This window comes from Mesoplodon densirostris, chromosome 19 (genome assembly GCF_025265405.1).
Source record: "Mesoplodon densirostris isolate mMesDen1 chromosome 19, mMesDen1 primary haplotype, whole genome shotgun sequence".
Classification (NCBI taxonomy): Eukaryota; Metazoa; Chordata; class Mammalia; order Artiodactyla; family Ziphiidae; genus Mesoplodon; species Mesoplodon densirostris.
In genome coordinates, this window is record NC_082679.1 from 22501142 (window position 1) to 22645320 (window position 144179).

Below are 144179 nucleotides of genomic sequence, written 5' to 3' on the forward strand. Positions count from 1 at the left end.
TGGATTTTCCTGGTGCAAAGTAGAAAGGGGGCCTGGAATTTGTAAAGCACAGATCAACCTTGTCACTCCCCTGATTGAAACCCTCCTAAGGCTCCCTAGTACCCTTGGGGGTAGTCCAAAGTCCGGAACAGCTTGGCCTCAGTTTATTCAGCACACCCTGTCTGAGCACCTGCTCCATGCCCCGCCCTGCGCGGGCAGTGCTAGGGAAACAGCGGGGAAGAGCCAGGCCCAGCCCTGCCTTCATGGGACTCACACCCCAGTGCGGGAGACAGACATAAAACAAATCATTTCACGGTGTGACAGATATCAGCCTGACGGCTGCTATGGGAGGTCAGGTGGAGTTAACTCAGCCCCCCGGGGTTTCCCCACTTCTATTATTCCTAAAGGTCTATTTCACAAGTTTTGCCGAGTACTGCCTCTATTGTCTGTACCTTGAAAATGTGTTCTCTCATAAACAACAAGGTCCTCCTGTATAGCACAGGGAACTATATTCAGTATCCTGTGATAAACCATAATGGAAAAGAATATGAAAAAATATATATGTATCACCAAATCACTTTGCTGTACAGTAGAAAGCAACACAACATTGTAAATCAACTATACTTCAATAAAATAAAATAAAATTTGTTCCTTCAACCAACTTTTTTTCTTCCTTTGATGGGTTCCCCTGGGGCTACCTTAGGCTGATCCCAGGGAACAATAGTCATGAAGTCACAGGTGTGAAGGGCCAGTTCCTTTCTTCCCCAACGTGCTTTAAAATAAATGCATAACGATTAAAATGTCACCTGGAGGGCTTCCCTGGTGGCACAGTGGTTGAGAGTCCGCCTGGCGATGCAGGGGACATGGGTTCGTGCCCCGGTCTGGGAAGATCCCACATGCCACGGAGCGGCTGGGCCCATGAGCCATGGCCGCTGAGCCTGCACGTCTGGAGCCTGTGCTCCGCAACGGGAGAGGCCACAAAAGTGAGAGGCCCGTGTTCAGCAAAAAAAAAAAAAAAAAAAAAAAGTCACCTGGAAATCATCCCAAATGCTACTTTGGGAACCCGGTGAGTTAGACTCTGGGGATTAAGGGACAACATCGTGAAGGAAGTCAGTTGTAAGCTAAGACTTGCAAGATAAATAGAGTTAGTCAGACAAGGTTGGAGGGGAAGGGCAGGTGCAAAGCCCCAGAGGTGGCAGCGGCAGGGAAAGAAGGCAGGTTGGGCTGCTGGAGTCTTGAGAGCTTGGCTGAGAGAGGCTTAGGGACTGGGTGACCTTACACCAGGGATTTGGGGTTTGATCCCCAAAGCCATACACAGTCATTGAAGGGTTTGTTGTCACTGTCGTTATTACTTTTAACTGCTATGCAATTCACATACCATAAAACTTATTCATGTAAAGTGGACCATTCCATGGTTTATTGTATATTCACAAGGCTGTGCAACCATCACCACTATCTAGTTCCAGAACATTTTCATCACCCCAAGAAGAAATCCGGTACCATTAGCAGTCCTTCCTATGTCCCCCTCCCCACCAACCCTAGGCAACCACGAATCTGCTTTCTATCTCTATGGATTTGTCTATTCCAGACGTTTCATATAAATGGAATCCTACAATATATGGCCTCTGTGTCTGGCTTCTTTCACTTAGCATGATGTTTTCTTTTTGAACACCCCTCACGGCTTGTGGGATCTTAGTTCCCCAACCAGGGATTGATCCCAGGCCCTTGGCAGTGAAAGCGCAGAGTCCTAACTATTGGACTGCCAGGGAATTCTCAGCACAATGTTTTCAAAGTTCACCCATGCTGTAGCATGAATCAGAACTTCATTCCTTTTTATGGCTGAATAATATTCTCCTGTTGGGTCTTCCAAGGCAATAGAGATAAAAGCAAAAATAAACAAATGGAACCTAATCAAACTTATGAGCTTTTGCACAGCAAAGGAAACCATAAACAAAACAAAAAGACAACCTATGGATTGGGAGAAAATATTTGTAAATGATGCAACTGACAAGGGCTTAATTTCCAAAATATACAAATAGCTCATACAACCTGATAACAAAAAAACAAACAACCCAATCAAAAAATGGACAGAAGGCCTAAATAGACATTTCTCCAAAGAAGACATACATATGGCCAATAGGCACATGAAATGATGCTCAACATTGCTCATTATTAGTGAAATACAAATCAAAACTACAGTGAGGTAGGGGACTTTCCTGGCAGTCCAGTGGTTAAGACTCCACACTTCCAATGCAGGGGGCGTCGGTTCGACCCCTGGTTGGGGAACTAAGATCCCACATGCCACATGGTGCAGCCAAAAAAAAAAAAAAAAAAAAAAAAACCAACTGCGATGAGGTATCACTTCACACTGGTCAGAATGGCTGACATTAAAAAGTCTACAAATAATAAGTGTTGGAGAGGGTGTGGCGAAAAGGGAATCCTTCTACACTCTTGGTGGAAATGTAAATTGGTACAAGCACTATGGAGAACAGTATGGCAGTTCCATAAAAAACTAAAAATAGAGCTACCATATGATCCAGCAATCCCACTCCTGGGCATATATCCAGAGAAAACTGTTCATTGCAGTGCTGTTTACAATAGCCAGGACATGGAAGCAACCTAAATGTCCATTGACAGAGGAATGAATAAAGAAGATGTGGTACATATATACAATGGAATATTACTCAGCCATAAAAAAGAATGAAATAATGCCATTTACAGCAACGTGGATGGACCTAGAGATTGTCATACTGAGTGAAGTAAGTCAGACAGAGAAGGACAAATATCGTATGATATTGCTTATACGTGGAATCTTAAAAAATGGTACAAGTGAACTTATTCACAAAACACAAATAGGGTCGCAGATGTAGAAAACAATCTTATGGTTACAAGGGGGGAGGTATAAAACGGGAGATTGGCATTGATATATACACACTACTATATATAAAATAGATAACTAATAAAGGCCTACTGTATAGCACAGAGAACTCTACTCAATAGTCTGTAATGACCTATATGGGAAAAGAATCTTAAAAAGAGTGGTATATGTATATATATAACTGGTTCACTTTGCTGTACAGCAAAAAGTAACATAACATTGTATATCAACTATGCGGCAATAAAAAATTTTTAAACATAAAATAGATAAACAACAAGGTCCTACTGTATAGCACAGGGAACTATATTCAATATCTTGTAATAACCTATGATTTAAAATATATATATATATATATATATATATATATATAAAACTGAATCACTTTGCTGTGCACCTGGAACTGACACAACATTGTAAATCAACTATACTTCAATAAAACAATATTTCTACTGTTGGGATACACCACATTTGGTTTATCCAGTCATCAGTTGATAGACATTTGGGTTGTTTCTGCTTTTTGGTTGCTGTGAATAATGCTGCTTTGAACCTTCGGGTACAAGTGTCTGTGTGGACATAGATTTTCCTTTCTCCTGGGTACCTACTGAGGAGCAGGATGAAGAGTGTGTTTTTGCTGATTTGTTTTTCACCTGAAATAAGATCAAACTACAGAACTCTTTGACAGTTTACTCTTCTCAAACAAGAAGAGTAAAAAGAACCCCATCCTCCTAGGTTCATCAGTCAATAATACTTAACCACGTGTGTTTTATCTCACTCTTTTCGGAACATTTGAGAGGCAGCGGCAGACATCCTGTCCCTTGATCCCTATAAATACTTCAGCATGGAGCTACAGAACAAAGACATTCTCTTCAAAAACCCCAGGACAGTTATCAAAATCAGGAACTGTAACACTGATACAGTAATACTGTTGTTTAATCCACAAATTCAGATCTCTCGCTTCCCTTCAGTAATGTCCTTTATAGCCATGTTTTCGCCAGTATAGGATCCAATCTTGGATCATGCATTGGACTGAGTCATGTTGCTGAAAAATCTTAGGAAGGGGGAGACTTGATTAGCTTGACCCCTTCTTTGCCTCCCTTTGGCGGACTGGGGAGCAGAGACTGGGGGGTCAGAGTGGAAGCGGGGAGACAAGGGAGAAGCTGGTGCTCACAGTCAGAAAGAGAAACTTAGGAATCAGATGGATCTCAGTTCAAATCGTGGCCCAGTTATTCAGTAACCATGACCTTGGGCAACCGTGACCTTGAGGCTCTCTGCGCCTCAGTTGTCTCATCGGGAAAATGGAACTGACCCCTAGGCTCACTGGGAGGACCAGTGACATACTGAGCACAGACCTAGTACATCGGATGGAATTAATCCCCCACCCCCATCCTATCATTGCCATTTATCCCTGTCAATTTCCAGGACCAGAAGAGTCCCAAGTGCTTCAGATCTTCAGATGAGGTTGCTTTTCGGATCCTTACAGCAAACAACCTTATAAGCAGATACTATTATCATCACTAATCTGTAGAAGTGAGGTGTCTTATAGAAGAGGTATTTTAGTCTCTTCAGGCTGCTGGAACACAATACCATAGACTGGGTGGCTTGTAAACAACAGAAATTTATTTCTTACTGTCCTAGAGGCTGGGAAGTCCAAGATCAAGGTGCTTCCTGGTTCACAGACAGCCATCTTCTTGCACGTCCTCGCGTGGTAGAAAGGGTGAGGGAGCTCTCTGGGGTCTCTTTTCTAAGGGAACTAATCTCATACATGAGAATGCCACCCTCATGACCTAATCACCTCCTAAAGGCCCCATCTACAAATACCATCACATTGGGGATTAGGTTTCAACATATAGAGTTTGAGGGCTGGGGGGGAAATAAACATTCAGTCTCCAGCAGGAGGAAACTGAAGCACAGAGAGGCAAAGTCAGGTCCCTGAGGTCACCCAGCAGATCAACAGCACAACCAGGATTAAAACCCAGACACCGGGCTTCCCTGGTGGCGCAGTGGTTGCGAGTCCGCCTGCCGATGCAGGGAACATGGGTTCGTGCCTGGGTTCGGGAAGATGCCACGTGCCGCAGAGCGGCTGGGCCCTTGAGCCATGGTCGCTGAGCCTGCGCATCCGGAGCCTGTGCTCCACAACGGGAGAGGCCGCAACAGTGATGTTAGTCTAGGGCAAGAGATAATGGTGGGGCCTGGACCGGGATGGAAACGTGGGGATGGAAACAAGAGGACTGACCCACAGGGAGGTAGAAGGGTGACTAACTTGGGGCTGTGGTGGGGGGGAAATCTGAGAAAGTGGGAGGAGTCCAGTTTGAACCCCTCCCTCATGAGCATTGAAGAACAAACACCTCCCACAGGAGATGGAAGAAATAAACAAAAGGCAGGGAAGCTGGAATCGGCCTTATCCTGAAGTAGGAGGGGGATTCATCAGCCTCCAATGATGGGTGGAGGTGGGGTTGGGGGCTTGGAGAGTAAGGAATGGGATAGAGCTGCCCCAAAAGAGACCTAAGGGACTCACAGGAAGAAGTGAAGGTTAAAGTCAGATAACAGGATTGTGGGGCAGATGAGGCAACTGTGGACAATGGGAATCAGACTTTCATTGGCTCATGGGAGAAGCAGAAATAAGAAGGACCACTCTTCCCTGCCTTGAGGCTGCCCTTCTCCACCCCTCCCTTTATCCGGGCGCTTTGCGGTGTGCTTTCGCAGCTCCTCCCATCAAGACATGGAGTCTCTTGGGACTCCCCTTGTGGTCCAGTGGGCAGGACTTCACGATCCCAATGCAGGGAGCCCAGGTCCGATCCCTGATGGGGGAACTAGATCTCAAATGCATGCCGCAACTAAAGATCCCGCATGCTGCAGCGAAGATCCTGCATGCCGCAATTAAGACCCAGCAGGGCCAAAATAAATAAATAAATATTTTTTAAAAATTAAAAAAAAGAGAGATGGAGTCTCTTTTCCCAGCCCCTGAACTGAAATTTACAGCTTGCTTTAGCCGGTAGAATACAGCAGGAGTGCACAAATTCCAAGGCTAAGCCTTAAGAGGCTCAGAGTATTTCTCTTCTCTCTCTTCTTCTCCACCTTTACCATGAGAACATGCCTGGGCTAGCTTGCTGGAGGGATGTGGGGGAGAGGTAAAGAAGAACTGAGTCATCCCAGGTGAAGTAATTCGAAACCAGCCAGCCTCTAGTTAACCTGCCAGAGGATGATGGCAGGTTCACGAGTGAAACCAGCCAAGGTCAGCCAAGCCTGGCCCAGATTAGCAGAACTGTCTAGACGACCCAAATACACGTGAGAGAAAAAGAAAAAGTTGTTGTGTTAAGCTACTAAATTTCAAGATGGTTTCTTACACAGCTGTAGCTAACTGATACAAAGGAGAGGCTAAGCGCTAGGATGAACGTGTGGGCATCCCCAACACCCAGTATTTTAGTATTTATTGAATGACAAAGGAAATCCAAAATTATCTCTCACCTTTCCCTCAACAACTTCCTCTTGAAACTCTTATTCTGATATTCAGCTTGTAGCTTGCTGCTAATACTACAAAATATGTCCCTTCCAGGGATGCTGAATTAACATTTCAAGAGAGAATGGCAGGGACAAAGAATAAGAGCTTTGAAACTTGGACCATGTTTTGGTGAGAGCTATTATCATTGCAATCAAGGAACAATGGTCTTGATTTCAGAGCAGTTGATGATCTTGCTGAATCTCAGGAAATAAGGTGAGAGGTACTAGTGGAAGGGAGAGAAGCACACTTCCTCCTCAGCCACCCACGTCACCTGCGCAAAGATGGCTTTGGCCAAATTGCCTTTGTTACACCCTTTCCTCTTTTCTGGACCCCACACAGGGAAACTTCAACGACTTTGGTAAGGAAGGGACAGTATCTGTGAATCTGGAGTTTTCTGTTAGGAAAATGAATATCCTGGGTGGCCTCAGACATAGGACACACTTGAATTTTTTCTTCATGGAAGGAGCTGCACTTTGGAATCTTGGAGCCTTGTGCCCTAAAGGACCTGGCATGGCAGAGCAGGGACCCATCTGCCAGGCTGGCCCAGTGCTACTCGTGCTCAGAAAACGCATTCTGTGAAGGCTGGACGTTTCCCATCATTGAAAAAAAACCCAGCAAACGAGACAAAAGTCCCCCTTTAAAGGATTTGAAGTAGAGGGAGCTGAAATGACCTGGAACACATTTCCCAAACTCCCCACCCCCCATCCTCTCCACACCCTGCAGCGTTAACTCATTCAACAAATTTTTACTGCACTTTCTTCTGTTATTTGCTTTGTTTTGTTTAAGGAGAATATCTTTATTATTATAGTCTCAAAGGATTTATTTTTTTATTGAAGTATAGTTGATTTACAATGTTGTGTTAATTTCTGCTGTACAGCAAAGTGATTCAGTCATATATACATTCTTTTGCACATTCTTTTGTGATAGACTCTCATGGTTTATCACAGGGTATTGACTATAGCTCCCTGTGCTCTACAGTAGGGCCTTGTTGTTTATCCATCCCCTATATAATAGTTTGCATCTGCTAATTCCAAACTCCCAATCCTTCTGTCCCCCACTCCCCCTCCCCTTTGGTGACCACAAGTCTGTTCTCTATGTCTGTGCATCTGTTTCTGTTTTGTTGATAGGTTCATTTGTGTCATATTTTAGATTCCACACATAAGTGATATCTTATGGTATTTGCCTTTCTCTGTCTGACTTCATTTGGTATGATCACTTTTAGGTCCATCCATGTTGCTGCAAATGGCATTATTTCATTCTTTTTATGGCTGAGTAGTATTCCATCGTGTATATGTATTGATACCACCTCTTCTTTATCCATTCACCTGTCGATGGACATTTAGGTTGCTTCCATGTCTTGGCTATTATAAATAGTGCTGCTATGAACACTGGGGTGCATGTATCTTCTCGATTATGGTTTTCTCCAAATATATGCCCAGGAAAGAGATTGCAGGAACATATGGCAATTCTACTTTTAGTTTTCTGAGGAACCTCCATACTGTTTTCCATAGTGGCACTGCAGCTTCCTTCTTTCTTTCTTTTTGAATTTATTTATTTTATTTATATTTTTTTGGTTGCATTGGGTCTTTGCTGCTGTGTGCAGGCTTTCTCTAGTTGCACCGAGCAGGGGCTACTCCTCGTTGTGGTGAACAGGCTTCTCCCTGTGGTGGCTTCTCTTGTTGCAGAGCACAGGCTCTAAGCACGTGGTCTTCAGTAGTTGTGGCTCGTGGGCTCTAGAGCGCAGGCCCCGCAGTTGTGGCGCACGGGCTTAGTTGCCCTGTGGTATGTGGGATCTTCCCAGACCTGGGCTCGAACCCGTGTCCTCTGCATTGGCAGGCAGATTCTTAACCACTGCGCCACCAGGGAAGCCCTGCAGCTTCATTCTGAAGCCAGAGAGTATGATATCGAAGAGTGCAGGCTCTGGAATGAGGCTTCCAGGTTCATATCCCAGCTCTGCCACCTACTGGCTCTGTGCCTTGAGCAAGTTAGTCTCCTCTCTGTGCCTCAGTTTCCTCACCTGTACAATGGGCATAGCAGCAACCCTCCTTGCTCAATGAGGGAGTGGATGTGAAGTGCTAGAACACTACGTGGTGCTTTTATATTATTGTTACTGGAAGGTCCTCTTAGGTACTGGAGACACAGTGACCAAGACCTGCATGGCCCCCATCCTCATGGAATGAGCAAAAGAGATGTGTACTTAGTCATTAGTTACACAGTGAGGGATTGATTTCATTGCAATTAAACCGAGAGTCATCATCTTTGTCCATCTCCATTCTGACTACTTGACTTCAGGCTGCTATCATCTCTGACGTGGTCAACTGCTGGGAAACGTTGTTCCAGGAGAAAGGCAGAATGACATGCCAACATCCCTGGGGAAAGGTTGGTGGGGTGCAGGATGCTCACACGGTCTCAAAGCATCACGTCTCAGATTGCTGTTCGCCAAGAAGAGATTCCTTTACTACGGAGGGAGCTAACAGTCACCACCTAAACACATTTAGACAAGACAGTGGCAGCTAAATCTGTCCGCAGTACTGTGACCCTTCTTCCCGCCAAGAGGTGGAGGGTCCCCATCTGCCTTTTAGAAAGGATTGCAGCAGCTGGCATGGGGCCAGATTGTACAGGAAGCGGGGAGGAGGAGGAGAGTTAGAAGGAGGAGAAGTAGAAGCAGCAGCAGAAGAGGAAATGGGGAAGGAAGGAAAGAAGGGAAAGAAGAAAGGAAATAACCTCAGTCCTTGAGAAACAGGATGGAACCCAAGGGTTGCGGGACTGGTAACCAACGGGAAAATGAGGGGGCTTGGGCTCTCGGGCTAGGCAATGAGGGGGTTCCCTACTGTCGGGTTCAGTTTGCACAGAGAAGCACGGGACATGGCCATGAGCTGGATGGCAGGGGTGGGTGGGTGGGAGGCCTGGAAGGAAACAGTCCTATTGTGATGGAGTGAAAGCAAGCTCCCCAGAGACACAGAGAGAGTGCCCTGTGCCCCCTTGAGGTCTGTGATTTCTGTGATTCAGGTAAAACATGCCAGGTTGGCTGGGTGGTTTCCTTTCGCTGTGTTCAGCTGGCTTGGGGGGCAGATGGCAGAGTTTGGCAACGTGCCTACTGCAGGTTGTGAGGGGCATGGGCTTTGAGGATGCTTGAAGGAAGTGACTCAAGGGATGAATGTGAGGAAAGGAAAGCAGGGTGGAGAGCAGAAACCGGTGGCCAGTGTGGAACCCTCATTCCTTCTGGAGAGCATCTTTTTCCTTCGCTTCACCAGGGCTTAATTTTTCATGGTTTTCCTTCCACTTCTCTGGTTCTTCTTTTTCAGTGTCCTCACTGATTGACTTCTCCTCAAATGCCTGCACTTATCCGAGTGCAAATCCGGGCACCCCACCCTCATCCCCCCCCCGACCCCTTGACTCTCCTTTTCTGCCTGGGCTTCCTAAGCATTCTCACGCCTTCCAAAGTTTCGGTGACCAGATGACCTTCCTGATCCCAGTATCAGAAGCACTGTCATGACCTGTTGAAAAAAGCAGGTGGTCTGCATGCAGGTCAGGCAGTGGTGGGAGGCGGAGAGGACCCCAGGGGCAGCTTTATCCACCAACATGCCAGGGAGAGCATGGTGAGGATTTGACTTCTGAGACAGGCAGGTTTTCCTGCAGCCACAGCAGTGATTCCCAAACCAGGATGCACGCTGGGACCACCTGGGGAAGCTTTCAAACCAAACCATGCCCTTGTCATGGGCTTGTCAATTCATTCACAATCTCCAGGCATGAGATGTGCATTTCCCATCACACCATTCCGTTTAGGGCTGGTTGTGTAAAATTTGGCCACTCCAAGGTGAGAAACCATTGGAAAATGCTGTTTGCCACCCCTAACAGATTTTTTTTTTGCAATTATGTATAATCAACCTTAGGACAGCTCTAATTGTCACGTGGAATATTATTCATATTAATATTATTAAGGTGAGATATTTGGACGATGATTGGGAAATCTGAACATGGATTAACATTAGATAAAAGTCACTGAATGAGGGGCTTCCCTGGTGGCGCAGTAGTTGAGAGTCCACCTGCCGATGCAGGGGACACGGGTTCGTGCCCCGGTCCGGGAAGATCCCACATGCCGCGGAGCAGCTGGGCCCATGAGCCATGGCTGTTGAGCCTGCGCGTCCGGAGCCTGTGCTCCGCAACGGGAGAGGCCACAACAGTGAGAGGCCCGCGTACCGAAAAAAATAAAAATAAAAAATCACTGAATGAATCTTAATGTTGTGTGGATTTCTCCTCTGGCCAAGCCTAACCCAGACCATATGTGGAAGGGAATTCTGAGAAATGTGGTTCCAGCTTAGCTAAGTTGCCACAGTATGAAGTCCCTCAGGCCCAGAGGGACATTTTTGTAAATGCCCATCAGATTGTGTCTCTCTTCGCATATAGCTCTTCAGTGGATTCTGTTGATTTCACATGCTATCCAAACTCCTTCCCAGGGCCCACCAGGCTCTGGTTGGCCCTCAGCCACTTCTTTAACCACATCAGTATCCTCAACTTGCTTGCCATAGCCACACGGGTCCTCTTTGAGCTCCTCAGACCTCTACTTGGTATAATGACCTTTGTACTTGAAGTTCCCTTTGCCTGGAATTCTTGCTCCAGACCTCTGCTTGACAGCCTGACTCTTAACCTTCAGGTCTCCATTCAAATGCCACCTCCTCTGAAAAGTCTTCGTGGATCATGCGTCTAAGGCAGTTCTTTTCAAAATTCAAGGTACACATGAATCCCATGGGAATGTTGCTAAAATGCAACAATTCCTGCCTTAGGAGGTCTGGGATAGGGCCTGAGCTTCTGCATTTCTAACAAGCTGTTGATGCTGCTGGTCTGGGTACCGTGCTCTGAACAGCCAGGTTCTAAAGCACCCAGACCCTCTCTATCACACTGTCGTGTTCATTTCTTTCATAGCTCTCACCTCATTTTGGAGTTAACTTGTTATCTCTTTCCTTGTTTATTGCTTGTCTTCTGCACAAGAACATAAATTCCATGAGACCAGGGAGATTTTCTGATTGTTTACTGCGGTATTCTGGCACAGAGCAGGTGTTCAATATTTGGTAAATGTTTGACTGCAGGAGACTCAAAGATAAAAAGAGATGGTGTCCATCTAGAAGCTACTGAAGGGCAAATGCACTTATAAGATGATGGAGGTGTGGCAGAGTACAGCAAAGACTTGCCTAGTGTTATTTTTAATCATGGCCAATCCTAACCTTGATCATTGTTCTTTATTATTTTATGTGGCTCTTTTTACTTCTCCAACCTTATCTGACAACAATTGTGAAGCTGGAAAGGGTGTGTCTTAGTCCATTCAGGCTGCTTTAGCAAATATACTACAAACTGGTGGCTTATAAACAATAAACATGTATTTCTCATAGTTCTAGAGGCTGGAAAGTCCAAGATCATGGTGCCGGCAGATTCAATGTCTGGTGATATTGCTTCCTCATGGACAGCTGGGTTTTTTTTTTTTTTTTTGCTATAACATCGCATGGCGGAAGGGGTGAGGGAGCTCTCTAGGGTCTCCTTTAAAATGGTACTAATCCCATTCATGAGGGCTCTACCCCCATGATCTAATCATATCTCAAAGGCCCACCTCCTAATACCATCACATTGGGAGTTAGGTTTCAGCATATGAATTTAGGGGGGGACAAAAACATTAAGACCTAACAAGGTGGGACAATTTCTTGGGTCTTTGTCTATAATCTCCTTTGGTGCTTAGCTTACTGGAGATATAGTAGAGACTTAGGAAATACTTGGTTGAATCATTTATTCAGCAAAATGGCTGAATGTCAAACTTAAAAATAATTTAATAGCATGGCGGTTGTTGTTTACTGTCAAGGCAAGCACCACCCAATTCTCCTTTAGTGCAATATGGCTGGCAGCTCCCCTCCCCTGCTCCCATCTGTTCAATTCATGTGAATACCCAGATACTCCCATACACAAACCTGGGGGAGAGGAAAAAGCACAGGTCCAGGAGTCAAGATAGCTGCATCGGGCCCTGTTTCTGCCACTGACTTGCTGTGTAACTTTAGGCAAGTCCCTTGCCCTCTCTGGGCCTCAGTCTCCTGATCTGCGTATATTGAAAGGGTTGGACCAGATGACATCTCTGGTCCTTTCCAGTTCTACAACCTATTTCGCTTTCCTAAATTGAGGTGAGTTTTCTCTGGGGGTTTGGGGGGAATTCTGAGACTCCACCGGAGATAATGGGACATGTCTTCAGGGTGGGAGGCCCTGACCCAAGGAGCTGACCCCCCTCAGAGACACACTGCCCCCACCCATGGGAACCAGCATTACCAGAAGAGTGCCCTGCCCTGTGGCCACCAAGTGGCACACTCACTAAGCACCAGAAGGAAAAAGGCTGCTCCAGGAGGCATCCAGGATTCAGGCACAAACACACTTCACTCCCCATCTACTGTAGCAACTTCCACACAGCCATACTGGCCCGGCCTTCAAGGTGAGGCCTCAGTACCTTTGCTCCTGCCTTCTTCCCTGCCAGGACTGCCAGCCTCCCTCCTGGCTCTTTAATCATTCACATATGTTCAGCATATGTTAGGATTCAGTGAGGGCTTTCTTCCAAGTATTCCCATTTTCTCTTTGTGACCTCCAACACAGTGGGTCGCTGTCCTCAATCTGTGGGGCAGAAACTGAGGTTCGACTGAGGCCATATAGCTTGTGGGTTAGGCTGGGTTCAAATCCAGGTCTTTGGATCCTGACTCCTCCATTGATTCGATGAGTGTCTCTGTGCCTCAGTTTACTCATCTGGAAAACGGGGATAAGAATACTATCTGCCTCATAGGGTGCTTATAAGGATTCAAGTGAGTTAATATATGTAAAGGGCTTCAAACAGTGCCTGGCACATGGCAGGGATGCTGCTGCTTCTGATAAATAGTTGATTCAGAGCTCATGCTCCTTCCACCATGGTGTGTGGTCTCTGGCAAGAGGTTAGCATCCCCAGCTTCTAAGCCTGAGCTCACGTCCTACCTCGAAACTCACCCATCAGAGCATCTCCCATGCACCAGGCCCTGCATTTGGTACCTCCACACACATGTTGCATGAATTCCTTTCATTGTAGAATTAAAATTGTAAAACATCATCTGCAGAAAATGTAATTTTATAATTTAGAATTTAATTTTAATTCACTGTTTACTTTTATTTACTACATTTTAATCAAAATTTAGTAAAAAAGTATAATCTAATCACTAACATTTAAGTTTAATGTGACTACCGAATTTTAGTTTAACTTTCATCAATAATTTAATTTTTTTTTCTTGTTTGCCTGCGTTGAGTCTTCGTTGCTGCACGCGGACTTTTCTCTAGCTGTAGCGAGCGGGGGCTACTCTTGGTTGCGGCGCACAGGCTTCTCATTGCGGTGGCTTCTCTTGTTGCAGAGCACAGTCTCTAGGTGCGTGGGCTTCAGAAGTTGTGGCACGTGGGCTCAGTAGTTGTGGCTTGTGGGCTCTAGAGCACAGGCTCTGTAGTTGTGGCACACGGGCTTAGTTGCTCCGCGGCATGTGGGATCCTCCCAGACCAGGGCTCAAACCCGTGTCCCCTGCATTGAATTTCAGACTTTAAGATTTCACTAGTTTTTCCACTAATGTCCTTTTTCTGTTCCAGAATCATCCAATCCAAGTTGGTTTTTTCGTTTGTTTTTATTACAAACCTTGCTGCTTATGACTATTCTTGTGCACATCTCCTAGTGCATATGAGCAAGTTTCTCTACCGTCAACCCCTGGATTGCTGGGGCATGGGACACATCACATCTTTTATTTTATTCAATATCTTCAATTTGTACTCCACTGTGATTGTACCAAGTTTACCCATGACCAGTACTGTGAGTTCCCCTTGCTCTGCGTGATAGAAAAAATGTAAAAATGTGCCAAACTGGTGGGTGTGACCTAATATCTGTGGTTTTAATTTGCATTAAAATCTTGCTACAATTAGGCCCCTTTTCCTATGTTTCCTCTTGTAGGAAGTGCCTCTTCATATCTTTTATTTGTTCATTGGGCTGTCGCATTAACTTGTAGTCTTCTAAAACAATTTCTGAATGCTACTTCTTTGTGTTATGTGTTGCAAGGATCTTGTCTCTGTCCATAAAGTGATCAATGTTTGTCAAAGGACAGGAAAATGTCAGTTTCCTTCAGGAGCTTAAGTCCTGTTCTTTAAACTCGCATCTACCCATTGGCCAGGGTCCTCATTTCTTCCACCAAGAGATCACACTGCTGAAACTCAGTATTTTTTAGTGTTTGCTATATAAATGAAGAATCCCTCCTAAAACGAAGGCAGGTTTTTAATCCCTGTCTTTGCATAACCTGCAAGGCCCTACATAATATGCCCCTAGTTTACGCTTTCCTTTACTCACATCGTTCTAACCACACTGGTCACTGCTGTTCAAATGGATCCCACCTCTTCCTGCCTCAGGGCCTTTGCACTTGCTCCTCCCCCAGATATTTTTATAGCTCCCTTCCTCATGGCTTTCCAGTCTCTGCTCAGTGTAACTTTGCCAGAGAGGCTTTTATTGACCTATATAAAATAGAATCCTCGGACAGTCTCTACCTTCTTTCCTTACATTTTTCAAAAAGGATAAGCACATTGCATTCTAAATGTATTTGCCTGTCCCCCACTAAAGGTATGCTTGCTCTTCAGTACCAAAGCCGTTAGCTGCATTGGGCTATGGAGCCTTTGAAATGTGGCTGGTCTGAACTGACATGTCCTGTAAATGTAAAATATGCACCAGATTGTAAAGTCTCCCCCAAAGTAAATTATCTCATTAAAAATTTTTGTATTGATTACCTGTTGAAATAACATTTAGGGTTAAATTGTATTATTAAAGTTAATTTCACTTTTTTTTTTAACCTTTAAAAAATATGCCTACCAGGAAATGTAAAACTTTGTGACTGGCACTTGGGGCTTGTATTCTATTTCTACCAGACAGCGTTGCTCTAGAACATAAACCAGAGCAGGGATGTTTGACTCGTATACTGCGGTATTTCAGAACAAAACGGAAACTCCATAAACAATATTTGTTGAATGAAGGAATCCAAAAGTGGAATGCCAGTCCTTTTCCTCTCCTCTCTGCTCTACCTACCCCAGGGATCAATTTTTTAAAACATCAAAACTTTATTGGGATAGAAGTTACATGAAAGTCACCCATTTGAAGTGTAAAATACAAGGATTTTTAGTAAAGTCACCACGTTGTGCGGCCATTGCTACAACCCACTTTCAGAATATGTCCATCACCCCAATCAGATCCCCTCGAGTTTGTTTACTAGTCGATACCCATTCCCGCCCCCAGGCAACCACAAATCTGCTGTCTCCATAGGTTTTCAGTGCGCAATTTCTAAGGAATGAATTCCCCATCTAAGTCGTTCCACGGTTCAGACTTCTTGGCCGATCAGCACGCCCCCACCTTCCACCCCGGGCCATTGCTCTTCCCGGTTTCCTTCTGTCCGGCGGCACAGCTCAGGACATAGCCGGACCCACAGGTGGTTCAGGGTTTGCTTAAAGAAAGGCGGAGCAGATTGCGACCCGCTTTGTGCTTCTGCAGCCCCACATCTTCCCAACCCACAGCCAGGAAGGCCTCGGTGGCCCCTCGGGAGCACGGGGGACTGCCTCGCTAGGCCCCACGACAATGCGAGGGCGGCCCCTACTCTCAACCCCCTCCCCTGCATCGCGGGAGGCTGCAGCTCAGAGCGGCCCGCGGGGAGCCGCAGCTCCCCATGCTGCGTCCGAACGACGCTCTCAAGGAACAATGGCCGGGGCTGCCCGACTCTCGGCCTCGGTGTGTGGGTCGTGGGGGGCCGGCCCCTCCCCCCGCAGCTCCTTTCCCGCTGCCCCTTCACACTCTCCCGCCTTCAACCGGCCTCCTTCCAAAATGGCGACCAACCGCCTCCTTTCCCGCCCGCCACTGGTCACCTGACCACGCCAAGACCCGCCCCCCGCGGGGCCCCGCCCCTCGGCGGCGCCCTAATAGCCTCAGAGCATGCGCGGCCGCGCGCCACACGCCGGAAGCTCGGGCGCTGCGAGGCGGCCAGCGGTCACGCACGCGGGCCTGCGCTGCGGGTGAGTGGACAGCCCCAGGAGCGGGCCCGGCTGCGCGTGCGCGCCCGGCCGGCCGGCCGGCGGGTGGCGAAGGGGAGGCGCCGGCTGCCGGCAGGCCCGCAAGGCACGAAGCCCGGGCCGCGAGACCCCAGGGTCAGGTAAAACCCGGTTGCTACTGCCCCTGCCACCCTCCCCTTCCTCCCTACCCCGTCCTTTCCCGCCCCTTCCTCATTCTTCAACCCCTCCCCCCTTTTAAAATCGAATTCGTTTATATTTCTTCTTCAGGGGGGCCCAATCTCCCTTTCGAGGGGCGCAGCAGGCGCGGCGGGTGCCCCTCGCACCGCGTCACGCACCTTCTGCATCCCCGCAGCCCCTTGCCCCTTGGAGAAGACTCTCCTTAGAGGCCCGGGCCGACTTTTCTTTCCTATCCCGCCCCCCCGAGGCCCCAACTGCCCCCTCACAGCTCCCCAGCTCGCGCCGCGGGCCCTACCCGACCCCCGCACTTTCTGCATGTCGGCCTTGCATTCGCCCTCTGCTTTCTAGGCCCCTGGTGCTAAAATCTCCTTTCCTTCTGAAGAGACCCCCTCCCTTTAGGGGACCCAGATTTGTTTCCTTTTAGGATCTTCCAGCAAAACCAAAAAGCCCTCCCAGACTCCTTGATTACGCCCCTCCCGCTCCTTTTAGGAGCTTCCTCTAGCAAAGAAATTATTTTTTCTTTCCCAGATTTCTCCTGCATTGAGGATCACTTTCCAGCAAAAATTCTTTCTTCCCACCAAGAGTCCCCCTGTTTGGAAGATCTTTCCACTGATAACCAACCAGCTCAGTCCTTCCATTTTCTCTCTCGTCTAATATTTATTTTTCCAACCGCCTTCCCCAACTCTCCATCGAAAACCCCTTTTCCTCACCAGTTCCACCCCTATTAGGCTTCTCCCAGCAAAGCTCTCCAGGTTCCTTCCCAAGGGAGGAAAAATACGGAAAGAAAGAAGATAACTCCTCTAACAACAAAATCCCTTTTCCTACCTAGATCTCCCCAGTTCAGTATTGCTTTCTTCTTTCTTCCCCAAATTGCCAATCTCCCCCAGTTTTACACCTGTGCCCTTGCTTTGGCGACCCAAGTTCTGATTGCCCCTGCCTTTCCACCACCTGCTTTCAGGGCAAAAGAAGTTGGATGAGTGTCCCGAATTGATTATCCAGCATTCCAGGAGGAAATATCTAATGGTCTGTCACCTGAACCCCCTTCACTGTGCGACCTAAACTGGGCCCTCCTGTTCCCTCGAGGTTCTTTCATTCACTCGCACTTCTCCTGGTGAGTTTCCTCCCTTTGCCTTTGTCTGAGGACATCCACTTTGTCAGATGGATTCCTTTCTTTCGCAGAAGGGTTTCTCATCAATGCAAGGGTCTCTGTACCAATGGTGAAACCATTAGAAGTTGCTGCTTTGGGAGGTCAGATGAGGGAAAGGGTTATTTATCGTACATGTTGACTGCTCTGTAGGAATGCAGACATTTATTAGATTGGTGTATGTTTTATCATTTATTGCAAAGAAACCCTTTTTTCCCCTCTAGCTCAGCAACTTAGATACCTGCAGGGGATGGGCAGGTAAAGGCCCAGACTGGCAAACCTAAGATTGTGTTCCCCATCTAAGCGATGCCAGCCAGTGGAAATGGCCAAGTGGAAATGTCGGGGCAGTGTTGCCAGAAGTTTTACTTTCTTTTTTTTTTTTTCCAGAAGAAACCAGAACACTGTCTTTATGTGAAGCTTTTTGATCTTTAAATGTTGACAACCAATTTAATAAGTATTTAAAGACCTTTATTTAAATATTTAATATATTTATTAAAATTATTAAATTTTAAATTATTAAAGTATTTAAATATAAGTATTTAAAGACCTTATTAAAGACCACACCAAGGTGTGGCAGCTTGCAAAACACGTTACTGGCCACCAGTTTGGAATTTTGGGTTTAGGTTAGACACATATACACACCTATTTGGGCCCATGCGTCCGTGCTGGACTTTTTCTCTTCAGAGCAGCAGTTCTCAGACTTTTTTATCTTAGGACCCCTTTACACTTAAAAATTATTGAAGACCTCAGGGTATTTTTGTGCATGTGAACTGTATCTGCTGATATTTGCTGTATTAAAAGTTTAAACATAAATTTTAAAAAATTAATTCATTTAAAAATAGCAATAGTAAACCCATTATATATTAACATAATTGACATTTTAATTAAAAAACTATATTTCAGAAGATAAAAAATTTAGCAAGAATAGTGGCATCGTTTTGGGGGGTGCTGCGTTCGGTCTTTGTTGCTGTGCGCAGGCTTTTCTCTAGTTATGGTGAGCGGGGGCTGCTCTTCATTGCAGTGAACGGGCTTCTCATTGCAGTGGCTTCTCTTGTTGCAGAGCACGGGCTCTAGGCACATGGGCTTCAGTAGTTGTGGTTCACGGGTTTAGTTGCTCTGCGGCATGTGAGATCTTCCCGTACCAGGGCTCGAACCTGTGTCCCCTGCATTGTTAGGCGGATTCTTAACCACTGTGCCACCAGGGAAGTCCCGTTTCACATTTTTAGAGTCATCTGGAGTCTTATATCTGCTTCTGCATTCAGCCTTTTGAGATAAGTCCTGTAGCCCCTGGAAAGTTTCACTGAATGGGAAGGGCAGATAACATCTAAATATTGTTATGAAAATAATTTTGACCTCAGAGACTCCGTGAAAGACTCTCGAGGACCCCGGGGGTCCTCTCATTGTCCTCACTACGAAAATGTCTATTCTAGATTTTAACGATTGTCTGCATTTTCTGGTAGGAAGAGCTTGTGGAGTGAGAAACTTTGATGTCTCTTTTCCTCGTTTAGTTAATTCTATGTAAGAAGTCTCTCTGGCAAGTGCAGTCATAGCCTTCTGATTCCTCTATGTCGTTCTGTTTTCCAGCATAAGCTTTATATCTGCTTTTTAAATGAGCGATCAGAGGAAATGAGTGAAACTTACGGTTAAAATTATATATTGGTTCCATGGCTAGAGGAGGAGTTTTCCTTGGTTGTTCAACTGAAGAATGTAAGTGCAGAGTATAGGGCAGGAATCCCAGCGTCAAGCGTGGAATCACAGCACAGTGAGTGGTTAAGGGTGAGGGCTTTGAAGTCAGACTTCCCAGGGTTGAGTGCTAAGCTTGATTTGGGACAAGTTACTTAACTTGTGTGGACTTTATTCACCTCATCCATAAAATAAGGTCAATAATACAGTTTATGCCTCAAAGGGATGTTGTGGGAATTAAATGAAGTGATATATAAGTGATTGCAGTGATGCTTGAAACATGATAACGCTTTGGTAAATGTTTGCTGCTATTCTTAGTCTTATGATGGTGGTTATTATGGGGGCCAGGCCGGAAGGTAAGTGGGGACTGTGGGACCTGGAGGCCATTGCCCCATCCAGAGATGGCCGTTGTCCCTCACTCTATCCTATTATTACCTATCCGGGAATATCAAATCTAATCATTTTCAAGAGAAGCCAGAAAGTCATATCTCTAGGTGTAATCTCCCCATTAAAAAAAATGTTGGTGGCTGATCCAATTTTTATTTATTTTTTATTTTTGGGGTATTCAGGCAATCTGATCCAATTTTTTTTTCTTTTCTTTTTTTTTGATCCAATTTTTAAAAACACTGTGTAGGTTAAACAAAAGAAGCCTGTAGTTTACAACAAGGTTTGGAGTGGGAAAATAAGGAAAGAATTGGCATCGGCGGGGTAAAAGCTGCAAGTCTCTCCGACCTCCCAGCTCCCAACAACCTGATGTTACTGAGACACGATCACTGTCTCCCTGGTAACACTGGTGCAGAGAGAGGAAGAGAAGGTGGCTCTTGGTGGGGAGGGGGAGGTGGCGAAGCTGACACACCAACAGGTTAGGGCTGCTCCAAGAGGAAGAGAGGTGGCCCAGTGGAATCCTGTCACTCATAAGGAAAGGGAGGCTGAGAGCCTTCTTTGATCAGAGTTGTGTGGCCAGCAAGATGCTATAAGAAGTATAGACACATAAGGTAGAGTCAGAGTCATCCTAGAGCTTATAGTCCGGGGGAAAATAGAAGAACCTGAAGGATAATTAAAATTTGAAGCCATTCAGGATGAGTGTTACATGGATTTTCAGACAAGTGCTTATCAGAGTTCAGAGGAGGGGGAAATAATCTCAGACTTCGTTATGTTGGGAGTATTCTCTGCAGTAGAGGGGGCGTTTCGGTCTTCTTTGGAAGCGTTTCATTTGGTAAAGCCGAGTGAAGAGAAGGTGGTCAAGGGCAACGGCACAAATGAGTGTCATAAATTCAGATGTCTCGAGGGGCTGGGCAGGGCATATAGATGAGCGGTATGGCCAGGTGTGAGAGGTTAGGGAGTGGTGAGGACTGTGGCAAACTGGAGAGTGCATGCTGTGTCTAAAGGCAGCTGTGGCTTCTCAGCTCCAGCCAGTTGTTGCTTTGTGGACTCAGTGTTGACAGAGCATCAGATATTTTCCCCCAGGTTTTTAAATAGAATTTGGCTAACCTTATTTTCAATGCAGTGTCCCAGGTGGTAGCCACAAGCCATTTGTAGCTAACTTAATTAAAATTAAATAAAATAAAGAACTTAGTTTGTCAGTTGCACTAGCTGCATTTCTAGCTGCTCATTAACTGCATGTGCTGAGTGGCTGTCATTGGACAATGCAGATTTAGAACATTTCCAGCAGCTCAGAAAGTTCTTTTGGACAGTGATACTCTGTCCAAAAAAACTCTGACAAATTTTTCAACTTGGTAACTAATTGAAAAATATTGAAATTTACTGCCGGCTGAGTAAAACATTTTTATAGAACAGGTAGATATTGAAATTGTTCTCTCCCTTCCCTCCAAACAAGGCCTCAGTAAATATTATTTACCTAATTGTGGATTTATGGCTGCGGTCTAGAATCTGTGGTGGGTTACTTTCCCACGAGGTTGTAGCATTTCAGAGGAGAATCTCTTTCTCCTCCTACCCCACCAGTCATGCAATGATAGGCCTTTTTATTATTTTTATTTTTATTTATTTTATTTTATTTTTTTGCAGTACGTAGGCCTCTCACCGCTGTGGCCTCTTCCGTTGCGGAGCACAGGCTCGGGACGCACAGGCTCAGCGGCCATGGCTCATGTGCCCAGCCGCTCCGTGGCATGTGGGATCCTCCCAGACTGGGGCACGAACCCGTGTCCCCTGCCTCGGCAGGCGGACTGTCAACCACTGTGCCACCAGGGAAGCCCCGATAGGCCTTTTTCAAAAGAAAAAAAAATAAAATTGCTTTGGATCCCCAGTGTTGACTTAAACTGTTTTTTAAACTATTAAGGCCTAAATGATGCTAAAATGAGGCACAACTTCCTAAAGCTTACAGCTCTCGTGCCACCATAAAGCCAAAGTCAATTTGCCAATCAAATAGAAACAAAGCAACCAAACTAATGTAACTCAAATTACAAACATTAATTTAATGAGAGGGCTGCTATTTTGCTGGAATTTAACGGCTTCCTTGAAACAAATACTTTGCAGACTGCCACACCGGGCCCTTTTGGGTTTAACAGGCCCTGTGGTATCTCAGATCTCCCATCCCTTTTTCAGTTTGAATTGCAGCAAAACCTCCACTTGTACCATGATGTCCACTGGCTTTAGTTGAGCCCAAAAGCATTATCATGAGCTCAATCCACCTCTATCCCCTTCTCATTAGCCTGCAGCAATTAAAGTAGTCCTAGTCAGCATTAGTGGCATTAGTGCAATCATAAACAAAGCCCGGGCATTGAAACCAAATGGTAGTATTACTGGGTTATAAAGTGGTAATCCAATAATCCAGATATACAGATTTTCTTGTTTAGATTGTTCTCAAAACGAAAGCACAAAATTACAAAATTCTTGTAAAGAGTAGTTGGACGCTTGGGAATGTCTCCAGGGGACCAGAAACCCTGCCCTACAGCGACTAGCGGGGAGCTCTGTGCATAGAAGGTGCTAAAACTTGTTGAATTGAATTTATCTGTTGACAGAACAAGAGCAAGTTCAGTACTGGTTGAGCAGCGGGCGGTGGGGGGGGGGGTGCTTTACTATCTGGAAAAGTATGTAAATGTCAAAGCCCAGCCTTTGGACTTCTGGCGTGCCTGCCTGAGGTTGTAACCGGACCAGTTTGTTCTATGGACTGTAGGAGTATGTTGGAAGGAAGGCGATTTCGGCATTGGGGAAATCCCGAGACATAATCCTGTCTTCCACCCCGCCCCCACTGGCACCTTTTGTGTTTTCTAGTATAATTGGTGCAGTGCAGTCTACAGATTAATTTATAGGGAAACAGTATTGTGCAGCGGGTAAGAACACAAGCTCTAAAGTCAAGATATCTGGGTTTGGGCTTCCCTGGTGGCGCAGTGGTTGAGCGTCCGCCTGCCGATGCAGGGGACACGGGTTCGTGCCCCGGTCCGGAAAGATCCCACATGCCGTGGAGTGTCTGGGCCTGTGAGCCATGGCCACTGAGCCTGTGCGTCCAGAGCCTGTGCTCCGCAACGGGAGAGGCCACAACAGTGAGAGGCCCGCGTACCGCCAAAAAAATATATATACAAAAAAAAAATAATAATCTGGGTTTAAGATCTGGTTCAACTACCTGTTAGTTGTGTGACTGTGGACAAATGATTTACCCTCTCAGAGTCCCTTTTCTTCTCTGCAAAGTGGGAGTAATGATAGAACCGACCTCGGGGTCTTTGTGAGGGGTGAGTGAATTAAGGCCCGAAGAGCACTTGGTGTGCTACCTGACAAGGAGAAAACGCTTACAGTTTTACTTTATAAGATGTTGCTTTATGTTCCTTTTAAGTAATGCTTTATGTTTTATATTATTTGCTTGTTTTTATAGTCGGGAGGTGAAGGAGATGGGTTCTTTTCCCCTTGGAGCGCTGGGAACACTTTAGAGCAGCACTGTAGAAGAAACTTTGGAATTGGCAGAGAAATTCACTTTGCCTTAAAATATAAACTTCTGTCATCCACATTCCCTTGTCTGCAATTTAGAATTCCCAGAAGCTCTGAAAATGCTGAGGTGGCTCAGACCTCTTTGTGGCCACACCTGAACTCACATATTGCTCTTTCCTGTCTTTATGTATTCTGTTTACTCTGAGCTGTCAGGGTTTCAATGCAGGAAGAATGATTTGGTCACCAGGTGCTGCCCTGGACCCACTGGCGGTTACTTACAGTGTGGCGTATGCATTGATTTACCTTTCTGAATCCCTCAGATTGTGAATTCTGAAACTCACTTGGGTCCCGGAGTTCTGGTACAGGATTTCAGACCTGCACTGAACTTTAATTTGAGCCCCCTCAGTAGGCTACTTAACACAGACACACAGGTGGACACATAATGTGACACTCAGACGTTACACTTGCAGCTAGTCTATTCCATTGCAACATGAAAGGTTTAAAAACAGTCGAAACCTATGGCCTAGGAAAGTAGCCCAAACTCCAGTTATTCTAGGATCCACTCGATTTATCAGTGAGTCGTCAAGCGTTTATTAAATGTCTCGCTATGGACAGAATTACGTGTGATAGCCCAGAATGGAAACAACCCGAATACTCATCAGCAGATGAATGGATGAAGAAAATGTGTTCTATCCACACAGTGGAATAGTGTTCATCCATAAAAGGGAATAAAGTGATGATATGTGTCCCAAGGGGGGGATCAAACTCGAAAATGCTATGCTTAGTGAAAGCAGCCAGACAGAAAAGGCTGCATATTGTTTGATGCCATTTATGTGAAATGGATGGCCCTCTCCATACTTTGCATACGTCGTAACTTTTTGTTGAAAAACTGGACGTTTTGAATATTATAATATGGTACCTCTGGGAATCAGATTCTCCCCCGCACCTCCACCCCAGGCTTTGCTGTTGTCCAGTGTGGGTTCTAATTGTTTGTTCGTTTAGTGACTTCTCTAGGCTATTTTTAGAAAGACTGTATTTTTTGTCACGCATGGTCAGTGAAGTCTCTCTTCTGAGATTTGACAGAGATTTCCTTAAGTGTCCAAAGAGACATTTGACAGAGATTTCCTTAAATGTTCAAAGCAAAACAAAGAAACCCTACATCAGACAACTCACAGTCTCTGCAGTTGACATCTGGGTGAGTGTTGGGACAGGCCTTCAACATTCAGCAGGCAGCTTACAGCTTACATCGGGTCTTCATTGCTGTGCGCAGGCTTTCTCTAGTTGAGGCGAGCGGGGGCTACTCTTCATTGCGGTGCACAGGCTTCTCATTGCGGTGGCTTCTCTTGTTGCGGAGCATGGGCTCCAGGCACGTGGGCTTCAGTAGTTGTGGCACGTGGGCTCAGTAGTTGTGGCGCACGGGCTTAGTTGCTCCGCGACATGTGAGATCTTCCCGGACCAGGGATCGAACCCGTGTCCCCTGCAGCGGCAGGTGGACTCCTAACCACTGCGCCACCAGGGAAGTCCAATAGCTCTTTGCTTTTTATTGCTGGATAATATCCCATTATATGATGTACCGCAGTTCGTTTATCCATTCTTCTGTTGAGAGACATCTTGGTTGCTTCCAGTTTTTGGCAGTTATGAATAAAGCTGCTATAAACATTTGTATGGACATAAGTTTTCAGCTTATTGGGGTGGATACCTAGAAGTGCGATGGCTGGATGGTATGGTAAGGCCCTGTTTATGTTTAGCTTTGTAAGAAACTGCCAGTGTGGAGCCCTTTCAGAGCCCTTGTTCCCCAAAGCATCTCACTCTCCAGCTTTTCTCCCTGGCTTTCAGTGCTGTCTGTTGTCGGCCTCAGTTAATATCCTTTGCCCCAGGCTGCAGTGACTGGTTGACTGCCTTGAATGTTTTTGACAAATGCCTTCCCCATGGCCACTCTCTGCTCTGAGCAAATTCTGAGTTAGACACAACTCAGAAGGCAACTCCCAAAGGCAACACCTTTTCATTAGACCTTCAGAAGCTATTTGACAGGTCAGGACAGACAGCCTCAGTTCTTTGAGAACAAGGTCCTGTCTGCTCCCTCCCACACCAGGAACCCACAAGAGAAGGGGGGGTGCTGTCTTCAGAATCACTGCTGAGCTGGAGAGTGGGGAAGCGGGGGTGGTTCATTCACCTTTCTCTTGATAAGTGTTTGCTTGGTTGCTGTAAACCTTACTATTTTCCACAGTTCAGACAAGGTAGATTGTTTTCACTGTTTCTATGCTGGCATGGGTGGGAAGTTTTTAAATTAGTAATTCAAGCTTTTTACCCTTATAGGTCTTTTCAGATAGTCTGTTTCCTCGAGTCAGTTTTGGTAATTTCTATCTTTCTAGAAATCTGTCCGTTTTTCTCTGAGTTGCCTAATTTGTTGGCATGCAGTTGTTCATAGTATTCCTTTACAATCCTTTTAATTTTGTAAGACCATGAGTGATGTCCCTTCTTTAATTTCTGATTTTAATATTTTGACTCTTTTCTCTCTTTTTCTTTTTAGGATCAATTCTACTAGTTTACATGTTACATAGTTTATTCCTTTTGTCTGGCAGTTACGCTTAGATTCTTTTGAGTGTGAATACTTAAAGTATGAAGTTAATCTTCATCTTTCTTTTTGTTTTTACTAAATGATTCAAATCCTGTGGTAGTGTTTGAGCCAAAGTCTACAAGGTACAGTCTTATGCCTTGTCTGGAAAAGTCTGTGTAGACTCTTGAATACTGGTTTTCCTGTGCATTGAGTTCTGTGCTGACTCCTGCCTTTCCTCAGTCTGCAGGTGGTGGTAGTCCTTGTCTTCTAGCCTCGTTTCTGTTGAGAAGTTGTAAAGGATCTGCCTGGTCTTCCTGGTAGTCTTTAGGGTTTTCTCTTGGTCTTTAGGGTTCTGCAGTTCTGCTTGTGTGTCAAGGAGTGAATTCATTTTTTTTTTTTTTTGTCCTGCTCTGGCCGTGCAGTGCTTGTTCATGATTAACCATATACCTTCAAGAATCATATCTTTAAGTCTGGAGCCCTGTGTTTCCGCAGTTCTGGAAATCCCTCCGCCATCCTGAGGTACCATGTCTTCTCCATCCTCTCCTCTTCCCTTTCAGGACCCCGTTTAGGCATATGTTGGGCTTTTGCATTTGCTTCTTCATTTGTATTTTCCATTTGTTTCTCTCTCTGCACTGAATTCTGGGGGAGAATTATCTTCAGATTGCTCTGCCCGTTCATTATTTGTCTCTTCAGCACTGTTTATCTGCTGTTTAACCCTCCCAGTGAGTTTTAAATTTAAAAGTCTTTCATTTCTAGAAGTTTCATTTGTTTCTTTTAAAAAATGTCCTTGCCCCTTGTGTCTTCTTCTTTTCTCTGCTAGGTTTTGATGTCTCTCGTCCTGTTTTTAACTAGTTCTTGTGATGCTTTTCAAGGCTTGTGTGCGGTATTTTTCTTTCATTTATTTAGTTTTCCTGTGGATGGCTTGGCTCTTCCAGGGTCCCAGGTCTCCCTTGCCTGTGAACTCAAGTCCCTGTTTCCTTTTCCATGTGTTTGTTACAACCTCAGGTCCCAGCCTCCAGGGTAGTGCCCTTTAAGAGAAATATAATATGAGCCATGTATATAATTTAAAATTTGCAAATAGCCACATTAAAAAATAAAGAGGTAGATGAAATTAATTTCAATAACATATTACATTTAAACCAGTAGATCTGAAATATTATCATTCAACATGTAATCAATATGAAAATGAATTATTTGGGGTACTAAGTCTTCCAAATCCAGTGTATTTGACACTCACAGCAGGTCTCAATTCGGGGCCACATTTCAAGTGTGTCATCACCACATGTGACTGGTGGCCACCATACTGGATGACAGTTCCAGGCCCTGTATTGGAGTCTGACTTTCCCCTTGGGCCAACTTGTGCTCGGACCTGTGGCTTTGAGTTTCCTCATTGTTGCTGGCACTTGGGGTCTTACCTGTCTCTTGAGCTTGACTCTGTATTAAAAATGGTCTTTTCTCATACCTCTATGTGTTTATTGTTGGAGAAAGAGGTCAGTTTAGTCCACCATGTTGCCAAAATCCTTTCATTTATTCCTTACAACAATCTTTTTTTTTTTTTGTTCTTTTTTTAAAAAATTTTTTATAGGGGTATAGTTGATTTACAATGTTGTGTTAGTTTCAGGTGTACAGCAAAGTGAATCAGTTATACATATACATAGATCAACTCTTTTTTGAGATTCGTTTCCCATATAGGCCATTACAGAGTATTGAGTAGAGTTACCTGTACTATACAGTAGGTTCTTATTAGTTATCTGTTTTATATATAGTAGTGTGTATGTCAATCCCAATCTCACAATTTATCCCTTCCCCCCACCATCCCCTGGTAAACATAAATTTGTTTTCTACATCCATGACTCTACTTCCATTTTATAAATAAGTTCATTTGTATCCCCCTTTTTTTAGATTCCACATATAAGTGATATCATATGATATTTGTCTTTCTGTGTCTGACTTACTTCACTCAGTATGACAATCTCTAGGTCCATCCATGTTGCTGCAAATGGCATTAGTTTGTTCTCTTTTATTGCTGAGTAATATTGCATTGTATATATGTACCACATCTTCTTTATCCATTCGTCTGTTGATGGACATTTCGGTTGCTTTTTCCTTACAACACTCTTATGATGGAGGTACTCTTATGCTCAGTTTACAGATGAGGAAACTAGGGCTCATGGACCTTAAGTGACTTGCCCAAGGTCATCTGGCTGTTAAGTGGCCGAGAACAAACCCCCATACAGGTGTGTTTGAATTCCAAGTCCACGCTCTATCCACCATGTGTGTTGCCATCTCATAATTGTGATTCCTCCTCGTTCATTCTCAGGAAATAAACACCACCAAGAGCTCTCTCCTCCCTGACTCCTTACACAGCCTTGCTTGTCTAGAGAGTAGCTGTTTGCTGAGACCTGGTAGTGGAGAGCCATGGACCAGTGCAGCCTGGGGGACAAGGGCACCCTTCCATCCGAGATGCACCTCCCTTCGTTTCCCGAGAGCCAGGCGCTCAAATGCAGCGACACCCTCAACCGGGATCTGGGGCCTGGCTCACGAGACCTGCTGTACGACGGCCTGAGCCACTTGGACCTGGACCCCAGCCTCCTGATGCCTGACGCACCCAGCGAGATGCTGGAGGACAACTTGGATGCCCTGTCCGTGTATTCAGGGAAGGACAGTGACTCCATGAAGCCGCTGGTGGAGTATGCAGATCCGGAATCTCAGACTGCCTTACAATAATACCCACTCTGCTTTCCCCCCAGAGTGCCAGCAGTAAGAAGCAAAAGAAGAAATGAAAGTAAAAGCACTTTGCAGGCTGGGAAGCACTGGACAGATGGTAGTGATTTTTACCAATACTGTTAGAATACCTTCCCACAGTCCATTGATGCAGTTCTAAGTCTTTCTCTTCCGCAGCGGAGGAGCAAAGGGAGAACTAGTGGAACAGTCAGAGACGTTGGTTACATCACCTTTTGGTTTACCTTCAGACTTCCGCCATAGGATAAATTTGATTTTTGTTTTTAACCCACTTCATGGGTTCTTGGGTAAGTTGCTTAGACGAGTTGACTTAGAGCTCCTTCGTATTTATAATCACACCACACGCATGGAAGGCCACATCCGGAACAGCCCTGCAGAACAAATGTCAATGTTAATTGGGATCAGCCGCTCAGGAACTGTCCTGCACACTCGCTAGAATGAAAGACTGCCGAGGCCCGCACTCCACACAATGTAGACAAGCCGTTAGCCTTGTCCCCGTGTTGGAACCATGGCTAAATGTGAGATCCTAGAAACCAAGGCCATCCTTGGTATTGCAGGTGCTGGGCCAGGCCTGGTTACAGTAATTCAGGTTCTCAACCTGAACCACAGAAATTACCTAAAAATGCTGCTAGGGTGAGTACGTGTGCATTTTGCTGGGCAGAGAAACTGTGGTATTTCACCAGATTTTCATATGGGTCTGTGCCCCCCAGTGAATGTTACAAAGCATTAATCTAGTTCAATTTTTCCTAATTTGTTTTAAACTTGAGGATTTTTTTTTCTGGTTACCTTATTAAAAAAAATCCACTGAACGTTAAATTTTAACTCTTTACACTTCTCTAACTTAAATTCAGATTCATACAAATGGATATGCTTATATATTTTCATTAGAAAGTGATATATATTTAAATAGAAAACTTAGAAAATAAAGAAAAGTAATAACAATTAAAATCCCCACCATGGCTCCCACACGTGGATTTTTAAAAAACGTAGGTGAGGCCACTAGGGTACACATGGTTTTGCAGAGATGTATTAAGTGTTTAATTCATTTGAAGTTTCTAAAACTTAGTGAGCCTGCTTTCTTATATGAAGGTAGACTATTCGGTTGTCATTGTAATGGTTATTCCATTGTATTGTCGGACCATATTCTTGCCTGATAGACTGTTAGAGTGGATCTGTGAATAACTTTTCCATTGACTTTTCTCTTGGATGAGTTCTTCGCACATATTCCTCCCTGTAGGCTTGCTGGTGGGAGAACACACACAGTTTTAGAGCTTGTGCACATGCTTTCTGGGAAGAGCAAGTGGCTTCCTGGGCCAGTGACTCAATGTGCCTGTTTTTCAGTGTCCCTGCCAATTTTTTTGAAACCACATTTTGTTCTCTAGTTTAACAGTTGCTTTAATAAACATTTAATTTATTTATTTATTTTTAGAGAAAAACTTCTGTTTGTTTATTTAGGCTGCGTTGGGTCTTCGTTGCTGCACGCGGGCTTTCTCTATTTGTGGCGAGCGGGGGCTACTCTTCTTTGCGGTGTACGGGCTCTTCATCGCGGTGGCTTCTCGTTGCAGAGCACGGGCTCTAGGTGCACGGGCTTCAGTAATTGTGGCACGTGGTCTCAGTAGTTGTGGCTCGCGGGCTGTAGAGTGCAGGCTCAGTAGTTGTGGCGCACGGGCTTAGTTGCTCTGCGGCATGTGGGATCTTCCCGGACCAGGGCTCGAACCCGTGTCCCCTGCATTGGCAGGCGGATTCTTAACCACTGTGCCACCAGGGAGGTCCTAATGAGCATTTGATTTGATTTGATTTGATTTTTATTTATTTATTTTAAATACTCATCTTTTTTAAAGAAAATTATTATTATTTATTTATTTGGTTGCACCAGGTGTTAGTTGTGGCAGGCATGCTCCCTAGTTGTGGTATGCAAACTCTTAGTTCCCACATGCATATGGGATCGAACCCGGGCCCCCTGCATTGGGAGCGCGGAGTCTTATCCACTGTGCCACCAGGGAAGTCCTCTAATGAACATTTTAAAAGTAAGTTATCAAGGCAAGTACTTTCCCACATGGGAGTCCTATTTTCCCTCATTTAAACTGTTAGAATCATTCGACCACTCAACACAGCAGCTTTTCATATGAAGAAGATGTAGACCAGACAGGTTAAGTGACAAATGGCCAGAGACAGAGTTGGGATGAGAGTCGAGGTTCTTTCTGCTGTGTCTCTCAAGCTACATCTCAGCCACAGAGAATTAGCATTTGGGGTCCTTTAGTGCAGTATGCACGCCCTGACCTGTTGGATTCTTGGGTCCAGCCTCTGCTGCATCCTAGATGAAGGGCAGTTTTTAAACTCGCTATCACGTGAGGCAGTCTAATCCATCTTAAGGGGTAGAAAAATCTTCCATGATTCATCCATCCAACAGTTACTGTGTGCCTACGAGTACAGGAATGGGAATCCCAGGAGCTGGGAACACAGCAGCAAGCCTGCAGAGTTCTTAGGTCTTGTATCCACTCTCCTTACGTCTCTAGTGATTTAAAATCAGCTTCCCTATACTTTTTTTTTACACATCTTTTTAATATAAATTTATTTATTTTTGGCTGCATTGGGTCTTAGTTGCTGCATGTGAGCTTTCCCTAGTTGCAGCAAGCGGGGGCTACTTTTCGTTGCGGTTCACGGGCTTGTCATTGAGGTGGCTTCTCTTGTTGCGGAGCACGGGCTCTGGGCGCGTGGGCTTCAGTAGTTGTGGCTCGTGGGCTCTAGAGCGCAGGCTCAGTAGTTGTGGCGCACAGGCTTTGCTGCTCCACAGCATGTGGGATCTTCCTGGACCAGGGCTCGACCCCATGTCCCTTGCATTGGCAGGCGGATTCTTAATCACTGCGCCACCAGGGAAGTCCCTCTCTTTACCTTTTATTCATCAAATCTAGCTCTGCCCCTTGTAGCAAGACAGAAGCAGTGTGCTCCCTCCTCCACATCCTGGCCCTTCAGCTACTTGAAGACATCTCCCTCTCCCACATGGACATTCCCAGCCTCTTCACCTGTTCCTCTGATGAGGTGATTCGTGGAAATACCTTTTATCATTTACCCAAGAAGTACATAAACATGGAAAATTCAGATAGACAGGAAAAGGAAAATTAAGTTGATCCATGATCCTACCAATCAATCCCATTCTGTTTGTTTGTATTCAAATTTATTTGTCCCTTCTAAAGACTAGATCATTCCGTTTTTCAGCAATCCTCTTGTTAGTGGCACAGCACTTAGTGGTATGGCATGAACATCCTTTCACGTCATCGGATATTTTCCTACAGTTGTATCTGAAATGCCTGCGCCATAGACCATTGAGACCAGAATACAGTCACCCACCTGCCCTCGTGTCAGTTATTAGGTGGTTTCTCACATTTCACCAGGAAAAACAATGCTGCAGTTAACTCGCTTGCAGTTCACTGCAAGATCTCCGTTAATTTGTACAGATCTGCCTTAATTTCCTTAATTAAAAAAGCAGAGTGGAATTGGCTGGGAGAAAGGACTTAAACTTTTCTAAGATTTTGCATTGTGCATTTCTGGATTGCACTTGCAAGTGTGCTGTTGATGTTACCGTCATGAAGTCCTGCCTGTCGAGTCACTCTGTCCTGGAAGCTCTCAGGCTGTTGCTGTCCCCTCCCTTACCCCCCAAGTGTGGCTTCAAGATTGAGTGCCACCCTGGAGGTGTGGCCTGACCCGGGTCCCTTCTCCCCCTCACCTGGTGCTAAGCCTGGTCTTCTCTGCGAGTGAAGCTGCTGAAGTTGGTGTTCTCGGCCAACTCCCTGAGTTGAACTCAGCTGCTGAAGTTGGTCCGAGGGTGGTAGAGTGCTTCCGCCCGGGCTCCGATGTCCCCGGATGTCATAACCTGTGCTTTCTCCCTCTGTGTAGGCCTGGGGCTAGGCATGCTCAAGGTGCCCAAAGAGGCTAACGAAGGAGGCAGGGCCACGTCCGGGAGCACAAGGAAAGGAAAGCGGCAGCACAGGTCCCCTCAGAACCCACTCCTGGACTGCAGCCTCTGCGGGAAGGTGTTCAGCAGCGCCAGTCCTCTCAGCAAGCACTACCTGACGCACAGCCAGGAGAGGAGACACGTGTGCAAAATCTTCAGCAAGGCCTTTAAGCGTCAGGACCACCTGTATGTAGGAGTCTGGTCGGGACATCTGTTCAGGGGGCTGCTGGGGGCTGGGCGTGCTCCTGGTTCTTTTGCATCCCCTCCCATCCACCTGCACCGCCCCGCACCGTTGGGTGTCCCAGGTGTGTGCGACCTGTTCTCCTTCCACGGCCAGTGTTTGGGGGGGCAGGGCCTACACTGCCCTGGACAGCCCGCCCTCCCCAGCCTCCAGATTCACTCCAGTGAGGAGAGTGCCGCTGCGATTTGCAGACAGGACCCTTGTGCTTTAAAAACACACTCCAGAGGCTATTTTGTCATGGAGGGAGTTTGGCTAACTCTGTAGAGAAATTTTCAGAGTCCCTGGTAGGTGTCTGAGCAGAACAGATATGCACTCCATGAGGAATATACGTTGGGATAACACCAGGGCGTATGGGGTTCTGAGATGCCTGTTTCTAGAACATGGCAATGGAGTGTTCACTCTTTTATTTTCCTTTTTTAATTCCCCCTTTTATTAACTCAGTTTTTGTTTAAACTTGACTTTAAAAAGCAAGGTCAGTGTAAGAGGAGCAGAATTCCGTTTGTTCTTCATGTCTTAGAAATGATAAGCTTTTCTTGCTGCCGAGGGAGGAGAGACAGACTTTCAAACTGAGAGACTCGTAAGTGGGAGAGGACGATCCCTTGCATGTTTACAGCTCGCCCAGCCTTTACTGAGGCTTCGATGAATCCCGCTTTCATTGTATCCTCTCCCCTCTCGCCATTAAGGATGGGAAATGATTTACTCCTGTCACAAGCTGGTAACAGTTAGGGCTAGAAAGTGGGTCTCCAGATGCCCTCTCTGCTGCTTCCCTCAGATGGAGGCCAAGGGTCCACGTTTGGGAAAGGGTTTCATTATTTACTGGGTTCCATTGATTAGAACCATCCGGAGTAAGATTGTTGGGAACCCAGAGGGCGATTTACCCATTTGTTTATATTTATAATATATTAATGCAGGTATAAGTATGATGTAAATATAATACATACTTGCATTCGTTTATATTTGCAGAAATTATAGGCACATTTGGCTTTTTGTTGTTGTTGCTGTGGGGCTCCCAGGTAGCTGTCTAGAGGACTCCTGTGGGAAGGCAAAGACTCCTTTGTTCAAGGAAGGATCATCCCCAAGTTAGCGTTTCCTTAAGTTTGTTCTCAGAACTCTGGTTCTCTGCTTCTCGGGGATGCTAAAAGGGTCTATTTTAAAAAAATGGTTTTGTGGGCAAATAAGTTTGAGAGACATGGAAAGTTCAAAAGGTATCTCTTTATCTGCTCTGTGGCTTTTCAGTTTGCTCCTAGGAACCTCCAAGAAGTAAAGAGTGTTTTTCCCAAACTTATTTGCCAGCTGAGCCCAAGTCCTCAGGGAGCAACTCTGGAGCCTGGTGTTCCTTAGGAACCCACTTTGGGGAACTCTGACTTGGCTCCCACTGATTTTTTTAATCTCAGATTAGGGGTTTGCTTATGGGTGAGGGCAAGAGCTCCCCTTTCCAGAGGGCTTTGGCCGTAGCAGGGGTCTTTCCTCATAGGGTCTGAGCACAGTTTCTGAGTTGCGATGCTGCTGCCCCCTGGGGACACGCCTAGGTTCCTGCAGTGGGTGACCCACGCCGAGACACCCACTAACTTTCTCCTCATGTGATTCCAGGACCGGGCACATGCTCACCCACCAGAAGACTAAACCCTTTGTGTGCATTGAGCAGGGCTGCAGCAAGAGCTACAGCGACTACCGCTCCGTGCGCCAGCACTACGAGGTCCAGCACGGCCTGTGCATCCTCAAGGAGGCCCCTCCAGAGGAGGAGCCCTGCGGGAACTCACCCCGTGTGCACGAGGTGGCCTCCCAGCCCGCACCCGCGAGCCTGTGGTCCCTGGTGCCCCCGGAAGCCCCATCCCCCATCTCCCTCTTGTCCAACCGAGACCTCCTGCGCTGTATCATGAGCAGCATCATCTGCCAGAAGATCCCTTCTCCCGGGCCAGCCCTGGGAGGGCCTTCAGACAGTGGGGAAGGGAGGATCACGGCCTGTTCCTCCCTGCCCTCGTCAGGGTCCTCCTCCTGCGGCCCAGCCAGCACCCCGGCGGCCCCAGGAGCCCTGGGCACTGAGGTTCCCGAGGATCCCCGGCCCCCACGGAAGGAGCCTGCCATGGACGTGTTCACAGCCGTCCACTCACGGGCAGCGGAGAACAGCGGCCCCGACCCAGCCGAGCCGGAGCTGCCGCTGCTCCAGCCCCCATCATCCCTGGAGGGCTCGCCCGAGGGCGCTCCCTGCCCGCCTGCCTGCCTCTGTTCCATGGCCAGACTGTCCCCGCCAGTTCCCAGCCATCAAGCCACAGTTTCCAGTGGCTCTGAAACCTGTCGGGCTGCCCTAAGAGCAAAGGAAACAGTATGTTTGTCGTCCACAAGCCCTCTGCAGTGCCGTCCCGGGAGGGCTCCGAGCCGGGTCCCGGGCTCAGCAGCGACTCCCCTGCTGGGGAGCCCTCACCCAGCCAGTGCACCGGTCTGGAGGACACGCCGTCTTTCCCTCCCACGCTCCTGAAGGCCCAGGGGGAGGCCTCGGGCGACCCCATATGTCAGCACCAGCGGGGAAGACGACTCCTGGGCTTCCAAGAAGAGCAAGTTCGACTGCGACTCGTTCTCGTGGCAGAACCCTGGTGAGCCTGGCCCCCAGGACGGCCAGAAGTCCAGCGGCCTCCCGTCGGATGCCACACCGCTCTTTCAGCAGCTGTTCCTGAAGTCTCAGGAGTCTCTGGTGAGCCACGAGCAGATGCAGGTGTTCCAGATGATCACCAAGTCCCAGCGGATCTTCTCCCACACCCAGGTGGCCGCCGCCTCCTCCCAGCTTCCCACACCCGACGGCAAGCAAGTTGCCCTGAAGTCACTGCAGGGGCCGTGGCCACAGCAACCCCCACCTGTGGCACCCACTGTTGACTCTCTCCATGCTGGCCCCGTGAACCCTGATCCAGAGGGATCCCTAGCCCGCAGGAGAAAATCCACACCCGCTTTACCCACAGAGCCCTCCCCCAGCAGCGTGAGCCAGGACCCAAAGGGAAGACCAAAAGTGGCTGCTGCTCCACCTACCCCCACGGCGGCATCCCTGGACCCTCCTGGAAACCCAGACATCTCCTCTCTGGCCAAGCAGTTGAGATCCTCGAAAGGGACCTTGGACCTAGGGACATCTCCCTTGGGGCCTGCATCAGACCCAGTTAGGAGGGGAGGAGCCATCCAGAGCCCACCTCCCAGGGAAGCAGGCCCAGGCTGAGAATGGCACGGCTTCCGGGGCCACAAAAGGTGGAGAGGGCCCGGCCTGCTCCTGGGGCGGAGGCTACAGGCTCTTCTCTGGCAACTCCGGGGCCTAGCACTTCCGGAAGGAGAAAGTGAAAATGGATATTTGCTGTGCAGCTTCTCCAAGCCAGGTAGCCATGGCCTCCTTCTCGTCGTTGGCCGGGCCTCCAGCGGATCCCCCCTGGGACTCCAAGTCCAAGCTGATGATACTCAACAGGATCCAGGTACCAGGGCCCTCTCACGGGACCTGACCATGCGGGGGGCAGAGTCTCGTCCTTACCTGTGTCCGTGTTTCTGACTTGTCCAGGCACTGTATTTAACCTCAGCAAATCCTCAGATGCAGTTTGTTTACAGAGGGGGGAATGAAGGTCCAGAGAAGTGATGGTTCCTCCCATCACCCTCCGCCCTGCAACACACACACACAAAACAGAGCAGGGCTTTAGAGTTGTCAGAGACACTTTGCATCATGTTTCTTCACTAAACTTTTTCTATTTGCTTTCTTTCTGCCTTTCACTTCCTTTTGGATTTGCCTCCTTCACTTCTTCAGAGAATGTAAAGGCAGAGCTCCTTTACCCTTGATATTTGTACGTGAAATGCTGTGTCTATTCTGGTTGTGAATCACAGGTCCACAAGTCCGACTTGGCCCCTACTGCAGGCCTGGCACTGGCCCGCCCTTTTGGAGCAGCTTAGGTCCTCCCACATCGTGCCCACGAGGTCCTGGGCGCAGAGAGCTTGGCCACGTCTCTTCGTGATGTTCCGAGGTCCAGCATCCTTCCTGTCGCACCACAGCTACCTCCTCCTCTTTTTTTTTTTTTCCACAGCTTTAATATTCACGTGCCATCTAATTCGCCATCTTGAAGTGCACCATCCAGTAGTTTTTAGTTTGTTTACGAGGTCGTGCTCGCATCGCCACTCTTTGCCAATACACTTTCATCACCGCAAAAAGAAATCCCACACCGTTGGTTGTCACCCGCAATCTCTCCATCCCTCCCAGCCCCTGGCAACCATGCATCTACTTTCTGTCTCCATGGATTTGCCTATTCTGGACACTTCATGTGATTGGAATCCTAACGCTGCGTGGCCTTTTGTGTCTTTTGCTTCTTTCACTTAACCTGATGTTCTCAGAGTTCCTCTGTGCTGTAGCACGGGTCAGAACTTCACTTCTTTTTATCGCTGGTAACTTGTGCATTGTATGGAAACACCATATTTTATTTATCCATTCATCAGATGATAGATATTTGGGTTGTTTTCCCTTCTTGGCCATTGTGATAACGGTGCTATGAACATTTGTGTACAGATTATTGTTTAGACATATGTTTTCATTTCTCTTGGGAAATACCTTGGAGGGGAATTGCTGGGCTCTAGGGTAATTCTATTGGAGGAACTGCCAGACTTTCCCAAAAAGCTGTGCTGTTTTATATCCCTACCCAGAGTGTATGAGGCCTCCAGTTTCTCTGCATCCTCACCAACACTTGTTACTGTCCAGTTGGTTCACCTTAGTGGGTGGGAAATGATAATCTCATTATAGTTTAATTTGCATTTCCCCGATGGCTAATAATCCTGAGCATCTTTTAATGGCCATTTGTATATCCTCTTTGGGTAAGTGTCTATTCAGACTCTTTGCCCATTATTAAATTGGGTTGTGATTTTATTTTTGAGCTGTGAGAGTTCATTATGTATCACTAATACAGAAATATACATAGTCCCTTATCAGATACATTATTTGCAACTTTTTTCTCTTATTCTGTCTTTTCACTTCTTGATGATGTCCTTTGAAGCACAGAAGTTGTAAGTTTTGATGAAGTCCAATACGTCTGTCTTTTGTTTGGTTTTGGAGTCATCCAAGAAACCACTGCTTACTCCAGGGTCGCCAAGAATTATACCTGTGTTTTCTTCCAAGTCTTATAGTTTTCACTCTTGCATCTCATTTCTGATATGTTGGCTCAGATGTATTTTCGTCTTCAGGGTGGAAATATCTACCGGCTCCCCCACCCGATGAAGGAGGAGAACATGGCGGGTGGCTGGTAAGTTCCGAAGCCCCTGGGGAGAACTCTGGTGGCTTTGATGTGCTGGCCCTGGGTGAGCGAGCTCTGGATGCTTCACTCCTGAAGGGGTGAGCACCAGGCCACGGAGAATCGGGGGCATCATGTCCATTTCTTTAGGGTTCGTCCAAAGCTGTCTGTCAGAGGATCAGTGTTTGGGGACGGAGTCCCATTCTCCCTTTCTTCCCCACAGGAACCAGCACAGTGGTGGTCCCACAGACTGGGCAGAGCCAAGGAGCACTTACGTCTGCAAGAATTGCAGCCAGATGTTTTATGCAGAGAGAGGGCTGAGCAGCCACATGTGTTTTCACAGCGACCAGTGGCCGTCACCTCGAGGGAAGCAGGAGCCGCAGGTGAAGGGGCTTGAAGCTGCCATTCATCTCAGGATGGAGCCGTCCTCCTGCGGGGAGCCTGGCTGGGGGCCGGGAGTCAGGGCTGTGCTGCTCTGGAGGGGCCCCTTGCTCCCTACGTACTGTGTCTCTTAAAGGGCTGGCTCTTCTCTGTGTGTAGGTGTGTGGCATGGAGTTTTGCAAGCCACAAAGACAGGTGCTGAGGCCAGAAGGGCACAGGCAGAGTTCCCCGGGAGGCAGGAAGTCCTTGGACAACATGACCGCAGCCCCTTTGGTGGTCCCTGTTTCGGTGCCAGTGGCTTCAGCGAACCATCCCCTGGGGAGCAAGGTGGGTGCACTTCCTTCCAGCTGCTTTCCAGCTGCCAGTGGGAGCTGTGAGAAAAGCCCCCAAATCCTGACTCCAGAAGAGCTTGATTTGCGTGTTCATTCATCCCTTCAACCTCCAGTGAACTTCCTTTGTGTCTGGCCCTGTGCTGGGCAGGGCTGGGGACACTGCAGCGACCACAACAGGCCTGCCCCCGTCTCCTGGGGCTCCCAGCCCAGCGGAGTAGATAGATCCATCCCCGGACACTGACGACCCAGAACGGGCCGGGCTGGGAGAGGGAGCTGTGGGAGCCCCGAGGGCACCAGAGACCCTGCCTGAGGAAGGGGGCGTTGCAGCTGAGAGCTGGAGGATGAGGAGGGGTAAGATGGGCAGAGAGGAGGGGAGATTGCGTGGAGGTAAGAGAGAGTGTAGCAAGCTCAAGCCGTCGTCTCTTCAGCCTGTGCTGGAAGACCCCACCTGGAGAAGTCCATGCTGGACTCGGGTACGGGGTGCATGGAGCCCACTGTTTGTCTCCCAGGAGCTGCTGTCATTTTGAGGGCAACAGGTTTTCCTTTTGTCATGCTGTTGCATCCGTCTGGCCCCCACACTTTAAGTGCCAGTCACTTTAACAACGGATATGAGTTTCCAAAATGGTCTGAGTGAGGGCCTCTCCTTGGGGGGGCGGGGGGTGGGTGCCTGAGAAGGCCCCAGCGTCAAATGTCGCCCGGCTTAGGGTCTGGAGTCTGGCTCAGGCGTGGTGGCCCTGCCCGGCTTCCTGCGCTGAGGACTCTGGGCATGGCCATGCTGGGTGTGCATTTGGCTGGTCAGTACCCTTTCCCACTCTCAGGCCATCTTGAGGTCTGAGCTTTGGGGCCGGTGGCCTCAGGTGACCCCCGTGGTTCTGAAGTCTCTTCTTCTCCAGGGACAGGAGAAGGACGGGGAAGAGAGAGACAGCAAGGAGAGCAGCCAACACAGGAAGCGGAAGAAGCTCCCACGGCCCAAGGCACTGCTCATCCCTCCTCCGCCCTCCATGTCTGGGGAGCCGGGCCCGGGAGGATGCCGCCAGAGCTGCCTGTGCTCGCCCGTGTTCCTGATGGACCACCTCCTGAAGGGACTGTCCCAGTGACCTCCCTACACACCGCCCCCGATGCTCAGCCCCATCCGGGAGGGCTCTGGGCTGTATTTCAACACTCTCTGTTCCACATCTGCCCGGGCCCATCCCGACAGGCTCATCAGCGCCATGCTTGGTGAGTGAGCTTGATCACCCCATGATGGGCCTGCGGGGGGCCAGACCCCCGCCCCCTGTAGAATTTGGTCCAGCCATTCTCTCTGGCCTACGCCTGGGTCTGCTCTGGGGGTCCTGTTGCTGTTCAGAACTATCCCAGGACCATCTGGGACCAGCAGCCTTCTAGGTGCTTATAACTGTGTAGCCAGAAAGAAAATAGACACCATTTAGCCTAAGCACCCTTCTGCCTGCCCTTTCGAGTAATTGTTTAAACAGCTTTATTGAGGTATAATTCACATGCCATATGAATCACCCATTTAAAGTGTACAGTGATTTTTTAGTGTATTCTTAGGATTGTACACCCATCCCACAATCTAATTCTAGAGCATTTTCATCACCCCAGAAGATTATATCCACGAGCGGTGACACACAGGCCCTGTAGCCCCCAACCCCTCAGCCCTGGGCAACCACCAGTCTACCAACCTACTTTTTCTACGGGTCTCCCTATTCTGGACATTTCATGTAATTGGAATCATAAAATACGTGACATTCTGTGTCTAGTTTGTTCACTTAGAATAATGTTGTCAAGGTTCATGTTGTAGTATGCATCAGTGCTTCATTTCTTTTTATGGATGAATGATATTGAATTCTCCGGATAGACAACATTTTATTTATCCATTCATCAGTTGACGAGCATTTGGGTTGTTTGTGTCCTTTGGCTATTGCCAACAGTGCTGTTAAGAACATTTATGTGTAAGTTTTTGTTGGACATAAGTCCTCATTTCTCTTGGGTATATAACTCAGAGTGGAATTGCTGGGTCAAAGGGTAACTATGTCTAACCATTTAAGGAACTGCCAGATTGCTTTGCAAAATGGCCGGGTCATATTAAATTTCCACCAGCATTGTATGAAAGTTCCAGTTTCTCCACATCCTTGCTCACACTTCTTAGCTGTCTTTTTTATTACACCCATCCTAGTGGGTGTGAAGTGGTAGCTCATTGTGAGGTGTTTGTTTGTTTGTTTGTTTTGTGGTACGTGGGCCTCTCACTGTTTGTGGCCTCACCCGTTGTGGAGCACAGGCTCCGGATACTCAGGCTCAGCAGCCATGGCTCACGGGCCCAGCCTCTCCGCGGCATGTGAGATCTTCCCAGGCCGGGGCACGAACCCATGTCCCCTGCATCGGCAGGCAGACTCTCAACCACTGCGCCACCAGGGAAGCCCTGTCTTGCTACCTTTGTGGAAAGTCAGTTGACCATAAATGATTTGAATTGTTTCTTCTTTTTTAATACAGATATTTTACAGCTATAGATTTCCTTCTGAACAGTGCTTTAGCTACATTTTGTAAGTTTTAGTATGTTGTGTTTTTATATTCATTCAGCTAAAGTATTTTCTAATTTATCATTCCACTTCCTGTTTAATACACTGACTATTAAAGAGTGTGTTGCTTAATTTTCACATATTTGTGAATTTTCCAAATTGCTGCCTTTTATTGATTTGTAATCTAATTCTCTTTTGGTCAGAGTACATACTTTGTTTCTTTTTCAATTTAATTTATTTAATTTATTTATTTATTTATTTTGGCTGTGCTGTGCGGTTTGCAGGATCTTAGTTCCCCCACCAGGGGTCGAACCCATGCCCCCTACAGCGGAAGCGTGGAGTCCTAATGACTGGACCGCCAGGGAATTCCCTTAAATTTATTTTAAAATTTAAAATTTATTGAGGCATGTTATATGGGCTAGAATCCGGTCTGTCTTGAAGAATGTTCCATGTGAATTTGAGAAGAATGTATTCTACTGATGTTTGGTGGAATGCTGTATTTTGTCTGTTTTGTCTAGTTAGTTTCAATTTCCTTGTTGATCTTCTGCCTAGTTGCCCTATCCACTGTTGAAAGTATTGAAATCTCCAACTATTATTTTTTAATGGTTTATTTCATCCTTCAGTTCTGTCGTTTGTTGCTTGGTGTATTTTGGGGGTGTGTTTTTAGGTGTGTATATGTTTGTAATTGTCACATCTTCCTCACGGCTTGACCTTTTATCATTAGGATGTGATTGTGACATCATTTGTCATTATTACAATAATTTTATCATTATCTCTAGTAATATTTTTGGTTTTAAAGTCTAATGTGCCTGACATTAGTATAGCCATTCCATTCTCTTTTTTGGTTGTTGTTTGCTTGGTATATATTTTTCTCTTCTTTTACTTTCAGCCTATTTGTGTCTTTGAAAATAAAGCATGTTACCTCTAGACACCATTAGGTGGATCATGTGTTTTTTATCCAGTCTTACAAACTCTGCCTTTTGACTGGTTTGTTTAATCCATTCTTGTTTAATGTTATATTGATATGGTTGGATTTACATCTGCCATTTTGCTTTTTATTTTCTATACGTTACATGTCTTTTTCTCCCTCTGTTCCTCCTTTCCTGCTTTCTTTTGTATTAAGTGAGTATTTTCTAGTGTGACATTTTAATTCCGTTAAGTTTTCACTGTTTCTTAGTCATTTCTTAGTGGTTGCTCTAGGACTTAAAATATATGTCTTATCAGAATCTGTTAGGATGTGTAATAACTCATTAACAGTGAAATATAGAAACGCTGCTCCTATCTAGCTCTATTCCTTCTAACTCTTTTGCTATTATATGTGAGAGACCCAGTAATACCGTACTGGTCATGTTTATTGCTTTATATAATTTTATTTTGTGTAAAAACACTGAGCGGATAAAGGAAAGCAAGCATGATTTATAGAGGTTGTTATATTAACCTTCTTATTTACCATTTCTGATCTCTTCATTTATTCTTGTGGATTTGAGTTACTGTCTGAGGTGATATTCCTTTACTCCAATGCAGCTGTGCTCCTTGTGCAGTTACTGTCACATATATTATATTTCTATATGTTAGAGGCCCACAATACATATTGTTTTATGCAGTTATTTTTAAGGCCATTAAAAAAAGAAAAGAAATATGTAATCATAGTGATTTTTATAGTTACCCATATTTACTAGCGCTTCGCTTTTTTTTTTGGTTTGGATTCAAGTTACCATCTGATGTCATTTGCTTTCAATCTGAAGGACTTTCTTTACTATTTATTTTTATTAGGGATATATAATTCACATACCATACAATTCATCCCTTTAAAGTATAGAATTCAATGGTTTTTAGTATATGCACAGAGCTGTGCAACCATCACTACCATCAGTTTTCAGAAATTTTCATCATCCCCAAAAGAAGCCCTGTATTTATTAGCAGTCCCTCCTTTCCATCCTCCCCATCCCCAGCCGTGGGTAACGACTAATCTACTTTGTCTCTATCGATGTGGCTATTCTGCATATTTCATATGAGTGGAATCATACAGTATGTGGTCCTTTATGAATGCCTTCTTTTAGTTAGCATGATGTTTTTAGGTTTCATCCAAGTTGCAGTATGTATCAGTACTTTGTTCCTTTTTGCGGGCTGAATAATATTTCACCTTTAATATTTCTTGTAAGGCAGGTCTGCCAGCAACAGGTATCCTCAGTTTTTATTCATCTGGGAGTGTCTTTATTTTACCTTCATTTTTGCAAGATAATTTGCTGAATATAAGATACTTGGTTAACACTTTTTTACTTTCAGTAATTTGAATATATTATCCCATTGCCTTGTAACCTACATCGTTTCTCTTAAAAAGTTAGCTGTTAATTTTACTGTAGTGCCCTTGTATGTAACAAATTGTTTTTCCCTTTTTGCTTTCAAGATCTTATCTTTATTTTTGCTTTCCACATTTTGCCTATGTTATGTCTGGATGTAGAGCTCTTTGTGTTTAATCTTTCTTGGAGTTTGTAGAGTTTGCTGGATATACATATTGTTTTTCATCAACGTTGGGAAATTTTCAGCCATTAATACTTTAAATATTCTGTCCCTTTCTCCCCTCTTTCTGGTACTCCCAATACATATATATTGTTGCATTTAATGACATCTCACATTTCTCTGAGGCTCTCTTCAATTTCCTATATTTTTTTCTCTCTGTTCTTCAGATTTCATAGTCTCCATTGTTCTATCTTCAGGTTTGCTGATCATTTCTTCTGCCAGCTCAGATCTACTGTTGAGCCTTATTTTGGTTATTGTACTTTTTTAACCCCTGAACTATTTCCATTTGGTTCTTCTTTTTTTTGGCTGCATCGCACAGCATGCAGGATCTTACTTCCTCTACTAGGGATCACACCCATGCCCCCTGCAGTGGAAGCGTGGAGTCTTAACCACTGGACCGCCAGGGAAGTCCACATTTGTATCTTTTTAAAAACTAATTTCCATCTCTTGATGGCATTTTCTCTTTGATGAGAAATTTTTATTTTATCTTGCTTTAATTCTTTAAGCATGGGAGCCAGGGGAAGAAGAAGCCCCCATCTCCTTGGCTGCACCTACCTGGGTAGAGCTTCCGTTACAAAGAGCTGGGGGCTAGGTGGGTAAGGGAGTGGGCCATGGCTCCAGTGCCACAGACTCTCACTGTTCTTCCCGAGATTTAGTAGATTTTCTTGAATGAGTATTTCTTAAAATGCTGTATGCCTTTAGGCCAACTTGCAGAGACTTTAGCTTACTGTTCTTTTTTTTTTTTTAATGATTTTTGTCAGTAAATCTGTTGTTTTGCCGAGTTCCTTACTCTACATTTTCAGAAGTCTTATCGCCCTTCCATGCAATCTTTTTATTTTATTTTATTGTGATGTGAACAGTTAATCTGTGATCTGCCCTTTTAACAAAGATTTAAGTGTGCAATACAGTATTGTTGACTATAGGTACAATGTTATACAGCAGATTTCTAGAGCTTGATTAATTGAAACTTTATGCCCATTGATTAGTAACCTCCCATTTCCCACTGCCCCAACCCCTGGTAACCCCTATTCCACTCTTTGATTCTATCAATATGAATTCAACTACTTTAGATACGTTATATAAGTGGAGTCATGCAGTATTTCTCTTTCTGTGACTGGCTTATGTCACTTAGTATAATGTCCTCAATGGTCATCCATGTTGTTGCATATTGCAGAATTTCTTTTTAAGGCTAAATGGTATTTCATTGTATGTTGATGTCACATTACCTTTATGTGCTCATCTGTCAGTGGACATTTAGGTTGTTTCCACATCTTGGCTATTATGAATGGTGCTGGAGTGAACATGGGAGTTCAGATATCTTTTTGAGGTCTTGACTGCAGTTCTTTTGGATGAATACCCAGAAGTGGGTTTGCTGCATGATATGGTAGTCCTACTTTTAATTTTTGAGGAAACTCCATACCATGCAATCTTTTTTTTCCAATTTTCAATTTTATATTGGATTAGAGTTGATTTACAATGTGTTAGTTTCAGGTATACAGCAAAGTGATTTTGTTATACATAATCACATATCTATTGTTTTTTAGATTCTTTTCCCATAGAGGTTATTACAGAGTATTGAGTATAGTTCCCTGTGCTATACAGTAGGTCCTTTTTGATTATCTATTTTATATACAGTAGTGTGTGTATACCATGCAATCTTGAAGAGCCTGCTTTTAGCTGCTCTGGAAAGGCAGGCAAAAAGGGCCTCATGGGTCAGTTGTAGCCAGTCTCCTTGAGGCTCTTCTTTGGGTGTTTTCCAGATCACATGGACGGCTCTTTTGGCATCAGTGTGGTGAAGGACAACAGCAAGATCAGCACTGAACCGTGAGTTGGAACAGACTTAGAACCTGAGGGTCCTTGCAACGTGGGGATGCTTTTACCCTCCTTGCATTCCAGTGTCGGTTTTTCCCAAGGGAGCCTTCATCACGGGAAAGTCAGGTCTAGACCCAGAACCTCTCTAGGAGAGAAGTGGTGGATTTTTCCAGGTGTTTCCCCAATATTCCTTCTGTCCAGACATACCATAGTTGGATGTCTGCAGACAGAATGCCCAGCACCCTGGGGTTCTAGATAGAATTGGTGATGGCGCAGTGAGATACTGTTTTGTAGCTTGGATGTTCCCTTGGATACAGAAGAATGCCAGGTATCAGCACATACCTCCCCTGTCCTAGACCCCAAACGCCTGAAGCCAGAAATCTGGCGAAAAAGCAAATTGGAGGAAGGAAGGAAGTATCCCTCAAGAGGTCTCTGGAATACCTGCGCGTGTCTACTGCGCTGATGAGCACTCCCTGTGTCTGAGAGATGGCCAAAAGGTGGGTTCCACAGCCCTGGTGAGCAGGGCTCACCGCACATCTCTCTTGTATTTCCCATCTTGGTCACACACATATGTCTCTATGTCCGTGTGTGTGGCCTCATTTCAGACACATCAACATAGGAAGCCAGTTTCAGGCTGAGATCCCAGAGCTCCAGGACAGATCACTGGCTGGAAGTGACGAGCATGTAGCTACTCTGGTCTGGAAGCCATGGGGAGATGTGATGACCAACCCGAAAACACAGGATAGAGGTGGCTGAGAATTTGGGGCCAGGTTCCCGAGGGCCCTCCTCCATCCCCAAGGGTTTTCTCCTCCCAGTTCTCACCTTGACCAAGAAGCAGTGATCCCCAGGTTGGGGTGGGGTGGGCAGAGCTGGCCTTCAGCGCAGGACTGCTTTGCTGTGCTGCAGTCCCTTGCCCCACATCTCCTCTCACCCAGTAGCTGGCCAGGCCATCCAGAGCGGGTGCCAGGAGCAGGATTTCTGCCCATCCTCCTTGTCGCTCCCTTCCCGCAGCCTGCTTGTAACAGAGAGGTGAGGGAGATGGTGACAGGAGCCCCCCACCCCATCTGTGCTGTTGGGGAGGTTTCCTCTCTGGCACTTGCCGACCCTCTGTGTCTCCTCTCCTTCCCGCTGCCGGGCTGCCTGCTGGAAACAGTGACCGAGCTCTGCAACGTGGCCTGCTCCAGCGTGATGCCGGGCGGGGGCACCAACCTGGAGCTCGCTCTGCACTGCCTGCATGAAGCCCAGGGCAACATCCAGGTGCGGTGCAGGCGAGACGGGGGCTCAGAGGAGCTGTGGGAAGCTCCCTGGTCTATTAGGGCCAGGGGCTCTAGGCGCAAGACACGTGCCTTCTACTTGGGGCTTTGCAGCTCATGAGAACCAAAGGCTGGCCACCCACCCTTCTCCCTTGTCGCTTTGGGACTGGTGGTGTCCTTTTGAACGTAGGGGAAATGCACACATACGGGCTCAATCAGTTATTTCTCTGGGGTGACAGCAGAGCACCAGGGTTCCTCCAGCGTTACCTCATCTCAGCGCGGCACTGGGGAGGCGGTGCCTAGCAGAACCAACTCAGGGCCTGCATTCATCTGGTTTATTTACTGAACATTAACTTTTGGATTAAAAATGGTGTATGCAAACCTCTGATGCAACAGAAATGCCTCTGCCTCCTCCAAGGACCCTCCTCACAATCCTGAAGTTTAGACAATGAAGAAGTCCAACTGTGTGTAGTGGGAGAGGAAGTCACGTCACCCGAGTTGGAGACCCTACAGTCAGGGCTACATGGGGCTTTTTCTCAAGCTGAGAGGCAGTGGCTGGCACGTGGTGGGGGCTCAGCAAAGTAATCAGCACACATTTACGGGGTTCTCCCGATACCTGGTGATGTCACGGTATCAGGCTGTGGCCAGCTCAGGGGCCCATTCTTGGTTTAATGCTCTGCTGCCACCATCTTGAAATTCTTAATAGTTTCTGAGCACAGGGCCCCGTGTTTCCATTTTGCGCTGGGTCCTGAAAACTGCATAGCGAGTCCTGACCGGGGTTACGCTGTTGAGCAAGACAAATGCCCTCTCTTTGCAGGGCTTACATTTTAGGAGAGTGAACACATGAAATACATTTTTAAAAGTGATAGATAATGGTTAGTGCTATGAGGACCATAACATGGGGTAGGGCGGGGGCAGTGCCACTCCAAATGCTGCTCCCTGAAGAAATAAGGAGCTTGTGCCAGAATAAGTCCACACACTGTTTCGTCATCAAGTAAATCTTGCTATGAAAAAGGTAACGTCAGCTGCACTCAACAGTCCGCTTAGTGCTGTAGGCAATGTGTCCCAAGTGGTTCACAGCTGGTGGCCAGTCCACAGACCGACCACACTTTGAGTCGCCCTGGGGTATGGGGTGGCTTTAGGGAGGGCTGCACATATTTTCTGAATGAATGAAAGAATGAAGGCGGGCCTCTACCTCACCTTCCCTCCCTCAGAGAGTTGCCCACCACTCCTGTCGTTCCAGGTTGCCCTGGAGACCCTGTTACTGAGAGGACCCCAGAAGCCACGGACTCACCCTCTCGCCAACTATCACTACACAGGTAACGAGCGTGGCTGCCCACGTGGTTTTGGCCTGGCTGAGGCCCCTGCGAGCCAGTCACTTTCCATGGCAAGCTCTGCACGTGCCTCCCGGAGTTCTCTTGGGGCCTGCACCTGCCCTCCCAGAAGGGCCCGTCCTCTCTGGGGGACTCAGTGGGTGCTGTTCTCTAGTTGGATCCAACCTTCCCCTTTGCACTGGTTCCCTCGTGGGCTCTTCCTGGCCAGAAGGGGGGTGCCAGGTTGGGGTGGGCTCAGGTTTCCCAGTTGAGCGCTCCAGCCTTGGAGTCAGGCAACCAGGGGCCCACGCCTGCCCTTGGCAAGTCTCTTAACCAGAGGAAGCCTCAAGTTGCTGCACCTGTCAAGTGGGGATGGTAATCGCCCCTACCTGCTAAGGTTTTTGTGAGGATTGTGTGAGATAAAGCAAGTAAGGGGCTTAGCAGAAATCTTGGCATATAAGTGGTGCTCGGTGGCCTGAAAAAGGAGGGGAGTCTGCACTTCAGCCATGGCTGTGGTCCCAGAAGGAGAAACAGCCTTCCTCCTCTTGGCTGTTTCTCCAATAGGTTCGGACGTCTGGACCTCCATGGAGAAGAGGCTCTTTAAGAAGGCGTTCTGTGCCTACAAGAAGGACTTCTACTTGATACACAAGATGGTAAGGCGAACATGGCAGGCTGGTGTAGACAAGGCTCCTTCACACGGCCGAGGCGCTAGAACTGCAGGGCCCGTCAGGGCTATACTCTGCTCATGCTGTGAACAGTTGACAACTGAAATGCCATTGCTTGGAACAACCTGAAACGGTACAGAAATGAATCCCATGTTCAAAATAAAGCCCTCCAGACCCCTCCCCACAATCCTACTTCTCATTGATAACCTGACAGGAATTTACTGCCCATACGGATTTTACGCACCTATATGCACTTTCTCAAAAAAGGATGACATCATATACTTAATATCCTGCTGATTAGTTTGCTCTTTTTTTAACTTGATGTACGCAAAATTGCACATAATCAAAGTGTAAGATTTAATGTTTTTGACATAGTTATACACTTGTAAGACCACCATGATGATAAAGATGAGAATATCCTTCACCCCAAAAGTTCCCTCCTGCCCCTTTGCAACCCTTCCTTCCTGCCACCCGGGTCCCTAGTCAACTCTTGTCTACTTTCTGTCACTCTAAATTAGTTTGCATTTTCTAGAGGTTTATATAAATGGAATAATCATACAGCATGTGATCTGCTTTGTCTGGCTTCTTACACTCAACCTAATGATTTTGAGATTCATCCACGTTGTCGTGTGTACCCATAGTTCATTCCTTTACTGTTGAGGAGTATACCACTGTGTGGACGGACCACCGTTCATTTAATCATCCACCTGTTGGTGGTTTCCAGTTACTGATGACTACAGAAAAAGCTGCTCTGCACATTTACATACAAGTCTTTGTACGGACATGTACTGGGTTTTTTTTTTTTTTTTTTTCAGACACGGGGTTGGGATTATAAATACCTAGGAGGGGAATGAGGGTAACTTATAGTAGATGTATGTCTAACTTTTTAAGAAACTGCCAAACTGTTTTCCAAAGTGGCTCTACCACTTCCCATTCCCACCAGCAGGTTATGAAAGGTCCAGTTGCTCCACACCCTCGTCGACACTTGGTATGCTAAGTCTCTTTAATTTTAGCCATTCTAATGAGTGTACAGTAGCATCTGACTCCATTTTCCTAATGACTAATGATGCTGAGCATCTTTGTGTTTTTTTGCTCTCTGTGCACCTTCTCTGGTGAGCTGTCTGTTCATATCTTTTGCCTCTGTTTTTATTGGAGTGTCTGTGTTTTTATTGAGCTGTAGGAGTTCTTATTTTGTTCTGAACACCAGTCCTTTATCCAGATATATGCTTTGGAAATATTTTCTCCCAATATGCCATTTGTCAGTCTCCTAACAGTGTCTTTTTAGGAAAAGTTTTAAATTTTGCTTAAGCCTAACTTACTAGTTTCTCTTTTATAGACTGTGCTTTTCGTGTTGTATCTAAGAAATCTTTGCCTAACCCAAAGTCACAAAGATTTTCCCCTATGTTTTCTTCTGGAGGTTTTATAGTTTTAGGTTTTATTTCTAGATTTATGATCCATTTTAAGTTTATTTTTGTATGGGGTGCGAGGTGAGTTCATTTTTGCATATGGATATTTATTCCAATACCTTTTGTTGGAAAGACCATACTTTCTCCACTCAGTTGCTTTTGTACCTTTGTTAAATATCAGTTGGCCATATATATATGCATCTACTTCTGGACCCTGTATTCTGTTCCATTGATCTGTTTGTCTTTTATTAAGCTATTCCCATACTGTCTTTATTACTGTAGCTTTATTCTAAGTCTTGAAATTAGAAAATGTTACTCCTTCAACTTTGTTATTCTTTTTCAAAGTTATTTTTTGTATTCTACATCCTTTTTAATTCCCTATGAATTTTAGAAATAACTTGACAATTTCAAAATAAAAATTTCTGCTAGGAACTTGATTGGTACTGTTTTTGACTCGTTACGTCAACTGGGGAGAGTTGTTACCTTAACAATATTGAGTCTTCTGACTCGTGAACAGGGTATATCTCTCTATTTCAATCTTTAATTTTTCAGCAATGTTTTGAAGTTTTTAGTGTACAGTTGTTGCATACTTTTTGTCAGATTTATTCCTAAGCGCTTGGTTTTTTTCTGCTTTGTTTTTGTTTTTTTTTTTTTTTGCGGTATGCGGGCCTCTCACCATTGTGGCCTCTCCCGCCGCGGAGCACAGGCTCCGGACGCGCAGGCCCAGCGGCCATGGCTCACGGGCCCCACCGCTCCATGGCACGTGGGATCCCTCCAGGACCATTGCACGAACTCGTGTCCCTTGCATCGGCAGGCGGACTCTCAACCACTGCGCCACCAGGGAAGCCCAGTACTTGTGTTGTTTATGATGTTATAGAGATCTTTTTTATTTCAGTTTCCAATGGTTTGTTGCTAGTATGTATAGAAATAAAATTGATTTTTATATTGATCTTGTGTTCTGAAATGTTGCCAAACTAACTTACTAGTTTTGGTAACTTTTTTGTGGATTCCACTGAATTTTCTACATAGACAGTCATATCATCTGTAAATAAAGACACTTTTCTTTCTTCCTTTCCAACCTGGATGCCTTTACTTTTTTTCTTGCCTTTTTGCACTCTAGAACCACCAGTACAGTATTGAGTAGAAGTGGTGAGAGTGGAAATCCTTGTGTTGTTCATGATATTTGAGGGGAAACCACTCCACCGTTAGCTGTAGGGATTTTGTAGGTCTCATTTATCAGGTTGAAGAGAAGTTCCTTCTATTCCTATTGTGCTGAGAGTTTCCATCAGGAATGGACATTGGATTGTATCAAATGCTTTTTCTGCACCTATCAAGATGCTCATATGATTTCTCTTTTTTAAGTTTAATATGATGAATTACATTGATTTTCGATTGTTAAACCAACCTCACGTTTCTGGGATGAGCTCCACTTAGTCATGGTATATTGTCCTTTATATACATATATACATATATATATATATATATATATATATATACACACACATATATATATACACATATATATATTGTTGGATTCTGTTTGTTAAAGTTTTGTTTAAAAATTTTCATCTATGTTCATGAGGGACATTGGTCTGTAGCCTTCTTTCCTTGTAATATCTTTGTCTGGCTTTGGTATCAGAGAAATGTTGAACTTACGGACTGAGTTGGGAAGTATTCCTTCCTCTTCAGTTTTTTGGAGGGCTCTGACTAGCTGTCACATAAGGCTATGAGGTATCCAACACGTAAGGACACTCTGGTTTAATTAGTCCCAGTCGGTAGACATGTGGCTCCACATGATGTCACAGTGAGCGTCCTCGTGTGTACCGTGTGTGCGTTTTCCTGGAGAGTTTCCATCAGGAATGGACATTGGATTGTATCAAATGCTTTTTCTGCACCTATCAAGATGCTCATATGATTTCTCTTTTTTAAGTTTAATATGATGAATTACATTGATTTTCGATTGTTAAACCAACCTCACGTTTCTGGGATGAGCTCCACTTAGTCATGGTATATTGTCCTTTATATACATATATACATATATACATATATATATATATATATATATATATACACACACATATATATATTGTTGGATTCTGTTTGTTAAAGTTTTGTTTAAAAATTTTCATCTATGTTCATAAGGGCCATTGGTCTGTAGCCTTCTTTCCTTGTAATATCTTTGTCTGGCTTTGGTATCAGAGAAATGTTGAACTTACGGACTGAGTTGGGAAGTATTCCTTCCTCTTCAGTTTTTTGGAGGGCTCTGACTAGCTGTCACATAAGGCTATGAGGTATCCAACACGTAAGGACACTCTGGTTTAATTAGTCCCAGTCGGTAGACATGTGGCTCCACATGATGTCACAGTGAGCGTCCTCGTGTGTACCGTGTGTGCGTTTTCCTGGAGAGAAGCCTTCTTGGGCCAGCCTTGTTGCTCAGAGCGTGCAGAGCTTAGATGGTGTTGACTCTGGTGGCTTCTCTCTGAACTCCTTCATCCCCAGGAGGACTTTGTGATTCTCTGTCCCCCGTAGCAGTGGAGCATACCAAGCCGTAGGGGAGAAACGTTTCAGGAGGGCTTTCAAAAAGTGGCGGCTGGCCCCATGGGGAGGGGATTTAGGGCGTCAAGGCCATACTCACTGCTACTCCTGAGGCACTGTCCTTAGCCGGTTTCTGTCTTCCTCCACTAGGTCCAGACAAAAACAGTAGCCCAGTGTGTCGAGTTCTACTACATACAGAAGACAATGAACAAGTTTGACTGCGGCCGAGCCCCAGTGCCGGAAAAGAGGGTCGAGAGAGCTGGGTGAAGCAGACAGGATAGAAGCGAAGGTAGAGGGTCTCGGGATAGGGCTTCAGGAGTTCAGCACGGATCTGGATGCCCGGTGCCGATCCAAGCTGGCTGGCGGTGGGGGGGTGCACCCCGCGACGTCTGGACGCTCTGGACACCTGCTTCTCCCTTAGAAGGGCGGCGGGGCGGTCAGCACCCTTTCATCACCTCTGCCCCCTGTGCAGGTCACTCGTAGCCCTCGGAGGAAACCCAGCCACCGTCCAACCCCCGAATTACAGAGGACTACTGAGAGTTACAGGAGGGAGTCCATCCCCAACTCCAGCCCAAACACCGGCTCGAAGCGGACCCCTGAGCTGCCGGGGAGCAGCAAGGGCCAGGGCTTCTTTCCCTACCGGGAGTGTGAGAGGTACCGCCCTTTCCCTGGATGCTCCCACACCGCCTGCCCTCAGCCCTCTGGGGTGCCCCCCTCAGGGCTACCCGCCTCCCCCTGCTCTGACCCCTGTGTCCTCTGGTGCCTCCTCAGTGTGTTTGGCAAGATCAAGGGTCGGAATGCCCACATAAAGTGGCACCGGCTTCAGGACCACGTGGATCCCACCGCCAGGGCAAGGTGGCCCGTGGAGCCCTTCCAACTGTAGGAGGAGGAGGGCGAGCTAGGGGCTGGCATCGGCCCTCTGCGTGGGCAGCTAGTTGGGATGGGCACCTCCAACCCTGTTGCGTCTCCTTTGTTGTTTCTGTATGTTTTCCCTTGTATATAGTATTAAATTTGTTTCTTAAGAAGCTGTCTTCTGGCTTCCCTGCCTGTTGATCCAGCGAAGGCTTTTGAGCCCCTGCCGCTCCCAGAAGCCACAGTGACTGAGTCCCTGCCCTGGAGGACCGTCATGCATGAATGCAGCCAGCATTCATCAAGCACCTGCTGTAGCTGTGCCAGACAATGCCCAGTCCACGTGATGGGGACATAGTGATGGAGGGACAGGCCCCTCCCCTCACAGAGCTTACATTTTAGGAGCGGGAAGGTAGGAGTGATAAAGCAGCAAAAAGGTGAGTTTAGATATCTATAGTGCATATGCTTTGGGCCGTAATAACAGAGGAGTCGGCGTAGGTTTAAGCTCTCAGGACACGTGGTGGTCCCAGTGGCTCCACGGTGAAGTCAAGGCCTGCCAACAGTGGCCAGCGTCTGCAAGTCGGCTGCAGCAGCAGCAGCAAGAATCCCCTCTGGTACGCTGAGCACCCAAACCTTCGGAGGGTGCAGGGCAGAGAGCAGCTCCCTCCCTTCCTTGTTCCCCTTTTTAAAAGTGAGGAAAGCTTGTAGCAGCGCCCAACAGAACGCCCCTCACGTCTCCTCGGCCAGAACTGTAGCCCGTGCTCTTTCTAAACTGATCCGTGGCAGTGGAAAGGGAAGTGGCCACCGTTATCCCAGACCCTCAAGATTTGTCTCCAGGGCAAAAGCGTAAGTTGTGTTCCCCCCTGGTTCTCCCCAGTTCCAGGACTGGGGAGAACCAGTGTGTTCCCTCAAATTTCTTGTCACCCGATCCAAACTGGAATCCCATTTGCCAGGAAAAGAAGAGGAAGCAGAAACAGCCACTGGGGAGTCAGACCTTGTGTCCACCACAAAGCGACATGAGGAAAGTACAGCAGGGGACCAAGTCCGAGGGAGTGACAGGGAGTGGCAGACGCTGGCAGGTGGATGGCGCGGGGGTGGGAAGCCACACTGAGGAGGCTGCTGAGGCTGAGACCCACTTCCAGGCCACGGTGCGGCAAAGCACAGACTCTGCCACGGGAAACAGGGGAGGCTGTGCAAAGCTCTAGCTGCTGTGAGGGTGCCGTGGGTGGCAAGACGGGAATCCTGGAGAGTAGCTGGAAGGCTCTCAGCGGAGATGGTGGCCTGGGCTGGAGTAGCAGTGAAGAGGCCAGAAGCGCAAGGATTAGGGATCATGTTAGAAGTAGATTCAGACATGCTGACGGGTCACACATCACAGGGAGAGCTGGTAAGGAAAAGGACAGATCGAGGTTGGCAGGGCAGGCTGGGGTTTGAGCAACTGAGTAGATGCTATTAATAACTGAGATGAGGAAGAGGGACACCTCAGAGGACTGATGGCTTAAAGGCGTGATTGTGTCTGTAACTGTGTGCTGCCTTCGGAGGGACTGGCTAGGGGAGCAGGGCAAACGCTGGTGTCAGGAGACTTCACAGAAGGGCCAGGTTTCAGTTCAGTCCATCTGAAAAGACAGGGAGGGAGGAGGAGCAGAGGAGGAAGTTGAGTTGGAAGCGGTGCGGGCACTGTGGTTGGGGAAAGGACTCTGGCATCAGATGAACCAGAATCTACAGCCTGGCTCTTCTTCCTTCTTTGCCACCTTGGGCAAGTCATTTTCCCTGTTTGAGTCTCAGTTTTCTCATTCTGTAACTGGGATGGAAAATGCCTACCCACATATATCTGGTTGGTTTGTTTTTAATGCCCTTTAACTTTTTCTTGTTGTTGTTGTTTTGCTGTGTTGGGCCTTCGTTTCTGTGCGATTGCTTTCTTTAGTTGCGGCGAGCGGGGGCCACTCTTCATCGCGCTGCGCGGACCTCTCACCGTCACGGCCTCTCGTTGCGGAGCACAAGCTCCAGACGCCCAGGCTCAGTAGTTGTGGCTCACGGGCCTAGTTGCTCTGCGACATGTGGGATCTTCCCAGACCAGGGCCCTGCATCGGCAGGCAGACTCCCAACCACTGCACCACCAAGGAAGTCCCGAACCTGATGTTTCTTAAATGCTTTCCGGGATGGCAATCCAGGACACGAGTGTGTAATCTATACATGCATTTTAGAGCAAATATTCCACAAGTAATAATTATGCCAAGGGCATGGAAAACCCACTGATACTTGACCAGGCGATGGATCAAAACCTGGTGGCACAGTGGTTAAGAATTGCCTGCCAATGCAGGGGACACGGGTTCGAGCCCTGGTCCGGGAAGGTCCCACATGCCGCGGAGCAACTAAGCCCATGCGCCACTAGTGAGCCTGCGCTCTAGCGCCCGCAAGCCACAACTACTGAAGCCCGCACGCCTAGAGCCCATGCTCTGCAACAAGAGAAGCCACTGCAACGAGAAGCCCGCGCACTGCAACGAAGAGTAGCCCCCACTCGCCGCAACTAGAGAAAGCCCACGCACAGCAATGAAGACCCAACGCAGCCAAAAATAAATAAATAAAATAAATAAAATTTTTAAAAAATAACAACACCTGTAGTTTGAAGGATTCTGAGTTAATCCTAGTGGAGGGCTCAGAGCAGTACGTGGCTCTTGGCTGGCACGCGAGAAACATCATCTATCGTTGTTACCGTCATTATTACTGTCCATGTTGTCGTTAATAACAGCTCAGTGAGGTGGGCACTGCTCCCTCCTTGCCTCCCAGACCGGGGAAAGGGGTCACCCTGCTGCTGAGTGGAGGGCAGTGCCTGGCAGGATGGGGCTCCGGCTCAGCCCCCAACCAAGGACCAGGCAGTTCTGAGTTCCTAACCGCTAAATGGCCATAACCAAACCCGCCTCCTAGGACAGTCGTGACGTTCACTGACGTCACGTACAGGAGGTGCTGAGAACCTGACCAGGGACGTTATGGACATTAAGAGGATGGCACGGGTAAGAATAATGCACATTGTTACTCTTCCGTAAATGTAATAACATGAACATAATGTGTATTTGTTGGGTTCTGGATTTAGTCATTTATATTATGCCAGATAAATTATTTGGAATGTTACTGTGGTGGTTGTGAGGACTAAATGAAAATTACTGTAAAGGGCCTGGCATATGACAGGTATTTGGTAACTGATAGTTATGTTAATGAAGACGGAGGAGGGGGGAGTGGGAGGGAGAGAGAAGGGGGGGAGGAGGAAAAAGGATGGGGAGGGATGGGGAGCGAAGCGGGGAGGGGAGAGGCCACAGAAGAGGAAGAAGAGGGAGGGACGATTGGCACTGAGTAATGGGCCCGGCACACAGTAGGTGCTCAATAAAAGTCCACTGTGTTCCCCGCTCTGGGCTTTGCTCATCACCCCTGCCTTCATCTTCCAGGTGGAGACTGAGGTCCACAACAGTCGATCCCCTTCCCCCAGGTCACACACCCCACCCATGGCTGGGCCGGGACAGGACCCCCCAGCGCCCCCGCCCTGCCCACTGTGAACTCCAGAGCCAGCCTCTGCCTCTGTTCCAGCTCTGTAGCAGCTGCCCTCCAAGGCCAGGGACTCAGGACCACACCTCCTTCTCTGAGGGGCCGGAGGGCACAGCTGGGGGTCCAGCAGCTCCGGCCTCACCTCCACCCCACACTGCTCCTCAGTGACTGCCCCCTGCCCCCGTCCCGGCAAAGTGCCTCAGGGGACGAGTGCGACCCCTTCTCCCCTCCCCCACTGGCTGCCACCACAGGCGACTTGGGTGATGCCTGGAGCCCACGGCCTTCCCCGAGCCCCCGGGCCACTTACCCCAGGACCTTCATAGAAGGCACTTCGGGCCTCCCCGGGATTATCCAGGAGCTCATCACTGTCAAGCTGCACCAAGACCCACCCCCACCCAAGGTCAAAGGTCAGCTGGGCAGTGGGCCGACCCACCTCTAGAACAAAAACCAATTGAGGGTTACATGGGACAAAAAGACAAAGACGAGGTGGGGGGGTTGCGGGGGGAGATTCGAGGGGAACAGGAAACTCCACCTCCAGAAAAGTCGCCCCAAAGAAAGGGGCTTGGCTGCAAGATTAAAATGCGAGGCAACCCCAGCACTGAGTCCGAGCCTCTCCTGACATGCCTGCCTTGAACTCTAGAATCCTGCCTCCGTGGCTTTGCTCAAGCGTCTTTGGTAACACATCTGGCAGGGCCGGTCACATTTGTCACCTCCTCCCAACAACTGTCCGTCCCTTCCTACTAAGTCACTCCTTCCACTGCCCAGCCCAAGCACCCGGCACGCCCTGCCACCCGGGCGCCTAACGTGCGTGTGTTCCCGTGTCTGGGAGCACAGGGACCTGTCTCGTTCCTGCAGACATAGGCAATGTCTACAACAGGCCCTAAGCGCCCAATGAATGGCTGTCCACAGCCAAGCCTCCCCAGTTTCTCTGTCCAGCTGATCTTTTTCCAGAACCCCAGACTGCTATATCCAATAGCCGCCCTTGGACTTCTGGCATCCACCTCGAACTCCCAGTCTCAGAGAACGGTACCACCACCCACTCAGCTGCTCAGGTCAAGTCCAGGAGGCATTCTGGATGCTCTTTCTTCCTCACCGTCTAAGCCACCAGCAAGTCTAGTGATCCTGCCTCCCAGACAGATCCCAGAGCCAGCGTCTGGTACCTCCTCCCGTGCCTGCCCTGGGGCCCAGGCCACCAACTTCTGCTCCGCACTCGCCTCCGCTCCACAGATTATTTGATACATCCCCTCTCAAGGAGCTGAGCTCCGTCCCCTCCCTGTGAGTGTGGGCGCGCTTAGTGACTCGCTTCTAGCAAATGCAGTATGACGGAAGTGACAAGTGTGCGACTTTGGAGACTAGGTCATAAAAGGCACTGAGCTTCCTCCTGGCTCTCTCCCTTGGGTCACTTGCTCTGGGGGAACCAGCTGCCATGCTGTGAGGACACTCAAGCAATCCTAGGGGGAGGCCCACATGGTGAGGAGCTGAGGCCTCCAGCCAACTGCCACGGCAGTGAGCCACTGTGGAGGCACATCCTCCAGCCCCAGACAAGCCCTCAGATGACAGTGGCTCCAGGCAACATCCTGACTGCTACTCAGGGGAGACACTGAGCTAGACACCCAGCTAAGCACTCCCCAGTTCCTGACCCTCAGAAACTGAGAGCTCTAACAAATGTTGTTTTAAGTCACTAAGTGATGGGATAACTTGTTATGCAGCTGTGGGTGACTGATACAGCTCCTCATGGCTCAACAGACATCCACTCTCCCCCACTTTGTTCCGTTCTCTGGAGGGCAAACGGAATGTGGCATTCTCCTGCTTAATAACCCGTCAGAACTGCCTGTCACGTTCAGAATAAAGTCTGAACTCCTCGATCAAGTCCTCCAAGCCCTTCATGACCTGGTGATTTTTGTCCACTCCAGTCTTACCACCTTCTCGTTTCCCCTTCATTCCGGCCCCACTGGCCTTCTTTCTCAAACTTTCCAACCTTCCTACCTGTCCTTCCCCTGCCCAGAGCGCCATGGGCACCTCCCTTTGATCCTTCAGGTTCACACCAGCTAGAGAAGAAGCCCCTGCTTCCGCCTCCCATTCATTTTCTTTTAAACCTCTTTTGTTGTGCAAGTGACATTATTATTTCTTATGCTGCTCTGCATGGTGCTTTCCACCATCACCTTTATTAGCTCTCGGTTGCTTTGTTTACCAAGGAAATGTGTATGGAGTGAGGGCAGGGATTTGCCATCTCTTTCACTCTCTGCCATAACCCTGGGGCCTGGCTCATGGAAGGCAAGGGGCAGATGTCTACTGCATCAGCGGGGAGTGTCTCTCAGCTCCCAATTCCACAGGCCCCTGCCCTGGGGATGCTTCTCCCTGCCCCAGCACTCACCTTCTCAGATCCATGTAAGAAGTCATTGAGGGCCTGAGGGTCACTGAAAGAGAGAAGGGGAGAGACATTTGAGGAGATGAGGGACAGGGGAGGGGAGGGAGAGGGTGGGGGAGGGTGGGGTGGGGTGGGGAGCCCATTACTCACCAAATCACGTCTAGTAAGCATCTCCCATCCTCATCATCCATCGCCACTGGACGGGGCGGGGCGGGAAGAGGGTAAGGGAGACAAGTTAGATGTCGGCAGCGTGCCAGGACCCTCCCTGCAAGGACCATTCCCTGGGGCCAAGACCCCTGGAGGGGTCAGGGTTTCTGTCCCCTTAAGTCTAGGGGCATGGGTAGGGGTGGGGCAGGTGCCCTCCGTACCAGAGCCTCCTGATCAGAGACAGACAGCTGCCTTTTCCTCCTCCCTCTCTCTCCCCAGCGTCTGATGACCATGGTGATGACATCAACCCAGAGTGAGTCCTGATCACATGCAGGCCCCGTGCTAAGTGCTTCACACACATGTAACTCATTTAATCCCCACAGTATCCCTCGAGGTGGGTCCTGCCACCCCCGCTTTGCAGATGAGTAAAAGGAAGAGCTGAGACCATGGTTCTCTGTCTCCCAGCTAGCAGGTGGCAGAGCCAGCCCTGAACCCATAAGTCTGGCCCCAAGCCTGTGCTCCTGTCCTACACGTGACTGGGTGAAAGAGGGAGGGAGGGGAGGCGGCATGAAGGGGCCCAGGCTCTGGGTCCCCCTGGAAGACACATGCAGCGTGGTTCTCAAGGAAGGGAACAGAGAGGGAGAGGGGCCAGGAGGGCAGGCGCTCTGAGTCAGAGGAACCGCCAGAGCCGGGCTGAGCCTGTCAGAATGATGAGGATGAGGACGGCTAACATTTGGCTCCTGCTTACCATGTGCCAGGCACTGTCCCAAGCGTTTCACAAATGTTAGCTTGTTCAGCCCCCATGGGAAAGGGATGCCATGTGCCCCAGTTTACAAGTGAGAAAACAAGTTCTCTGTTTGCCCATCCACCCCCGCGCCAACCACCACTGCTCCAGACATCCTACCAAGCTTCCATGCACCCATCTTTACAAACTTCCACCCAACTGCCCATCTTTCTTGTCTTCCAACACACAAACTGACCCGTCCTTCCATCCGCTCCTCCTTTTTACTGTTTTGGGCCGCACTGAGAGGCTTGCGGGATCTCAGTTCTCCGATCAGGGACTGAACCCGGGCCCGGGCAGGGAAAGCATTGAGTCCTAACCACTGGACCGCCAGGGAAGTCCCCATCCGCCTATCCTTCCATCAGCCCACGCATCCTTCCCTCCCAACCACGCAGACAGAACACGATGAGAAATCACACACAATCCCAGTCCAGGGCCATGGAGTTGTTACCCTCTCTTTTTCTTCTTGGTAGGGGGAGGGGGATGGTCCCGAACTCACTGAGGACATGGTGACTGTCGTGCCCCCCCCCAGCTGGGTCACCACCCCTAACCCTCAATAGCATTCTCTGAACTTCCTGATCACCACTACAGCCCCATTACCCTCGACGGCTCTGTGACGTAAAGAATCTCAGGGAGGGAACCCATATGGTTATTTCAGGGGCTTCTCTGGACAGTACCCTGGAGAGTCTGATGAAAACAAAAGACCCTCTTGCCAGAAACATGCATGTGGGCCAGAAATGTTACACGTTCTTTCCCAGAGGGAAGTGTGTCATGGGACACACACACACACACACACGTATGCACACACGTACACACTTCACGGGCCCTGGGTTAACAAGCCCAGTCTAGAACAGAAACACATGGCCCCGGAGCCTCACACACCCATCACGCTCGCCTCTAGAGCTGGCCCCGGGGACTGTCCCCAGAGAGGCCCTTCCAAGGCTCTTGCTGCATCCGTGCGGCAAGATAACACACTCTCTCTGGCTTCATATCTCCGCCCACACCCACTGTCTTCCCATGTCACCAGCTCTGTGGCCTACGAGCCCCTGCCCTTCCCAACCAGCCTAAGGTGGGCAAGGCCTGGCCAGGGAATGACAAGGCAGGATCTGCAGAGAATCTGGAGAAGACGGAAACGGGGGAGGGAGATCCTGCCTGCAGATGGCATGGAGGTTGGGGGGGAATGGCCCGAATGACCCAGGGGGCCCAGGCTGGAGAGGGCGGGGCTGAAGGATGTGGCTGAGCCAGGCTCTTCCAAGAAGGAACGTCCCTTCCGGGGAGGTGGACGGGAGACCACGGCCCCTCCGGGAATGAGCGGGATGCTTGGCTGGTTACCTGCGCTACAAACGAATCATGAAGGGAAGGAGGGGGCGTCCACTCCAGCTCTACGCAGGGCCCCCAGCTGGGGATGTGGGGAGGGTCCTTTTGGGGGCCAGCTGTGGAGAGAGAATGAGAGAGAGGCTGTGAGTGAGACAGTCAGTGAAAAGGAGAAAGATGTAGCCAGAGAGACGAGAGGTCAAATACCAGTTTAAAACCACAGGAAAGGGGCTTCCCTGGTGGTGCAGTGGTTGAGAGTCCGCCTGCCGATGCAGGGCACGTGGGTTCGTGCCCCGGTCTGGGAAGATCCCACATGCCGTGGAACGCCTGGGCCCGTGAACCATGGCCGCTGAGCCTGCGCGTCCGGAGCCTGTGCTCTGCAAGGGGAGAGGCCACAACAGTGGGAGGCCCGCATACCGCAAAAAAAAAAAAAAAAAAAAAAAAAAAACCCACAGCAAACAACACTGTACATTATCACATATATATATGCAGACACACTGCACTATATCTACATACAGTGTGTGTACATATATATATATATATATTCACACACACACACATCATGCAATAGTATATAACATTATATGATATAATCCATCAGCACTTCAATCTAGCAAAATACAGTCAGGTCTCATCATCTGAGGTGCTTATGTCCTATAAGGTCACCGTGAATTTGCGATTATGGCCGCTGAGCCGCAGCCCCTGGGGAAAGACAGGGTTAGCTTCCTGCCAGCCTCTGGTCCCATTCTCATCAACCCATCAATATATCCCCTTGGCTTATGTGTGTTTCTGTTTAAAGACACCTTGTTTGGGACTTCCCTGGTGGCGCAGTGGTTGAGAGTCCGCCTGCCAATGCAGGGGACACGGGTTTGAGCCCTGGTCCGGGAAGATCCCGCATGCCGTGGAGCAACAGAGCCCATGCGCTACAACTACTGAGCCTGGGCGCCTAGAGCCCGTGCTCTGCAACAGGAGAAGCCACCGCAATGAGAAGCCTGGGCACCACGAGAGTAGCCCCTGCTCGTCGCAACTAGAGAAATCCCGCGCACAGCAACGAAGACCCAACTCAGCCATAAATAATAAATAAATAAATAAATTTATTTTAAAAATAATTTAAAAAAACAATAAAGACACCCTGTTTAACATAAACGGTTGATTCGCTCACACCGAGCTCAAGGCCCACAGCGCTGTAACTCATGCCTGAGGGCAGGTCACCTCACACGCGCGATCTCTCCAGAGCACATCGCAGCCTTCCTGTGCTTATGGACAGTGGGCGGCCCTTCAGCCCTACACGGGAGGGGCCGGGTTTAACAGCAAAACCACCCACAAAAAGCACAAAAGTGCAAAACAACAGGGCGCTAAAGAGGATGCTTCCTTATAGCTCTCGAGCTGAACAGAGAGGCAGAGGGTCGCCGCGTTCAACCTCAGCTGGTAGCACGTGCATCGGGAGACTCAAGATAGACTCACGGCTCTGCACACGTCTGCAAGTGACCAGGAAAGCGCCGTGAGTACTGATTTGGGGGTTAACAATGTTAGCAAATAGGCGGATTCACAAATATGGAATCCACAAATAACAAGGATTGACCTGATGACAGTAATGATGGTGGCTGTGATGACGATGATGATGGCTGCTGGTTTGAAGTACTCTGCACGTATCAGCCTGTTCACCGTCTTTGAATCCCTATGAAGCAGGTGCTTTTCGCAGCCCCATTCCACAGATGAGGAAGGCGAGGCTCAGAACGGTGAGCCATACGCCCTATATCCCTCCAGTGGTCAGTGGTCAGGCTGGGGTCTGAGCCAAGGTCGGCTGACTCCAGAGTCCCCGCCCTTAACCACTATCCCACAGACGGTCCTCTCGTCATATTGTTTCTCTTTTAAATGTGAAGCCAACACGCCACAGGGTCAAGGTAAGACGAAGCTGGGTGACAGCCTTTGTTAGCATTTTGTGAATGCCTGGGATAGCTCAGATCCAAAAAAGCGATAAAGCGAGCAGATGGAAGAGAGAGCAGGAACGAGAGCTGCTTCTCCTTTTTATGGAGAGCCCCAGGCCCTGGAAAGATCTAGAAAGCATCTGTCACAAGACCCTGGAACACGGGATCCTGGCCCATCTAGATTCCAGGTGCACTGCCCTGGACCAGGGTGATCACAAGCGCCCAAGGTGGCTTTGGGAGCGCCGCCAGCTCCATGTGGGTTCCCCCCTCCTCCATGCCCCAAGCTTTGGGTGTGGCCCAAGTTCTGTAAACGTCGGACCAGAAGTAGAGCCAGGAGGTGGGTGTCTCCTGAACAGGGCTCTCCAAAGGGGATCTGCGGGTGAATGTCCAGTGGGAGGCTCCAGCCTGTGAGAATCTGTTATTCATGTGTTTTCATTCAGATGGTAACAGCAGAGCAATGGACGAGGGGGACTTTCCGGGGAGAGGGCAAGGTTCTGCATGGTGATGGGGTGTCTGTTACATGGGGGTTTAAAAATTCACAGCTCAGGTTTCTGTATGTCAACACATATCAATTCAACCATGTTAATTTTACCTTTAAAAAACTGTACAAAACAGGGCTTCCCTGGTGGCGCAGTGGTTGAGAGTCCGCCTGTCGATGCACGGGACGCGGGTTCGTGCCCCGGTCCGGGAAGATCCCACATACCGCGGAGCGCCTAGGCCTGTGAGCCATGGCCGCTGAGCCTGTGCCCCGCAACGGGAGAGGCCACAACAGTGAGAGGCCCGCGTACCGCAAAAAAAAAAAAAAAAACAAAAAACAAAACTGTACAAAATAAATAATCAGCATAGAGTTGTAGTGGGGGAGGAGAGCTAACAGACATGGCAAATGTTGGTAACTGTTAGAGCTGGATGATGGCTACCTGGGGGCTCAGTACACCGTTCTAGTTAATGTACATCTTCTCGAAAGTTTCCATAATAAAAAGAAAACCATTTGTCAATGATCAGCAGGTCCGGGGTTCCTCTGAGATGGGTCCCCTGTTCAGGTGCCAGGGTTGGCATCTATGTCGCCTATCAGGTTGATGCCAAGAGGCCCAGCATGGGGTTACAGTTTGGGGTTGGAGTCAGCAGTTCAAATCTCCACTTCCCCACACATGGGCTGAAGTCAGGCAAGTGACTTCACCGCTCTAGGCTTCAGTGCCCTCATCTGTAAAATGGGCACAATCATAGTCCTTATTTTCACGTATGGCAGTGGAGAGGCTCTTAGGCCTTTAATCCTCTGGTGTAGTAAAGTATTTTGTAAGCGATAGATACTGTTACACAATCATTTTAGCTGCCATTGTGAATCTTGCCTAGTGGGGCAACTCCCAAAGCTTTCTGGCCACAGCACAGTCAGGTTGGACAAAAGTCCCCAGGCCCCAGCTCTTCCACCTGGTGCCTTTTGTCACATTTGGCCCTTGAGCACATTTTGAAGGGTTTACACCCAAGGCAACAGAAATGAAAGCAAAAATAAACAAATGGGACCTAATCAAACTTATATGCTTTTGCACAGTAAAGGAAACCAGAAACAAAAGGAAAAGACAACCTACAGCCTGGGAGAAGATACTTGCAAATGATGTGACTGACAAGGGCTTAATTTCCAAAATATACAGACAGCTCATACAACTCAATAACAACAAAACAAACAACCCAATCAAAAAGTGGGCAGAACACCTGAATAGTCATTTCTCCAAAGAAGACATACAAATGGTCAACAGGCACATGAAAAGATGCTCAACATTGCTAATTATCAGAGAAATGCAAATCAAAACTACAGTGAGGTATCACCTCACACCAGTCAGAATGCCATCATCAAAAAGTCTACAACTAATAAATGCTGGAGATGGTGTGGAGAAAGGGGAACCTTCCTGCACTGTTGGTGGGAATGGAAATTGGTGCAGCCAATATGGAGAACAGCATGGAGGCTCCTTAAAAAACTAAAAATGGAGTTACCATATGGAAGGGTTTACATATCATTTGGTTATGCACGTGGTCCGACTTCAACTGCCAGGTACCAGGTCTCCTTGGGTCCTTCCAAACCCCTGTTGTTACCCCATTTGTCAGGTGAGATAAACGAGGCTAAATAGAGTGGTGAATGGGAAACCATGGGCCACACACAACCAGTGATACGTGCCCCCTACCCACTCATGCACAAGGCTACCCAGGAGCCTGCAGCTCTCAACCCGGCAGACAGAGGGAGCCTTGAAAGACACAAATGAACCCACTGAGAGTGGAAAGACAGAATGTGAATGCTGTCTGGATATCTGATGATACTAAGAAATTGTGATTAAGATTCTAGGTATAACAATGGCATAGTGTTTTTGTTTTTCTGCTTTTTTTCCTTTAGAGTTCTTACCTTTTAGTAATACATCCTAAAATACATAGGGGTGAAATGATCAAATGTCTGTGATTTACTGCAAAATAATCCAGTTCTGGGAGGTCAGGGGCATACTGACCTGCGCTGTCCAATACGGAAGCCACTAGCCATGTGTGACTACGCGCATTTAAGTTCAAGCTAATGAAATGAAATTAGGGCAAATGACTTGAGTAGTTATTTGTCCAAAGGAGATATACAAATGGCCATAAGCACAGGAAAAGATGATCCACACCACCAATCATTAGGGAAATGCAATCAAAACCACAGATGCCGCCCCACCCCCATTAGAAGGGCTACTATCAAAAAACCAAAAATTAACAAGTCTTGCCGAGGACCTGGAGAAACTGGAACCCTGGTGCTCTGTTAGTTAGTGGAAATGTAAAATGTTGCAGCTGCTGTGAAAAACACTTTGGCGGTTCCTCAAAAAATTAAAAATAGAATTAGCATATGACCCAGCAAGTCCACTTCTGGCTATATACACAAAAGAATTGAAAGCAGGGTCTTGAAGACAGATTTATACACCCACGATCACAGCAACACTATTCACAAGAGCCAAAAGGTAGAAACAACCCAAGTGTCCATCAACAGATGAATGGATAAGCCAAATGTGGTGTCTATTTACAATGGAATAGCATTCAGGGAGGAAATTCTGATACACGCAACGGCATGGATGACCTTAAGCTAGGTGAAATGAGCCAGTGACAAAAAGACAAAGATACCATCTGATGCCACTTATGACGGAGAGACAGGAAGTAGAATGGCAGCTGCCAGGGGCTGGGGGCAGGGGAGGAGAAACCGGGAGTTATTGTTTAGTGGGTGCAGAGTTTCAGTTCTGCAAGATGCTACAAGTTCTGGAGAAGGATGGGGGTGAAGGTTGCACAACTATGCAAACGCACTTACTGTCGCTGAATCGTACACTTCGAAATGGCTGAGATGGTAGGTTGTGTTATGTATATTTTACTGCAATAAACAAAGGGGAAAAAAAAAGGGGACAAGGAGGAATGTGAAAGTTTTAAATAAAAAAGATTTACCTTAAGAGTGTAAAGGAAATTAAACATTTAGTTTGCGGTCACGGTGGCGACATTTCGTGGGCTTGACAGCCACACGTGGCTGCTGGCTACCACACAGGACACCGCAGATCTAGAATATTCCCACGGTGGCAGAAAGCTCTCTTGGACAGCGCTGGTCTGTCAGAGTGGCGGAAAACTGAAAAGTGGCAAAGAGTTGGTTGATGGGGTCCATGTTTTACTATTCTACTTTGTGCACATTTGCAGTTTTCCAAAATGAAAATTTTTTATTTTGAAAATACTTGAACATCCAAAAATCATACGTCTCTCTGATTTTTTGTCGTCTGTCTCCCCCACCAAAATGTCAACCCCCCCCCCCCGAGGACAGGGATTTTGTCTGTTTTGTTCCCTGTGGGACACCCAGAGCCTGCACAGAGCATGGCACATGGTAGGGGGTCACTAAATATTTGTGGGGTGAACAAATGAATTTGCACAGGTGGTTAAACAAACCAAATCATTCGTTCAAAGAGCAGCCTGGTGAGAAAGGCATTTACTAATTGCCGGCTCTGTGTCCAGCATGGGGGAGAGCTGAGGATACCGTAACGAACAAAAGCAGACCCAGTCCTTGACTTTGGGCAAGATCAGGACTAGTGGTTCTCAACCAGGGGTGACATTAGACGCCCCTCTCCTTCCTCGACACACACATACTCAAAAAGCTTTTGAAAAAGTGACCGGGGAGGTGGGGGACACACAATTAGCATGCAAAGCTGCAACCCCAAATTACGCACAGGGGAGCGGACGCCTTGCGCTCCTTCAGAGCAGAAGCTTTAAAAGCCATCGCACAGTTCTGCCCAAGTCCTGGCATGACAATGGGTACGTGGACGGAGCCACAGCCAATGCACGAAGCTCGGACACACGAGCGAGAGAGGAGCCTTTGCTGCTGTCAGCTGCTGAGATCTAGGGCTCACTCATTACTGCAAAGCACTCAGCCAAAGCTGGCTGATACATCTAGGAAGAGCCTACCCTGCCCCAGTGCTTCCTTGGTATCAGGCCCTGTGCTAACCCCACACCTATTGATTCCTCCCAGTCCCCGGGGAGACAGGAGGAACATTTCCCACAGCGCAGGAAACTGAGGCTCCCAGGGGTCAGGACACTTGCCCCAAACCACACTGTGAGGCCAGAATTTGAACTCAGACCCTGTGATTCTGAAGAACCTCCTTCTCCACCACTGGGCTATCAAAAGCACGAAAAGATGGGCTTGCGAAACCACAACCAGCTCAAGAGAACAGCCACGATGCAACAATGACAAAGTGTCCTTCCAGAAAATCCTGTGAATTCCTCCGGCACTTGGAATGCCATCGGAGTTTTGCGTTGTCATCAGGAGTTGTGCAGAAGCCAGGCTGCTGAGCAGGATACAGAATTAAAAGTCCCCGCAAAGCTCCAGAAACAGGCTAATTTTAATTTAGATTTAATTTAATGCTAGTAACCCTCAGGTTATTTGCAAGTCATAAAAATCAAAGTCGACGGAACACTACCATTTGCTCATGGGAAGTGATAGGGGAAGAGGATGTGGCAAAGTCTAGCTGGTGCTTTTCCAAACACCATTTCCCCACCCCTCCTCGCCTTGCTCACAGAAGCCTGATGCTGCTCGGGGTAAACCCTGCCAATTCCAAGATGTAAACAAACGCTGTTCTGAGTCAGTCAGTCTTTTTCAAACTATGGGTCATGCCTTTGAGGGTTGTGAAATCAAATTAGCAGGTTGTGACAAGGAATTTTGTTTTAAGTTAAAGAGTATGGGGTCAAATGGAATGGGATAGAATAGGAAATATTAAAAGGCATCACACAGGGTAAGCAAAAGGATCAGTTTGTGATACTCGTTTCAATTTTGTGTGTCTCTGTGTGTACATATTTCCGACTGTGGGTTGTGGCCAAAATAGCTTTAAAATAATTGGACGAGGCCAGTGGCACTGCTCTCCCCTTTATCAGCCATTCACTTTCCCAGGCTTCCTAGCAGCTAGGCTAGCCATAGTTTTGCAAATAAGTAAAAGCCAAAGTGTACAGAGTTGGGTTCTGCTCAATGAATCTTTTGGGGAAGACAGAATTTGGGAAAGGTTTTCTTCCAGAATATAAAGACAGAGCTTCTCTAGGGAGAAAGTCTTTTGCTTCCTGCTTCCAGCTTTGAATACAGTTGAGAAGACTGGAGCTGTGGCAGCTATTTTGCAATCATGAGGCAATAAATCTGAGGCTGGTAAGCCCACCTACGGAGGATGACTGATGAGAGGAGAGAAAAAGACTAGGTTCTTAACAACTCCTCATGGGTTGCCTGCCTCCAGACTTCTTAATCCTTACAGTTTAAGCCACTGTTAGGTTTTCCGTTATTTGCAGTCAAACACAACCTGATACAAACGAGTTGGCATTTCTACACATCTTTGCAGCCCATCACAAGGACTCTCAAAGCCTTCCGTGGGTCAAGGACTGTACTCTGTGAATCCGCTGATTGAGAAGAGAGGCCCAGCAAAATGGGAGAGGGCTGATGGCAAGGGGATCTGGAAAAAAGACCACTGGGGCCAAAAACTCTTCTTCTCCCTAGTCCCACTGTTTACAGCTCCTCCTATTTATTATCTAACCCTTGAACTTGGGCTGGCCTTCTGACTTGCCTTGGCCAACAGAATGTGGTGGAAGTGATGGTGTGCGTTTCTGAGCCTACTCTTTGCCCAGCTGCCATGTGACAAAGTCCAGGCTAGCCTTTCGGAGGACAAGAGACACATGCCCATCACCTCTATCATCCCAGCTCACAGCCAGCCAAGCCCTAGAAGCAGAGCTGCCTAGCTGACCTACAGCTGACCACACCCAGGTAAGACAGAAGTAACCAGAGGTACCCAAGGCCAAATTCTAACCAGTGGAACCACAGTTTTGTTTTAATCCACTGTGGCGCATCGTGTTTTCCAAAGATGGCTGAAATAATGTCTACAACCTCCCATGATCTACCAAGGTGTGATCTTGCCAGTCCCCTTGAATTGAGGAAACTTTGTGACTACTTCAACCAGGACAGTGCAACAGAAGTGCCACTATGTGACTTCTGAAGCTAGGTCATAAAAGTCAACTCAGTTTCTGCCATGTCCACCAGGACATTTACCCTGGAAGCCCTAAGCCACCTTAATAGAATTCTTACCGCTCTGAGGCCACCATGCTATGGGGAAGCCTAAGCGAGACACATGGAGAGACCATGAGTAGATGCTCTGGTTGATGGTCTTATCTTCAAGTCATCCCAGCCCAGGTGCCATGCATGGCATATGAACAAGCCCTCAGCCCCCAGCCTGCGAACCTTCCCAGCCAAGACTGCAGACATCATGAAGCAGAGACCCACTATGTCAAATTCTTGGCCCATAAAACCTGTGAGCATAATACAGTTGTTCCATTAAGCTGCTACATTTTGGGGTAATTTGTTAAACAGCGACAGTAACCAGAACAGCCTCTAAAGTTGGGGGTTATTTGTTATGTGGAGGCAGCTAGCTGATACAGCCCTCTCTAGAGACTAAGTACCAACTTTGACCTCACACCTCTGACTCACCCAACTCTTTCTTTTTTTTTTTTAATTCATTCATTTATTTTTGGCTGCATTGGGTCTTCATTGCTGCGTGCAGGCATTCTCTAGTTGCGGCGACGGGGGCTATTCTTTGTTGTGGTGCACGTGCTTCTCACTGTGGTGGCTTCTCTTGTTGCGGGGCACGGGTTCTAGGTGCATGGGCTTCAGTAGTTGTGGCATGCAGGCTCAGTAGTTGTGGCTCACGGGCTCTAGAGCGCAGGCTCATTAGTTGTGGCGCACGGGTTTAGCTGCTCCGCAGCACGTGGGATCTTCCCGGACCGGGGACTGAACCCATGTTCCCTGCATTGGCAGGTGGATTCTTAACCACTGTGCCACCAGGGAAGTCCCTCACCCAAGTCTTACTCATTCCACCTCCCAAATCTCTCCACTTTATCTCCTCCTCTCCATGACCACTATTCCTGCCCAGATCCAGGCCTCACCATCTCTCTTTTCATCTATCCATCCACCCAGACTTTTGGGGAGAGAGAAAGAAAGAGCTCTTTGGAGAGCAATTAAAATCGACACCACCTTTATGTTCAGTGACCTTTAGAGTTCTAAAATCACTGAATTCGTTTAACAACATAAAAGCGTGCCCTATAAAACTTGGATTGCTCATAAAGCAACTGGTGTCTAGCTCCTAAAAGCCTTGTTTACACAGGTAGTCACCCACTAGAAATGTTTGGTATGTTCTCTCTTTCCCTTTTTGCCATTCACCGCTGTTCTAAATGAAGCTATAAAGCCACAGACTTGCCAAGAAAATCAGGCATCTGAAAAGGTTTTTGAATTTTTTTCTTAATACTAGTGTATAAAAAACCGGGGGGAAACTCTGAGGAGTGAAACAGGTAACGGGGTGGGTTGAAGGGAACAAAAGCAGCGATTACACTGACCAGACACAGAGCTGCCCAGGGCATCAAGCAAAAGAGAACACTTCAAGTTCAGGAAAAAATGGAGTTAAGAGAAGCGAAGGGGAAAGAAAAGCCCCTACAACATTCCACACATGCTTTAGACCACTTGTTCCTAAACGTGGGCAGGCACCAGAATCACCTGGAAGGATTTTAAAAGAAAGAATGAAAGAATGGACTTCAGGATCAGCAGGTTGGGGGCAGGGGCGGGGGGTGCTGAAAATTTGCATTTCTAACAAGTTCCCAGGTGATGCTGATGCTGCTGGTCCAAGGACCACTGCTCTAGAAGCTTTTGTCTCTTTAGTTTTCCTTCTGGGGCTCTTGCTCTTGCATAGAACACAAGCCACCAGTTCCTAGCCAGTGCCCAGGCCCCTGACAATGTGGCCTCGCAGGGTCCTCTCCGAGGCTCAGGAGGGTCCAACAGCCAGTCTCAGTCTGATATCCTTTTAAACAGAACTTGGATTTGGTTCCATTCAGCAATGTACCCTCCTAAGAGGACGACTCACAGTGAGTATAGGTCTTTTGCCCCTTTGCCAGAGACTTCCTTTCTCAGCCTCCTTTGCAGCCAAGTGTGGACATGGGAAGATTTTTACTTTTGAATAAAAAAGACAGTACCTTACATTGGGAAGATTATTTGCCCCTACTCTTTCCTGCTTGAGAGAATGATGTGAAGCATGGTGACAATGGCCAGCGCTACAGCAGCCATTTTGCACTCCTGAGGGGGAAGGCCCAGTGAATCAGAGACAGACCCAGCATCCTGGCAATACTGAGCTGCCAAATATTCCTGGAATGGCCTTCAACTAGATGTGTTGTTCCAGAAGAGAACTAAGAGCCTGAATTAACTAAGGTTAAACATACACCTACTCTATGACCCAGAAATTCCACTTCAAGGAATTGACTTAATGGATGTGAAAAGTATGTCTACAAAAACATTTGTACAGAAATTTTCATAGCAGCATTATTCACAAAAGCCCCAAATTGGAAACAGCACAGTGTCCATCGACTGGTAGATGGAGAAACAAACTATGTTATATCCACGCACTTGAATACAGCTTGATAATGAAAGGGAATAAACTACGGATACACGCAAGGTCATGGATGAATCTCAAATCCACCATGCTGAGGAAAGGAAGCCAGACACAAAAGACCATTCACCGTGCGATCCCCTTGAAGTAAAGTTCTAGTGAAAGTGATGGGGAAAAAAATCGGAGGTGTGATTGCCTTAAGTGAGCAGCAGGAGGGGGAGAGGGCTAAGTACTGACTAGGAAGGTCCACGAGGAAATCTTCTGGGATGATGGAAATGGTCTGTAGCTAGATCTGGGTGATGGTTACATAGGTAATATTTGCCAAAATTCATCAAGCAGTGCACTTAAGGTTTGTGCCTTTTATTATACTTACTTTGTATCCCAGTAAAGCACAGCTTAAAAAAACAAAAAACAAAAAAACCCTACACAATCCATTCTTGTTATTCGTGGTAGTTATGTTCGACAAAGTTGCCACAAACACTGAATTAGAAAATAAGGAACTATTGCTCCTGGGGGAAATACAGGTTCTTATGAGCCTCTGGTCCCAACATTTTCATCAACTGATCAATACATAACCTTGTTTTTACGTGTGTTTCTGTTTAAAGACGCCTGATTTAATATAGACGGCTGATTCATTCGCAGTAAACCCATAACCAACGGCGCTGTAACTCACACCTGAACGAAGCTCATCTGAGACACATCACAGCCTTCTGGAACTTAGGAACACTAGCCAACACTTCAGCACAATGTTTGCGGGGCATTTTAAACAGCTAAACTAGCAAACAAAAGCCCCAAAATGTGAAAAACGTGGCACTAAACAGACCAAGAAAAAGCCACTTGGCTACAGTAAGAGCTGAAACAAGAAGACAGAGGGTCGCCCTGGTTGATCTCAGCTGGGAACAGGCACACAGCACAACTCAAATTTTTCCCTTGCTCTGCACATGTCTGTAAATGACTGGGAAAGCACCCGGTGTGCTGATCTGGGGGTTACAAAGAAATTTTAGCAGGTAGATGAATTCACAAATATGGCATGTGGGAATGAGAATCAACTGTACAGGGAAATATTGGTCAAGATTATAGCACATTTATTTACCCTTTACCTGGAGATTTCACTCATGGTCTGATCCTACAGGTACAACCTGATATATCCAAAATTATACATTTAGGAGGTTTTTAGGGCAAGGTGTGTGTCTACCAGCGAGATATTGGAAGTAATCCACTGGCCATCACGGGAAAACAGGTTAAATAAACTGGGTCCATCTAAATGGGAATACTATGCAGCTGTAAAAAAGAATGAAGAATACAAATGGCCACCTATATGGGAAAAGAATCTGAAAAACAATACATATATGTACATATATAACTGAATCACTTTTCTGTATACCTGAAATTAACACAACATTGTAAATCAACTATACTCCAACGTAAAATTTTAAAAAAAAAATTTTTTTTAAAGAATACAAACGGCCAACAAGCCCATGAAGAGATGCTCAACATCAATAGCCACCAGGGAAATGCAAATCAAAACCACAAGTGGGGCCTCCCTGGTGGCGCAGTGGTTGAGAGTCCGCCTGCCGATGCAGGGGATGCGGGTTCGTGCCCCGGTCTGGGAGGATCCCATGTGCCGCGGAGCGGCTGGGCCCGTGAGCCATGGCCGCTGAGCCTGCGCGTCCGGAGCCTGTGCTCCGCAACGGGAGAGGCCACAACAGTGAGAGGCCCGCATACCGCAAAAAAAAAAAAAAAAAAAAAAAAAAACCCACAAGTGGATGGGCTTCCCTGGTGGCGCAGTGGTTGAGAGTCCGCCTGCTGATGCAGGGGACACGGGTTCGTGCCCCGGTCTGGGAAGACCCCACACGTCACGGAGCAGCTGGGCCTGTGAACCATGGCCGCTGCGCCTGCACGTCCGCAACGGGAGAGGTCACAACAGTGAGAGGCCCGTGTACCGCAAAAAAAACAAAAAACAAAAAAAACCCACAAGTGGAGACTGCTTCACCCACTAGGATGGCTACAATCAAAAAGACAGACAATAATCAGTGCTGGTGAGGATGTGTAGAAATCAGAACACTCATACACTGCTGGTGGGAATGGAAAATGGCGGGGCCTCAGTGGAAAGTAGTCTGGGAAACTCCCCAAACAGTTAAACACTGTTACCATGTGACCCAGCAATATCACTCCTACATATATACCCAAGAGAAATGAATACATGCATTCACACAAAAACCTGTATACAAATGTCCATAGCAGCATTATTCATAATAGCCAAAAGGTTGAAATAACCCAAATGTCCACCAACGGATGCATGGATCCACAAAACGTGGTCTCTCAATTTGGTGGGATATTACTCAGACATCAAAAGGAATGAGGTACTGATATACCACAGTACAACATGGATGATCCTTGAAAGCATCATGCTGAGTGAAAGAAGCCAGACACAAAGGACCATATATTGTATGATCCCATTTTATGAACTGTCCAGAATAGACAAATCCACAGAGACAGAAAGATTAGTGGTTGCCAGAGGCTGTGGAGAGGGAGGAATTTGAAGTGGCTGTTCTTGGGCACAAAATTTTTTTTGGGGGCGTGATAAAAATGTTCTGAAACTAGATAGTGGTGATGGTTGCACATTATATAATCTTAAATATATAACCTGTGAATCTACTAGAAAGTGCTGAATTGTACACTTTAGATGGGTGAATTTCATGGTATGTGAATTATATGTTAATAAAGATGCTATTTTTTAAAAAGGAACAAGGATGTTCTCCATATACTGACAGAGAAAGTTCTCCACGACTATTGTTCTGTGTGAAAGTAAAATGCAGAACAGTGTATAAAACGTTACCATCTGCTTAAAGACAGTAGGGAGGAGATACAAGAATATATATTCTATGGGCCTCCCTGGTGGCGCAAGTGGTTGAGAGTCCGCCTGCCGATGCAGGGGATACGGGTTCGTGCCCCAGTCTGGGAGGATCCCATATGCCTCGGAGCGGCTGGGCCCGTGAGCCATGGCCGCTGAGCCTGCGCGTCCGGAGCCTGTGCTCCGCAACGGGGGAGGCCACAACAGTGAGAGGCCCGCATACCGCAAAAAAAAAAAAAAAAAAAAAAAAGAATATATATTCTAGTAAATCAACTATACATCTACTTAAAAAAAAAGACTATATATCCTAAATGCCTTTCTAGGTCTAAAGAACTTCCAGAAGGATCTCTACAGCACTAAACCCACTTATGAACTAGGAGGGGGACCCAGCAGATGGGACAAAGATGGGACGGAGACACTCCGCTGCAAATGTTTCAAAAATAGCTTTTGGTTTTTTATAATTTGTTTTTTGGTTTTGGGGGTTTTTTTTGGCCATGCCCCGAGGCTTGTGGGATCTTTGTTCCCTGACCAGGGATTGAACACAGGCCACAGCAGTGAAGGTTCCAAGTCCTAACCACTGGACCACCAGAGAATTCCCCAAAATGTACATTTTAAAAAATGTGTTAAAAAAAAAAATAAGAGGACAGTTTCCACCATCACTCATCAGCGTAAACTGTTACTTGCAGCCAAATGCACACAAACTAAAAAGCTATTCAGTGGTAAAAGGAAGAACTGGGATTTGAACCCAGACTTCGGGACACCAAATCCTTGGACAGCCTTCCAGGACTCCCCACTGCCTCAACTCCAGTGTCCATGAAAATGCTGGGAAACTGGGCATCTGCTGGCACGACCTCCCTTCCCTCTACCCTTCCCCGGCAGAAATTCTTTTCTTCCTGAACTTGTCAGGAGCCTTCCCTAATCATGGCCCGATTTCTCTCACATGATGCTTGAGGCAGAACCACTGGGGAGTCCTGAGAAGTGGGAGCCTGAGGTCTACCCCACGAGGGCCAGGGAGCTGGGTGGGCAGGTCCTGAGCCAGCCATGGGTTTGTGGTCCTGGTTTCAAGATGTCACACTTCATCCTGTTTCTTAACAAATGCCCCCCACCCTCCTCCAGGGCTTACTTACAAGCAGCAACGTCCGTCTAACCCTGTCTGTGCTCACCGTCTGGAGGGCTGCAGGGGAGTGGCTAACCGGCCTCCAGCTTCCTCTCGGGTCCCTTCTAAACTCAGCTCCCCACTCGGGCCAAAGAGGTCCATTTGATTTGAGGTCACGTGGTTTCCCCTTCCCAGGACTCTCCACTGCCCCACTCAACAAAACAGTGCTGGGGAGACAGCGGCAAGGACAACAGACATCCCTACTCTTCCTGGTGACGTTCTAGGGCAGGAGTCAGATGACAAACAGAGAACAGAGACATGGTGCCGAGAGGAGGAAAGCAAGAAGGCGGGAGAAAGGTGCTGTGGGGAGGGGGCGGGGAGGGCTGCGGGTGCATTTTTAGTGAAAGTGGTTGGGGCGGCCTCATAGAGAAAGGGGAGTCTGAGTTGATGTGCAGGAGGTAAGGGAAGGAGTGATTCAGACACCCAGGGAAGGGTGGTCCAGGAAGAAGGAACAGCAGATGCAAAGGTCCTGTGGCAGAAACATGCTGGGGTTGCTTGAGCAACAGCAAGGAGGTGAAGCGGGGTTGAGGAGACGATCGGGGTCAGCCACAGAGGGCCTGGTGGGCCGTGGTGAGGACTCGGGCTTTTATTCTGGGTGAGTCCAGGGACGTGACCTGACTTGGGTTTTCACAGGGTCCCTCCGGCTGCTGAGTGGAGAAAGGATTGCAGGAGGCGAGGATGGGAGCAGGGAGCCCAGAGAGGTGGCAATGGTGGCAGGGGAAGAGGCGAAAAGTGGTTGGAGTCTGGGTTTGATGGCCAAGCAACAGGGTCTGCAGACGGACTGGCCAGGAGGCAGGAGGTGCAGGGCAAAGAGCAGAGTCCAGGGCCCGCTGGAATGTGAGCCGGACAGCAGGGCAGAGCAGCTAAAAGTGGGCAGCCAGGCAGGGTGTGAAGTGCACACGCACCCTCACACCAGCTCTCCTGGTTGATCAAGCAGCTGCTCCAGCTAAGGCCATTTCTCGCTAAGGTATTCTGATGGTCCCAAAGCTGCTAATTATGTTATTAGGAGAGGGGTTGGCCTCCCACCCAGGACAAAGCAGGGAGGGCTGCTGCTCAGAGCCTCAGAGACAGCGAAAAAGAGCTGAGATATGCAAGGCCTTCAAATCTGCCTCACCCAGCAGCTCTGTGTGTGTCTTGTTTCATAATCTGGCCTTTCCCCAAAGTCTAAACTGAGATTCGCAGTTTACATCTGACTTTGAATCCTTAAACCATCTGGGGGTATGTGGTGTAAGGTAGGGATCCCATTTCATCTCTTTCCAAATGAATGACTAGTTTTTGGTCCCCAGCTTGGTTTATTAAGTCTCTCCCTTCCCCATCAATGTGACCACTGGCCACTTTGGCCTTAGACCACATGTCCGTATCTTGCCTGGCTCTCATCCTGGGCCCTCTGTTCTTTTCCATTGGTAAAATGTCAATTTCTATTTATTCCCTAATCTCGGAGATAAAACATATTCAGCTGGACGGGTAATCAATATATGGATTGATGCTGGGCAGAAGGTGATGGATAGTCCAGGCAGCAAGGTGCCTCAGAAGGGTACAAGGTCCCCAAAGCAGAGACCGTGATGTCCCTTTGCTTGACAATACATTCTCGAGTAACTTGACTTATATATCACGTTATCAACTTTTAATGAAACTATCTTCACAAGAAGAGACAGAAGGCATAAGAAAGTACTAACAAAGAAACCAAAAGGTTACAAATCATAATCTACAGACACAAAAGGTCACATATCGTATGATGCCATTTCTAAGAAATGTCCAGAAAAGGTAAATCCATAGAGACAGAAAGGAAATTAGTGGTTGCCAGGGGCTGGGGGGAGGAGAAACAAAGAGAAAATGCTTAATGGGTATAGGGTTTCCTTTTGGGCAAATGAAATTATCTCAGATAGGTGGGTTGGCAGGAAACTAGATAGAGGTGATGGTTGCATAACATTATTAGCGTACTAAAAGCCACTGAACTGTGCACTTTAAAATGGTTAACTTTTTAAAATTGAAGTATAGTTGATTTACAATATTGTGTTAGCTTCAGGTGTACAGCAAAGTGATTCAGATCTATATATATATATAATTTTTCAGTTGCTTTTCCCCTTATAGGTTATTACAAAATATTGAGTATAGTTCCCTGTGCTACAAAGTAGGTCCTTGTTGTTTATCTCTTTTATATATAGTAGTGTGTATCTGTTAATCCCAAACTCCTAAATTATCCCTTCCCCCTCAAAATGGTTAATTTTTATGCTATGTGAATGTTATCTCAAAAAAAGAAAACACAGTTAACGTAAGCAGAAAATAAAGACGATGGTCCCATTCCTATTGTAAGCTGTTCCTATTATAAGCTCTTTTTAAGCCACATTAAAAAGTAAAGTCAGGGACTTCCCTGGTGGCGCAGTGGTTAACAATCTGCCTGCCAATGCAGGGGACTCGGGTTTGAGCCCTGGTCTGGGAAGATCCCACATGCCACGGAGCAACTAAGCCTGTGTGCCACAACTACTGAGCCTGCGCTCTAGAGCCTGCGAGCCGCAACTACTGAGCCCACGTGCCACAACCACTGAAGCCCTTGTGCCTAGAGCCTGTGCTCCGCAGCAAGAGAAGCCACTGCAATGAGAAGCCCGCGCACTGCAAGGAAGAGTAGCCCCCGCTCGCCGCAACTAGAGAAAGCCTACGCAGCAACGAAGACCCAACGCAGCCAAAAATAAAGAAAAAAGAAAAAAAAAAAAGGAAAATCAGTGATGTTATCAGCAGAACTGGCAAAAAGCTGACTGAAACTTTAATTATCAAGAACATCATTCAAAATAGAGCCTTTAGGTTTTATCATTAGTAATGACTATTGATAAATATAATGCTATGTAAAATGTTTGATTTTTTAAAATCTTCCTCACCTGTTTTTAATCTACTTTTTATGGATTTTTTTATAATGTACCAAAGTGGAGTCATGTACGTATACAGTTTATAAAAAACAGGTGACGGTTAAGGCCTGGACTTTGGAGCCAGACCTTCTGGGTTCAAATGCCACTTAATTGATGTGTGACCTCAGGCGAGTCACTTCAGTCTCCCTTTCCCTATAGTTTCTTTCTCTATAAAATGGGATTAAAAGTAGTGCCCACCTCAGAGGGTTATGAGGATTAAAACGAATGGATGCATGTAAATAGATATGCATTAGGCACATGCTTACCATTTTTACTGCCACGAGTGTAGAATCACAAGTATTGTGGCCTCCGCCAGGCGATCAAGGTCAACATCAGCCATGATAAGTCAAGTGCATACTATGTACCTTTGATGTGATAAGATGGGAAGGGCACTTTATCTCTGTGGTCTTCCTCCCAAACCCCCTAACCCCTTATCGAATCACGAGAAAGACATCAGACTAATCCCGAGAGTGGCACATTCTCCAAAATCCCTGGCCAGTTGTGCCCCAAAATGTCGAGGTCATCAGCAGTAAGGAAAGTCTGAGAAACTGTCACAGCCAAGAGAGGTCTAAGGAGACATGACGACGCAGTGTAATGTGGTGTGCTGGGTGGAGTCCTGGAACAGAAAAAGGACATTAGGGGGAAACTAAGGAAATCTGAATCAATTCTGGAGTTGGGTTCATAGTGATGTTGGTTTTTCGCTGTGACAAACATCAACCAGGTTCTGTCCCCTCTGTCCCCCTGATTCTGCCCTGGTTCTCCTACAATCTCATCCCCACATGGTGACCAAAGGGATCATGTTAGAAGGCAAGTCCGCTCACACGTCCCTCCTCTGCTCGGAGCTCTCCCATGGCTCCTGCCTCACTCTGAATCAAAGTCCAAGTTCTTACTGTGACCATCTGCCCCCATCCCACCTCTGCCCTCACCTCTCACCCTCTCTCCCTCCTTCACTCCCCTCCACCCACATCAGCCTGCTCCACATTCCTCCAATGCACCAGGCACACACCTGCCTCAGGACCTTGGCACCAGATCGGTGAGGCTCAATCTGTTGGCAGTCGTGATCCCCACCCCCTCACCCAGCACTTCCACCTCCCTCTCCTGCTTTGCTTTACTTCAAAGCTCCGATTACTAGCTCACGTATGACTCTGATTTGTCTTATCTATTGCCTGGCTCTGCAAGGAGGAGCGGGTGAGCCCAGGTTTCGGTCTGTTTTGTTCCCTCTGTGTAAACATGGACTGAATGACAGAGGGGGACCGTTCTCCGTGGTCACAGCTGATTCTGAACAGAGTAGGTGTGTGACCAGGTTTGGGGGTGGGCGTGGTGGGCAGGGGGGGCACATCACAGGCTGACCAGGGACCCATCGGGCAGGGCTCACAATGGGGGATCGGCCACTGGGATGAGAGCAAGGCCCAGGGGCCCAGAGGGAAACTGTCAGGGGCAGATGGGAGAAGAGGTGAAAGGTCACAGGTGGGGGAGGGGTGAAATTGGGCCCCACCACAGAATGCTGCTCAGAGAAGGGAGAACTGAGCAGAGGTGCTGATGGGGCCAATGCCATAGAGAACGTCTCAGAGACAGACACGGAGAGAGAGAGGAGGTGGGCGCATCTTCCCAGGACAGTGGGGGAATGCTCCACAGGACTTACCCACCCGCCCCACCCTGCACACCAACCCAGGAGGCAAATTAAGCCAATCAGTCTACACCAGTGGCTCCTGCCCCAAATGCCAGGAGCCACCCCAATATGGAAGACAATAAAAACTCCAGGCAAGTGTGCAGAATGTGTACAGACACCACCCGGATGAACCCTGTCAAGCTGGTTAGGAACCCTCCACAGGGACAGGATGCCCAGACAACACCCGCATCCCCACCGACATCGTGGACGGCTCGTTCACAGGTGCTGTGGAAGAGGACATCTCTCAGGTCCACAGAGCAAGAGTTAAAGAACCAACACCAGCAGCAGGGACTGCCATGATGGCTTTCAACCCTCACTCAGAAAGGAGGGTTCTAGAACATGCGATGGGGGGGCACACCTCGGTCAAGAAGGGAGGGGAGTCTACAGATAATTTCTACCTGGCATCACACAGAGCCTGCGGCTACTCCAAGTCCACCCTTATGAATAATGGGGCAGATGTAGAACATTCTAGAATGTTCACAGCACCCTTGAACTGGAAACAACCCAGATGTCCATCAACGGAAGAATGCACGAATACGCTGCGGTCCATCACATAATGGAATACTACACAGCAACGAAAAAGGAACAAACTATTGGTATGTACAACATGGAATCATCATCACACCAACATCGTGTTGAGTGAAAGAAAACACCACTGTACGGTTTCATGTGTAAAGTACACACCCACTTTTAACTATGGAGTTAGAATCAGGATGGTGGATCCCTGGGGGTCGGAGGGGCGGGGGGCAGATGGAGGGGCCAGAAAGGGTTGGGGCATCTTTTGGGAGGAGGTCATGTTCTGGGCGTTTTTTGTGTATTTTGTTCTTAAATCTGGGAGCCAGTTACATGGGTGTGGCCAATGTGCAAAAAATTCATCCAACTGGACATTTATGATGGGTGCTCTTTTCTCCATGTTGTAATTCAACAACAAGTTCCCCCAAAGGGGGAGAAGACAGAAGAATACAAAAGAATAACTGTCTTCCTCATCTACTACTGGTAGAATGTAACATGGTGTGATCGCGTGGGAAACAGTCTGGCAGCTCCTCGAAGGGTTAAACAGAGTTACCCTATGACCCAGCAATTCCACTCCTGGGTACATTACCCAGGAAACATGAAAATATGTATGCACTGAAAAACATGTACACAAACGTTCACAGCAGCATTATTCATAATGGCCAAAAGGTAAAAGCAATCCAAATGCCCATTAACTGATGGATGGAGAAACAAAATGTGGTCCATCCACACAACGGAATATTACTCAGCCACGAAAAGGAATGGAGCACTGACACATGCTACAGCATGGATGAACAGAGAAACCATCATGCCAAGTGAAAGAAGCCAGGCACAAAAGACCACATGTTATATGATTCTCTTCATATGAAATGTCCAGAATAGACAAATCCATAGAGACAGAAAGTACATCAGTGGTTGCCAGGCCTGGGATGGATGGGAGTGGCGGGGGAGGGTGATGGCTCAGGGGCACAGTGTTTATTTTGGGGGTGATGAAAATGTTTTAAATTGAAATGGTGATGGTTACACATCTCTGCGAATGTACCATAAACCAGAGTCGTACATTTTAAATGGGTGAATTGTATGATACGTGAACTGAAGCTCAATAAAGCTGTTTAAAAACAAAGTAACTGTGAGAGCGTTAGTTGATCATTGCTAGGCGGAAGACACGTTTTCTACTCTTCTGTATGAACCCTCTATTTCAAAATAAAAAAAAAAAAAGAAAACTAGCAAACATGTACTGACCACACCCAGGCACTTGATTATTCCCATTTTACAGAATGAAAATTGAGGCAACACCCCCCTGAGCATGCCCCAGGTCACAGAGTAGGTCTGCCTGGAAGCCGGGCTTTTGGTTGTTAAGTGGCTGGGTCCTCCCGATACCCTGCTGGTTCTAGGGGGCAGAAGCATGAGAGACTGCTTTTGGGGTGTGGCTGGGACAGACCTTCCAGCCCTCTCCCCTGCGCATTTGCTTCAGCAAATGCCTCCTACTGCTTTGCTGAAATCATTCCTTCCTTCAGTTCAAAAATCAATAAATAGTTCCCGAACCCACATTATGCCTGAATTTCTTCAGCGGCCTCCTCAACAGTCTCCCCACCCCCACTCCCAGTCTAGGGATCTGGTTTGATCCTGAGTCACCTCCTGTCCCTCCTCTGCCCTGAATCCGAGCAGAGTTCTTGTTTCACTCGGAGTCAAAGCAAACTCCTCACTGAGGCCCACCAGGCCACATAGGAACTGGCCCTGCTCCCACTGCCCCCATTCCCTGCCCTCCCTCCTTTTTCCACTCAGCTCCAGCGACATGGGCCTCCTCAACTTTCTTCTCCCTTGCCTGTCTGTCCAGGGCCACCTGGCAGGGGACTGTTCCCAGTTTCTTTTTGGGGGGAATGAAAATGTTCAAAAATTGATTGTGGTGATGGTCGTACAACTCTGTGAATATACGAAGAGCCACTGGTGAAATGGAGGGTATACAAATTACATCCCATAAAGCCATTTAAAGAGAAGCACCAGAGGAGGCATAAGGTGGGAACAGGGATGCCTGGGTGCTTGCAGAAGAGACAGGGTGGTCTTGAGAGGTATCTGAATTGGGATGTAGGCTGGTGGGGGGAGTCACCACAGCGGCACATCAGCTGGGGGGCCTCAGTTAGCTGCCCGCCACTTGGAAAGCCAGCAGGATCTCTGAAAACACCCCAATGTGGTGACTTTGTCAACTTTACAGAACACACCTACTGCAAATAACAAGAATGGACTCACATGTTGTGAGAAAATGTTCACAACACATATATCAGACCAGGACATATATTCAGAAATACTACAACACAATAAGAAGACCAACAACCCAATTTAAAAATGAGCGAAAGGAGACCTACAAATGGCGCATAAGCCAATGAGATATTCGACATCTTTAGTCATGAGGGAAATTTCAATTAAGACCATAGTGACACCACTACATCCCATTTGAAAATGTTTAAGACTGATAACAGCAAGGGGTGGTGAGGATGTGGAGCAACTGGAACTCTTATGCACGGCTCGGGGTGATGTTAAATGTTCCGGCCACTTTGGAAAATGGCTTGACAGTTTCTAATAAAGTTAAACGTATCCTCATCCAACCCAGCCATTCCACGCCTAGGTATTTACCCAAGAGAAAGGATGGCATATGTCACACAATGATTAGTACCCGAATGTTCACAGCAGCTTCATGTGTGATGGCCAAACACTGGCAACAGCCCAAAGGTGCACCCACAGCCGAAAGGATAAACACATCGCAATGTATTATATCTGCACAATGGGATTACTGCACAGCAACAAACAAAAAGGAACGAACCACTAAGATGTGCAACATAGATGAACCTCAAAATCACTGTGCTGGGTGGCAGGAGCCAGACACCAAAGAATACAGGCTGTGTGATTCTACTTACATCAAACGCTAGAAAATGTTCTGTGCCTTGACTGGGAAGGCGGTTACACAATAGTACTGATTTGTCAAAATGCATCCAATAAGTACCCTTAAAATGGATGCATCACTTGGGGGGAGGGATAAATTAGGAATTTGGGATTAAGATACACACTACTATATATAAAATAGATACACAAGAAGGACCTACCGTATAGCACAGGGAACTACACTCAATATCTTGTAAGAATCTATAATGGAAAAGAATCTGAAAAAGAATATATATATATGGGGCTTCCCTGGTGGCGCAGTGGTGAAGAATCCGCCTGCCAATGCAGGGGACACAGGTCGAGCCCTGGTCTGGGAAGATCCCACATGCCACGAAGCAACTAAGCCTGTGTGGCACAACTTCTGAACCTGTGGTCTAGAGCCCACGAGGCACAACTACTGAAGCCAGTGAGCCACAACTACTGAAGCCCGCGCGCCTAGAGCCTGTGCTCCGCAACAAGAGAAGTCACCACAATGAGAAGCCCGCGCGCAGTAACGAAGACCCAATGCGGCCAAAAATAAATAAATAAATGAATGAATGAATGAATGAATAAATAAATAAAAGAATATACATATGTATAACTGAATCACTTTGCTGTACACCTGAAACATGGTAAATCAACTACACTTCAATTTGAAAAATTAAATTAAAAACATTTTTAAATGGATGTATCACATTAAATATAAATTATACCTTAATGAAGTTCATTACAAAACAAAAACAAAAACAGACTCCAACTCCAGACTGCCTGGTTCAAACTGTGGCTCCACAACTTACCAGCTGTGAATTGGGGCAAGTACCTTCACTTCCCTGCCTCAGGACCTTTGCACTTGCTGTTCTCTGTCAGGAACACCCTTCCTGCAGATAGCTACGGGGCTTCCAGCTCACCTTCTTCAGGTCTTTGCTCAAATGTCACATTTTCAGCGAGGGCAGGTTAAAATGACCACTCGCACCACCAGCCCTCTCCACCCACTTTCCCTTTTGCTCCACTGCATTCAGTACCTTCTGATGAGTCCTATAATGGGTCTCCCCCACCAGCCAGCCAGTCCCCAGACAGTGGGGATTTTTGTCCTGTTCATGCTATATTCCCCCCTCCTAGAATGGTGCCTGGCACACAATAGGCACTTAGTAAATAACTGCTGAATAACTGAGCTAAGGGATACATGTTACTCCCATTTGGGGATGTGAACTGCAAAATGCTCAATAAATATCTAGTCAAGGGAAGATGGAAAGAAATGGGCTTCACCACTAACCTCAAGGATCTGAAGCTCAGAGAGGCGAAGGCACTGGCCCCAAATCACACAGCAAGGAAGGGGTGGAGCTTGGGTCCCCACTGGGCAGGCTGACACCACCAACTACCTACACTGCACACTGCACGCTGCCCCAGAGAAGGGCATGAGCCCAGACCACCATGAAGCCCAGATTTCCTCCCCTGAATGACAGGCAGCAAGAAGGATTGGTGGTCTCTGTACGCAAAGACTACTCAATCAAGACAGAGAAAGCAGGGGCAGAGAAAACAGGCAGGGAAGAGGGAAGGAGAGTGTTTCAGGGAAAATTAAAGACAAGCCAGTGAAAACCAGTGGTCCCATCCGCCAAGTGGAAACAGAGATGAGAATTTAGATGCACACCCCCACCCCATTTAAAGATGTTCAACATCATTAGCCATTAGAGAAATGCAAGTCAAAACCATAATGGGGGGGTTTCCCTGGTGGCGCACTGGTTAAGAATCCACCTGCCAATGCAGGGGACACGGGCTCGAGCCCTGGTCCAGGAAGATCCCACATACCGCGGAGCTGCTGAGCCCGTGCGCCACAACTACTGAGTTTGCACTCTAGAGCCCACGTGCCACAACTACTGAAGCCCACGTACCTAGAGCCCCTGCTCCGCAATAAGAGAAGCCACCGCAGTGAGAAGACTGCGCACCGCGACGAAGAGTAGCCCCCGCTCACCGCAACTAGAGAAAGCCCATGCGCAGCGACAAAGACCCAATGCAGCCAAAAATACATTTAAAAAATTTTAAAAACAAAACATAATGGGATACCACCTCACACCCAGTAGGATGGTTATGTTAGAAAAGAGAAATTGGAATCCTCATGCATTACTGGTGGGAAAGTAAACTGGTGCAGCCGCTGGGGGAAAAGGTCTGGCAGTACCTCAATACCTGAACACAGAATTATCGTTTAACCCAGGAATTCCACTCCTAGGTATAGACCCAAGAGAATTAACATACATCCACACAAAGACTTGTGCACAAATGCCCATACCAGCATATTCACAAGAGACAAAAATGTGGCAACAACCCAAATGTCTATCAATGGATAAATAAAACCTGGTATATTCATATAATAGAACATTAATCAGCCAGGAAAAAGAATGAAGCACCGATCCATGCTACGACATGGACGAACCTTGAAAACATTATACTCAGTGAAAGATGCCAAGTACAAAAGGCCACACACATACTGGATGATTCCATTCATGTGAAATGTCCAGACAGGCAAATCTATGGAAACAGAAAGTAGATTAATGGTGATCACGGGCTTGTAGTGGGGAAGGAGGGCTGGGGGGAATGAGGAGATTTCTCATGGAAATGGGATTTCTTTTGAGGGTGATGAAAATATTCTAGAATCAGATAACGGTGATGGTTGTACAACCTTGTAAATATACTAAAAACCACTGAACTGTATACTTTCAAACAGTGAATTTTATGGCATGTGAATTACATCTCCATAAAAAAAAGTAATTAAAAAAAGCACATCCCTTGATGATACCAAATGACCGTAATTTTTACTAGGTTTGACAATGTCATTGTGGCTATGTAAGAAAATGCTTAGTTTTGCTTTTTAAATACACACTTGAGTTTGTAGAATTAAAATGACAGGAGATCTGGGATTTGCTTTAAAATACTGATACTTCAACAGCAACAAAAAAGATATCGATACAAGCAAGTGTGGCCAGATCTCGATCTATGGAACCTGGGGATAAGTAAGGAGGGTTCATTATGCAGTTCTCTCTAATTCTGTATACAGTTGGAATTTTTCATTAATAAATTTTATTTTCTTCTGCACACCCTTTGCCCCAGCAATTCCACCTCTGGGCTTTTAACTTACACGGTACTCACATTGCTTGCATTCATGCAAATCAACAGTGGTACACACGGTACCTCACTGTAGTCTTGTTTGTGATAGCCTAGAACTAACCTAAGTGTCCAGCAGATGGGGACTGCTTCAGCAAGCTAGGGCCCTCCAATGGAATAAATACCATGCAGCTGAGAAAGACACAGAACTTGACAAGTTAGAACCTCCAGGATATATCATTAAAAGCTAAAGGCGGGCCTCCCTGGTGGCGCAAGTGGTTGAGAGTCCGCCTGCCGATGCAGGGGATACGGGTTCGTGCCCCGGTCTGGGAGGATCCCATATGCCGCGGAGCGGCTGGGCCCGTGAGCCATGGCCGCTGAGCCTGCGCGTCCGGAGCCTGTGCTCCGCAACGGGGGAGGCCACAACAGTGAGAGGCCCGCATACCGCAAAAAAAAAAAAAAAAAGCTAAAGGCAAAGGGCAGAACAGTGTTAGAATAACTTGTCATTAGTGCCTTAAAAAATGGGGGGAGGTGGGGCATGAAGAGAGACGGAGGGAGGGAAGGAGGGGGAAGGAGAGAGAGAGAGAGAGAGAGGGAGAGATGCTTACACATGCACAGAATGTCTGTTTGAAAAGAGGCCCCCAAACAATAACCATTTACCTCTGGGAAGAGGATATGGGTACAGATAGCTGGGAGGTGGGAGAGGGAGGGAGACTTTTGACTAGAAATCTCTGATATTATTCGAGTTTTCTACTTGGGTGCGTTGTTCCTATTTAAAAAAAAGAAAAAAAAATTTTTTTAAGCCCCAAAGAAAAGCTGTTTCCTACATGTGGCCCTGTCCCCACACATCTCCCCTGGGGTTGGATTAGAAGGATCAGGTTGTCCCCTCTGTTCCCTCCCAGGGGTGGGAGGCCAGGCAGGGCTGAGGCGTTCCTGCTGGGAGAGCAGAACCGCCCTGTGGGACTGCCCAGGGCTCCCTGGAAAAGATTTCCAGACTCCTAAGCCCTGGGCTGAGGCTGGGGGAGGAGGAGATACAACACAAGAAGAACAGGAAGACTAGGAAGAGAAAGGAAAAGAGGAAGGGGAGGCGGGGAGGGAGAGAGGGAAAGGGAAGCCTGTGTACCCGTAAGCACACAAAGGAAGAACAGGCCTGGGCAGGGGGTGGCTGGAAATGCCATCTTCCACCTCAACTGAAGAAACAGCCACCAAGTAGCTTTATTCATAGTTGACAAAAAGTGGAAACAACCCAAATGTCCACCAATTGACAAGCGGATAAACCAGATGCGGTACATTTGTACAACAGAATATTATTCAGCCATAAAAAGGAATGAAGCACTGATCCATGCTACAACATGGATGAACCTTGGAAACAATACATGAAATGAAAGCAGCCAGACGCAAAAGACCACATCTTGCACGATTCCATTTGTACGAATGTTCAGAAAAGGCAAATCCCCAAAGACAAAGTAAATTAATGGTTGCCAGGGATTAGAGGAAAATATACAGGGTTTCCTTTTGAGTGAAATTGTTCTAGAAATAGATTGTGAGGATGGTTGCACAACTCTGTAAATGTACTAAAACCCACTGAATTGTACGCTTAAAGGGGAGAAATTAATGGCATGCAAATATCTCAATGTTTAAAAAGAAAAAAAAAAAGGAATGAAGCTCTGACACATGCTACGACATGGATGAACCTTGAAAACACACTGCATGAAAGCCAGACCCAAAAGGCCGCACAGTGTAGGGTTCTATTTATAGAAAATGTCCACAACAGGCAAATTCATGAGACAGAAAGCAGGTTAGGGGTTGCCAGGGGCTGGATGGAAGGGGGAATGGGGAGCAACTGTTAAGGAGACGGGGTTTCCATTTGGGGGGATGAAAATGTCCTGGAACTAGACTGTGGGGATGGCTGCACAACTCTGCGAATGTACCAGAAAACCACTGAACTGTATGCTTTAAATGGGGGAATTTTATGGTATGTGAATTATATCTCAGTAAAGCTGCTCAAAATTTTTAGCAAGCAAAAATGGAAGGAAGGGAGGAAGGGAGGGAGGGAGAGAGGGAGGGAGGGAGGGAGGAAGGAACTGGTCACATGGCCCATCCCCACCCCCACCTGGACCATGACTCCCAACCTGCACTTACCAGGCTGCACATCCTCCCAGAACATGTTCCCTCAGCACGGCCCCCGTCCCTCAAACGCATGGGGCAGCGCCGGGACCCCCGCCTCCAGCCCTGGATGAATTTCCTGGGTGCCCTCCATGACCCAGGTGGGACACCCCCAGCACGTCCCTGGGTCACTTCCCTCTGTACCCACTACTGGCCCTGGGATGGGGGCGCCACGTGTGAGAGGTGAGTGTGAAGCTTTAGCCTCTCATTCCATCCACCACACCCCGCCCCCCAACCCCACCAAAGCCAAAAATGGGCAAGAAAACACAGAAACCACAGAGGCATGTGAAATGTGCTGGGTTTGTAGAATTTTCTAAGTGTGTCAAGTGCTGATTTCGGAGGCAGAAATACCTTTCTACTTCAAAACACAAAACCAAGCAAACATAGAAACCTTTAGACTTCAACAAAAAGTGAAAACACACACACACATAGCAAATCAGGCCAGAGGGACCTGAGGGAACCCCCCCTCTGCCCCGCCACGCTCTGCGGTGCCTTGGGAGATTAAGTTGGTTAGGAGGTGAGATTTAGCACTGTTATTTCAGCAGGGGGGACAGAAAAACCCACACAGTTCCTAAGCGATTCTTTTATGAAATAATAATCTATAGACATATGTTCTCACATCAAGCAACCAAGCTATTGATTCCACAGAATTCCTGGGAACAGCTTTCCCAGCTCAGTTCTCTCCCTCCTACCCGACCCCCACCCAGACCCTCTCTTACAACACCCGGTGGACAATTCACCTTCCCAAAATGCTGATGAGCGGAAGCTGCTTTCCCACTGGGCAGGGAGAAAAAAACCACAAAACCAAAACATGTGCATTCATTCACTCAACAAATATTCAGTGAACACCCACTATGCCCCAGGCCCTGGGAGACCCCTCATAGAGCTAAATTCTCCTGGAAGAAGCAAACCATAAATTGGTAAACAAAGTCATCTACGACGTGATATTGGCTAGTGGCAAGTGGCCAGAAGGAGCTCAAAAAGCAGGATAAGGGAATGATGGGGAAGGGGAGGCTTTAGTTTTAAAACAGGGTGGTCAATACATGTGACACTGAAGCAGAGACTGAAATGAAGGGAGCCGTGCAAATAGATGCGGGAAAAGCATCCCAGGCCGAGGGAACAGTGAGTGCAAAGGCCCTAAGGCAGGAATGTGCCTGACAGGCACCAAGAACAACTAGATCACTGTGAGGTGGGGGGAGGGCGCTGGGAAGGACATCAGAGAAGTAGCTGGGAAGGGGGGGGCAGTAAGCACGGGAAGCCAGTAGATTTTGTCCTAAGTGTTCTAACCTTCCAGAGTTGCCCCAATGCCTCCAACGCGCTTCTGGAACTGGGCTTGGGACACATGGGGAACTGAGGTGGTACTCTCTCAGGAGCGTAGAAGTTGCCCATAGGGTTCCTCACATTTCTACTTTCATTTTCAGCGCTTTTCAAATTGTGAGTTGGAAAATTTGAGCAGTGATGAAATCAGTATAGTGAGTCTCAACCATCACTGAAACAAATGAAGGAAAAAGAACAGAGGAAAATTGAAAAAACAGATTGAATGACTCAAAGGTGGTTTAGCTAAGTATTCCACAAAACTTTGTTTCAGGTGTGTGTGTGTGTGTGTGTGTATCCCTCCTGGATCATGGTGTGAAATATATATGTCTTATCAGAGACTGCAGGTCCAAAGGTCAGGAAAACAGCTAATCCAGATGCCTCCTCCCATAGATCTGAGACATTCCCACTCATTCCACTGGCCACCCGGGCATCTACAAATACACACCCACTATGGTGAAGACTGCTGTATGTTTCTCCCAACCATTTTCTTTCCCTGGACTACATTTCCCAGCATCCCTTGTAGCTGGGTGTGGTCACATGACTGAATTCTGGCCAACAGAATGTACTTGGAAGTGACATTCACATTCCTACTTTCCAGGCCTGGCACAAAAGACATCCCTCCACACTTCTTCATCTAAAGTGGACTCCACAGACTTAGGGAGGGCAAAGACACTCTAGGGAAGGAGTCTGGTTCTCTCAGTGAGTTCACATGAGGCTGCCCCACCAGAAACACCCTCACTGGGCTATAACATGTGTGAGAAAAACGCTTTGAAGCCATTTAGTACACTGAAGCCACTCAGAAGAAAGGGCTTATTTGTTACAGCAGCTAGCATGACCTGTGCTAACTTACACACCCCCCAAACGAAGGTTGGTTAACTCAGCAGCCTGCTGAACGAAGAATCTTTTGCTGAAGTTCCAGAGAGGAGAGGAGAGGAAACTGAGTCTCTGGACGCCTCACAGTACAACAGGTGTGCCCAACTCAGAAAAGCCTAGTAAAGCACCAGGGTCACATCCAAGGCCAGAGATTTAGCATCCACAAAATGCGTTCTAAGCCACGCCAAGTTCATATTTTGAAAAGAAACATAAGCTCCATGGGAATTCCCTGGCGGTCCAGTGGTTAGGACTCAGCGCTTTCACTGCCTGGGGGGGCCCAGGTTCAATCCCTGGTCGGGGAACTAAAATCCCGCAAGCTGTGTGGCGTGGTCCAGAAAAAAAAAGAAAAGAAACATAAGCTCAATGATGAAGGATCCAAGTTGCATCTCGAGCCCAAGACCACACCAATAACAAAGCCCTCATTTAGAAATCGCCATTACCATACACGGGGTACCGGACTTCCATGACAACCACGCACGGTGGGTACCTCTATCCCTACCTTACCGATGAGGAAAGCTGAAGCCTACAGCTGACGACAGGAACTGCGGTTCACCACAGGCCACCACAGTGCTTAATTCTACATGACCCTGGAGGTGAGGGCCTGGAATAGATCAATGGGGGTGAGGACGCTGCCTGCCTCATCTACCACAGTGCCCGGCACATGGCAGGAATGCAGGAAATATGTATGTTCATGTTGCATTCATGAACGAACAGCTGCTCTTCTCCCTTTTTACAGATGAGGCAATGAGGCCCAGAGAGGACAAGTCACTGACTCAAGGTTACCCAGCAAATGAGGGAACCACATTTCAGGCAAAGCTCAGACCTCCACCACCCCCAAAGCACGCACTGTGTCTCTTCTGCCAGCCTGTTCCCTAGTGTCCCTCACACTCACCCAGGGCCTGATCACACCAGCTTTTAAGCCTCGGGGCCCTTTTGCTGCTCTTCCCAACTTCCTCTCCTCTCCCCGATTAACACACTTTCTTTTGGCTCATTCACATCCTCCCGGGTTCCTCATTCACGAAATATCCAGCCATTCAGCAATTAAGGCTTGGGATATGTGCTGCGTGCCAGGCTCTGTTCTAGAAGCTGGAGGGATGGCTGTGAACAAAACAAAGATCCCTGTTCACGTGGAGCTTACATTTTTGAGGAGAGTAAGGAGGGAAACAAAGAAAGAACAATATAACAGATTATACTAAGTACTTACAAATATTTAATTTACATGTATTTAGCTTTTATTTATTGAATAAATATTTAATAGATATTAGAATATATGTCATGTATAGAATTATCTATCATATTTAAAATACAAATGTTATAAAAGATTAGGACATGTAAAATCAATATAAATGTAAAATAAATATTATGTCAGAAGTTGCTAAGTGCTGTGGAGGAAAAGCAATGAAAAAGAAGGACAAGGTATTTGTAATTTTAACTAGAGTAATAAAGGCAGGCTTGATTGAGGAGGGGAGGGAGGGAATCATGGAGCAGAGGAATAGCAAGTGCAAAGGCCCTGAGGTGGATACGTGTCTGAGTCAAGGAAGGAGGCCAGTGAGGCTGAAGCGGAGTGAGTAAGGGGGAGAGTAGTTAGTGGGAGATGAGGTTAGATAGATAGATAGAAAGCCAGGGGTCAGATCATGAACTAAAAATAATATCAGTTAAAAGGCAGAAACGACCCACGTGCCCATCACCTGAGGGGTGTAGAAACAAAATGCGGTACAGCCACACACTGGATGTATTATTCAGTCTTGGAAAGGAATGAAATTCTGATACATGCTACATTAGCAATGAACCTTGGCAACATTATGCTAAGTGAAATAACTCAGACTCAAAAGGACAAATATGGTATGATTCCATTTACATGAGACCATACGGGACCTCCCTGGCAGTCCAGTGGATAAGACTCTGTGCTTCCACTGCAGGGGGCACGGGTTCCATCCCTGGCCGGGGAGCTAAGATCCCACATGCCGCAGGGTGCAGCCAAAAGATTAAAAAAATTTTTTTTAATTTTTAAATGAGGTGCATAAAATAGGCAAATTCATGGAAACAGAAAGTAGATGAGAGGTTACGAGGGGCTGGTGGGAGGGGAGAACAGGGAGTTATTGTTTCATGGGTACTGAGTTTCTGTTTGGAATGATGAAAAAGTTCTGGAAGTGGATACAGATGATGGCTGCACAACACCATAAACGTACTTAGTGCCACTGAACTGGACACTTAAAAATGGTGAAAATGGTCAATGTTATGGTATGCACATTTTCCCACAATTAAAAAGCAATAACAGGGCCTCCCTGGTGGCGCAGTGGTTGAGAGTCCGCCTGCCGATGCAGGGGATACGGGTTCGTGCCCCGGTCTGGGAGGATCCCATATGCCGCGGAGCGGCTGGGCCCGTGAGCCATGGCCGCTGGGCCTGCGCATCCGGAGCCTGTGCTCCGCAACGGGAGGGGCCACAACAGTGAGAGGCCCGCATACCGCAAAAAGAAAAAAAAAAAAAAAAAAGCAATAACAGGACTTCCCTAGTGGCGCAGCGGTTAAGAATCCGCCTGCCAATGCAGGGGACACGGGTTTGAGCCCTGGTCCAGCAAGATCCCACATGCCTCGGAGCAACTAAGCCCGTGTGCCACAACTACTGAGCCTGTGCTCTAGAGCCCGTAAGCCACAACTACTGAGCCCGTGTGCCACAACTACTGAAGCCCGTGCGCCTAGAGCCCGTGCTCCACAACAGAAGCCACCGCAATGAGAAGCCTGTGCACCGCAACAAAGAGTGGCCCCCGCTCGCTGCAACTAGAGAAAGCCCACACGCAGCAACAAAGACCCAACACAGCCAAAAATAAATGAATAAAATTAAAAAAAATAATAAAATATCCTAGCAGTTAAATATCTATTAAAAAAAAAAAGCAACAGCTAACATGTTGCACTAGACGTATCAGGCACTGTCCTCAAAGCTTTACGTACGTTCATTCATTCACCCCTCCGACAGCCCAACAGGGGAGGTGCCTTCTAAACCAGTGCTGCCCCCCAGAAAGGCAATGCAAGCCACATATGTCATTCTAAATTTTCTAGTGGAAAGAAGAGGTGAATTTAACGTATGTTAATTTCAAGAATACATTGTATGTAATATGATATATACAAACACGATCATTTCAACGTGTCATCAACATAAAAATAGTATTAATGGGGAACTGACTTTTTCCCCCTTCCTTCGAAGTCTTTGAAATCCAGTGTGTTGTTTTTTTTTTTTAACACTCACACTCACCCAGTGGTTAGTGCATTGTTGAGCGGAGTTCTTGGGCGAGCACGGGAGGGCTCTGAGCAGAGAAGGGCCATAAGCTGATTCAGGTTACAACAGGGTCTGGTTGGCTGAGTGAGGGAAATAGCCGGTGGGGGGCAGGGGATGGAGGGAGCCCCAGGAGGAGGAGGAGACTGAGATGGTCCAGGCGGGAGGTGATGGTGGCTGGACCGTGGTGGGCGCAGCGGGGGTGGGGAGACAGGCCAGACGGTGGAGATCTTCCACAAGCAGAGCTCACAGGCTACACTGCTGGACTGACGGGGTGCAGAAGACAGAAGGATAAGGGGCATCCACACAGCAATGTGACTAAAAAGGGCTTAAGATGGTAAGTTTTATGTCATGCGTTGTTTATCACAATAAGAAAAATTAAAATCGGGAGTTCCCTGGCGGTCCAGTGGTTAGGACTCGGCGTTTTCACTGCTGCAGCCTGGGTCTGACTCCAGGTTGGGGAACTAAGATCCCGCAAGCGGAGCAGCAGCCATAAATAAATAAATAAATAAAAGTTAAAAAGAGAGAGAAAAAAAAGAGTCAAGGATGATGCCAAAGTACCTGACCCAGGCCACTGGGAGGATGAACCGAGATGGTGACAAACTGGAGGGGGCAGGCTTTACTTTTGTTTGTTTGCTTGGGGGGTGGGGGTGAGGGGTCCGATGTGTTAAGTTTGAGGTGCCTCTGAGACAACCCAGTGGAGGGCTCGGCAGAGCGGGACGGGCTGGAGACAAAAGTGAATAAAATCTGCCCTTAATTCCACTCCTGCCCATTTCCAGGGCCTGGCTTCTCTCTTGGTTCCCTTGACACAGTGTCCAGCTGCGCAGGAGCATCCTGTCACAGGGCAGGCCCCAGTCTGGCCCATCATCACATTCCCCCTTCCTCCCTCATCACCAGTCACAGCGCAACACAGCCTCCAGGCTCCCAGCTTTCAGGAACAGGCTTCCAGAAGCCTCCCTGCCCACTCCTACCACCCACCCGGCTTCCTCGCCTTTGGAGCCCATGAAGGCCCGATGCGGCTGCTCGTTCTGCATCGTCTAGCAAGGAGCGCGGAATCTGAGTAGTAAACACCATCCAACGTCGCCAAACAGTACAGGCAACACGCACCCTGGGGGGTGGGCAAGCGCGAGACAGAATATATATTCTAAGGGGTCCAAGAGCCTTTATTCGAAACCTTTGAGGGGAGATGCTTTCCGAAAAGCAGATTCTTTTCCAGACTTTGCCAGGTGCTGGGATGCGCACCTGTCTATGGCAGAACACCCACAACCAGCTCTGAGACGCCACCCAGTAATCAAACACTAATATTTCTGCAGCCAAATGTATGAATATTCACATGGAGAGCAAAGACAGACTACGAATAGCTTGGCTTCGGGTCAGGTCCTTCTGCCTGTTGAGTCACAGCGGGCGAGCTGCCCTTAGCATCACTGATGGAGGTGGTGTCACTGTGATAGCACGCCTTGCTCCCTGGTTGATCTAAGAAGGGAAGAGTCTTTGTGCTAAGCCCAAGGCTCCCCCAAGGCCTGGAAGCAGGGAGCCCCTGAGCTCAGGTCAGACACACCTGGCTTCAAATCCCTGCTCTGCGATTTCCTGACCCTGAGCAACTGACCTCATTTCTCCAGGGGTCTCAGTCCTTGGGGGGCAGGTCTGGAAGGATCTGGCTGTTGCCTGTAAGCCTTAAATCAACAACAATGACAACAGCAGCAGCAGCAATAATAATAATAGTGGCTGACCTTCATGGAACCCTACTCTGGTCCAGGAGGCCCCTGCGCTCCATGTGGTGACCGTCTCATTGCCTGACCCTCATCACTCTCCTGAGAAGCAGCTTCTACTGTTATGTATCCTCTTCTAACAGAGGCCTGGCGCAGCTGGCCTGAAGAAGGAGACAGCTGGGCTCCAAGTCCAAGTCTATCTGCCACAGGGCCTAAACATGTCCAAAGCATGGATCATGCCTGTCCCTAGGTCAGGCCGCCCCGTCCGATACTGATCCCCTCCCAGGGGGGATAAGTTAGCCAAACAACAACCGTGTGCTGTCTGCTTCCTGCTGAACCCTCCCAGACAAGCCCCAAGGGGGAGGTGCTATTATTTTACTCCTTAGCTGTACCTCGATATGTCCCACATGGATGGGGGGCCCACACACGCAGTCTCCAGGCCAATACACTCCACTTCTTGGTCCAGCCAGAGCTCACACCAGGGCTGTGCCAGGCCTCCTTCTGCCACCTAGAATAGCCTCTGGCCTCTCCTTTTTTGGTTCCTCCGAAAGCTTCACCTTCCTTTGAGCTCAGAGGCCACTCCAGAGACTGCCCTGCGTTTCCAGGACCAAGAGTTATTTAAGTAGCAGGACTTGGGCTGATTCTCGCCAGCATCTCTAGGGCCTGGCACCAAGCAGTCACTCGGTAAATTCTGGCTGCTCTTTGCAAGGTATGAGAACAGTGAGGCCTTTCTGGAATGCCATTTGCCAGGGCCTCCTCAAACCTCAGAACACGCTTCCCTTTGCCTTAGCAAGTCCTCTTCCAGGAATCTGGCCAGTAGAAACGCTCCTGCACAAGGAACTGCAGATGTGGATACAAAACTGCCAGGTCGGGTCACTCCCCTGCTCAAAAGCCTGCCATGGCTCCCATCTCACTCAGGAGCAGAGCCCAGGTCCTGGTCAAAGACGCAGAATAGGGCCTCCCTGGTGGCGCAGTGGTTGAGAGTCCGCCTGCCGATGCAGGGGATACGGGTTCGTGCCCCGGTCTGGGAGGATCCCATATGCCGCGGAGCGGCTGGGCCCGTGAGCCATGGCCGCTGGGCCTGCGCATCCGGAGCCTGTGCTCCGCAACGGGAGAGGCCACAACAGTGAGAAGCCCGCATACAGCAAAAAAAAAAAAAAAAAAGACGCAGAATAGAAACTCTAGAGTAATAAAGAGGTAGCATGAATCAGCTCCTAATGGAGATAAGATGGAAGGCCAAATTACTCAATTAATCTAAAGGAGGCAGGAAACGAGAGAATAAGGAACAAAGAACACCAGAGATAAACCAAAAATGAACAGTAAGAAGATTTCAATGCAGCCACATCAGTAATGAGGGCAAATACCAACGGTCTAACCCTGCACCGTCCACTCAGAGAGGCCTCACGTGACTGCCCAGCCCTGGGAACGGAGCTAGTCCAATAAGATGTTCTGAGTGGAAAATACACACTGGATTTCAAAAACTCAGTGCGGGATGGAAGGCGGAAAACAGTGTACAACACGTGTTGGCGACGATGTGGAGAAATCGGAACCCTTGTGCATTACTCGTGGGAATGTGAAATGGTGCAGCCACCGTGGACAACAGTGATTCCTCAAAAAGTTAAAAAGAGGGCTTCCCTGGTGGTGCAGTGGTTGAGAGCCGCCTGCCAATGCAGGAGACACGGGTTTGTGTCCCGGTCCGGGAAGATCCCACATGCCGTGGGGCGGCTGGGCCTGTGAGCCATGGCCGCTGGGCCTGCGCATCCGGAGCCTGTGGTCCGCAACCGGAGAGGCCACAACAGTGAGAGGCCCGTGTACCGCAAAAAAAAAAAAAAAAAAAAAAAGTTAAAAAGAGAATTACCAGATGACCAAGCGACTCCATTCCTAGGTGTATATCCAAAAGCACTGAAGGCAGACTCAGATTCTTGTATGCCAATGTTTATAGCAGCGCTATTCACAATATCCAAAAGGTGGAAATAACCCAAGTGTCTGTCTATTATTGGATGGATAAACACAGTGTGGTCTATTCAGACAATGGAATAGTATTCGGCCTTAAAAAGGAAGGAAATTCTGATAGATGCTACGAATGTGATGACTATCCTTGAAGACATTATGGTAAGTGAAATAAGCCAGACACAGAAGGATAAATACTGTATGATTCCACTTATATGAGGAAGAAGTGGTCAAATTCATAGAGAAAGAAAGTAGAATGGAGGTTACCAGTAGGTGGTGGGAGAGGGGGATGGGGAATTATTGTTTAAGGGGCACAGAGTTTCTGTATGGAAGGATGAACAAGTTCTGGAAATGGAGAGTGGTGACGGTTACACAACATTGCAAATATACATAATGCCACTGAATTGTGCACTTAAGAATGGTGAAAATGGGAAATTTTAGGTCACGTGCATTTTACCACAATAAAAAAGACTGTAAAATATCTCATTAGTGACTTCTAGACTGATTACGTGTTGAAATAATAGTATTCTGTATATAACAGGTTGCATAAAATATATTCACATTAATTTTCCCTATTTCTTTCTCCTGTGGCTACTAGAAAATTTTAAGTAACGTGTAAGTGGCTAGGATTTTCTTACTGGACAGCACTGGTCTCGACATTCCAATCATCCAAAGGACATAGACTATTTGCTGTCTGCAAGAGACACACTTTAAATGTAAGCACACTTTAAATATAAAGACATATATAGGCTCACAGTAAAAGTTGGAACCAAAAAAAAAAAAAAATCCATAGAGTAGAGGTTAAATAAATTATGGAATACTACTCCTCCTTTAGTTTGCTAAAAGAACGGGTTCTCGGGGGAGGGGTGGGGGACGGACGAATTGGGAGTTTGGGATTAGCAGATGCAAACTATTATATACAGAATGGATAAACAACAAGGTCCTGGGACTTCCCCGGCACTCCAGTGGTCAAGACTCTGTGCTTCCAATGCAGGGGATGTGGGTTTGATCCCGGGTTGGGGAACTAAGATCCCACGTGCGGCACAGTGCAGCCACACACACAAAAAAAACTTAAAAAACAAATGAACAAACAAACAAAAACAACAACAACAACAAAAACAAGCTCTTGGGGACTTCCCTAGTGGTCCAGTGGTTAAGAATCTGCTGTCCAGTGCAGAGGACGTGGGTTCGATCCCTGGTCAGGGAGCTAGGATCCCACATGCCTTGGGGCAACTAAGCCCGCACACCACACCTAAGCCCGTGTGCGCGGCAACTACTGAGCCCACGTGCTCTGGAGCCCGCGTGCCACAACTGGAGAGAGAGGCCCATGCACCACAGTGAAGAGCTCATGTGCCACAACTAAGACCCGACAAAGCCAAAAATTAATTAATTAATTAATTAATTAAATATTTTTTAAAAAAACAAGGTCCTACTGTATAGCACAATGAACTGTATTCAATATTCTGTAATAAACCACAATGGAAAAGACTATGAAAAAGAATGTAAATATATATGTATAACTGAATCACTTTGCTGTACAGCAGAAGTTAACACAACATTGTAAATCAACTATACTTCAATTAAAAAAAAAGAGTGGAGCTCTAGATTGCTGCCATGGAAATAATTCTAAGACACTTGTTCAAGTTAAAAAGCAAGCTGTAGAATAATTCATATGGTACGTGTGAGCAAGAGGAAAAAAATGTATGCACAGAATAGAGGGGTAGAAAGAATGCACCCAAACTCCTCACATAGGGCTCCTCTGGAGAGGGCAGGACAAGGGGACAGTGAAAAGACTTTCATAGTGTTATATATGACTTTTTTCCGTGTCGAATTAATTCATACACATCTGCCCTCAAACTGGCAAACCCCAAAGAGTTAAGGAATCTGATCTTAGCCTCCGCATCCAGTGCAGGGCCCTTGAAGCAACTCGGAAATCGTCCGGAAACCACTCTACCCTTTGCTACTCAAAGGAGCGGCCTCAGTGTCCCCTGGGAGCCTGCTAGAAATGCAGAGTCTCACGCCTGCCACAGACCCGCTGAATGAGACCCCGCATTTGAACAGGCTCCCCAAGGGATTCGTGTGCACGTTCAAGTTTGAGAAACTGTTGATCTGCAACACAGCCCAATCTGTCTGCACAGACTTAGTAGGTACAGACTAAAGGCTGGTCAGTGATAATAATAGCAGCCAGCACTTACAACGGGCTTATTAAGTGCCAGGTGGTCCCTTATCTCAATGAAACGCCACAGACATCCCACCATGTCCCAGATCATCTCGATCTACAACCCCATATCTGCAATTCCAACCTCCAAAAATCTCTAAAAACCATCCCTTTGTTTTCCCCTGTACTCACTGTGGGGCAAAAGCTAACCTGCAATGACTATCCTTATGTATCCTTCTTAGTGTAGAACAGCCACAGATATATTAGCAGCAGGAATAGTATTTGCTGCAGAAATCTTTAGCCTATTTGGGGAAGGGGAGCTGCCCTGCCTGGCTGAGGGCTGTTCCACCTCATTGCAGCCTGCGCTGTGGTCTGAAATATTCTGAATGTTGACACACCTCGGAAGCTGCTTACTGCCATAAACTTGCAGCACATCTGTTGACATGTGACGTCATCTATGAAACCTCCGAGAGGAAGGCATCAGGCCCCCGCCCCCCGCTCGCTGATGGGGAAACTGAGGCTGCGAGAGGTGGTGGGCCCCTGCTCCAAGTCCCGCAGCTGCCTCCAGGCCAGATCTGCCTCCGGGGTCCTGACCCCTTCCTTGCAGGTCTCCCTGTCAGTCACCCACGGGGGTTCCCTCACAAACACATCCGAGGAAGCTGGGGGCAGCACAGTTATGTTAATGAAGACACCACGGAGGGTAAAAAGGGAAAGAGGAGGGTGGGACGGCACCCTGCTGAGCCGGGGCCTCCACTGGCTAAGCTGAGACCCAAGCTGGATCCCAGGGCAAAAAGCAGAGTGGAGGGGGGCGGGGAAAGGCAACTTCCTGACTGTGGGCTTTCAGTCCTGGTCCCTGTAACAAGCAAACAGTGAGGCTTTATGGCTAAAAGCCTGGGCTTTGGGGCCAGACTGCGACCCCCAGGGTGGGGTGGGGGATCCCCAGTATACCCTTTAGCAGATGTGTGACTCTGGGCAAGTCACTTAACCGCCCAGTGCCTCAGTTTCCTCATCTGTAAAATGGGGATGCTCACTGCACCTACCTCCTAAGGTCCTAACGTGAGTAACTGAGTCAGGACTTGTGAGGGCCCTAGACTGGTGCCCATGGCCGTGTGGGCTGTTATTATTATTGTTGCTACGGTCATGAGCTGTGGAAAGCTCCTAACTGGATCCACAACACCCCTGAAATCCTCCGCCAAAGGTTGCGATGTAGAGTCAAGCATGCGTTTCTCTGGGGGAAAGGTCGGAGGCCTCCGAGCAGGTTCCCCAAAGGACCTCAGCCCTCCTTCCCCCCCCACTAAGGACCACCTCGTGCTCTTAAGACCTTGTCCTGGAAAAGATAAAAGGCGGCTGCCTCTCCCAGCTGGGGCAGGATGGCCAAAGCTCTCGCCCTCCCAACAGCTGGCAATACCACCGGCCTCCCCCGCTCCCGCCCCCCACCTCCTGCCACCCCCTCCTGTCTCCAAGCAGCTTTGCACTGGCCTCCTGAACTCCTTCCCAACTGCACAAACATCTTTCTTCTGCCTTCACACCCCTCTCTTCCTCACCTCCTGACCTGTAAGGAAGCTTCACTCTTGAGCCCAACCCACCACCCCACCTCCTCCCTCTTCTTCTAGAATCTTCCTTTGCTCCTTTCCTTTTCTCTAAGCCTGCTCAGATCCTAAAACTCTCTAAGCCTGGTCCCTCACTCATGCAGTGAATACTGAGTCTGGACGCATTCCCAGTCAGGTCCGGGGGATGAATCCTCACACAGAAGCAAACCGCATGACATGGAGAAAGTTGGACAGGGTCGTCAAGGAAGGCTTCCCAGAGGAGGCGGTATTTAAGCAGAGGCCTGCAGGACAGGACGAGGAGCCCAGAGACAGGAAGGAATGGGAGAAGATCATGGCAATTAGAGGCAAGAGCAAAGGTGGGGAGGCAGGAACAAGCTGGGTGTGGGAAGAAAGCAAGGTGAAAGGGCAGGAGATGAGGTCAGGGAGATAAGCCCAGGCCAGACTAATGGGGCTCTGTGGGGGGAGGTGAGATTAGACTTTCACCTGAGGGCACTAGGGAGCCATAAAGGGTAGCAGGATTTTTTTTTCCAATCTCTGGCTGCCAAGAGCTCCATCTGCCTGCCTTCCGTCCGTCCATCTGTCCATCCATCCATCCATCCATCCATCCATCCATCCACGAAGCCATCCTTCTCTCATGACTCCTCACCATATTCCAGTCTGGCTTCCGCCCCTACATACCCATCAAACCCAGGAAACCTTTGCTTCCACAACAGCCTCATCCAACCCAGGAAGCCTGTCCTCAGGTCCATGGAAGTTAAACCTTTCTAAAAACTCTCCCCCTTTGTTCCTGAGAAGCTGATCCTGCCTTATCCTGCTCCTCCTCCCTTTCTCTGTTTTGGCCAAAGAAGCTCCCACCCCTCCCTACACGTGGGTGGCCTGCCTAAGTTGACTCTCCACCCTCTCCTGTCCTCTCCCTGGGGAATCATCCCCATCCCTGGGACTTCAGTGATCACTCCATGTCACCGTCTCTCACTCATGATGCCTCCAGTTCATTCATTCATTCCGTCTGCACCTCACCACCAGCCGAGAGGGTGCTGGAGCTTTACTCTCTGGGGTTTGTGTTCCCCAAACTATAGACACCACTACAGCATCTCAAGAAAGGGCACCTGCATCCACTCAGTTGCTCAGGCCAGTGACTTTGGATCATCCTGGACTCCCTCCTTCCCTTACCTCCCATCAACAAAACCAAAGCACCCCAGATCTCAGCCCCAGTGTCCTGGGTCCTCTTTCCCCGTGAAGCTGCAACTGGCCTTTGTGCAAAGCATCCCAGGTTTCTCTCTGCTAGAAATGGCATGGAGCCCAAAGCCTGCCCCCAGAAGCCCTCTCCTCCAGGAAGCCTGCCCTGATGCACCAACATACCCCACAAGCAATGCCTCCTCCTGGCCTTCACCAGCCCAGCTGACACTCCTGAGACACTGACCTCACCTTGCAGGGAGGATGGGTGTATTTTGGGTTTACCCCCCTCCCCTGACCCGAGTGCAGAGCTCTGACGCCCGGCACAAGGGAGGCCTGCTATGTGGGTCTGAATTAACCAGTACAATGCGCCTGGATTCACATCCCTGCTCTGCCAGCAGCTAGCTGTGTAACCTTGGACAAGGCACTTCACCTCTCACTGTAACTGGGAAAGGAAGGCAACCCAGGGGTCTGGCCCTTGGGAAAATTCTAAGCAAACCATGAAAACTGCACCGCACGGAGTCCCACAGCCAGGAGAAGCAACAGACAAGATGCACAAGTAGCAACACAGGAGGCCTGAGAGTGGATGTTGGGCGAAAAAGACTCAGAAAGAGAAATACAGCAGGATCCTCTGTAGAAAGCAAAAATCCACCACACAAAGCAAACAATTTGCCAGGGCACAGAACAATTTGCCAGGGCACTGGGCCAGGGAAGGAAATGAGAATACAAGGGAATCTTATACAGATATATATAGAGAGATATATACATATGCACTTGCATATATGTGTATATAATATATACATTTACTACATGCCTATTATACTGCTAAGTTTAAATTTACCACTAAATTATTACATAAAGTATAATAATATGTAACATGTATTAATGTATGTGTGTGGGTATATATATTTTACTGTTCATTTGCTTAAAGCAGACTTCTGTTAGGAACTCCCTTACATAAATCTCCCTATTCTGCTACAGAGTCTGGCCGGGGGCTCTTCAGGCCCAGAAGTTGGCTCAGTGTCCCCTGTGACCAATGCACACACGACTCCCTGCCCCTTAAAGGTCCCAAAGAAAAAATAGGACTGTGGAAGGGGGACGGGCTCGGGGACGGGCAAGGGCTGGGCAGATGTCAGGGAATTCTGCTGGTCCAGCTAAGGAGACAGAAATCTGACAAAGGAAAACAGCTCCTCACGGAACAGCTTTGAGACTTTAGGTGGCAAAGCACAGGCAGCCCGGAAGGGCCACAGAAACCAGAGGCAAAGACGGAGCAGAAGTTTCCCGGACATTTTTATCAACTTCGAGACCTGAGTCTTTGCCCATTTTAGCATCTCTGTAAAAGGAGGCGTAACTTACAGCACATGGCTTGTGTGAACACAGCATGTGTGGCTTCCAGTCCTGGCTGAACTGAGGAGGGCAGCAGCTGAGCGCCCCCCTCCAGCCTCAGTCTCCCTGCTGAGCAGTGGGCAGTCCTGACCTGTCCCATGGGCCCTGATTCACTCCGTCTCTGAAGACACTGAGGGAGCGAGTACTGGGCAGTGGGGAGGTGGCTAGGGCAGGATGGGCAATGTCCATGGACCAAGTGTCAAGTGCAGGTGGGAGACCCATGGCTGCCTGTCCTGGGTGAGGGGCCTGCCGGTGGAGCTTTGCCACTGCAGGCAGAGCCCTGCAGCTTTGAGGGCTGGGCTTCCTGAGCCAAGGAACCACTCAGGGGTCGGGCTTGATAAAAGTGGTGGGGGGATGGGCCCGGGGGGGCGGGCAATGAAGGCAGCTGAGCCTGGCTGGGGGCCTCTCGGGCCCTACCCACCAGGACTCCCAGGAGATGCGTGGCACCCCGAGATTGGCATTTTTGGTGCTTTGGAAGCAGGTGGGTCACACTTTTTAAGAAACAGAATAGCGACCGCAAGCACAGGCTCTCTGCTCCCTTTCTCCATGCCTGTGACATGTCCATCCTTCAGTCAGTCAGTGAGTCAGGCAACAAACATTACAGGATTCCTACTGCACACCAGGAGCTGAGAACACGGGGCACATCATTTCCCTCCTTCTGTAGTTTATAGAATCTAGTGAGAAAGCCAGGCCTGAAGAAAAGCTCACGGGACACCTACATCCCAATGGGGCTACGAGGGGTGGAGCAGTGAAATGGGAGAGCGTCCCTAGGCCGGAGGCTGAGGCTGGGAAGGGCACCCAGGGGAGGGACAAATGGGATGATGAGACTTCAAGGCGGGGCGGGGGGGGGGCAGATTTCTCTCTCCCGAGAGAAAGGAGGTAAAGCCTTCCCAAGGACTCCTGCTCAGTGATAAAAAGGCTAAATCTCAAAACAGTGATGCTGAGCTGAGGTGCTCAACCCAAAGGACCACACACGTCTGCGAGATTCAAGAAGAGGCAAGGCAGATCCACAACAGGAGTGTTGACGGTGAAGGGGCACAAAGGAACTTTTTGGCTGCGATGCGAACGCTCTGGATCTCGATGGGGTGTGGATTACACACGCTGCTATGGTTTGGCAACACTCATGGAGAAGCACCCTTAATCTGTGTATTTCATTGTATGCCAATTACACTCAATGAGAGGTTGGGGGAGAAATACATACACACATACACACACACACACAAAACTTTCTGTGAAAGGGGATGCATGGGGGCTTCCCTGGTGGCGCAGTGGTTGAGAGTCTGCCTGCCGATGTAGGGGATGCGGGTTCGTGCCTCGGTCCGGGAGGATCCCATGTGCCACGGAGCAGCTGGGCCTGTGAGCCATGGCCGCTGAGCCTGCGCGTCCGGAGCCTGTGCTCCGCAACGGGAGAGGCCGCAGCAGTGAGAGGCCCATGTACCGCCAAAAACAAACAAACAAACAAACAAAAAATGGGGGATGCATGTCCACAAAAGCGGGAGGGCACTGGGCATGTTCTGGGGAGAGAAGTGAGGCCACCGTGGCCAGAGCCTGCTAGGCCGAGGGGAGCCTGGCCTGAGAGGGTAAAGAGCTGAGAACTCTTCCGGGGGCCCCCGTCACCTAGCCTGGAGGGCTTGGTGTTCGAAGATGGGTGAGGTGCCTTGAAGGACAGGAGGGAGGTTACAACCTAGCCAACTGCCACAATCATCCCGTGAGCATCTGCGAGCAACAGCCTGCCCAGTACCACATAGTGGACGAGAGGCAGGGCGGCATCCATCCTCTGGAAAGGGGGCTCCAGGCACCTTCGATCTGCAGGTGTCCTGGAGAAATGGACCGCCCTTCACCTCCAAGCTGCGGAGGCCACCGGGGCTCCCTCCAGGGCCCCAGGGGTCATTAACGAGGGTCCCACAGCCATAGAGATGGTCCTCCCTCACTCCGCACACAAGGCTGCCAGGATGGGACATAGGGGACACAGGAGGCTGGCGGGGGGGTTACCTAGAAGTCAACAGCCCCCTCCAGCCCCTCGAAGGACAAGAAACACTTTGAAGGAGAATTATAGAGGATGGAGTGAGCAAAAGCGGGGGATTAAGGCAGCCAGGCCTGGTCAGGGGCTCCAGGGATATAACCCTTCCTCTGACCCTCTTACCCCTGGAAGGAGCGTTTGGTTACAGCCTCCACGGAAGTGATAACTAACTACAGTGACAATGGTGACTGCTACCTTCTGCAGAGCGCTTACTCTGAGCCAGGCACTTGCAAAACACTTTTCCACTCAGGACCTGATTTAACTGATGCAAAAGCTCTTGAAAGAAGCATCGATTTATTATTCCTGTACTTCTGGTTCTCTAATCTGGAATTAGAGAAAGGAAGTAACTTGCCCCCAAGTCACAAGGTTAGAAGGGGCAGAAAGAGGACTCGAACCCGGGCGGCTGACCCAGTAACCCCTCACTGCCGGGGTCATCTGTCCATCCCCCTGCCACTGGCCCACCTTCTCTGACTGTGATTTCTGCACAGAATATCAGAACCCACATCCAGGCATAAATCCCCAAGCCCGTGTGATCAGAAACAGCCACCAAGGTGCAAAGCCTGGGCTGGCCAAGACAGGATGGGAACACAGATCAAGGACAACCTGACCAAAGTTTACTGCCTGCAGCCTCGATTTCCCCAATCTATGAAATGGGCCTAATGTCTCTTCCAGCACAGAACAGGATAGAACCCGGAGGTGATGAAACAGATTCTGGATACCAAAAATAATAACACCATTAGTAATGATAATGATACAATTGAACTGATATGCTATCTGGAATTTGCTTAAATGTACTCCAGCAGAAAAGGGAAAAGAAAGTGCAGGGTGGCACGGGGCGGGGGGGACGGGATGAGGGATCAGCGCAAAATTGGTGAAGCTGGCGATGGGTACACAGGGGTTGATTATTTTATTCTCTCAACTCTTGGTAGGTACTTTAAAATTTCCATGATAAAAAATTTAAATAATAACAAGCAAAGTGAATTTTCACCGCACTCCTGCAAGCCGGGGCCTGTCTTAAAAGCTTTCTACATCTTCACTCATTTAAGCTTCACAAAGACCCCATGAGTTCTGTTACAGATGAGGAAACTGAGGCCCAAAGGGTATTTGATTGCCTTGGAACCTTCCCTCTGATTAAAATGCCAACATTGACTGCCCGGGGTTTTAGGGGAAGGAGGCAAGGACGCAGGTATCTAATTCCACAGGAGATTTCTCTCCATCATCATCATCATCATCATCATCATCATCATCATCATGACCATCATGACCAACATCACCACCACCACCATCACAGCCACTGACACTTTCTGAGCACCTGTGATATGTCAGGCACTGTGTTAAGCACTGAACATCCGTGAGCACACAGGTAGGTCTCCCATCACAGCCGTTCTTCCAGATGAGGAAAGCGAGACCCAGAGCAGGACAGCCCTGTCTGTCCCCAGGGCCATGCCACCGCAGCAGCCTGCCCTGTGCCCTCCGCTGCTGTGCGGTTTAGAATGCCAACAATGTTCCCTATGTGCCTTTCAGGAAGACAATGGAGAGCTTTCAGAGTGGCCAAGTCAGCGTGGGGCCCACAGGAGAACAGTAACCATAGTGAAAATAACAGCAACATCAGATGCTCCTTCCTGAACAGCTACTGCACGCCCGGCTGGGGAGGGCAGTGCCTCCTTCGGCCCTCACAGCCCACCTGCCAGGGAGCCATCATGGGCCCATTTTACAGACAAGGAAATCGAGACCCAGAAAAGGATCGCTTGCCCAAGGTCACGCTGCAGGTAAGTGCAAAAGCCAGCATTCCCTCCCCTGCCTGCCAGTAAGGGGGCTCACAGCCCAGAATTAAGGGGCTCCTCACCCCAGGAGACAGAACTGCCATAGAATGACAGATGACACCTCCACCGAATGACTCAGCTAGGCTACCCATGCACCTTGATGGGTATTATTTAATCCTCACGACAACCTTTCCAAAAGTAGGTACTGAGGTGAACCCATTTAACAGAGGGGACAACTCAGGCCCAGAGCCAGCAAGCCCCCTGCCTGCATCCATTCAGCCAGCAAGCGGCAGAGCCGGGATTCGAATCAACAGCGCCCCCACCCTTGACCTCTACACCAAGTGGCAAGCACAGGGTGCAGGCCACAGGCAGGAAGGAAGGGGCAAGGAGGTCACAAGAGGCAAAGACAATGGATGGATGGGTGGGATGACTTGAACAGGAGGGGAAACGATTTCCTTCAAGATACAGCTCCACAGGTGCCTCCCAAGAGTGACCGAATGACAAACCGCAGGCTCTTGACCCAGCAATCCCACCTCCAGGAGTTCACCCCGCTGGCATACCCACTTCCCAGTAAGACAAATGGATGCATGCCCTCTGGCTCTGCACGCTGAAACTTTAGGAAACACCTCCATATCCGTGTTGAGTCAAGGAGGATTTGCCCACACTGAGGAATACAATGCAGCTGAGAAAAAGCCAAAGAAACGCCTCCATGTATTGTGCACATCTCCCAGGGAGATGAAGCGAAAAAAGCAACGTGCACAACGACGGGAAGAGGGGGCTACCATCTGTGCAAAATAAATATTTTTTAAGACATACACAGGTATATACATGTGTGCGCACAGAACATCAGGATTGAGGCAGTGCTCTGGGGTGCGAGTTGGGGGACCAGGGATGCCCCGGAGGGTAAAGGGGGAGATTTACTATGTTTGAGGTTTTGAATTTGTCCCATGTGGATGTATCACTTAGAAAAAAAGAGAAAGAGAGAAAGAAGCTGCTTCCCCCTTGGAGCCTTTGCAAACCACCCAGACAGAAGGCATCAAAGTCCCCCAGCAGCCTTGAAGACAACACTTCTCTCGAGCCTTCTCCCGGATCGGGTCCCAGTATCATAACTGGGCCCCAGGTCCGTGGCACACAGTAGGCCCTCAGGAAGTTTAATCGGGAACAATTACAGACAGACAGGCCCTCTCTCCAGCTTCTCCTGCCAACAGATCCCCCGCCACCATGAATACCTGCAAACTCAGGACACAAAACTGTCGCCAAACGAGAAATGTCTTAGAAAACCTTCTCTTTTCCCGTTGGGGGATCTTGCATGCCACTGAGACACAAAGGCTTCAGTCAATGGGGATAAAACTCTATTGGTGGTACCCCAGGCAGGCGAGAAGTCTAGGGAAGGAAGGAGGAGGGAATCCTTGGGGACCAGTCAACCAAACATTTCCCATGTGTCTCTAGTGTGACACAGCCTACGCTGGGGAGCCAACTGAGACAGGCCCTCCGCCCTCAGAGAGCGGGGACAAACTTGGATATGACCTGGTGAAAAAGGGGGGCAAGTCATTCTGATTGGTGGGAGAGTATTTTACATCATGGACGTAAAACAGGCAACTTGCTGTTTCCACTAAGAGTCAGGGAGCCTGGTGGGGGAAAGACCCCGAAGAGACAGAGGTGAGAGAACCATGCTCCCCCCCCCCACCTCTCCCCTGCAGGGCGGGAGAGGGAGAAAGGCAGCCCCTCACTGCTTTCCAGGCCCAGGCCAGCTAGAAAGGAATGCCATGTTTTCCTATTTCCAATTAACTTCCCCCCACCAGCAGCCCTCCGCATTCTTGAGACCAGGAATCAAGACAGCCACGGGGGAGAGCTGGGAGAGCGGGCAGGAACTCTGATGGTGGCTGGGCCTGGGGCTCAAAGGTGACCCCCCCAGGACCCCGGGATACCCACACCACACCCCAGGATCCTCCTGCCAGGCCCCCTGGGCTTGGTGCTGACCCCTGGATCCTTTCACAGCCTCTCAGAGGGGAGAGGGGGAAGACCCCACATCCCCAGGGAAGGTTGGGGAAGGCCCCTGAGGCCTCTGGGAAGGAAGCGGGCAAAAAAGGGGGGCGGGGCATAGGCCTGTCACTCTTGGGCCTCACATTTCCCCCCTTTTCCACTGCCACCCTGCCCCCCCAAAATCAGTTCCAACTTTCAGGAAGCACTCACCCTAGAGAGACCTACAGCCCCTCCCCTCCTGCCCCCACCCCACAGGAATTATGATTACTTATGATGCCTGTCACCTCAGGAAGGTACTTGCAGGGTGTCCCTCAAAGCGTTAGCTTCTCTCCAATCACACCCCCGTCCCTGAAGTCTGGGCTGGAGTCCCCTCTCAGCCATGGAACAGGTTTCCGCTGGACTCAGTTTCCTCATCTGTAAAATGACAAGATCGCCCGTATTGCCCCCCTCACTGGGTAAGCTGGGCCCTCCCCAGCCCTTCCTCCTCCTCCCCCCCCGCCCCCCCCCCCCCCGCCACCAAATGTGTATTTGGCACCAGTAAGTGCTGAAGGGGCGGGGTCCCAGAGAGCTGGAGGCTGCTGAAGGGGTGGGGTCCCAGAGAGCTGGAGATGGAGGGTCACCAAAGTGGAACTCCTTACTTACTGCCTGCCCTCACCCACCACCACAGGGAATTCCTCCAAGGTAGATGCCTTTTGCCATTCACCCTAAAATACCCAGCACCCAACTTTCCTCCCCACCCTACAGGCCTGCCATATCCCCGTATGCTGAAGGAGAAATAAAAATAACACGCTTGGATAAAACTTTCAGTCACCGCAAGGTCAGTTAAGGAAGCTCTACTGATCCCCACCTGCAGATGAGGAAACTGAGGACTAGTGAGTTGAATCTAGTGCCTGAGGTTACAGAGTGGGACAGGGAGTCTGCCACCCAGGCCGAGGGGAGAACGGACAGGGGAGTTCTCTGCCAGCTACATCACGGCGCCACGGAGGGTCACAGGGCAGAGCGACGACGAAGGTCCCTGGAAGCTCAGATTCCCTCCCAGCGGGGCTGAGTCCCAGCTCAGATGGAAGAGGAAGAGGATGACAGAGGGGCCACCGACCAAGTGCCCCCCAAACCCCAGCCAGCGAGGCCTGGGGCCCCCCTTCTCCTGACTCCACACCTCCAGTCCTCAGCTCCTGCAGGCAAACGCTCTGCTCCAGCCACAGGTGAAAGCATCCTGCCCTCAGCCCAGCTTCCAGATGCTCCTTACTCCTTCCCCAAACGATCACTCGGGGGGCTGGGGGGTGGGGGGGATTCGGCGGCTCCTTCCTGGTATTATCTACATTTGAGACTCAACTGAAGTCAAAGGGACAAATTGCCAAAGAGGGGTACAGGAGAACCTAAGAGTTTTGAGCTGAGTTGGAAAAACTTGAGACGGTTACAGATTGGGGCTGTGTGACCCCGGGCAAGTCACTTAGCTTCTCTGAGCCTCCATTAGCTTGTCTGCAAAATGGGAATCACATAACTGACCCAACTTCCTCCTCGGGTGGTGGCCAGTGGGTAGCGCACCTAACAGTAGCCAATCCCTAATGCTCTCTGGGTAGGAGATGTTATTTCCACCTTCCAGGAGTGGGGGAGCTCTGGGGGAGGGGGGCTGTAGCTAAGCACACCCCTTAAGTCTCACTGGACGCTGGCACATGGGAAGGGGGTGACTCCTCAGCTGTCCTCCTCCCCTGTTCTCCCACCACCCTAGCAGGTCGGCGTTGACTGAGGCCCCCATCCCCACCCCAGGCGAGGGGAGAGGTGTGAAAGCACAGAGCACTTCTCAGAAATCTCAGGCCGTGAAGTCTGGGGGTGTTTCTAAAAACTGTTTCCCTGACAAGCGCCCTGGGAAAGGAGGTGTGAGGGAAAAGCAAACCCTCAATACATCCCCAGATCTAGACTATCGGACTGCTGTGTGACAAAAGGGGCTGCCTGTCCGGGCAGAAGGCCGAGCACGGGCAGGAGCCCCGGTCGGGGTACACCAGAGGGCTGGGACCTGTCACCCCGGCCTCCGGGGACAGCTGACACAGCGGCCTCTGACCCCACCTCCCGGGAAGTTCAGCTGCTCAGAACCACAAAGCAAAACAAAGGCGTGCGGAGAGGAAGGAGCCGCCGTGCCTTCCAATCACCGTTGCCTCCCGAGCCCGCCCGCGGCTGCTCGCCCCGCTCGCCGCTGGCCTCGGACCAAGGCCTGGGCAGACCGCGGTCCCTGGTCTCCCCGCGGCCGCCCGTGACAGGAGCCGGAGAAGCAGCCGAGGGGCAGCGAGGGATGGGAAAACCAGATGGCTCCATCCCTCCGCCCTCCGGCTCCATCCCTCCCTCCGGGGGCCCGCGGCCCGGCCGCCCTCCGCAGGGGCCCGGGGAGGCCTCAGGCCCGGCTCGTCCGGGCTCACCACAGGGAAACGGCTGCCTTTGGCTAAAGCTCACCACCCGAGCGCGGTGCCCGGGCTGGGCCTGGTGCCTCCCATTGCTAGGCCGAGGGGGTGGAGATGGGGGGCCGCCCCAAATCTCGCAGGTGACAGGAGTAAGGCTCACCTCCCTCCTCCCCCCACCCCCCGTAGCGGCCCCCTCCGGGAACAACCAGCTAGCGGGCGCGGGGGTCAACTCCTTTCATTGCTGGGGGGTGGGGGACCAAGTCAACTCCTTTCATTGTTTCGGGGCGGTGGGGAGGAGGAGACCCAGTGGCTTCCTTCCGCATCCATCCCTCCCCAGCAGGCCGGAGGCCCCGTTTCTCTCCGGCACCCCCGGAGGGATCTGAGAGGGGAGCGCAGGGGACGGGCGACAGGGGGAGAGGAAGGCTCGCCAGCTCCGGCCGGGAAACCACCATCCGCTGCCCCATTGCCCTCTTCTTCCCCAAAAGGCAGGGAGCAGGGCGAGGGGAGGGGAGGGGAGGGGAGGGGAGGGGAGCGGAGGGGAGGGGGAGCCCCCCGCCCGGGGGAGGGGGTCTCCCCACCCCTCCCCCCGTGGGACGTTAGGTCTCGTTTTTCCGCCGCTCCATTGTATCCCCGGCAGCCGGCGGGAGGGCCGGGGAGGCACCGGGCGCCGGGTTTGGGCAGGGGAGCCCGGGGTGGGTGGGGGGGGGGTCCCTGCAGAATCGGGGCGGCGGTGATGGAGAGACGCGGGGGGTGAGGGGGGGCTGCCGGGGGTGGTGGGCGCCGAACAGAAAAAGAGGCAGCGGGCGATGCGCCCTGGATGGGGGGCTAAGTGTGTGAGTGTCGGGGGAGTGGGTTCGGCCCCGGCTCCGGCTCCTCGCCGCCAACCCCCACTCCCCCCTCGCTTTTGCGCCCTGTCACAGCCCCGACTCGCAGATAGAGAGAGTTAAGAGATTTAAAGAGAAATTGCTACATTGTGAGAAACTCACCCTGATGTTTGAGCAGCCGTCGACGCGGGATCTCCGAGACGGCCCCGCACGGGCTGCAAAGGGAGGACCCAGAAGGGGCCGAACGGCCGGGCCGGTCAGCGCACTGCCTGATCGCATGGCGGCCGCCCGGCAGCCTCCGCCAGGCCCCTGCCGCCGCCCCGCGCCGAGGACCGGGCGCCCCGGACAGGCGCCCGCTCCGGGCGGGACCCCTCGGGTTTGAAAAAAAAAAAAATTTTTTTAATTACGTGCAAAAGAAAAAAAAAAAAACCTTGCAGGTTTTGTGTTCCTCCCCCCGTTTCCTCCTCCTCCTCCTCCTCCCTCCGCCCTCGCCGAGGGACGGGCTTGGGGGAGGCCCCGCCCCGCGACTCAGCAAACCAGCTTCGGCTCTGGGCTTCGAGCTGCGGGCCCGCGAACGAATGGGAGGCTACGAACGCCCCGGGAGGGTGACCTCCGCACCGGCACCGCCCCCTCCCCAGCCCTAGTCCCGGGGGTTCAGGGGCGTGCCTTCCCAGGCTACTGTGGAGTCTGCCGACTGCATCGAGCGATGCTCCGGATTAGGGGGAAAGGCTAAAGGGATTCACCCTCCCGTATCCCGGGCGCCCAGCCCGTCTGGGGAGCGGGCGCGGTGCGCCCTGGGCGCGCCCCGACGCGGGGGATGGTCGCCGGGCGGGAGGACGCGACCAGGGGGAGCGCCGAAGGTTCGAAAAGGTAGCGAGAGTCGCGGCTGGAGGAGAGGGGAGGCCCCGCAGGTGGAATCGCGAAGGAGCCGGGAGTCGGAGCCAAAAGGGTGGAAGGCGCGGGGGCGAGGGGTGCTTTGGGGCTACTGGCCGGGACTCCGAACGCGGCTCGCTCACTCACCTCAATCGGTCTTTTGAGCTGCTACGCCCCGGGGAGGGCGCCGGGGACGTGGGTCCGACCTGTCTTAGAGCCTCCTCGAGGCCTCTCGGGCCGCGCAGATGGGACTCCCAGAAGCCCCGGGACGCCTCGGTGGTGTTGGGTCTGTTTCCGCCCCGCGGGGCCGTGTACGCCTTGCGGGCGTGACACTTCGATTAGCGCGTTCGTTCAGGGAACGCTTGCTGAGCGCCTGCTGTGTGCCCTGCGCCTTGCTCGGGGCCCATCGAGCACCCAGACAGCTCGGAGCTACCCTGCCGGGGCGCACAGGCCTACGGGACTTATATTCTGGTCTCTTCTTACCTTCTGTTTCCCCGGTGCCCTGGAAAAGCCATGTGTATACCGAAGCAGCTCAATAAATGTGTGTTGAATAAATGAGTGATTGAGATCTATGTGTTTTAAGCTTTAGAATTGATCCTGGCATCTTGGTGGCACTACGCATGTTCTTTAAGAGACCACGGAGGTTAAGCGTGCTGACTCAAACCAGTGAGCCTGTGCTTCACATCCTGCCACTTTCTTTGCTGTGTGACCTTGGACAAATTACTTCACCTCTCCGTGCCTCCATTTCCAAGAGGAAATAATTAATAGGCCTCATTTCATAAGATCATTAGGAGAAAATGTCCTCATGGAGAGCAGCATCTGACAGGAAGTGCCAGATAAGTGCTGTTATTATTGACTATTATAGAAAAAGGAAACTTGATCAATTCCAGAAGTGAACACGTGGTGCCCCAAACATAAGACAGTGGTCAGTCTATAACTCATATAGTTATAGTAGTCATCCATGGCCCACTGAGGTATGTGACCCTTCTAGGAACAGCAACATACAAGGACATTATTTTTGTGCAGCTTGCCCTTCCATTTGCTAAGATTGAGCCACTGGGCTACACCTTGGGTATTCATTTACCTGGATGCCATTTTTCCAGTCTTCACCAAGAAGAGACCTCCAGGAACTCCCATCTAGAGACCTTTAGCTATTCCCACCTTGCAGTGTAGAAAACTAAATTGGCTCAGAGAGGGGGAGCGTTTTGCCCAAGGTCACACAACTGGGAAGTGGGACCTGATCTGAGCTGGGTGGCACTGATGTCTCTTTGTTATAGCTGCCAACCCTGGGGGACTCGGAACTAGGGAACTGACTGGGGTTCAAAGGTAGCAGACCTGAGGCATTGCGGCGGGGGGTGACTGTCCAAGTTTATTCATTCATACAGGAAGTATTGTTTATGGGTATCTAGTGTGTGCCAGAAATATAGCAGTGACCAAGAACACTCTGTTTCCTGCCCCATCGCTACCCCCCACCCCCATTCCGCAGCTCACAGTCAATTAGGGGACACAGACAATGAGCAAGTAAGCAAATCAGTTTCCCCTGCCCTCTGTAGCAGGTTCCAGGCTTCTTAGGTGCATTATGGTGTCTACCCCCACAACCCCCCCAACACACACCCCAGAACAGTGCTTGGCACTTAATAAGGGCTCAAGAAAGATCTGCTGAGCAATGAGATAACACCCACCTTTCCACAGGCATACCTGACCTCTTAGGAGATGGTCTTGAGGCCAGGCGGCCTGGAATGGGCATGGGTGTGAAAGAAGCCCCCAATCTAGCCATGGCTGGCAAAGGCCTGGGAGGTCAAATGTCCAAGGCCAGAGGAGGGGTCTATATGGGCCCAAATGGGAAGAGACCTGCTATCCTTTAGGGGGTGACACACCCCTGCCCTTTGAAAATCAGATGTAAGTTGTAAGTTCCAGGTTCAGAATCGGGTTGGCAGTGAGACCCAGATAGGTTCAGCAACTTGCCCCAGGGATACCCAGCCAGGGGAGGGACTAATCCCAGATGTTCTGTTACGAGTCACCACATGAACCTGGGGCAAGTCACTTCTCCAGCTCCTCCATTTTCTCATCTGTAAAATGGGACCGTATAGTCAGACACCAAAATCCATCGCCCCCCCCCCAACATTTTATTCTGAACATTTTCAAATACGGAAAAGAGGAAGAAATAGGATAAATACCCACCACCTAGATTCAACCATCAGCATCCTACTCTACTAGCTTAATCACACATCTGTGCATCTATCCATCCATCAAATCCATCTCAGTTTTTGATGCATTGCAGCCATCTGTTTATCTCCCCCAAACACATCATTAAGCTGGTAATCCTAACTAACTCTTCGCTTTGATAAACACTCTGACAACTGTTAATACCAACCCCTGGGCCAGCCGCTGACTCTCATTTAAACCTCAATTCTAACTTTTTTGTGTGGAGAAACCAGTACGGGGAGGGTAAGAAACCGGATCAATGTCACACAGCCGGGGAGTCAAACCCAGCTCTGTTTGTCCCGAGTCCAGACGTTATGAAGGCTATGGAAAGGATGAAATGGGACGAGGCACATAGAAGCTCTTATGGGACAGGGACAGAGCAGCATCCAGATGTGAGAAATTAGGACGGGAGAAGATGCAGCCACCTTTTCTCATCTACCAAATACGCTACACCTCTGTGCTCAGCTGGGCTCTGGACACAGGGTCCTTGCCTGCCAATATGGAACTTCATCCCATATAGGTCATGATATTTTCTCTCTCCTAACATAGGTCTGGGCAGGAGACAGACACCTCACAAATATTTGCTGAATGAGCTTGGATTTCTGGACCCCTCATCTCAACGTTTAATGGACTGTTTTAATTATAACCGTGCAGCTGAAAAGGAACAGCAGGAAACCCATTTGCTGTGGAAAGTCCAGGACACTGGAGAATTAACCTGCCCTCTCCCAGGGGCTGTGATGCCTTGTTCCACTTTTAGCCCACCGGCTCCAAGTCCCCCTGGTCCTCCCAACCCTCCAGCCCAGAAACCTCCCCTCTCCCACCCCCAGTACCAGCGCATTTTCTAACCCCTCAAATTTCTAGTCCCCTCCAATTTCTAGTCCTTCCCCACCCCACCCTCAGCTCTCCCAACCAGATCCTAATACCCTTTATCTCTGACTCCTACACCTCCTACCCGTCCAACAGCCCAGTTCCTACCCTGAGGGAGCCTGACCAGAGGCTGGCCTGATTCCCGGTTCTCTACAGAGGCGTGGTTTTCCTTTTGCTCCCTCCCTCCCTCCCTCCCTCCCTTTCTTTCTTAACAAGTTGTTTGTGCCTCTGAAAGTCAAAAGAACGGCCTTCGCGGCTCCTCCCTCGCACCCGCAACTGCAAAGTCTAAAACTTGGCCAACCCAAGTTCTGTTTCTTGATCTGGCAAGATGTTTCCACGGGTGTTTTTCGTTTTCAGTTGAGCAGCACGCTTAGGATCCGTGCACTTTTCTGGAGGCATGTAACACTTCAATAACAAGAAGGAACAAAACAAGAAAAAGCCTTGCCCAAAACACCCCTGCTGGTCCCTCCACTTCTCGTTCAATCCGACTTCAGGGGAAAGTTTTCATCAAAGACCTCTCCAGGATCCGAATTCTAGCCGCCAGGAGGGGAAAAATAGGAGGACTAGGAGAGCACTGCCTCCGGACCGACCTGCGCCCTCTGACCGCGCCCTTTAAATATGGCTCGTACAGCGGGACAGTGCTACTCCAGCACGCAGCTACGCTGGCTCGCCTGGAGCGCCAAGACCGCGCGCGGCGGCAAATCAGGCAGCTACAAGCCCAACCCGACCTTGGGTCCTCAGAGCGGCAAGTGCGGGGGGCGGGGCCTAGTCGCCCGTTGGCCCAGGCCGGGGAGCGGGTCCACGTCTCCGTCCCGCCCCCATCCCCCGCCTAGTTAAATAGGCTTCGCGCCGGCCCGGGGAATTATTCATCGTGGGGCGGGCCTGGGTTTGTTTACACGCTGCCATTGGCTGGATTTGAATCGGCCCGACTGCGGGCCGGCCGCGGGGCGGGGCGCCAGAGGGCCCCGGCCTGCGCCTGACAGCTTCAGCTAGGCAACCCACATAAGACGCGCCGCCAAAGCACTGGAACCCTGGAGATGGGGATACTCTAAGTGGAGGCTGGCAGTGGGGGCGGGCAGGTTGAGGCTTCCGCAGGTTTCTTGATAAATGCTAACCAAGGGGGTAGGGAACATTGTTTCTGTTTTCATAAAAAAGTGGTAAGGATAAACAAACCCGAAAACAACCTAGCTGTCCATGGATAGGGGACTCATTAAATAAGCTGTGGTCTGGCCCACAGGGGGACATGAAGTAACCGTAAAATGAGGAAGTAATACATGAACCGACGCGGAATAAGCTATGAATTCAGTTAAGGGGGAAGGGCAATGAAGGAAGAAGAGTGTATAATAATTTAAGGGGGAGGTGAGAAAATCTAAGCTGCTGCTTGCTAAACGCACAGAATATCTTCGAAAGCAGAAACAAACTGGTAACTGCAGCGTCTGTGGGGAGGGAGACCGGGGTGCGTGGAGGGTAGATCTATTTGGACCTTTGTAAAGTTAGAAACTTGTAAACAAATAGTAAATTCTGAGAACTCTCCCTTTTCATCCACGTACCTCGAAGCAACGGCCCCTAGGAAAATTCTTGACTTGGCTATAGAGGCCATGGACCCCCGACCTGCGCCCCCTACAACCCACAATGGTATTTGGGGAATTGAGCGGCTTCACGTACTCAGGACCAACAGAAATCCAGATTCAATGAAGAGTGGCTTTATTAGTAATCACTGCAGGATTTAACATCCCAACGGAGAGGGAGGGGCCGCTTCCTGAGAGATGCTAAGTGGGGGATGAGGAGGAGAAACCAGCCAGGCCCTCTTAGGAGAGAGAAGAGAAAGTCAAAACTAGGAGAGGCCCCTTTAAGAAGGGAAGCCTGCCTCCTCCGGACAACGACGCTGGCGGAATTGACCTGCAGAAGGGAGAGTTGTCCGGGTTTTGACTTTTATTATTCCTCTCTGTTCTGGGAGATCTGGAGCAGAGAATGAGAACGACTTCCTGCAGCTGAGATTTGACCTGTTATGGATCTTACTTGTTAAGACTTCCTGTGTGTAAGTTCGCTACAGGGTTTGTGAAACATTGTTTTTAGATGGCTGGGAAAGTCACCGAGGCCTGGAGTGAAAACTTGACCGGCTATGAAATGTTCTAAGTTAACGCCTACCAGAGCTGGAGCTGCCGACCCACGTACATAGATAAACTCGGTGAATGCCCAGAAAGACCCTAGCAGCTTCTAACAGCCTCCCCTTTTACGCCTGTGGAAACTGAGGCACAGAGAGTTATAGAATTGCCCACATCAGGCGTCACAGGGATTCGGACCCAGGCAGCCCTTCTCCAAAGTGCATCCTTTTTTTTTTTTTTTTTTTTTGCGGTACGCGGGCCTCTCACTGTTGTGGCCTCTCCCGCCGCGGAGCACAGGCTCCGGACGCGCAGGCTCAGCTGCCATGGCTCACGGGCCTAACCGCTCCGAGGCATGTGGGATCTTCCGAGACCGGGGCACGAACCCGTGTCCCCTGCATCGGGCAGGCAGACTCTCAACCACTGCGCCACCAGGGAAGCCCCAAAGTTCATACTTTTAACCACCATATGACACTTGCCCCTAAAAACTTTTTTGTCTTTTGATGCATTGTTTTAAAAGCTATAAGAAGCTTAATGCAGATTTTTTTTTGAATCTTTGAATTTTATTTATTTTTTTATACAGCAGGTTCTTATTAGTTATCTATTTTATATATAGTAGTGTGTATATGTTAATCCCAGACTACTAATTTATCCCTACCCCCCTCCCCTTTCTCCTTTGGTAACCATCAGTTTGTTTTCTATGTCCGTGAATCTCTTTCTATTTTGTAAATAAGTTCATTTGTATTTCTTTTTTTTTTTTAGATTCCACATATAAGCGATATCATATGATATTTGTCTTTGTCTGACTTACTTCACTTAGTATGATAATCTCCTGGTCCATCCATGTTGCTGCAAATGGCATTATTTCATTCTTTTTTATGGCTGAGTAATATTCTTGTGGGGTTTTTTTTTAATAAAAGAAATTCTGATGGTGTTTCCTAAAATTCTGTATCAGGGCAAGCTTTTAAATTTTATTTTATTTTTTCACCCTCCAGCTTTTTAATTTTTTTAAGTACCTTTCACGAGGAAATGTTCTGCCCTCAGCCCTCCTACTCCTCTCACCATTAAATAATTCCCTGATCGTTACTAGGTAATCATCAGGCACACTTCTAAGCTCATTGAATTGTTACAACAACCAAGAAGTCGAAATAGTTAGCGGTCTCATTTCACAGATGAAAAAACCGAGGCACAGAGAAGTTAAATAACTGGCCCAAGGTCCCACATCTCTCTCCAGAAAAAGGAGAGGAAGACCAAGAATGGGTAGGTCATGGTGGGAGAGAGAGGAAGGCCTCCAGAGTTGCTGAGAGACAGGAAAAAATGGGAATTAAGATAAGCCAGTGGATAAACAACAAGGTCCTACTGTATAGCCAAAGAAACTATATCCAATACTGTGTAATAAGACATAACAGAAACAAGTATGGAAAAGAGTATATATATATATATATATATATATATATATATATATATATATATATATATATATATGAATCACTTTATCACTTTGCTGTACAGCAGAAATTAATACATTGTAAATCAACTATTCTTCAATAAAATAAATTTAAAAAAATTTTTTTAAAAGGGAAGCCAGTGGACTGGTGAATATGGGGAAAATGGCTTTAGCAAGGTGGTAGGAGCTGAGGTCAGTTTGCAAAAGGTAGTGAGAAAATGACCAAGAAGCACATAAAAAGATGTTCAAGGTTATTAGTTATTCAGGAAATGCAAGTCAAAACCATGAGAGGCCACTTCGCCCTTGCTAGAATGGCCATAATCCAAAAAAGGGACAATACCAAGTGTTAGGAAGGATGTGGGGAAATCAGAATTCTCACACACTGCTGGTGGGTAAAGGGGCCACCAATATGGACAACAGTTTGCTGTTTCCTCCATAAGTTGCACCTGGCATTACTACATGGCCACACCTATGTGTATACCCAGAATAGTTGAAAACAGGTGTTCAAACAATAACTTGTACATGAATGTTCCCAGCAGCATTATTCACAATAGCCAGAAGGTGGAAACAACCCAGATGTCCACAGCAGATGAATGAATCAACAAAATGTGGTCTATCCACACAATGGAATATTATTCAGCCACAAAAAGGAACGGATCCATGCTATGACATGGAACCTCGAAAACATGATGCTAAGTGTAAGAAACTAGATCCAAAAGGCCACATATTGGGTGAGTCCATTATATGAACTGTCCAGAAGAGGCAAATCCATAGAGACAGAAAGCAGAGGTGTCCAGGGCCTGGGGGGAGGGGGGAGTGGCTAGTAACTGCTACATGGGCATAGGGTTTCCTTTGGGGGTGATGGGAAATTTCGAGAATTAGATAGTGGTGATGGTGGTACAACACTGTGAATGTGCTTAATGCCACTGAATTGTACATTTTAAATGGTGACAACAGTCAATTTCAGGACACAAAAATTGTTTTTAAATTTTAAATGGTGAGAAAGCAGTGGTGTTAAGCACACGATTTTAAAAATAATACACAGGGCAGTGTATACGAGGAGAGGATCCAAATACAGCTAGGGAGGGACTGGTGGAGGAAAATAATGGAGGGAGATCTGGGGACATGGCAGTGGAGAGGGGTCCAGTCAATGCACCTGCTCTGGAGTGGTTCCTGAGAGCCTAGGGCAGAACTTGTGGAGATCTCACAAGTCTCTGGAGGATACAGACCCACCCCCAGGGTAGACAGGGCTGTGAGGGGGGAAGGTGGGGGATTGTGGAAGCCCAGAGCAGGCACCTGACCCAGCCTGCAGTTCAGGAAGGCTTCCTGGAGGAGGAGAAGGGTAAAGAGGAGTCTGATAGGAAAGGTCAGACGGGGAGGAATGTGGATTTTCCGGGTGCAAAGTAGAAAGGGGGCCTAGAATTTGTAAAGCACAGATCAACCTTGACACTCCCCTGATTGAAACCCTCCTAAGGCTCCCTAGTGCCCTTGGGGGTAGTCCACAGTCCGGAACAGCTTGGCCTCAGTTTTTTCAGCACACCCTGTCTGAGCACCTGCTCCATGCCCCACCCTGCGCGGGCAGTGCTAGGGAAACAGCGGGGAAGAGCCAGGCCCAGCCCTGTCTTCATGGGACTCACACCCCAGTGCGGGAGACAGACATAAAACAAATCATTTCGCGGTGTGACAGATATTAGCCTGACGGCTGCTATGGAAGGTCAGGTGGAGTTAACTCAGCCCCCCGGGGTTTCCCCACTTCTATTATTCCTAAAGGTCTATTTCACAACTTTTGCCGAGTACTGCCTCTATTGTCTGTACCTTGAAAATGTGTTCTCTCATAAATAACAAGGTCCTCCTGTATAGCACAGGGAACTATATTCAGTATCCTGTGATAAACCATAATGGAAAAGAATATGAAAAAATATATATGTATCACCAAATCACTTTGCTGTACAGTAGAAATCAACACAACATTGTAAATCAACTATACTTCAATAAAATAAAATAAAATTTGTTCCTACAACCAACTTTTTTTCTTCCTTTGATGGGTTCCCCTGGGGCTACCTTAGGCTGATCCCAGGGAACAATAGTCATGAAGTCACAGGTGTGAAGGGCCAGTTCCTTTTTTCCCCAACGTGCTTTAAAATAAATGCATAACAATTAAAATGTCACCTGGAGGGCTTCCCTGGTGGCACAGTGGTTGAGAGTCCGCCTGCCGATGCAGGGGACATGGGTTCGTGCCCCGGTCTGGGAAGATCCCACATGCCATGGAGTGGCTGGGCCCATGAGCCATGGCCGCTGAGCCTGCACGTCCGGAGCCTGTGCTCCGCAACGGGAGAGGCCACAACAGTGAGAGGCCCATGTACAGCAAAAAAAAAAAAAAAAAAAAAGTCACCTGGAAATCATCCCAAATGCTACGTTGGGAACCTGGTGAGTTAGACTCTGGGGATTAAGGGAAAACATCGTGAAGGAAGTCAGTTGTAAGCTAAGACTTGCAAGATAAATAGAGTTAGTCAGACAAGGTTGGAGGGGAAGGGCAGGTGCAAAGCCCCAGAGGTGGCAGCGGCAGGGAAAGAAGGCAGGTTGGGCTGCTGGAGTCTTGAGAGCTTGGCTGAGAGAGGCTTAGGGACTGGGTGACCTTACACCGGGGATTTGGGGTTTGATCCCCAAAGCCATACACAGTCATTGAAGGGTTTGTTGTCACTGTCGTTATTACTTTTAACTGCTATGCAATTCACATACCATAAAACTTATTCATGTAAAGTGGACCATTCCATGGTTTATTGTATATTCACAAGGCTGTGCAACCATCACCACTATCTAGTTCCAGAACATTTTCATCACCCCAAGAAGAAATCCGGTACCATTAGCAGTCCTTCCTATGTCCCCCTCCCCACCAACCCTAGGCAACCACGAATCTGCTTTCTATCTCTATGGATTTGTCTATTCCAGACGTTTCATATAAATGGAATCCTACAATATATGGCCTCTGTGTCTGGCTTCTTTCACTTAGCATGATGTTTTCTTTTTGACCACCCCTCACGGCTTGTGGGATCTTAGTTCCCCAACCAGGGATTGATCCCAGGCCCTTGGCAGTGAAAGCGCAGAGTCCTAACTTTTGGACTGCCAGGGAATTCCCAGCACAATGTTTTCAAAGTTCACCCATGCTGTAGCATGAATCAGAACTTCATTCCTTTTTATGGCTGAATAATATTCCCCTGTTGGGTCTCCCAAGGCAATAGAGATAAAAGCAAAAATAAACAAATGGAACCTAATCAAACTTATGAGCTTTTGCACAGCAAAGGAAACCATAAGCAAAACAAAAAGACAACCTATGGATTGGGAGAAAATAATTGTAAATGATGCAACTGACAAGGGCTTAATTTCCAAAATATACAAATAGCTCATACAACTTGATAACAAAAAAACAAACAACCCAATCAAAAAATGGACAGAAGGCCTAAATAGACATTTCTCCAAAGAAGACATACATATGGCCAATAGACACATGAAATGATGCTCAACATTGCTCATTATTAGTGAAATACAAATCAAAACTACAGTGAGGTAGGGGACTTTCCTGGCAATCCAGTGGTTAAGACTCCACACTTCCAATGCAGGGGGCGTCGGTTCGACCCCTGGTTGGGGAACTAAGATCCCACATGCCACATGGTGCAGCCAAAAAAAAAAAAAAAAAAAAAGAACAACTACGATGAGGTATCACTTCACACTGGTCAGAATGGCCGACATTAAAAAGTCTACAAATAATAAGTGCTGGAGAGGGTGTGGAGAAAAGGGAATCCTTCTACACTCTTGGTGGAAATGTAAATTGGTACAAGCACTATGGAGAACAGTATGGCAGTTCCATAAAAAACTAAAAATAGAGCTACCATATGATCCAGCAATCCCACTCCTGGGCATATATCCAGAGAAAACTGTAATTCGAAAAGATACATACACCCCAATGTTCATAGCAGTGCTGTTTACAATAGCCAGGACATGGAAGCAACCTAAATGTCCATTAACAGAGGAATGAATAAAGAAGATGTGGTACATATATACAATGGAATATTACTCAGCCATAAAAAAGAATGAAATAATGCCATTTGCAGCAACATGGATGGACCTAGAGATTGTCATACTGAGTGAAGTAAGTCAGACAGAGAAGGACAAATATCGTATGATATTGCTTATATGTGGAATCTTAAAAAATGGTACAAGTGAACTTATTCACAAAACACAAATAGGGTCGCAGATGTAGAAAACAATCTTATGGTTACAAGGGGGGAGGTATAAAACGGGAGATTGGCATTGATATATACACACTACTATATATAAAATAGATAACTAATAAAGGCCTACTGTATAGCGCAGGGAACTCTACTCAATACTCTGTAATGACCTATATGGGAAAAGAATCTTAAAAAGAGTGGTATATGTATATATATAACTGGTTCACTTTGCTGTACAGCAGAAAGTAACATAACATTGTAAATCAACTATGCGGCAATAAAAAATTTTTAAACATAAAATAGATAAACAACAAGGTCCTACTGTATAGCACAGGGAACTATATTCAATATCTTGTAATAACCTATGATGGAAAAGGATATATATAAAACTGAATCACTTTGCTGTGCACCTGGAACTGACACAACATTGTAAATCAACTATACTTCAATAAAACAATATTTCTACTGTTGGGATACACCACATTTGGTTTATCCAGTCATCAGTTGATAGACATTTGGGTTGTTTCTGCCTTTTGGTTGCTGTGAATAATGCTGCTTTGAACCTTCGGGTACAAGTGTCTGTGCGGACATAGATTTTCCTTTCTCCTGGGTACCTACTGAGGAGCAGAATGAAGAGTGTGTTTTTGCTGATTTGTTTTTCACCTGAAATAAGATCAAACTACAGAACTCTTTGACAGTTTACTCTTCTCAAACAAGAAGAGTAAAAAGAACCCCATCCTCCTAGGTTCATCAGTCAATAATACTTAACCACATGTGTTTTATCTCACTCTTTTCGGAACATTTGAGAGGCAGCGGCAGACATCCTGTCCCTTGATCCCTATAAATACTTCAGCATGGAGCTACAGAACAAAGACATTCTCTTCAAAAACCCCAGGACAGTTATCAAAATCAGGAAGTGTAACACTGATACAGTAATACTGTTGTTTAATCCACAAATTCATATCTCTCGCTTCCCTTCAGTAATGTCCTTTATAGCCATGTTTTCGCCAGTATAGGATCCAATCTTGGATCATGCATTGGACTGAGTCATGTTGCTGAAAAATCTTAGGAAGGGGGAGACTTGATTAGCTTGACCCCTTCTTTGCCTCCGTTTGGCGGACTGGGGAGCAGAGACTGGGGGGTCAGAGGGGAAGCGGGGAGACAAGGGAGAAGCCAGTGCTCACAGTCAGAAAGAGAAACTTAGGAATCAGATGGATCTCAGTTCAAATCGTGGCCCAGTTATTCAGTAACCGTGACCTTGGGCAACCGTGACCTTGAGTCTCTCTGCGCCTCAGTTGTCTCATCGGGAAAATGGAACTGACCCCTAGGCTCACTGGGAGGACCAGTGACATACTGAGCACAGACCTAGTACATCGGATGGAATTAATCCCCCACCCCCATCCTATCATTGCCATTTATCCCTGTCAATTTCCAGGACCAGAAGAGTCCCAAGTGCTTCAGATCTTCAGATGAGGTTGCTTTTCGGATCCTTACAGCAAACAACCTTATAAGCAGATACTATTATCATCACTAATCTGTAGAAGTGAGGTGTCTTATAGAAGAGGTATTTTAGTCTCTTCAGGCTGCTGGAACACAATACCATAGACTGTGTGGCTTGTAAACAACAGAAATTTATTTCTTACTGTCCTAGAGGCTGGGAAGTCCAAGATCAAGGTGCTTCCTGGTTCACAGACAGCCATCTTCTTGCACGTCCTCGCATGGTAGAAATGGTGAGAGAGCTCTCTGGGGTCTCTTTTCTAAGGGAACTAATCTCATACATGAGAATGCCACCCTCATGACCTAATCACCTCCTAAAGGCCCCATCTACAAATACCATCACATTGGGGATTAGGTTTCAACATATAGAGTTTGAGGGCTGGGGGTGAAATAAACATTCAGTCTCCAGCAGGAGGAAACTGAAGCACAGAGAGGCAAAGTCAGGTCCCTGAGGTCACCCAGCAGATCAACAGCAGAACCAGGATTAAAAACGAGACACGGGGCTTCCCTGGTGGCGCAGTGGTTGTGAGTCCGCCTGCTGATGCAGGGGACACGGGTTCGTGCCCAGGTCCGGGAAGATCCCACGTGCCGCAGAGAGGCTGGGCCCTTGAGCCATGGCCGCTGAGCCTGCGCATCCGGAGCCTGTGCTCCGCAACGGGAGAGGCCGCAACAGTGATGTTAGTCTAGGGCAAGAGATAATGGTGGGGCCTGGACCGGGATGGAAACGTGGGGATGGAAACAAGAGGACTGACCCACAGGGAGGTAGAAGGGTGACTAACTTGGGGCTGTGGGGGGGGGAAATCTGAGAAAGTGGGAGGAGTCCAGTTTGAACCCCTCCCTCATGAGCATTGAAGAACAAACACCTCCCACAGGAGATGGAAGAAATAAACAAAAGGCAGGGAAGCTGGAATCGACCTTATCCTGAAGTAGGAGGGGGATTCATCAGCCTCCAATGATGGGTGGAGGTGGGGTTGGGGGCTTGGAGAGTAAGGAATGGGATAGAGCTGCCCCAAAAGAGACCTAAGGGACTCACAGGAAGAAGTGAAGGTTAAAGTCAGATAACAGGACTGTGGGGCAGATGAGGCAACTGTGGACAATAGGAATCAGACTTTCATTGGCTCATGGGAGAAGCAGAAATAAGAAGGACCACTCTTCCCTGCCTTGAGGCTGCCCTTCTCCACCCCTCCCTTTATCCGGGCGCTTTGCGGTGTGCTTTCGCAGCTCCTCCCATCAAGACATGGAGTCTCTTGGGACTCCCCTTGTGGTCCAGTGGGCAGGACTTCACGATCCCAATGCAGGGAGCCCAGGTCCGATCCCTGATGGGGGAACTAGATCCCAAATGCATGCCGCAACTAAAGATCCCGCGTGCTGCAGCGAAGAACCTGCATGCCGCAATTAAGACCCAGTAGGGCCAAAATAAATAAATAAATATTTTTTAAAAATTAAAAAAAAGAGAGATGGAGTCTCTTTTCCCATCCCCTGAACTGAAATTTACAACTTGCTTTAGCCGGTAGAATACAGCAGGAGTGCACAAATTCCAAGGCTAAGCCTTAAGAGGCTCAGAGTATTTCTCTACTCTCTCTTCTTCTCCACCTTTACCATGAGAACATGCCTGGGCTAGCTTGCTGGAGGGATGTGGGGGAGAGGTAAAGAAGAACTGAGTCATCCCAGCTGAAGTAATTCGAAACCAGCCAGCCTCTAGTTAACCTGCCAGAGGATGATGGCAGGTTCACGAGTGAAACCAGCCAAGGTCAGCCAAGCCTGGCCCAGATTAGCAGAACTGTCTAGACGACCCAAATACACGTGAGAGAAAAAGAAAAAGTTGTTGTGTTAAGCTACTAAATTTCAAGATGGTTTCTTACACAGCTGTAGCTAACTGATACAAAGGAGAGGCTAAGCGCTAGGATGAACGTGTGGGCATCCCCAACACCCAGTATTTTAGTATTTATTGAATGACAAAAGAAATCCAAAATTATCTCTCACCTTTCCCTCCACAACTTCCTCTTGAAACTCTTATTCTGATATTCAGCTTGTAGCTTGCTGCTAATACTACAAAATATGTCCCTTCCAGGGATGCTGAATTAACATTTCAAGAGAGAATGGCAGGGACAAAGAATAAGAGCTTTGAAACTTGGACCATGTTTTGGTGAGAGCTATTATCATTGCAATCAAGGAACAATGGTCTTGATTTCAGAGCAGTTGATGATCTTGCTGAATCTCAGGAAATAAGGTGAGAGGTACTAGTGGAAGGGAGAGAAGCACACTTCCTCCTCAGCCACCCACGTCACCTGCGCAAAGATGGCTTTGGCCAAATTGCCTTTGTTACACCCTTTCCTCTTTTCTGGACCCCACACAGGGAAACTTCAACGACTTTGGTAAGGAAGGGACAGTATCTGTGAATCTGGAGTTTTCTGTTAGGAAAATGAATATCCTGGGTGGCCTCAGACATAGGACACACTTGAATTTTTTCTTCATGGAAGGAGCTGCACTTTGGAATCTTGGAGCCTTGTGCCCTAAAGGACCTGGCATGGCAGAGCAGGGACCCATCTGCCAGGCTGGCCCAGTGCTACTCGTGCTCAGAAAACGCATTCTGTGAAGGCTGGACGTTTCCCATCATTGAAAAAAAACCCAGCAAACGAGACAAAAGTCCCCCTTTAAAGGATTTGAAGTAGAGGGAGCTGAAATGACCTGGAACACATTTCCCAAACTCCCCACCCCCCATCCTCTCCACACCCTGCAGCGTTAACTCATTCAACAAATTTTTACTGCACTTTCTTCTGTTATTTGCTTTGTTTTGTTTAAGGAGAATATCTTTATTATTATAGTCTCAAAGGATTTATTTTTTTATTGAAGTATAGTTGATTTACAATGTTGTGTTAATTTCTGCTGTACAGCAAAGTGATTCAGTCATATATACATTCTTTTGCACATTCTTTTGTGATAGACTCTCATGGTTTATCACAGGGTATTGACTATAGCTCCCTGTGCTCTACAGTAGGGCCTTGTTGTTTATCCATCCCCTATATAATAGTTTGCATCTGCTAATTCCAAACTCCCAATCCTTCCGTCCCCCACTCCCCCTCCCCTTTGGTGACCACAAGTCTGTTCTCTATGTCTGTGCATCTGTTTCTGTTTTGTTGATAGGTTCATTTGTGTCATATTTTAGATTCCACACATAAGTGATATCTTATGGTATTTGCCTTTCTCTGTCTGACTTCATTTGGTATGATCACTTTTAGGTCCATCCATGTTGCTGCAAATGGCATTATTTCATTCTTTTTATGGCTGAGTAGTATTCCATCGTGTATATGTATTGATACCACCTCTTCTTTATCCATTCACCTGTCGATGGACATTTAGGTTGCTTCCATGTCTTGGCTATTATAAATAGTGCTGCTATGAACACTGGGGTGCATGTATCTTCTCGATTATGGTTTTCTCCAAATATATGCCCAGGAAAGAGATTGCAGGAACATATGGCAATTCTACTTTTAGTTTTCTGAGGAACCTCCATACTGTTTTCCATAGTGGCACTGCAGCTTCCTTCTTTCTTTCTTTTTGAATTTATTTATTTTATTTATATTTTTTTGGTTGCATTGGGTCTTTGCTGCTGTGTGCAGGCTTTCTCTAGTTGCACCGAGCAGGGGCTACTCCTCGTTGTGGTGAACAGGCTTCTCCCTGTGGTGGCTTCTCTTGTTGCAGAGCACAGGCTCTAAGCACGTGGTCTTCAGTAGTTGTGGCTCGTGGGCTCTAGAGCGCAGGCCCCGCAGTTGTGGCGCACGGGCTTAGTTGCCCTGTGGTATGTGGGATCTTCCCAGACCAGGGCTCGAACCCGTGTCCTCTGCATTGGCAGGCAGATTCTTAACCACTGCGCCACCAGGGAAGCCCTGCAGCTTCATTCTGAAGCCAGAGAGTATGATATCGAAGAGTGCAGGCTCTGGAATGAGGCTTCCAGGTTCATATCCCAGCTCTGCCACCTACTGGCTCTGTGCCTTGAGCAAGTTAGTCTCCTCTCTGTGCCTCAGTTTCCTCACCTGTACAATGGGCATAGCAGCAACCCTCCTTGCTCAATGAGGGAGTGGATGTGAAGTGCTAGAACACTACCTGGTGCTTTTATATTATTGTTACTGGAAGGTCCTCTTAGGTACTGGAGACACAGTGACCAAGACCTGCATGGCCCCCATCCTCATGGAATGAGCAAAAGAGATGTGTACTTAGTCATTAGTTACACAGTGAGGGATTGATTTCATTGCAATTAAACCGAGAGTCATCATCTTTGTCCATCTCCATTCTGACTACTTGACTTCAGGCTGCTATCATCTCTGACGTGGTCAACTGCTGGGAAACGTTGTTCCAGGCGAAAGGCAGAATGACATGCCAACATCCCTGGGGAAAGGTTGGTGGGGTGCAGGATGCTCACACGGTCTCAAAGCATCACGTCTCAGATTGCTGTTCGCCAAGAAGAGATTCCTTTACTACGGAGGGAGCTAACAGTCACCACCTAAACACATTTAGACAAGACAGTGGCAGCTAAATCTGTCCGCAGTACTGTGACCCTTCTTCCCGCCAAGAGGTGGAGGGTCCCCATCTGCCTTTTAGAAAGGATTGCAGCAGCTGGCATGGGGCCAGATTGTACAGGAAGCGGGGAGGAGGAGGAGAGTTAGAAGGAGGAGAAGTAGAAGCAGCAGCAGAAGAGGAAATGGGGAAGGAAGGAAAGAAGGGAAAGAAGAAAGGAAATAACCTCAGTCCTTGAGAAACAGGATGGAACCCAAGGGTTGCGGGACTGGTAACCAACGGGAAAATGAGGGGGCTTGGGCTCTCGGGCTAGGCAATGAGGGGGTTCCCTACTGTCGGGTTCAGTTTGCACAGAGAAGCACGGGACATGGCCATCAGCTGGATGGCAGGGGTTGGTGGGTGGGAGGCCTGGAAGGAAACAGTCCTATTGTGATGGAGTGAAAGCAAGCTCCCCAGAGACACAGAGAGAGTGCCCTGTGCCCCCTTGAGGTCTGTGATTTCTGTTATTCAGGTAAAACATGCCAGGCTGGCTGGGTGGTTTCCTTTCGCTGTGTTCAGCTGGCTTGGGGGGCAGATGGCAGAGTTTGGCAACGTGCCTACTGCAGGTTGTGAGGGGCATGGGCTTTGAGGATGCTTGAAGGAAGTGACTCAAGGGATGAATGTGAGGAAAGGAAAGCAGGGTGGAGAGCAGAAACCGGTGGCCAGGGTGGACCCCTCATTCCTTCTGGAGAGCATCTTTTTCCTTCGCTTCACCAGGGCTTAATTTTTCATGGTTTTCCTTCCACTTCTCTGGTTCTTCTTTTTCAGTGTCCTCACTGATTGGCTTCTCCTCAAATGCCTGCACTTATCTGAGTGCAAATCCGGGCACCCCACCCTCATCCCGCCCCCCCGACCCCTTGACTCTCCTTTTCTGCCTGGGCTTCCTAAGCATTCTCACGCCTTCCAAAGTTTCGGTGACCAGATAACCTTCCTGATCCCAGTATCAGAAGCACTGTCATGACCTGTTGAAAAAAGCAGGTGGTCTGCATGCAGGTCAGGCAGTGGTGGGAGGCGGAGAGGACCCCAGGGGCAGCTTTATCCACCAACATGCCAGGGAGAGCATGGTGAGGATTTGACTTCTGAGACAGGCAGGTTTTCCTGCAGCCACAGCAGTGATTCCCAAACCAGGATGCACGCTGGGACCACCTGGGGAAGCTTTCAAACCAAACCATGCCCTTGTCATGGGCTTGTCAATTCATTCACAATCTCCAGGCATGAGATGTGCATTTCCCATCACACCATTCCGTTTAGGGCTGGTTGTGTAAAATCTGGTCACTCCAAAGGGAGAAACCATTGGAAGATGCTGTTTGCCACCCCTAACAGATTTTTTTTTTTGCAATTATGTATGATCAACCTTAGGACAGCTCTAATTGTCACGTGGAATATTATTCATATTAATATTATTAAGGTGAGATATTTGGACGATGATTGGGAAATCTGAACATGGATTAACATTAGATAAAAGTCACTGAATGAGGGGCTTCCCTGGTGGCGCAGTAGTTGAGAGTCCACCTGCCGATGCAGGGGACACGGGTTCGTGCCCCGGTCCGGGAAGATCCCACATGCCACGGAGCAGCTGGGCCCGTGAGCCATGGCTGTTGAGCCTGCGCATCCGGAGCCTGTGCTCCGCAACGGGAGAGGCCACAACAGTGAGAGGCCCGCGTACCGAAAAAAAATAAAAATAAAAAATCACTGAATGAATCTTAATGTTGTGTGGATTTCTCCTCTGGCCAAGCCTAACCCAGACCATATGTGGAAGGGAATTCTGAGAAATGTGGTTCCAGCTTAGCTAAGTTGCCACAGTATGAAGTCCCTCAGGCCCAGAGGGACATTTTTGTAAATGCCCATCAGATTGTGTCTCTCTTCGCATATAGCTCTTCAGTGGATTCTGTTGATTTCACATGCTATCCAAACTCCTTCCCAGGGCCCACCAGGCTCTGGTTGGCCCTCAGCCACTTCTTTAACCACATCAGTATCCTCAACTTGCTTGCCATAGCCACACGGGTCCTCTTTGAGCTCCTCAGACCTCTACTTGGTATAATGACCTTTGTACTTGAAGTTCCCTTTGCCTGGAATTCTTGCTCCAGACCTCTGCTTGACAGCCTGACTCTTAACCTTCAGGTCTCCATTCAAATGCCACCTCCTCTGAAAAGTCTTCGTGGATCATGCGTCTAAGGCAGTTCTTTTCAAAATTCAAGGTACACATGAATCCCATGGGAATGTTGCTAAAATGCAACAATTCCTGCCTTAGGAGGTCTGGGATAGGGCCTGAGCTTCTGCATTTCTAACAAGCTGTTGATGCTGCTGGTCTGGGTACCGTGCTCTGAACAGCCAGGTTCTAAAGCACCCAGACCCTCTCTATCACACTGTCGTGTTCATTTCTTTCATAGCTCTCACCTCATTTTGGAGTTAACTTGTTATCTCTTTCCTTGTTTATTGCTTGTCTTCTGCACAAGAACATAAATTCCATGAGACCAGGGAGATTTTCTGATTGTTTACTGCGGTATTCTGGCACAGAGCAGGTGTTCAATATTTGGTAAATGTTTGACTGCAGGAGACTCAAAGATAAAAAGAGATGGTGTCCATCTAGAAGCTACTGAAGGGCAAATGCACTTATAAGATGATGGAGGTGTGGCAGAGTACAGCAAAGACTTGCCTAGTGTTATTTTTAATCATGGCCAATCCTAACCTTGATCATTGTTCTTTATTATTTTATGTGGCTCTTTTTACTTCTCCAACCTTATCTGACAACAATTGTGAAGCTGGAAAGGGTGTGTCTTAGTCCATTCAGGCTGCTTTAGCAAATATACTACAAACTGGTGGCTTATAAACAATAAACATGTATTTCTCATAGTTCTAGAGGCTGGAAAGTCCAAGATCATGGTGCCGGCAGATTCAATGTCTGGTGATATTGCTTCCTCATGGACAGCTGGGTTTTTTTTTTTTTGCTATAACATCGCATGGCAGAAGGGGTGAGGGAGCTCTCTAGGGTCTCTTTTAAAACGGTACTAATCCCATTCATGAGGGCTCCACCCCCATGATCTAATTGCCTCCAAACATGGATGAGCCTAGAGATTATCATACTAAGTGAAGTAAGCCAGACAGAGAAAGACAAATATACGATACTGCTTATATGTGGAGTCAATAAAAAGATACAAATGAACTTACATACAAAACAGAAAGAGACCCACAGACGTAGAAAACAAACTTATGGTTACCAAAGGGGAAAGGAGAGGGATAAATCAGGAGTTTGGGATTAATATGTACACACTACTATATATAAAATAGATAATGAACAAGGACCTACTGTATAGCACAGGGAGCTATACTCAATATTTTGTAATAACCTACAAGGGAAAAGAATCTGAAGAAGAACATTATATATATATATATATATATATATATATATATATATATATCTGAATCTTTTTGTTGTACACCTGAAACTAACACAACATTGTAAATCAACTATACTTCAATAAAAAACTTTTAATAAAAAATAAATTAAAAGGGGACTAATCCCATTCATGAGGGCTCTACTCCCATGATCTAATCATATCTCAAAGGCCCACCTCCTAATACCATCACATTGGGAGTTAGGTTTCAGCATATGAATTTAGGGGGGGACAAAAACATTAAGACCTAACAAGGTGGGACAATTTCTTGGGTCTTTGTCTATAATCTCCTTTGGTGCTTAGCTTATTGGAGATATAGTAGAGACTTAGGAAATACTTGGTTGAATCATTTATTCAGCAAAATGGCTGAATGTCAAACTTAAAAATAATTTAATAGCATGGCGGTTGTTGTTTACTGTCAAGGCAAGCACCACCCAATTCTCCTTTAGTGCAATATGGCTGGCAGCTCCCCTCCCCTGCTCCCATCTGTTCAATTCATGTGAATACCCAGATACTCCCATACACAAACCTGGGGGAGAGGAAAAAGCACAGGTCCAGGAGTCAAGATAGCTGCATCGGGCCCTGTTTCTGCCACTGACTCGCTGTGTAACTTTAGGCAAGTCCCTTGCCCTCTCTGGGCCTCAGTCTCCTGATCTGCGTATATTGAAAGGGTTGGACCAGATGACATCTCTGGTCCTTTCCAGTTCTACAACCTATTTCGCTTTCCTAAATTGAGGTGAGTTTTCTCTGGGGGTTTGGGGGGAATTCTGAGACTCCACCGGAGATAATGGGACATGTCTTCAGGGTGGGAGGCCCTGACCCAAGGAGCTGACCCCCCTCAGAGTCACACTGCCCCCACCCATGGGAACCAGCATTACCAGAAGAGTGCCCTGCCCTGTGGCCACCAAGTGGCACACTCACTAAGCACCAGAAGGAAAAAGGCTGCTCCAGGAGGCATCCAGGATTCAGGCACAAACACACCTCACTCCCCATCTCCTGTAGCAACTTCCACACAGCCATACTGGCCCGGCCTTCAAGGTGAGGCCTCAGTACCTTTGCTCCTGCCTTCTTCCCTGCCAGGACTGCCAGCCTCCCTCCTGGCTCTTTAATCATTCACATATGTTCAGCATATGTTAGGATTCAGTGAGGGCTTTCTTCCAAGTATTCCCATTTTCTCTTTGTGACCTCCAACACAGTGGGTCGCTGTCCTCAATCTGTGGGGCAGAAACTGAGGTTCGACTGAGGCCATATAGCTTGTGGGTTAGGCTGGGTTCAAATCCAGGTCTTTGGATCCTGACTCCTCCATTGATTCGATGAGTGTCTCTGTGCCTCAGTTTACTCATCTGGAAAACGGGGATAAGAATACTATCTGCCTCATAGGGTGCTTATAAGGATTCAAGTGAGTTAATATATGTAAAGGGCTTCAAACAGTGCCTGGCACATGGCAGGGATGCTGTTGCTTCTGATAAATATTTGATTCAGAGCTCATGCTCCTTCCACCATGGCGTGTGGTCTCTGGCAAGAGGTTAGCATCCCCAGCTTCTAAGCCTGAGCTCACGTCCTACCTCGAAACTCACCCATCAGAGCATCTCCCATGCACCAGGCCCTGCGTTTGGTACCTCCACACACATGTTGCATGAATTCCTTTCATTGTAGAATTAAAATTGTAAAACATCATCTGCAGAAAATGTAATTTTATAATTTAGAATTTAATTTTAATTCACTGTTTACTTTTATTTACTACATTTTAATCAAAATTTAGTAAAAAAGTATAATCTAATCACTAACATTTAAGTTTAATGTGACTACCGAATTTTAGTTTAACTTTCATCAATAATTTAATTTTTTTTTCTTGTTTGCCTGCGTTGAGTCTTCGTCGCTGCACGCGGACTTTTCTCTAGCTGTAGCGAGCGGGGGGTACTCTTGGTTGCGGCGTGCAGGCTTCTCATTGCAGTGGCTTCTCTTGTTGCAGAGCACAGTCTCTAGGTGCGTGGGCTTCAGTAGTTGTGGCACGTGGGCTCAGTAGTTGTGGCTCGCGGGCTCTAGAGCATAGGCTCAGTAGTTGTGGCACACGGGCTTAGTTGCTCCACGGCATGTGGGATCCTCCCAGACCAGGGCTCAAACCCGTGTCCCCTGCATTGAATTTCAGTCTTTAAGATTTCCCTAGTTTTTCCACTAATGTCCTTTTTCTGTTCCAGAATCATCCAATCCAAGTTGGTTTTTTTGTTTGTTTTTATTACAAACCTTGCTGCTTATGACTATTCTTGTGCACATCTCCTAGTGCATATGAGCAAGTTTCTCTACCGTCAATCCCTGGATTGCTGGGGCATGGGACACATCACATCTTTTATTTTATTCAATATCTTCAATTTGTACTCCACTGTGATTGTACCAAGTTTACCCATGACCAGTACTGTGAGTTCCCCTTGCTCTGCGTGATAGAAAAAATGTAAAAATGTGCCAAACTGGTGGGTGTGACCTAATATCTGTGGTTTTAATTTGCATTAAAATCTTGCTACAATTAGGCCCCCTTTCCTATGTTTCCTCTTGTAGGAAGTGCCTCTTCATATCTTTTATTTGTTCATTGGGCTGTCGCATTAACTTGTAGTCTTCTAAAACAATTTCTGAATGCTACTTTGTGTTATGTGTTGCAAGGATCTTGTCTCTGTCCATAAAGTGATCAATGTTTGTCAAAGGACAGGAAAATGTCAGTTTCCTTCAGGAGCTTAAGTCCTGTTCTTTAAACTCGCATCTAGGACAGGAAAGGACAGGAAATGTCAGTTTCCTTCAGGAGCTTAAGTCCTGTTCTTTAAACTCGCATCTACCCATTGGCCAGGGTCCTCATTTCTTCCACCAAGAGATCACACTGCTGAAACTCAGTATTTTTTAGTGTTTGCTATATAAATGAAGAATCCCTCCTAAAACGAAGGCAGGTTTTTAATCCCTGTCTTTGCATAACCTGCAAGGCCCTACATAATATGCCCCTAGTTTACGCTTTCCTTTACTCACATCGTTCTAACCACACTGGTCACTGCTGTTCAAATGGATCCCACCTCTTCCTGCCTCAGGGCCTTTGCACTTGCTCCTCCCCCAGATATTTTTATAGCTCCCTTCCTCATGGCTTTCCAGTCTCTGCTCAGTGTAACTTTGCCAGAGAGGCTTTTATTGACCTATATAAAATAGAATCCTCGGACAGTCTCTACCTTCTTTCCTTACATTTTTCAAAAAGGATAAGCACATTGCATTCTAAATGTATTTGCCTGTCCCCCACTAAAGGTATGCTTGCTCTTCAGTACCAAAGCCGTTAGCTGCATTGGGCTATGGAGCCTTTGAAATGTGGCTGGTCTGAACTGACATGTCCTGTAAATGTAAAATATGCACCAGATTGTAAAGTCTCCCCCAAAGTAAATTATCTCATTAAAAATTTTTGTATTGATTACCTGTTGAAATAACATTTAGGGTTAAATTGTATTATTAAAGTTAATTTCACTTTTTTTTTTAACCTTTAAAAAATATGCCTACCAGGAAATGTAAAACTTTGTGACTGGCACTTGGGGCTTGTATTCTATTTCTACCAGACAGCGTTGCTCTAGAACATAAACCAGAGCAGGGATGTTTGACTCGTATACTGCGGTATTTCAGAACAAAACGGAAACTCCATAAACAATATTTGTTGAATGAAGGAATCCAAAAGTGGAATGCCAGTCCTTTTCCTCTCCTCTCTGCTCTACCTACCCCAGGGATCAATTTTTTAAAACATCAAAACTTTATTGGGCTAGAAGTTACATGAAAGTCACCCATTTGAAGTGTAAAATACAAGGATTTTTAGTAAAGTCACCACGTTGTGCGGCCATTGCTACAACCCACTTTCAGAATATGTCCATCACCCCAATCAGATCCCCTCGAGTTTGTTTACTAGTCGATACCCATTCCCGCCCCCAGGCAACCACAAATCTGTTGTCTCCATAGGTTTTCAGTGCGCAATTTCTAAGGAATGAATTCCCCTTCTAAGTCGTTCCACGGTTCAGACTTCTTGGCCGATCAGCATGCCCCCACCTTCCACCCCGGGCCATTGCTCTTCCCGGTGTCCTTCTGTCCGGCAGCACAGCTCAGGACATAGCCGGACCCACAGGTGGTTCAGGGTTTGCTTAAAGAAAGGCGGAGCAGATTGCGACCCGCTTTGTGCTTCTGCAGCCCCACATCTTCCCAACCCACAGCCAGGAAGGCCTCGGTGGCCCCTCGGGAGCACGGGGGACTGCCTCGCTAGGCCCCACGACAATGCGAGGGCGGCCCCTACTCTCAACCACCTCCCCTGCATCGCGGGAGGCTGCAGCTCAGAGCGGCCCGCGGGGAGCCGCAGCTCCCCATGCTGCGTCCGAACGACGCTCTCAAGGAACAATGGCCGGAGCTGCCCGACTCTCGGCCTCGGTCTGTGGGTCGTGGGGGGCCGGCCCCTCCCCCCGCAGCTCCTTTCCCGCTACCCCTTCACACTCTCCCGCCTTCAACCGCCTTCCTTCCAAAATGACGACCAACCGCCTCCTTTCCCGCCCGCCACTGGTCACCTGACCACGCCAAGACCCGCCCCCCGCGGGGCCCCGCCCCTCGGCGGCGGCCTAATAGCCTCAGAGCATGCGCGGCCGACACGCGCCGGAAGCTCGGTCGCTGCGAGGCGGCCAGCGGTCACGCACGCGCGCCTACGCTGCGGGTGAACGGGCAGCCCCAGGAGCGGGCCCGGCTGCGCGTGCGCGCCCGGACGGCCGGCCGGCGGGCGGCGAAGGGGAGGCGGCGGCTGCCGGCAGGCCCGCAAGGCACGAGGCCCGGCGCGCGAGACCCCAGGGTCGGGTAAAACCCGGTTGCTGCTGCCCCTGCCCCCCTCCCCTTCCTCCCTACCCCGTCCTTTCCCGCCCCTTCCTCATTCTTCAACCCCTCCCCCCTTTTAAAATCGAATTCGTTTATATTTCTTCTTCAGGGGGGCCCAATCTCCCTTTCGAGGGGCGCAGCAGGCGCGGCGGGTGCCCCTCGCACCACGTCACGCACCTTCTGCATCCCCGCAGCCCCTTCCCCCTTGGAGAAGACTCTCCTTAGAGGCCCAGGCCGACTTTTCTTTCCTATCCCGCCCCGCCCCCGAGGTCCCAACTGCCCCCTCACAGCTCCCCAGCTCGCGCCGCGGGCCCTACCCGACCTCCGCACTTTCTGCATGTCGGCCTTGCATTCGCCCTCTGCTTTCTAGGCCCCTGGTGCTAAAATCTCCTTTCCTTCTGAAGAGACCCCATCCCTTTAGGGGACCCAGATTTGTTTCCTTTTAGGATCTTCCAGCAAAACCAAAAAGCCCTCCCAGACTCCTTGATTACGCCCCTCCCGCTCCTTTTAGGAGCTTCCTCTAGCAAAGAAATTTTTTTTTCTTTCCCAGATTTCTCCTGCATTGAGGATCACTTTCCAGCAAAAATTCTTTCTTCCCACCAAGAGTCCCCCTGTTTGGAAGATCTTTCCACTGATAACCAACCAGCTCAGTCCTTCCATTTTCTCTCTCGTCTAATATTTATTTTTCCAACCGCCTTCCCCAACTCTCCATCGAAAACCCCTTTTCCTCACCAGTTCCACGCCTATTAGGCTTCTCCCAGCAAAGCTCTCCAAGTTCCTTCCCAAGGGAGGAAAAATACGGAAAGAAAGAAGATAACTCCTCTAACAACAAAATCCCTTTTCCTACCTAGATCTCCCCAATTCAGTATTGCTTTCTTCTTTCTTCCCCAAATTGCCAATCTCCCCCAGTTTTACACCTGTGCCCTTGCTTTGGCGACCCAAGTTCTGATTGCCCCTGCCTTTCCACCACCTGCTTTCAGGGCAAAAGAAGTTGGATGAGTGTCCCGAATTGATTATCCAGCATTCCAGGAGGAAATATCTAATGGTCTGTCACCTGAACCCCCTTCACTGTGCGACCTAAACTGGGCCCTCCTGTTCCCTCGAGGTTCTTTCATTCACTCGCACTTCTCCTGGTGAGTTTCCTCCCTTTGCCTTTGTCTGAGGACATCCACTTTGTCAGATGGATTCCTTTCTTTCGCAGAAGGGTTTCTCATCAATGCAAGGGTCTCTGTACCAATGGTGAAACCATTAGAAGTTGCTGCTTTGGGAGGTCAGATGAGGGAAAGGGTTATTTATTGTACATGTTGACTGCTCTGTAGGAATGCAGACATTTATTAGATTGGTGTATGTTTTATCATTTATTGCAAAGAAACCCTTTTTTTCCCCTCTAGCTCAGTAACTTAGATAGCTGCAGGGGATGGGCAGGTAAAGGCCCAGACTGGCAAACCTAAGATTGTGTTCCCCATCTAAGCGATGCCAGCCAGTGGAAATGGCCAAGTGGAAATGTCGGGGCAGTGTTGCCAGAAGTTTTACTTTCTTTTTTTTTTTCCCAGAAGAAACCAGAACACTGTCTTTAGGTGAAGCTTTTTGATCTTTAAATGTTGACAACCAATTTAATAAGTATTTAAAGACCTTTATTTAAATATTTAATATATTTATTAAAATTATTAAATTTTAAATTATTAAAGTATTTAAATATAAGTATTTAAAGACCTTATTAAAGACCACACCAAGGTGTGGCAGCTTGCAAAACACGTTACTGGCCACCAGTTTGGAATTTTGGGTTTAGGTTAGACACATATACACACCTATTTGGGCCCATGCGTCCGTGCTGGACTTTTTCTCTTCAGAGCAGCAGTTCTCAGACTTTTTTATCTTAGGACCGACCCCTTTACACTTAAAAATTATTGAAGACCTCAGGGTATTTTTGTGCATGTGAACTGTATCTGCTGATATTTGCTGTATTAAAAGTTTAAACATAAATTTTAAAAAATTAATTCATTTAAAAATAGCAATAGTAAACCCATTATATATTAACATAATTGACATTTTAATTAAAAAACTATATTTCAGAAGATAAAAAATTTAGCAAGAATAGTGGCATCGTTTTGGGGGGTGCTGCGTTCGGTCTTTGTTGCTGTGCGCAGGCTTTTCTCTAGTTATGGTGAGCGGGGGCTGCTCTTCATTGCAGTGAACGGGCTTCTCATTGCAGTGGCTTCTCTTGTTGCAGAGCACGGGCTCTAGGCACATGGGCTTCAGTAGTTGTGGTTCACGGGTTTAGTTGCTCTGCGGCATGTGAGATCTTCCCGTACCAGGGCTCGAACCTGTGTCCCCTGCATTGTTAGGCGGATTCTTAACCACTGTGCCACCAGGGAAGTCCCGTTTCACATTTTTAGAGTCATCTGGAGTCTTATATCTGCTTCTGCATTCAGCCTTTTGAGATAAGTCCTGTAGCCCCTGGAAAGTTTCACTGAATGGGAAGGGCAGATAACATCTAAATATTGTTATGAAAATAATTTTGACCTCAGAGACTCCGTGAAAGACTCTCGAGGACCCCGGGGGTCCTCTCATTGTCCTCACTACGAAAATGTCTATTCTAGATTTTAACGATTGTCTGCATTTTCTGGTAGGAAGAGCTTGTGGAGTGAGAAACTTTGATGTCTCTTTTCCTCGTTTAGTTAATTCTATGTAAGAAGTCTCTCTGGCAAGTGCAATCATAGCCTTCTGATTCCTCTATGTCGTTCTGTTTTCCAGCATAAGCTTTATATCTGCTTTTTAAATGAGCGATCAGAGGAAATGAGTGAAACTTACGGTTAAAATTATATATTGGTTCCATGGCTAGAGGAGGAGTTTTCCTTGGTTGTTCAACTGAAGAATGTAAGTGCAGAGTATAGGGCAGGAATCCCAGCGTCAAGCGTGGAATCACAGCACAGTGAGTGGTTAAGGGTGAGGGCTTTGAAGTCAGACTTCCCAGGGTTGAGTGCTAAGCTTGATTTGGGACAAGTTACTTAACTTGTGTGGACTTTATTCACCTCATCCATAAAATAAGGTCAATAATACAGTTTATGCCTCAAAGGGATGTTGTGGGAATTAAATGAAGTGATATATAAGTGATTGCAGTGATGCTTGAAACATGATAACGCTTTGGTAAATGTTTGCTGCTATTCTTAGTCTTATGATGGTGGTTATTATGGGGGCCAGGCCGGAAGGTAAGTGGGGACTGTGGGACCTGGAGGCCATTGCCCCATCCAGAGATGGCCGTTGTCCCTCACTCTATCCTATTATTACCTATCCGGGAATATCAAATCTAATCATTTTCAAGAGAAGCCAGAAAGTCATATCTCTAGGTGTAATCTCCCCATTAAAAAAAATGTTGGTGGCTGATCCAATTTTTATTTATTTTTTATTTTTGGGGTATTCAGGCAATCTGATCCAATTTTTTTTTCTTTTCTTTTTTTTTGATCCAATTTTTAAAAACACTGTGTAGGTTAAACAAAAGAAGCCTGTAGTTTACAACAAGGTTTGGAGTGGGAAAATAAGGAAAGAATTGGCATCGGCGGGGTAAAAGCTGCAAGTCTCTCCGACCTCCCAGCTCGCAACAACCTGATGTTACTGAGACACGATCACTGTCTCCCTGGTAACACTGGTGCAGAGAGAGGAAGAGAAGGTGGCTCTTGGTGGGGAGGGGGAGGTGGCGAAGCTGACACACCAACAGGTTAGGGCTGCTCCAAGAGGAAGAGAGGTGGCCCAGTGGAATCCTGTCACTCATAAGGAAAGGGAGGCTGAGAGCCTTCTTTGATCAGAGTTGTGTGGCCAGCAAGATGCTATAAGAAGTATAGACACATAAGGTAGAGTCAGAGTCATCCTAGAGCTTATAGTCCGGGGGAAAATAGAAGAAC

General features: G+C 48.1%; 1 long non-coding RNA gene and 1 pseudogene across 1 annotated transcript; one reads left to right on the forward strand and one right to left on the reverse strand.

Moving 5' to 3' along the window:
* Positions 1-17572: 17572 nt before the first annotated feature.
* On the forward strand, positions 17573-54814 carry LOC132479614 (zinc finger protein 541-like; annotated as a pseudogene).
* Positions 54815-55204: 390 nt separating this feature from the next.
* LOC132480465 (uncharacterized) lies at positions 55205-114703 on the reverse strand. Its single transcript, XR_009530649.1, has 5 exons — positions 114414-114703; positions 61772-61872; positions 59662-59707; positions 59518-59560; positions 55205-55222 (listed from the first exon to the last, which is right to left on the reverse strand). It is a non-coding gene; the product is annotated as an uncharacterized LOC132480465 (long non-coding RNA).
* Positions 114704-144179: the final 29476 nt, after the last annotated feature.